This window comes from Cheilinus undulatus, linkage group 8, assembly GCF_018320785.1.
Source record: "Cheilinus undulatus linkage group 8, ASM1832078v1, whole genome shotgun sequence".
NCBI classification, from domain to species: Eukaryota; Metazoa; Chordata; class Actinopteri; order Labriformes; family Labridae; genus Cheilinus; species Cheilinus undulatus.
Genome location: NC_054872.1, coordinates 53,673,220 through 53,794,384, shown reverse-complemented (window position 1 = coordinate 53,794,384; position 121,165 = coordinate 53,673,220). Strand labels below are relative to the sequence as shown.

Sequence of the window (121,165 nt, the reverse complement as noted above, 5' to 3'; positions counted from 1 at the left end):
AAAACAGGCTATTTAAAAAAAGACATTTCTACTACCTCAGGTTCTGCTAAACAGAGCTCTGCTGTTGTTTTTCTGCTCTTTGTCATGTTGCCAAAATTTAAAAGGCAGACTATGAATAAAAAGTGCATATTTTTTATCAAATTTATCTGCATTGGTCCAAATTTGACATGACCAGCTGCTTCCCGGGCGCCTAACATGTCTGGCCCGGTTGGATTTGTAATGGAGCAGCCCTGGGCTGGATTCTGTCAGGTTTGTTCTGTTAGTAGTCCTCTGGTAACCCTTGTGCCAAAAATGCACACTTAGTTGATATATATGCTTTTTTAACGTTGTCCTCTTTCACATTAATATGATCATGTTTTGTATTTTTTGTTCATTTTTGCAAACTGTAAAAATTCTGTCCCAGCCACAACAACCAGCCCAACACAAATAAACCTTTTTATAGCATTAATATCCCTGCTGTCTTTAGATCCATACGTCATTAAGGCATGAATCATGCATGTTCTGGTTTCTGGGCTTCATTTGAGAGTTGGGGCTTTACATTTGCACCGGGACCATTTTTTTACCCTGTGACGTCACTTTTACCATATATGGGCGAGGGCAGGAAGTACATGTTTGTTCCACCAGATTTCAGTGTTCTACTGCCCTCTGCTCCCTTTCTCACTAACTCTCTGAGGTTTGTTTGAGTGCAGATCAGTGTGTGAGTGTGTGAGTGGGTCTGGGTGTGGGTGTGTCTGTGTGTGCGTGTGTCTGTGTGTGTGTGTGTGTGTGTGAGTGGGTCTGGGTGTGAGTGTGTCTGTGTGTGAGTGTGAGTGTGTGAGTGTGTCTGTGTGTGCGTGTGTCTGTGTGTGCGTGTGTCTGTGTGTGTGTGTGTGTGTGTGTGTGTGCAATCATCTGAAAATAAGACCAGTGAAACATGGCATTTAAAGGGTTAAAAACATTAAAATGGATGAATATTTGACATTTATGGTTAGGGCTGAACTTAAATAAGAAAAATATAATTCAATAACAGTAAAACAATTTTGAAATGTTTGATATTTCTAACATGATTTAAAGGTGTGCATTTATGCACAGAAGGGTGAAAAACCTGAGTATTTTAGAATAACTGACCTCACAGAAAAACTAATAATGTATTTTAACCAATGATGCTACTAATCAATGACATAACACTAATTTGTGTTTTTTTTTCATCAAAAAATTTAGTTTGATTACAAACATGGCAATTAAAGGGTTAAAAGACATGACAATTATTGAGTATTTGGTATTTTTGTTAAAGTTGATGAAACAAGGAAAAAATTAAACAACTAAAAATAAACTAACATGGGGCGTGCCATGTGCACAGACGACCCGGGATGGAATCCGGCCTGTGGCATGTCCTGCATGTCTCCCCCCGCTTTCTGACTCTATCCACTGTCCTGTCAAATAAAGGCAAAAAAAGAAACTAAAATAGGTTTTTTATTGACGGTAATAACCCCCCTGTTCATTTATGCACTAGGAGGAAAATGAGGCAGTAACCTGCAGAGATACACAGTGTTACATCAACACTTAAACACTGTCAGAGTGTATTTGGTCCTTATCAGAACTGGTGTTAAATGAACTAAAAACAGAGTAAAACTGAACACTGGCTAACACCACACAGGGTTAATAAAACTTAACAGTACAGGTTAATCACCTCTGGAGAGTGTGAAAATGACTCCCAGTTGTGTTGGTTATCAGTAATAATAAATCAGCTCTGTCAGTGTTGATTCAGCTCCCACACTGTTAAATTTAAGCCCTGAGCTGAGGCTATACAGTCCTCCAACAGTGGAACATGGCAGCAGTGAGGGGTTTTCTAACTCCTCAGGCAGATCTCTCTTTTCTGATGTGTTTCAGCAGACTGCTTGACTCAGCTTGATTCAGCTAATTTAACGAGGCTGAGCCTCAGTGAGACTAGACACACACACACACACACGCACGCACACACACTTTGCTCACTCCTGCAGCCTGCTGCTTTACACTCTGCTGCCACAGGCAGGAAGTCACTGACTCAGAAAACAGTTTCACTCATGGTGGAAAGTTTAAAAACGTAAAAATCTTCAACAATCCACCAGAAACATGAACAAAAGACTCCAAGCAACGATTACTGTACAATACACTGGAGATCAAACTTAGAGAACAATCCACAACTTCCTACATTTCAACTTCTCTGAATCGCCCTGTTTTAAAACGATCCAGACACGAGTAAAAGAGCAGAATTTGAAGCATATTGCATGTGTTAAATATAATGTGAAGCACAGTATAAAAAAGTGAAATGAAATATTTAAAAAGGACACTGATCAAAATTAGAGAACACTTTCAGATACCTCCCAGTAATCGCTGGTAGCCTGGCGCCTGGTGCTAATTTCCTCACCTGACAAACCCTGTTTAACTGGCAGTCTGACTTCACAGGATAGGGAGCCGTTCTAGTCACTGAAACCCTCCGGCGGCAGGCTGTCCAGATGAAGGCCAAAGGGATGGCCCAGTCAGCCACAGCAGGAGATTTCAAGAATATTACATCTTTAGAAAGTCACAAACTCATTCAAGTCCGCCAAGAAGGCCGGCCGTCCACAGAAGACAACTAAAAGAGAGGACAGAATGATACGGAGAACCTCGATGGACCATTGGTTTAACACTGCAGCCAGTTCATCCCTGAACAGGGACTCTGTCTCATCATACAGGACTGAAAGCCACTCAGCAGTGACAGCTAGACTAACCTTTACTGAGGACAGAAGAAGACTGGCCCAAAGTTTACTTCAGTGATGAAAGCAAGTTTAATTTATTTGGATCCAATGGAAAACTTTCTGTAGATCATCAAACTGGGGAAAGACTGAACCCAAAGTGAATAAAGAAGTCCGTGGAAGCTGAGGAGGAAGTGTCGTGGTTTGGGGATTTTTCTGCAGCTGGAGTCGGGCCTCTTGTACGGCTACATGGCTGAGTGAATGCAAATATTCATCAGAACCTTCTTTGACAGCATGATTCCTTCCCTGCGTTCATCACCTAATCAGACGGTCATCTTCATGCGGGTCAATGCCCCAGTGTCAACCAGCAAAATGTGTAAAACAGTTCTTTGAAACTGAAAACACTGAAATATTGAAACGGCCAGAGTCCTAATCTAAACGCAAGAGAAAACCTCTGGAAGATCCTTGGCGACAAAGTTATGGCCAATAAACCCACTAGAGTCACTGAACTGGGGAAGAGACTGGAAGAAGAGTGGACCAAAATCACACCAGAGCAGTGAGAGACTGGTGACGTCCTGTGGCTGTAGATGTGCTCAAAGCAAAGGCCTGGACGCCTCCTACTCATGTCTGACGGCCGTAACCTTCAGGAAATGTTGCTGTAATCTTTGTGCTACAGGCGTTGCTGCTCTTTGATTTTTACTGCTGTGTTTTACTCAGAATAATTATTTTTTTGTTGAAGTTCCTTTCTCTGTTTTAAAACAGTGCTCCAGTAGCACGGTATTACCACAACAAAAATCCTTCAAATGTTGAGCGATGAAGTTGACATTATTTCAGAATAAATCCAGTGTTCATAAATCGCTCTCTAATTTTGATCTTTAGGCATCATCTGAACAAATAGAAACCAACACACCTAAAACACATATAAACACTCTGCATGAGGGCATCATGGGAAAATTATTCAAATTTTGAAATGAAAGTAGGCGGAGCTTATATCAGTTGACTCTCTGCAGTGTTGATGGGATCAAGACCAGTGAAGTCAGGGTGGAGTTAAAACTACACTGGAGTTAAATCAGCGTCGCTCTGAGGAACCAACTCTCTGGTTTTCACCGCGTACCAGAGGGTAAATATGATTGGCTGTAACTCTTCCTCCTGTATGCTTAAATGTAAACTTGTATTCTGCTGTTTGAGGCCCTGAGCCTCTGTTTTCCCCTCATGGCTGTGATCAGTGGCGTAGGCCTTGTCTGTGCAGCGTCAGCATTATCCTGTTAGTGTGGAGACTTCTGTTCAATCTGCTGCTTTTTTCTTCTTTCTCTGTGGCGTCAGCAGGCTGGACCAATGACCTCTGACCTCTACTGTTCAGTGGATCCTAGACCCACTGCTTTGGTAACGGGACTCTAGGCCCCGTAAGGAGGGACAAAGGGAGCTTTCTGGGGCCCAGCTGAACTGGAGACCATGGAGGTCAGGAAAATCCAGGTCCATTATATACAATGACTCTGTTATATCTTCATATTCTTTTCTAACCTGGAGGGTGCGTTATAGTCTATTCAGAACGATTCCTTAACCTTAAAGACATTCTAGTGACGTTTGGTGCCATTCAGTTCTTATTTCCAAGCCATTGTGGTTGTGTTGAATGAATATATAAATTATACACATATATATTCATATATATATCCAGTGCTTAACAAATGTATCAGCCCACCCTAACCCTAACCACAGTCAGGTTTCTGCCACAGCTGCCCTAAATTAACAGCATTGGTAATTACCAACATCATTGTGATGTTTCTGCAATGGTTAATACACCAATATGTAGAAGCTCTTTAACACAAATGATGTTTTTAATGCTAAAATAGAATTATTATTGTTATCCAGGAATTTTCACATTTACTGATTTACAAAAAAAAGTGAAAAATAGTAAAACACATGAATATTTCTGATGAATGTGTCAGATTATAGTTATTTACTGTCATTCCTGAAGAGAAAAATGAGTTTTAGTGGTTGAATGTTATGCTTGATTCATTTCTGACTTCTCAGAGAAGCCCAGTGAGCCGGCTCACATTTGGGTCAATTCAGTTTGAAATTCCTCATTCCTGTTCAAAATGGTAAAACGTGAAGAGCTGACTGAAAATGAAAGCATCCGCATTAAAGCACTTCATGATAATATATAATAAAAATACTAATTATTATTTATTATTATCACATTATTACATATAATAATTAACATTTAATTCATATGTATTATGTGTGTATGAATTTATTGTTATTATTATTTAAATTAGAATTGTCATCAGTTCCTTAAATTAGCCTTAAACCACAGAAGAACCGACACATTTGTTCCTGAGGACAGAAATGTCCCATGTAAAACCAGTGAAAATGTCATTTTTGATCCACATTTATCTCAGCATAAACTAACACATTCCTTTATGCTCTGATTTCATTTGGACTAGTAGCTTTTAAATTTAACTTCTATATTTGTCCACTAGATGGCGCTATTTCCCATTCAAAGCTTGCCACAAACGTCACACTTCTACTGCGCTTCTGTGATTTGGTTCTCTTAAAAACAGTGGAGTGTGAACAAACTGACCTTTAAAGGGCTGGAATCCCCCAAATATAACCGACATGTGATCTGTAGATTTCAGGGTGAAGTAGTTTTAAAGACTTGCTTGTTTAAAGAGGAAAAATATAAATACACTATACATTATTTTTACAGCTGGAAGCTGGCAGTGTTCATCGTTAGGACCAGGAGAGTTTTTAAAATCTGACACTGAAACACAAACATCTCAGGCTCTGATAAATATAATAATCACTCCTAGAAATGGATTTGATGGAGTTTCTTTTTAAATCAAAACAGTGGCGTTGAGTAAACATACTGGCCTTTAAAGGGTGAAAATACCAAAATCGAATTATTCTTTATATGTTTATTTCAGGCTGGAGTAGATTTGTAAAAACGTCTGGTTTACAGTGTCAGAAATATTAATAAACATTTATTTTTACAGCAGATTTTGGAAGCAGACACTGTTGGTCCTGAAGGCGTTCAGATACTGAAGGAATGGGAATGATGAGGACGGACAGGAATAAACCAGGATGAGCTCAAAGGAAGGACGCCAGAAAATAAAGCCCAAGAAACTGAAACAGCTTCAGAGGAAAAAGGATTAAAATGGGTTCAGTGTTACCATGGGTTAATAAATGGTGAAATATGTAGAAACCGGTTTAAAGTGGCAAAAAAGGAGGTTAAAAGAGGCGAGGAAGGCATGATGAATGAAAAAAACGAGGTTACAGAGGAAATTCATGGTTTAAAGATGTAAGCTGTCAGTTATTTTGTATTTTGCTGAGTAGAAATCTGCTTTCACTTTGACATTAAAGAAGTTATTTATTTATTTATTCATTATTTAAAAAGCCAGATTCTATGGACCGTGATGGATTTACAGAACCGGCTCTTAGATCTCCTCCAGCAGAGATGATGAGGAGGGTGATGAAGAGAGGGAGCAGACGGGTTTGCGTGTGTTTGCTGAACATTTGTTTAGAGTTCATCAGGATGGTCATGATCCCAGTTTTAGTCAAACGCGCTGAGCGGCTTCAGGAGCGGCTCAGCCTTTAGGCAAAACTCAGACTGGCTGAAGGAGAAGTGCTGACCTGATCAGATGTGCTGTTCCCTTCTTCATCTTCATCATCTTCATCCTCCTCTCCTCGTTTTCATGAAACTCTAGTCCTCGGCTGCTTTGGTTAACGAGGTTCTCCTGGTGATCAGGTTTGCATGAAATAAAACTTTAGATTTGAATTTGAACCGAGTCTGAGATCAGAACGAGCCTCACCTCTGCAACAGAAGGAGGATGATGATGATGATGATGATGATGATGATGATGGTGATGGTGATGAGGAGGAGGAGGGCGGGACGGTCGGTGTTCATCTGCTGGTTCCTGATTGGTTGTTCTGCTGGGACTGAGAGGGTTATAAGGGGACAGGGGAGCAGTGAGTGGGGGAGTCTGCTCCTATCAGGTACGTTTACGTCTCTACATCTTAAATATCATCTTCTGTCATGATCTTCTGTGTTAACACAGGAAACAGCTGATTCTGCTGTAGTCTGATCCATAAAAGTTTTACCCAGATAATCGGATTATTTGTGACATTTCATGAACATAATCCAGGTTTGCGGTTTGTCGTTGATGCTTGTTTGGGTTAGACGGATGAAAGGATGTAGAGATGGAAACCTTCAAAATAAAAGCTTCATTTTTTCATTTTTACACACATCCTCTATGACTCACTGAAAATGGTTTCCTGCCCATTTTTGGGTCCCGGCCCTCTGGTTGAGAACCGCTGGTTTAATGTTATATGGTGATGTCTTCATAGATCTGGACGCCATGAGGAGACGAGTGCTCGGCTTCTTCCTGCTGTCAGGTGAGTAAACCGGCGTCTGTCACTGGAGGGATTCTCATAAATATCCACTCTGACTCAACGATCAGCTGATTACATACTGAAGGTCAAAGGTCAGGGTCACTGGGCCTTAAGGTCAGAGCCTCCCCCTCTTCTTCTAAACCATCTACTGGACTTTCACTGGTTATCATCTCCCTCACAGCGACATTTAAACACCGACAGGAAGTTCATCATAAATGCAACCTCAGCAAATTCTGACCTGATCGTCCTCTCTCAGGCTTCTTGTCCGTCGGCCACCTCCACGCCGATCGTCTCGTTGCCTGTTTCCATCGCGTGGACACGCCGAGGACCTGGACTGAAGCTCAGAGCTACTGCAGGGAGACGTTCGCCGACCTCGCCACCATCCGGGATGACGAAGACGGCCGAGCAGTGAGGGCGCTGCAGACGACTGGAGCGTTCTGGATGGGGTACAGGCAGAGCTGGAGGTGGTCTCAGGGAGGTCGGGAGCTCTACCTGAACACGTCTTTCATGAAGTGGGCCCGTGGTGAACCCAGCTCTGGGGACTGTGTGACCGTGAATACACGAGGATGGATCGCCAGAAACTGTGGAGACCGGCGCCTGGTGCTCTGCTACGACGGTGAGTTTCAGGAACCAGACCTGGATCTGAGTACCCCAGATCTGGTCCGTGTGAGCACAAGTGTACTGAGCCTGAGTCCACTAGGAGATGGTCCTGTTCATGATTCATGTGCGACGGGCACGGTAAGAGGAAATGTGACCGCAACCATGGTAGAGTACGAGTGGAACTGTAGAGACGAGTCTAAACGTCAGAACAGAACCAGAACAGTAGGGGGGTCATCCTAGAGTCCATCCTCTAACAGTAGGGGGGTCATCCTAGAGTCCATCCTCTAACAGTAGGGGGGTCATCCTAGAGTCCATCCTCTAACTGTAGGGGGGTCATCGTAGAGTCCATCCTCTAACTGTAGGGGGGTCATCCTAGAGTCCATCCTCTTACTGTAGGGGGGTCATCCTAGAGTCCATCCTCTAACTGTAGGGGGGTCATCGTAGAGTCCATCCTCTTACTGTAGGGGGGTCATCGTAGAGTCCATCCTCTAACTGTAGGGGGGTCATCGTAGAGTCCATCCTCTTACTGTAGGGGGGTCATCGTAGAGTCCATCCTCTAACTGAAGGGGGGTCATCGTAGAGTCCATCCTCTTACTGTAGGGGGGTCATCGTAGAGTCCATCCTCTAACTGTAGGGGGGTCATCGTAGAGTCCATCCTCTAACTGTAGGGGGGTCATCGTAGAGTCCATCCTCTAACTGTAGGGGGGTCATCCTAGAGTCCATCCTCTTACTGTAGGGGGGTCATCCTAGAGTCCATCCTCTAACTGTAGGGGGGTCATCGTAGAGTCCATCCTCTAACTGTAGGGGGGTCATCGTAGAGTCCATCCTCTAACTGAAGGGGGGTCATCCTAGAGTCCATCCTCTAACTGTAGGGGGGTCATCGTAGAGTCCATCCTCTTACTGTAGGGGGGTCATCGTAGAGTCCATCCTCTAACTGTAGGGGTCATCAGAGTCCATCCTCTTACTGTAGGGGGGTCATCGTAGAGTCCATCCTCTAACTGAAGGGGGGTCATCGTAGAGTCCATCCTCTTACTGTAGGGGGGTCATCGTAGAGTCCATCCTCTAACTGTAGGGGGGTCATCGTAGAGTCCATCCTCTTACTGTAGGGGGGTCATCGTAGAGTCCATCCTCTAACTGTAGGGGGGTCATCCTAGAGTCCATCCTCTTACTGTAGGGGGGTCATCGTAGAGTCCATCCTCTAACTGTAGGGGGGTCATCGTAGAGTCCATCCTCTAACTGAAGGGGGGTCATCCTAGAGTCCATCCTCTAACTGTAGGGGGGTCATCGTAGAGTCCATCCTCTTACTGTAGGGGGGTCATCCTAGAGTCCATCCTCTAACTGAAGGGGGGTCATCCTAGAGTCCATCCTCTAACTGTAGGGGGGTCATCGAGCACTTTCAATGTGTTTTTCAATGTCTGACATCAATGTTGATCACAATCTTCAGCCTGACAGTACTGAAAGTTGCTTCAATCACTTCTTGCTGTCTGGGTTGTCAGCACGTCTTTGAGTTCTTAGTCTCAGACTCAGATTTTGCAAAGACTGGGGGTCACTAACTACAAGAACAGGATGTGATGTCTTTAGAGGTTGTTTTCCACCGGGTATCTGGTGGAAATTCACAGCAGCATTTTTTGGGCAGAGAAGAAGATGTAGATGGAAATGAAGATAGCTTATGGGTTAATATCTCTTACAAACTTCTGTTTTTTTAAATCATGTATTAGTCTGAGTAAAGACGACGCATGTTACTGCAACAACCAAAGAGCTACTGTTCCTCGGAAACACTTCGGATTAAAAGTGTATGAAAATGTGAGTCGTCTCACCACAAAACCAAACTGATTGGACTTTTACTTTGAAAAACCCAAAGGAACTTTACTGTACCTGTCATGTTGGAGTACTGGAGAGCGGTCTTGGTCTCGTTGGCCCCCAAATACCCCCCCCCCCCCATCAGCACCATTGAATCATCATCTATACTACACTGATTCAACAACAGTTTTCAAATGTTGAAATGGTAACTGTAACTAGCCTCTGTTCAACTTCAGATAAATCAAGAACGGAACAAGCTACAAACAAATGTTTTTTTCCATGATGAAATAGAGAGTTTCTTCTTTTATTTGAGCTATTTGGTGTGTTCGGAATCATTGTACAAAATATTCTGTGAGTCTGGAAAGATGACTCAAAATGGCCAAAAACACTGGCACAAGCCACTTTCCATCTTATAAAAGGGCTGGCACTCAATGAGTTAATAAAATTCCTCCAACATTGTAAACGAATGACGTAAACTTCAGTGGAAAGTCTGAACAATGATCTCAGAAATTCTAAAAACAGAATTTCTAGGTGTGAACATCGAGTCTGATCAGGTTTATTGATCTGGTTTCTCTCCCAGCTGGATCACAGAAACACGTCCTGGTGGATCAGCTGATGAGCTGGTCCAGAGCTAAGGAGCTCTGCAATTCCAGGTACACCCACCTGAGCAGCATCCTGAGTCAGAACGACCATGATGACATCATCAGTCTGATGCAGAAGGCTACAGGTACCACAGGGGGCACCACTGATGCTACAGGGGGCGCCATATTGAATATAGTCACCAGGGATGTTAACCAGGACACCACAGATGCAACAGGAGATGCAAATGATTCTACAGGGGGGGCCACTCAATCTGCAGGGGGCGCCACTGACACTACACAGAGCACCACAGCAGGGACGGTAGCAGCAGAAGGCACAGAGGAGAACAATGATGACATCACCAGCCTAAGCACTTCCTCCTCCCTACCTGAAGCCTGGATAGGTCTGCACAGAGGACCGTGGGTGTGGTCAGACCAGAGCAGCGCCACCTACAGCCTGTGGGCAGTAGGGCAGCCTGACCCCAGTGCAGACTGTGGGCTGATGGACGTTTCCACGGGGAGATGGAGGTCAGCATCCTGCAGCGGCAAACACAACTTCATCTGTTACTCAGGTGAGTACTCGCTTTAAACACCTGCTCTTCTGCTCAGCTCTACGGTGGCCCAGAGGAGTCAGACTGTCAACTCTTCATGTCTATTTCCTTATTTATGGAAAAGCAAAAGCATTCAAATGTAGATGAAGATGATGACCACTAACAGATACAGAGCACAGCTGGTTTAAAGTAAATTCTGTCTCCGTTGTCAGTTCTACTTTTTCTGCTTCTACAGGAACACCTGCTATGTCTTTAACATCCTTACTTTCTCTGTGAGTTTATTAAAACACCTGTTTTATGTTTTGTTTTTCTATCCGTTTATGAAAATGGTTCCTGGATCCTTGATGGCGTCTTAAATCTCCCCCGCTCCTGCACACAGCTGGCAGACATCTTATTCTCACGTCTCTGAAGTTTAAACTCGGAGGAGGACCTGTAGACCTGAATGACCCGCAGACTCAGCTCACCGTCCTGCAGCAGGTGAGCGCACTCACAGCTTTAAGACAATCACCCCCTCACTCATCCCTCAGCTCTGACAGCACCTGGTGAACCACACGGCTGGACTCTGGGCCCTCTGAAGTTCTCTAAGTGTGGAGGTCTATGACTCTGTCTGCTCTGTTTCAGCTGGAGAAGACGCTGAAGGACAGAGGGGTCAGGGAGGACGTGACGCTACAGTGGAAGGCGTGGCCTGATGGGAAGGTTTTCTACAGAGAGGAGCAGAGTGCGCCCCCTGCTGAGCTGGAGGACAGTGGTGTCTGAGACAGTTTGATTCCCAGAAGTCAGAGGAAATCATTTTGTCTCCTGGCTGTTCCTCGCAGATTTTTCATCAGAATTAGTTTAGTTTAGTGTTAATGAAGATTTTTCACACTGACCCTGGAAGACAGGTGCAGAAATATTCAATAAAACATTTAATTAAAAAAAATGCATTTCTGTAAATGCACACCTATTTTTTAAAATGCAAATAAATAAATTGGCAAATAAATTTTAAAAATAGGCAAATAAATACAATGACTTATTTTTTTTTCAAAATGCCCAATTCTTCACAAAATATCGACTTAACTAAGCTAGAATATATTTAACATCCTGCTAAAAGAAGAGACTAACACAAAATGAATTTAACTAAACACAAAATACATTTTTGTCAGTACATAAAGGTTTAAAATGATAAGAAATGGAAATACATTTAATGAAAAGCATAAAAACACTAAAAGCAAAGCTATTGATGAAGCACTAAAACTATTTAAAAAGCTAAAATATTTATTGAATCTTTAGAAAATCATTTACTGAGCACAAAATAACACTAAAAAAATATTTAATTGAAAAGTTGGGGAAAAAACACATTCTAAAAGAACTATGTAACAATAATAATAAAAATCATATTAACAAATATTAAGGCCCACCCTCTCAAAAGAACTCACACTAAATGGATTGCATTTTATATATTAAAAATAATAATAATAATCCATAAACAATGACAGATATTTAAACTTTCTGCAAAAGCAAAAAACATTTAAGTTAATGCAAAATTTGAATAAAGTTTGTTGTTTGAATGTTTTGCATGGTTTAATTTATGAATGTACCATGGTCATTTTGACTTTAATCCTCATTTTAGATTGTGCACATGTGATGGCTTCTCTGTACCAGCAGGAGGCAGTGTTGTTCCAGGTATGTAGAATCAGAGATAAAAAATAAATGACCTGAAAACTTCAGTTTTTAATTTATACATTTATTCATAAAGTGATATAAATATTGAGGACAGATCAGAGTTCACTGCAAAAATTAAACATGTCAAAAACACGGAATAAAACAAACACACATTAGTATCAAAAAGCAAAAATTCTTTATGAGATGAACAACATGGAAACAAGTCAGTGGTTACATCATCAGTTCAACATCGACAGTTTGACCATCGACATTTAAACGCCAATCTTTAATCATCAACGGTTAACCATCAACGGTAGTTCAACACTGGTGTTTAACCATCAACGGTAGTTCAACATTGGTGGTTAACCATCAACGGTAGTTCAACACTGGTGTTTAACCATCAACTGTAGTTCAACATTGGTGTTTAACCATCAACGGTAGTTCAACATTGGTGGTTAACCATCAACGGTAGTTCAACATTGGTTGTTAACCATCAACGGTAATTCAACCATCAACGGTAGTTCAACATTGGTGTTTAACCATCAACGGTAGTTCAACCATCAATGGTAGTTCAACATTGGTGTTTAACCATCAACGGTAGTTCAATACTGGTGTTTAACCATCAACGGTAGTTCAACATTGGTGTTTAATTATCAACGGTAGTTCAACATTGGTGGTTAACCATCAACGGTAGTTCAACATTGGTTGTTAACCATCAACGGTAGTTCAACATTGGTGTTTAATTATCAACGGTAGTTCAACATTGGTGGTTAACCATCAACGGTAGTTCAACATTGGTGTTTAACCATCAACGGTAGTTCAACATTGGTGGTTAACCATCAACGGTAGTTCAACATTGGTGGTTAACCATCAACGGTAGTTCAACATTGGTTGTTAACCATCAACGGTAGTTCAACATTGGTGGTTAACCATCAACGGTAGTTCAACATTGGTGTTTAACCTTCAACGGTAGTTCAACCATCAATGGTAGTTCAACATTGGTGTTTAACCATCAACGGTAGTTCAACACTGGTGTTTAACCATCAACGGTAGTTCAACATTGGTGTTCAATTATCAACGGTAGTTCAACATTGGTGGTTAACCATCAACGGTAGTTCAACATTGGTTGTTAACCATCAACGGTAGTTCAACATTGGTGGTTAACCATCAACGGTAGTTCAACATTGGTGGTTAACCATCAACGGTAGTTCAACATTGGTTGTTAACCATCAACGGTAGTTCAACATTGGTGGTTAACCATCAACGGTAGTTCAACATTGGTTGTTAACCATCAACGGTAGTTCAACATTGGTGTTTAACCATCAACGGTAGTTCAACATTGGTGTTTAACCATCAACGCTAGTTCAACCATCAACGGTAGTTCAACACTGGTGTTTAACCATCAACGGTAGTTCAACACTGGTGTTTAACCATCAACGGTAGTTCAACATTGGTGTTTAACCATCAACAGTAGTTCAACACTGGTGTTTAACCATCAACTGTAGTTCAACATTGGTGTTTAACCATCAACGGTAGTTCAACACTGGTGTTTAACCATCAACGGTAGTTCAACACTGGTGTTTAACCATCAACGGTAGTTCAACATTGGTGTTTAACCATCAACGGTAGTTCAACATTGGTGGTTAACCATCAACGGTAGTTCAACATTGGTGGTTAACCATCAACGGTAGTTCAACATTGGTTGTTAACCATCAACGGTAGTTCAACATTGGTGGTTAACCATCAACGGTAGTTCAACATTGGTTGTTAACCATCAACGGTAGTTCAACATTGGTGTTTAACCATCAACGGTAGTTCAACATTGGTGTTTAACCATCAACGCTAGTTCAACCATCAACGGTAGTTCAACACTGGTGTTTAACCATCAGCGGTAGTTCAACATTGGTGTTTAACCATCAACAGTAGTTCAACACTGGTGTTTAACCATCAACGGTAGTTCAACATTGGTGTTTAACCATCAACAGTAGTTCAACACTGGTGTTTAACCATCAACTGTAGTTCAACATTGGTGTTTAACCATCAACGGTAGTTCAACACTGGTGTTTAACCATCAACGGTAGTTCAACCATCAACGGTAGTTCAACATTGGTGGTTAACCATCAGCGGTAGTTCAACATTGGTGGTTAACCATCAACGGTAGTTCAACCATTAACGGTAGTTCAACATTGGTGGTTAAACATTAACGGTAGTTCAACATTGGTGGTTAAACATTAACGGTAGTTCAACATTGGTGGTTAAACATTAACGGTAGTTCAACATTGGTGGTTAACCATCAACGGTAGTTCAACATTGGTGGTTAAACATTAACGGTAGTTCAACATTGGTGGTTAACCATCAGCGGTAGTTCAACATTGGTGGTTAACCATCAACGGTAGTTCAACCATTAACGGTAGTTCAACATTGGTGGTTAACCATCAACGGTAGTTCAACATTGGTGGTTAAACATTAACGGTAGTTCAACATTGGTGGTTAACCATTAACGGGAGTTCAACATTGGTGGTTAACCATCAACGGTAGTTCAACCATTAACGGTTGTTCAACATTGGTGGTTAAACATTAACGGTAGTTCAACATTGGTGGTTAACCATCAACGGTAGTTCAACATTGGTGGTTAAACATTAACGGTAGTTCAACATTGGTGGTTAAACATTAACGGTAGTTCAACATTGGTGGTTAAACATTAACGGTAGTTCAACATTGGTGGTTAACCATCAATGGTAGTTCAACATTGGTGGTTAAACATTAACGGTAGTTCAACATTGGTGGTTAAACATTAACGGTAGTTCAACATTGGTGGTTAAACATTAACGGTAGTTCAACATTGGTGGTTAAACATTAACGGGAGTTCAACATTGGTGGTTAAACATTAACGGTAGTTCAACATTGGTGGTTAAACATTAACGGTAGTTCAACATTGGTGGTTAACCATCAACGGGAGTTCAGTATTGCTGGTTAAGCATTGTTAACCATGACGTTTTGTTAGTATCTTTTTAAATGTTCCAGTATGATGAATAAATTCATATAAAAGCATGCAGACTTTTACCTGGAGTTTGTTTTTGCCTTTAAATCAAAATGTGACTTTAATTTTTATTCAGTCCTAAATTTGATGATGCTGTATGTAAGACCAAAAGTGACAAAAGTATAGAATTGAATGGACAAAAAGAATTATTGGGGATTTTTTAAATGAACACCTATCTAAAATAATTTGTCAGAAAAGCTTGACTCATTTGTGTATCCTGACAAAATACACGTCTTTATTGGATGTGTCTTTATATACATAGTTTCAATGACTGGGCTGTTTTCAAAGCATTTTCAGGAGCATGAAACATTTATTTAATATTGCTTTCTAATGTTCCAGTCTTTGATGAATAAATTCATTTATCATTGTTTTCTAAAGTTCCGGTCTTTGATGAATAAATTCATTTATTAATGTTTTCTAATGTTCCAGTCTTTGATGAATAAATTCATTTATCATTGTTTTCTAATGTTCCAGTCTTTGATGAATAAATTCATTTATCATTGTTTTCTAAAGTTCCGGTCTTTGATGAATAAATTCATTTATTAATGTTTTCTAATGTTTCAGTCTTTGATGAATAAATTCATTTATCATTGTTTTCTAAAGTTCCGGTCTTTGATGAATAAATTCATTTATCATTGTTTTCTAATGTTCCAGTCTTTGATGAATAAATTCATTTATTAACGTTTTCTAATGTTTCAGTCTTTGATGAATAAATTAATTTATTAACCAAATAAAAGGACTCAACAAAACCAAACTCTTCTTCTCTTTTTTCTGGGCGCCTCTCTATGGCTCTGTGGCTGCAGCGTCCCCTGGTGGTTGTCACAGTATGGAGTTTTCAGGCTCAGACGTTGTCACTGCAGCAGACAGCCACACTTGATGTTCTTCTCTTTGTGCGTGGAGCCGAACACATCGACGGCCTGTTTGTTGATCAGAGTCCAGAAGTTCTCGAAGGAGATGTTCTGACCATTCTCGACGCCCATCTGCTGCAGAACCTGAGCCAGAGCGTCCTCGCCCTCCAGCGTCTGCAGATAGAGAAACGCAGACGACGTGATGAGAAGACCACCTTAGATAAAGCTTTAACAAGATTCAGATCCGTCTGATATCTGAGAGCTCAGACTGATACAGAGGTGGTCTGGGATGTCCTCATCTGGACTGGACTGGACTGGTTGTGTACCTGCTACTATACTGGCACCCAGTACAGACCAAAAACGGCCAGTGTCAACCCCAGTCTAACCAGTGCTCCCCTAGATTGATCTAAATAGTTTACCAGTGTGTTCTTTAAAAGTATGTTTATGATAACATGAGGGAGAAAAGCTGTTAAAGAGGCTCTGCTAGCCTCTCAGCTAGTGGCTAATTAGCCCCCACTCCTTCCTATCAGCATGTAGAGACACTGAGCCGTGGTCAGAGAGACGATGGATGGAATGTTGAGATGTGAATGGATTTATTAGTAGGGATGCTGAGCAGGCATCCACACTATTGATATTTGTGTCGGCCATTTTGTTTATTATTAAACATCCTCAGCACCGGCTATCTCCTCCTTCATACTTTGTCGTATCGACACCGTTTAAACTTTTAAAAAATTCAGTTTCTCTGCCATTCGACTGCTATGACTTTTCTCATTTCTAACTTTTATAATTTTTAAAATATTTAACTTTGTTTAACAATGTTAAATGGATGGCAAAATTTCACAAATCTGCACTTTTTCCACTGCTCATAACTTTGGCACTCCTCGGGCTATTTTCACTATTCTAATATCAAACTCTTCAGCTTCTTGTGCTCTTTTCAGCTATTTTCAATACTTTTTAATACTATTTATACTTTTTCAACCATTTTGCTTTTTGCTGATCAAACTTTAAAAGATTCTGTCTCTCAGACGTTTTACAGTGGAGTACATGGAGAGGCTTAGCGTGATGACATCATCGCTAGAGTGGAGGACGAAAGAGGCAGCACTTCCAAACAAACTACGGTCCTGAGAAAAATATTGGCTCCAGAGAAATAATTTCAACAGTAAAACGTAGCCACATGTCTCCTCTTGCTCACAAAAAGGTTTGAGGTCAAAGGGAACGACGGTTTTGGCACAGTGATCTTCAGAGCGTGACCGGCAGCCCTTCAGCTGCCATCTACGGCTATACAGTTTTGGACTCAGATCCCTGACTGTGAGCTTTCAGAACCCTATTTTTTAACTAATGATTGAATTATGATTTTTCATAAAAACATAAAAAATATATCACTGCATTCAGCAGCTTCTACTGATTCTCGTGATACCGTTGGTTTTCTGCTAGCTTTCACAACTACAGCTTAAATTGACTTTAGCTGTTTCTCAATATGCATACTTCAGCGTTCTTCTGGACTTACAGACTTGTGATTCGTCATCAATCAAAGCCAAAGTTTTGTTCCAATTCAAGGTCTGAATCGAAACAAGTTCACTCAAAGTACCTGGATGTGGACTCACCCCGCCCCTTTTACCAAGTCTGCTGCTGGACGTAACTTGAGCGGACTTTTCACAGTTAAAATCCCACAATGCAATTTGCGCCATCCAGCAGGAAACTCAAACAATGGCGGAGGAGAAGTCACACAATTGTAAGTAACCATTGCTGCCGTGTAAAATATGAATAAATTACTTGTTTGTGATAGAATTGTGTCTGAAACCCAGAAACGTTGGATGAGTTGGATAAAATTCATCCTTGACAAATTCTAAATGGACGATGTCGGTGTTTTTGGAAACACTAGCAACGGGACAAGCGGATGTGACGTGTAGGTACGTCCGCTGCTGTTCCAATGTTAGTAGGATCGTCCGGCGGACTCCCGTACCCCTGAAGTCCGAACTCTGGAACGAAACTTGCCAAGGCTGAATTTCCAGAGACTGCAAGTTTGAACTTGTGAACTTTGAATTGAGAAACAGCTTTTGTCTCAAACAGTGTCTTTAACAGGTGTGACTAATTTGCTTTGATCTCAGCTGTCATGTCATACAGGCATTTGTTACCATAGCGACCTGGGAATCCTACAAACACAAGGTCATGCTTTAACATTCTCCTTGACTATAACATACATGTGGCTTTAAATAAGCAATTTTAAAGATATCATCTTCACATTTTAATAAAACAATGTGCTAATGTGTAAATCTTTACATTTTTCACAAAACAGCTGCTGTGCTCTTCAGCTTTGATGCTATTTATAGCTATTCTTATGCTATGCTTAGCTATTTTTCCACTATTTTCAGCTGTTTTCAAGCTTTTACGCTATTTATTACGTTCTCAGCTACTTTTATGCTATTTTCAGTTAGTTTATACTATTTTCATTTATTTTTAGGCGCGTTGAGCAATTCATATGCTATTTTAAGCTATTTTTAGGCTACTTTCAGCTTTCCTTATGCTATTTTCTGCTATTTTCTGCTACTTTCAGCTATTTTTTAGGTTAGTTTCAGCTATTTATAGGCTAGTTTCAGCTTTTCTTATGCTATTTTCTGCTTTTTTAGGCTACTTTCAGCCATTTTTGGGCTATCTTCAGCCTTTTTCTCTCAGCATCCCCACGAAATTTCAGCTGAAATTGCAATTTTGATCTAGTTTAAACTAAGAACATTAAAACTTGAAAAAAGCGTGTTTCATCATCAGCAGATCTTCCAACAGTCAGATAAATATTTAATCATTTCAGACGTCCTTCTCTGCTTTTGTTGCTGATGCAAATCTGAAAGGCATCCAGCTGAAGAGATATCTGTGCTGTGATTGGACAGGGAGCTGTGATGTCACAATGCATACCTTGGCAAATGTTGGCTGAGATAAAATTCAAAATCATGAGATTAAGATGTCAAAATATGAGATTAAATTTGAAGTTCATGAGTTTTAAAAGTCAAAATATGAAATAAAATTTAAATCATGAATTTTAAAGGAAATTAACTGAGATAAAAGTCAAAGTTAGGAGTTGAAAAAGGTCAAAACACGATATAAAAGTCAAAATCATGACTTTAAAAGGTCAAAATAGCATTTAAAATGTAAAATAATGAATCTAAAAGGTAAAAAGATGAGATAAAAAGTCAAAGTTGTGAGATGTTAAGGTTAAAACATGAAATAAAAAGTCAAAATCATAACTTTTAGTCAGAACTGTGAGATACCTTGGCAAACGCTGGCAGCTGATTGGACAGCATGGTCTGGAACTGTGTGGTGTTCATGGTCGGCTGGTTGTCAGCGGCTTTATGGAACTCGGTGACAAACGAGTTGATGGCCAGCTCCAGATCCGAGTACTGAGAGAGGAGAGAAACACGGAGACAGAGGTCAGAGGTCAAAGGTCGCCAACGTGGTTGAAATGTTCAAAATGCACCGTGGACAAAAACAGAGTGAATCCAGCATAAGTAGCTCCGTAGTGTTTCTACTTTTAAAAGCTAAAGTGATGTCTGTAGGAGAAACTGAGGCGGAGTTATAGGGCTGAAATGATGTGTGTGTGTGGGTGGGGGTGTGTGTGGGTGGGTGTGAGATAGAATGTTGGGACTCTCTCAGTCAGGTCAAATCATCTCAGTCCAAGCCTCGTCATGAACTATCGCTGCTACGGCTGTGTTTGTTCAGCTGGCTTCCTGATTGGCTATCATTCTACTCCAATTCTAGGGTGCCGTCTCAGCTGTCCTCCACGCTAAGCACACACAGCAGGATTTCTAGAACCATCTGAACACACCACAGTCTCGAGAATCATCTGATAATCGGGCCTTTGAAATCCGGCTGAACCAGCTCATCTATCACGTAGAGTCCCAACATTCTACCACATACACAAACAACTGTCGACTTTAAAGCCCTCTAACTCCAGCTCAGCTCCTCCTACAGACTTCCTCTTGGCTTTAAAAAGTACAACAATTGTTCCGCTATCTATGCTAGATTCCCTTTACGCTATCTTTCAAACATTTCCAATAACTCTGTTAATAACTCTGCTAATAATCACTGCTCAGACTTTCAGCGTGTGTGTGTGTATGTGGTAGAATGTTGGGACCGTCTCAGTGAGATCAGAGACTTCACTTTTGTGCTCCGGGCTGCAGAGGCGTTGTGTTTTGGGGTTGTCCATTGTTGATTTTGAAGGGACAGACCCAAACAGCTGATCGGCGCTGAGGCGGAGGAACATGTGACCGCGCTCTCTCTGACGGAATGTCGTGTATGTATGACCAGGTACCCTCTAACACCTCTCACACCCCCTACACATCCCTTTAAGTCAGGGGTGTCAAACTCAAGGCCCGGGGGCCAAATCCGGCCCATGATGCAGTTACACCCGGCCCACCAGACCTTATATATCTTTATTTAAACTGTCCCACCAGTCTGAGGTCTGCAGATTTCCTCCTTTATAAAAATGTAAACTGAACCTGATGATTTATAACATCCTTGCTGAGTCATAAAAATTAGAAAAAGGAAAGAGTAAAAAAAATTTGATGAAAAAGTCAGGAACATGGGAGAAATTTGTGTTTTCTCTGTATTTCCAATTTTGCATCTCACAGTTCTGACTAAAAGTCATGGTTCTGACTTTTCATTTCATATTTTAACCTTTACATCTCATAACTTTGACTTTTATCTCATCTTTTTACCTTTTAGATTCATTATTTTACATTTTAAATGCTATTTTGACCTTTAAAAGTCATGATTTTGACTTTTATATAATGTTTTGACCTTTTTCAACTCTAACTGACTTTTTTCTCAGTTAATTTCCTTTAAAATTCATGATTTTTAAAGTAATTTCATATTTTGACATTTTGAACTCATAATTTTGATGTTTATCTCACATTTTGATTGTTAAATATCGTGTTTTAGATTTTTTCTCAATTTTTCTAACATTTCAACTCCTAACTTTCACTTTTATCTCAAATTTTGATTGTTAAATATCATGATTTTGCTTTTTTTCTCAGTTCTGCTGAACATTTTATCTCCTAACTTTGAATTTTTCTCATTTTTTTACCTGTAAATCATGGTTTCAGTATTCTATCTCATATTTTGCCTTTTAAAAACATTATTTTGACTTTAAATGTCATTTTTTTACCTTTAAAACTTATAAGTTTGACTTTTTATCTCAGATTTTGACTTTTATCTTATTATGTGGACCTTACAATCTTAAACTCATTTAGGTTGACACTCAGAGGTTAAATGTGGACCCTGTTAGGCCCTCAGGTTAGACCCAGATCCAGAATCTGGCCCTGTTTGACACCCCTGCTTTAAGTCATCAGCCATTATAAAAATGTGATCTGAAATAAACGACTGACTGAATAATCAAGTATGACAGCCCATCCCTACTCGCTCATTTAAAGGGCCAGTTGCCTTTTTTATTGTCTGGGTTTGAAGCTAAACAGCAGATTTCAGCCGCGTCGGTTTCCAGCTGTGAGTGTTAGTAGCAGAAACTCCCAGCAGCTGGAATCTCAGGAATCTCTGCAATCTGAGCGGGAAGGAAACTCAAACCTCCGACGAGAAGACGAGCACAGACAGGAGATACCAGATGAGATGTCCCACTCTGAAGGAATTTATAGCAACTAAAAAAATATCAGCTTTTACCATCCGTGTTCATGATCTGAGACCGTGCAGTGAGGGCGGAGGGGAGTTATGATGCTCGAATTAAAACTTTGTTAGGATTCAAAGATTCTGTCTGATCATGGCCACAAAAACACAAGTCAAAATACAACAGAACTGAATGTTTACAGAAAAGTCCTGCACATGCTCTCTAACGTACACGTATACCGTCACATAACGACTCTTAAAAACAGCAGGGTTACAATCCTACCTTACTGCTGAGCAGGGCCGGCTAGTGCTGGACTCAAGACCACACCATCTGAGACCAGAGTGCACCGAGACCAAAACAAGACCAAGACTTTTGGGGGTGGAGACCGAGTCAAGACCGAGACAGAGACAAGCTGAGACCGGACAAGACCAGGACCATAAAATCCATTTTAAAAACCATGACAAGGAGTCTGCAACTCTTTCAAAGCACAGCGTGCAAAAATCTCAAATCTGAACACATTTGTTCAACCAACTTCTTGTAAAAAATAAATCCTTGTCTGTATTTAAAAACCACTGACAAGTCTGGAACTATTTCAAATATCTATAAATGAGACATTTATGTAGATTAGTCAGGTGAATGAGGGCTGAAGTAAGAGTTCAGAGGGATTTCTGACTAGAAATAAGACGGACAGATGTCTGAGTGTTTGCAGGTGTAGATGTTTGTGCTTCTCCTTATTATCTCATTAATGAAGTCCAAGAACAGCAGATCAGTCCTGGTCTTGATGGGAAATCCCGAGTCTGGCCAGTCCGAGACAAGACCAAGTAAAAATGCTCTCGAGTCCAAGACAAGACCACGACATTCAAAATGTGGTCTTGAGACCGGTCTCGAAGGGACGTTAGACATCAGGACGCCAGAAAATAAAGAAGAAACTCTGACAACTTGACTAAGTAAATACTTGCAAAATTGTGCAAAACTGACAAGTGGTGGGAATGAGTTAAAAGTGGGTAAAAATATGGCAAAACCCTAACCCTCAGGCACGCAGGTGGTCGAGTGGTTTAAGGCGCTACCCATGCGAGCGGCCTGGGTTCAAATCCAGCCTGTGGCCCTTTACCGCATGTCTCTCCCCTGTTTCTGAGTCTATACACTGTCCTTCATCTGTCCAATAAAGGCATAAAAAAGGCCAAAAAAAAAAAAAAAAAAACCCTAACTGTCCTGTAGGAGGAGCAAAATTGGAGTTTTAGGTCTTCATAACAAGATAGCAGCAAATCTTTGTTAAAAGTGGTGGGAAGGGGTTAACATTGGCAAAATGTGTCAGAACCCTAACCCCCCTCTAGGAGGAGCTGAGCTGGAGTTTTAGGGCTTGGAAGTCGACTGGGAACATTGGGACCCTCTTAAAGCTCGGTTATGCTTTCTGCACGGACAAAAACGGATGCAGAATCATGATGTGGAAATGTCTGGTGCATTTATACCTAGCACCAGCTTCCTTTTCGCTGCTGATATTCTCCCAAAAGCTAGGGGGCAGTACCTTCAAGAATCACGTCTGTAGCGTCATTAATGCCATAGTCATAGAGGAAGACTCGTTGATCATGGAGAGCCATGAAGAGGAGCTGCTGTGTTTACTGTTGTTAGAGCATTAAAGAGAGAGATGGTCCATACAGCCGCGCAATCAAGAGAGGAAGGACGAGGGGGGGTACGATGTTCTTGTAGGCCAATGAGAGAGATGAAGAAGTACCTGGCCGTCTCTGTGATCTTTCAGAGAAGAATCATACAGGTGTTCATAGTTTCTGACTTCTGTCACCAAAAACTCCTCAAAGTCGTCCATTCTGATGTGTGCCGCATCCGCATCTGTGAAAAGTTCAGGTATGTGTGTGCACAGATGAAAATTACCATACCAAGTACCATACAAACCACGCCCCCTACAAAACACGCCCACTTGTGCTATTTGCTTAGTCTAAGGTTAACTTAAATTAGTTTAGATAGGCCTTAATTAGCTTTAGGTTAGGTTTAGCATTTAAATTCCACTGGTTAGAGTTAGATTTAATTTATTATACGGATCGATGGGGCGTGTTTTTTAGGGGGCGTGTTTTGTAGCGGCTGCGGCTGCAGCTAGACCCTTTTCAAAAATTGGCCGCATGGAACCCCCGCAAAGGGGCGTGTCCTAATATTTGACGTCACGTTCAACGTGTGGACACTCGGGACCTCGCGGATGCGTCAAGCATAAAACAGCCCTAAAACTCCACCCCAGCTCCTCCTACAGACTCATCTAGGCTTCAAAAAGAAGAATTATTCACAAGTTTCTGCTGGATTCACTTTTTGCTGTCGTTGACACATATGAAGTCTGACCATGATTTTTTACCCTGTGTGTGTGTGTGTGTGGGGGTGTGTGTGTGTGTGTGTGTGTGTGTTATAGAATGTTGGGACTCTCACAGTGAGATCAAAGCAAAAAGAGAACAGCATAGCAACAACAGGCAGAGCTAACCTGATTGGTCCATCCTGTCCCAAAAATCAGAGCCAAAAATTAAAGGCATGCTCCCAAAACATGAAATTGTGCTCATGAATTCTGCAGCAATAATGACTCCATACATTCTTTTCCTCACACTGTTGGGACCTTAACCTTTACGGGGTTGAACAGTTCAGGCCGTGTGTTTATTAGTTTATTGTCCCTTCATGAATCAGTAACCACGGCGGTCATTTACTACGGTCACGTCTTTGTGGTCGCTAACTCAGCGAGGTAAGAGGAGAACAGTCATTTCTGTCACATCCTGATATAAATCACCTTAAATGTGTTCAATCATTTATACTGACACACATTCCTCTATTATTGACTGTTTTTAGGTCAGACGGCTGACCTGGACACGTCAATGATTCCTTTAACTGTACGCTCGTAAACACGGCGGCGTGGAGTTAAATATGAACGGATCAAATAAACAGAAATCAAACAGACTCTCAGCGCTGCTTCTGATTGGCTGATGGGCTCTTCCTGTGAGTAAAGATCCTGCGTTTACACACAGAGTCACACCTTTGAATCATAAAAACTGTGTGAAGAGGAAAGGCTCTCTGGAAAATAACTGAGTCTATTCTGCAGGGCATGGAGGTCCAAACTGTGGCCCGGGGTCCATTTCAGTCGGGAGCACTTTGTTTAAGAAGCAAACCAGATTTATGGTTATAAATATTTGTCTTTATTGTCAGGTATTTATGAGCTCTTGTTCTGGACCCAGGTTAAAAATAAAATACAGTTATCACAATAAACCAGGATGTTTCTGACCTCCATGGGTCCAGAAAGCTCTCCTCTTTATCAGCGGCGCCACAATCAGGTAACAATGCGATCAGATTTTTACAAGAATGATACTGAAGTGTTAAACTCTGGTCTGGAGCCTCCTGGACTGTCAGATTAGTGTCAAAGTCTAGAAACCCTCCTGAGTTTGTATTCGGCTGTTAACGTCAGAATCAGCCTGCAGTGATCGTTGTAGAGAGCTGTCTCTGCTGTCACACACGTCTCTGTCTCTTTAACGCCCTCCACGCCAAAGCGCCACCATCCTAACATTCTTCATTTAGTGCATCACTCCATAAATCTCTTTTTTTAATGACAGCGTAATCAGATCCAGAGATCCAGACTCACAAACAGCAGAAAAAACTGGCTCTAAAACCCCGTCTGAACGCCAAACTTTGACCCTCCTCCTCCTCGCTGAGGGAGTGTGTCTTTAAATTCTGATGGAGCTCCGAGGCCCCTGGAGTGTGAGGGGCCCCGAGCAGCTGTTTGGTTTTTCCTGCTCGCCTCGGGCCGAAAAATTTAACAGCTGAATGAGATCAGACCTGCTCTCTCCCAGGACCCGCGCTGTTGTGAAAGAGGGCGGCGGCCGCCAAGACGCTCGGCCAGCGTTCTAGAGAACACTGCAGATCCTCCAGCCACAAAAGGGGACTAAAGACCAGTTTAGAAAAAATTAAACCAGTTTGGATAGAAGGAAACCAGTTTAGATGGAAGAAAACCAGTTCGGACAGAAGGAAACCAGTTTAGATGGAAGGAAACCAGTTTAGATGGAAGGAAACCAGTTTAGATGGCAGGAAACTAGTTTAGATGGAAGGAAACCAGTTTAGATGGCAGGAAACCAGTTTAGATGGAAGGAAACCAGTTTAGATGGAAGGAAACCAGTTTGGACAGAAGGAAACCAGTTTAGATGGAAGGAAACCAGTTTAGATGGCAGGAAACCAGTTTAGATGGCAGGAAACCAGTTTAGATGGAAGGAAACCAGTTTAGATGGAAGGAAACCAGTTTGGACAGAAGGAAACCAGTTTAGATGGAAGGAAACCAGTTTAGATGGCAGGAAACCAGTTTAGATGGAAGAAAACCAGTTTAGATGGCAGGAAACCAGTTTAGATGAAAGGAAACCAGTTTAGATAGAAGGGAACCAGTTTAGATGGTAGGAAACCAGTTTACATGAAAGGAAACCAGTTTAGATGGAAGGGAACCAGTTTAGATGGAAGGAAACCAGTTTAGATGGAAGGAAACCAGTTTAGACAGAAGGAAACCAGTTTAGATGGAAGGAAACCAGTTTACATGAAAGGAAACCAGTTTAGATGGAAGGGAACCAGTTTAGATGGAAGGAAACCAGTTTAGATGGAAGGAAACCAGTTTAGACAGAAGGAAACCAGTTTAGATGGAAGGAAACCAGTTTAGATGGAAGGAAACCAGTTTAGATGGCAGGAAACCAGTTTAGATGGAAGGAAACCAGTTTAGATGGCAGGAAACCAGTTTAGATGGAAGGAAACCAGTTTAGATGGCAGGAAACCAGTTTATAAGGAAGGAAACCAGTTTAGAAAGCAGGAAACCAGTTTGGATAGAAGGAAACCAGTTTATAAGGAAGGAAACCAGTTTAGAAAGCAGGAAACCAGTTTGGATAGAAGGAAACCAGTTTAGATGGAAGGAAACCAGTTTAGAAAGCAGGAAACCAGTTTGGACAGAAGGAAACCAGTTTATAAGGAAGGAAACCAGTTTAGAAAGCAGGAAACCAGTTTGGATAGAAGGAAACCAGTTTAGATAGAGGAAAACCAGTTAAGATAGAAGGAAACCAGTTTAGATGGAAGGAAACCAGTTTAGAAAGCAGGAAACCAGTTTGGATAGAAGGAAACCAGTTTAGATGGAAGAAAACCAGTTCGGACAGAAGGAAACCAGTTTAGATGGAAGGAAACCAGTTTAGATGGAAGGAAACCAGTTTAGATGGCAGGAAACCAGTTTAGATGGAAGGAAACCAGTTTAGATGGAAGGAAACCAGTTTGGACAGAAGGAAACCAGTTTAGATGGAAGGAAACCAGTTTAGATGGCAGGAAACCAGTTTAGATGGAAGAAAACCAGTTTAGATGGCAGGAAACCAGTTTAGATGAAAGGAAACCAGTTTAGATAGAAGGGAACCAGTTAAGATGGTAGGAAGCCAGTTTACATGAAAGGAAACCAGTTTAGATGGAAGGGAACCAGTTTAGATGGAAGGAAACCAGTTTAGATGGCAGGAAACCAGTTTAGATGGAAGGAAACCAGTTTAGACAGAAGGAAACCAGTTTAGATGGAAGGAAACCAGTTTAGACAGAAGGAAACCAGTTTAGATGGAAGGAAACCAGTTTAGATGGAAGGAAACCAGTTTAGATGGCAGGAAACCAGTTTTTTAAATAGAAGGAAACCAGTTTAGATGGAAGGAAACTAGTTTAGATGGCAGGAAACCAGTTTAGATGGAAGGAAACCAGTTTAGATGGAATGAAACCAGTTTATAAGGAAGGAAACCAGTTTAGAAAGCAGGAAACCAGTTTGGATAGAAGGAAACCAGTTTATAAGGAAGGAAACCAGTTTAGAAAGCAGGAAACCAGTTTGGATAGAAGGAAACCAGTTTAGATGGAAGGAAACCAGTTTAGAGATCTGGAAACCAGTTTGGATATAAGGAAACCAGTTTAGATCGAAGGAAACCAGTTTAGATGGAAGGAAACCAGTTTAGATGGAAGGAAACCAGTTTGGACAGAAGGAAACCAGTTTAGATGGAAGGAAACCAGTTTAGATGGCAGGAAACCAGTTTAGATGGCAGGAAACCAGTTTAGATGGAAGGAAACCAGTTTAGATGGAAGGAAACCAGTTTAGATGGAAGGAAACCAGTTTAGACAGAAGGAAACCAGTTTAGATGGAAGGAAACCAGTTTAGATGGAAGGAAACCAGTTTAGATGGCAGGAAACCAGTTTAGATGGAAGGAAACCAGTTTAGATGGAAGGAAACCAGTTTGGACAGAAGGAAACCAGTTTAGATGGAAGGAAACCAGTTTAGATGGCAGGAAACCAGTTTAGATGGAAGAAAACCAGTTTAGATGGCAGGAAACCAGTTTAGATGAAAGGAAACCAGTTTAGATAGAAGGGAACCAGTTTAGATGGTAGGAAACCAGTTTACATGAAAGGAAACCAGTTTAGATGGAAGGGAACCAGTTTAGATGGAAGGAAACCAGTTTAGATGGAAGGAAACCAGTTTAGACAGAAGGAAACCAGTTTAGATGGAAGGAAACCAGTTTAGATGGAAGGAAACCAGTTTAGATGGCAGGAAACCAGTTTTTTAAATAGAAGGAAACCAGTTTAGATGGAAGGAAACTAGTTTAGATGGCAGGAAACCAGTTTAGATGGAAGGAAACCAGTTTAGATGGAATGAAACCAGTTTATAAGGAAGGAAACCAGTTTAGAAAGCAGGAAACCAGTTTGGATAGAAGGAAACCAGTTTATAAGGAAGGAAACCAGTTTAGAAAGCAGGAAACCAGTTTGGATAGAAGGAAACCAGTTTAGATGGAAGGAAACCAGTTTAGAAAGCAGGAAACCAGTTTGGACAGAAGGAAACCAGTTTATAAGGAAGGAAACCAGTTTAGAAAGCAGGAAACCAGTTTGGATAGAAGGAAACCAGTTTAGATAGAGGAAAACCAGTTAAGATAGAAGGAAACCAGTTTAGATGGAAGGAAACCAGTTTAGAAAGCAGGAAACCAGTTTGGATAGAAGGAAACCAGTTTATAAGGAAGGAAACCAGTTTAGAAAGCAGGAAACCAGTTTGGATAGAAGGAAACCAGTTTAGATGGAAGGAAACCAGTTTAGATGGAAGGAAACCAGTTTAGATGGAAGGAAACCAGTTCAGAAAGCAGGAAACCAGTTTGGATAGAAGGAAACCAGTTTAGATAGAAGGAAACCAGTTTAGATAGAAGGAAACCAGTTTAGATGGCAGGAAACCAGTTTAGATGAAAAGGAACCAGGTCTAAAGACATGTAAACCAGTTCTGTAGACCAGTACACCAGGTCAGACTGCTGGTTCTGGTGGATCTCTGCAGCATCGTGCTTAGACCTCTCACTCCTCCACAGATCTGCTCACGTCTCCAAAAGTTGCCAACTCCAGCCGAGTATTGGGCAAAGATGAGGAGAACCCCAACAACCCGGCTTCACCAACTCTCTCTCCTTTGATGATGTCATCTTTAGAGCTAAGCTCAGCTCTCCACTAGCTAGCATGCCGTGTAGAGATATTTATCAGTGAGCTAGAACGTTCCTTCTCTGAGTCGTGGTCTTGCTGGGCAGTAAAGTTGCCAATGTTTTTGTGCAATTTGAACAATTTAAAGGAACTTGAACAACTAAGTTGTCTGGAAATGTTGTCAACGTTTTTGGAATTTGCCTGCAGTTTTCCATTGACAGCCCTGCTGTCAGGAAAAGTGGAACTGTGGTCAGTTAACACCGTGTGCAGGAACCTGAACGACGTTTTTCAGTGAGTAGCACTGCAGCACAGAAACGTTTCTGTGCAGTTTAGACCGTCTGCAGGTGTCTGCAGGTGTCTGCCTGATTTGGAGCCAAATGGAAATGTTGCTGAAGTTTTTTGGTGCAATTTCTACCGTGTGCAAGAACAATTCAAAGCAATTTTCAGCCTCTACTTTTATGGCAGCTTTAGAAACATAACTTTATTACAGCCAGTCCTAAACTCCTCCACTGAAGCAGACGTTAAAGTGAATTTATGATTTTACTGAGATATCAGTAAACAGAGAAGGACACGGACTGTTGTTGGGGTTACATAAAGATCTCTGCATGTTAGGAAGTGTTGGAGCCAATCATGCAGTGAGTGAGGGGAGATGAAACCGCCCTGCAGACCCTGAAGCAGACACACCTTTACTCCAAAACTATCAGCTCCATATTTTCAACATTTGACTCAAAAAAGAGAGAAATAAAGACGAGCTTTGGGTTTAGGTGAAAATAAACATCAAATTAGATGATTGCTTTTCTAGATGCCATCATCTGTTTATGAACAACAGAAAGAAATGTGACTCCTAGCCTTAAACTTAACTCTAAAATCTGTCACCCAATCACTCCACCTCTAATCTGATCACTTTAATCAATTACTGATCAATCAGCCGGCTTACCTTAGTCGCCATATGTGCAGGTTAGTTGGCCAAAAAGACAGAAACACACCCACGGAGAGAGAGAGAGTGAAGACTGACGGAGAGTTTACGCTCACAGACGCGGTTTCCTGCAGAATCCTCCCCTCCACACTGGACACACCCACAGACACACAAATATGCACACTACAGGCTGGGGGCTGACCAGAAGAACCAGTCTGCTGCTGGACGACACCCCACAGCTATTTGAGGAGCTTATGTGGTCGACCTGGAGCAGGGGAGGGGTTAGAGTCCCAGACCAGTATGAGGCTTTTACCATTCAACCAAAACCAGTCACAGAGCAGTATGAGGCTTTCACCATTTAACTAAAACCAGTCATAGACCAGTATGAGACTTTCACCAATCAACCAAAACCAGTCACAGACCAGTATGAGGCTTTCACCATTTAACTAAAACCAGTCACAAACCAGTATGAGGCTTTTACCATTCAACCAAAACCAGTCATAGACCAGTATGAGACTTTCACCATTTAACTAAAACCAGTCACAAACCAGTATGAGACTTTCACCAATCAACCAAAACCAGTCACAGACCAGTATGAGGCTTTCACCATTTAACTAAAACCAGTCACAAACCAGTATGAGGCTTTCACCATTTAACTAAAACCAGTCACAAACCAGTATGAGACTTTCACCAATCAACCAAAACCAGTCACAGAGCAGTATGAGGCTTTAACCATTCAACTAAAACCAGTCATAGACCAGTATGAGGCTTTCACCATTTAACTAAAACCAGTCATACACCAGTATGAGGCTTTAACCATTCAACTAAAACCAGTCATAGACCAGTATGAGGCTTTCACCATTTAACTAAAACCAGTCATACACCAGTATGAGGCTTTCACCATTTAACTAAAACCAGTCACAAACCAGTATGAGGCTTTTACCATTCAACCAAAACCAGTCACAGACCAGTATGAGACTTTCACCAATCAACCAAAACCAGTCACAGAGCAGTATGAGGCTTTCACCATTCAACTAAAACCAGTCACAGACCAGTATGAGGCTTTCACCATTTAACTAAAACCAGTCATACACCAGTATGAGGCTTTCATTATTCAACTAAAACCAGTCATAGACCCGTATGAGGCTTTCACCATTTAACTAAAACCAGTCACAGACCAGTATGAGGCTTTCACCATTTAACTAAAACCAGTCATACACCAGTATGAGGCTTTCATTGTTCAACTAAAACCAGTCATAGACCCGTATGAGGCTTTCACCATTTAACTAAAACCAGTCACAGACCAGTATGAGGCTTTCACCATTTAACTAAAACCAGTCATAGACCAGTATGAGGCTTTAACCATTCAACTAAAACCAGTCATAGACCAGTATGAGGCTTTAACCATTCAACTAAAACCAGTCATAGACCAGTATGAGGCTTTCACCATTCAACTAAAACCAGTCATAGACCAGTATGAGGCTTTCACCATTCAACTAAAACCAGTCATAGACCAGTATGAGGCTTTCACCATTTAACTAAAACCAGTCATAGACCAGTATTAGGCTTTCACCATTTAACTAAAACCAGTCATAGACCAGTATGAGGCTTTCACCATTTAACTAAAACCAGTCATAGACCAGTATGAGGCTTTCACCATTCAACTAAAACCAGTCATAGACCAGTATGAGGCTTTCACCATTTAACTAAAACCAGTCATAGACCAGTATGAGGCTTTCACCATTTAACTAAAACCAGTCATAGACCAGTATGAGGCTTTCACCATTCAACTAAAACCAGCCCCACTACAGCCACCGACAATGGCACAATAACTGCCCGACTGTAGACCTATAACTGCCCCTCTACGACCCCACTACAGCAGTCGACTACTACCCAATTACTGCCCCACTAGGGCCCGACTACAGCTCGATTACTGCTCGACTACGGCCCCACTACAGCTCGATTACTGCCTGACAACAGCCCCACTACAGCTCGATTACTGCCTGACAACAGCCCCACTACAGCTCGATTACTGCCTGACAACAGCCCCACTACAGCTCGATTACTGCCTGACAACAGCCCCACTACAGCTCGATTACTGCCTGACAACAGCCCAACTACGGCCCGAATACTGCCTGACAACAGCCCAACTACAGCCCGATTACTGCCTGACAACAGCCCCATTACGGCCCGATTACTGCCCGACTACGGCCCCACTATGGCTTGATTACTGCATGACTACAGCCACTGACTAACGCCTGATTACTGCCCCACTACGGCCCAATTACTGCCCAACTACAGCCCCACTACAGCTTGATTACTGCTCGACTACGGCCCCACTACGTCCGATTACTGCCTGACAAAAGCCCCACTATGGCCCGATTACTGCCTGACAACAGCCCAACTACGGCCCGATTACTGCCTGACAACAGCCCAACTACGGCCCGATTACTGCCTGACAACAGCCCAACTACGGCCCGATTACTGCCTGACAACAGCCCAACTACGGCCCGATTACTGCCTGACAACAGCCCAACTACGGCCCGATTACTGCCTGACAACAGCCCCACTACGGCCCGATTACTGCCTGACAACAGCCCAACTACGCCCGACATTGCCTGACAACAGCCCAACTACGCCCGACATTGCCTGACAACAGCCCAACTACGGCCCGATTACTGCCTGACAACAGCCCAACTACGGCCCGATTACTGCCTGACAACAGCCCAACTACGGCCCGATTACTGCCTGACAACAGCCCAACTACGGCCCGATTACTGCCTGACAACAGCCCCACTACGGCTCGATTACTGCCTGACAACAGCCCCACTACGGCTCGATTACTGCCTGACAACAGCCCCACTACAGCTCGATTACTACCTGACAACAGCCCCACTACAGCCAGATTACTGCCTGACAACAGCCCCACTACAGCCAGATTACTGCCTGACAACAGCCCCACTACAGCTCAATTACTGCCTGACAACAGCCCCACTACAGCTCGATTACTGCCTGACAACAGCCCCACTACAGCTCAATTACTGCCTGACAAAAGCCCCACTACCGCTCGATTACTGCCTGACAACAGCCCCACTACAGCTCGATTACTGCCCGACTATGGCCTGATAACAGCCCCACTACAGCTCGATTACTGCCTGACAACAGCCCCACTACAGCCAGATTACTGCCTGACAACAGCCCCACTACAGCTCGATTACTGCCTGACAACAGCCCCACTACTGCTCGATTACTGCCTGACAACAGCCCCACTACAGCTCGATTACTGCCTGACAACAGCCCCACTACTGCTCGATTACTGCCTGATAACAGCCCCACTACAGCTCGATTACTGCCCGACTATGGCCTGATAACAGCCCCACTACAGCTCGATTACTGCCTGACAACAGCCCCACTACAGCCAGATTACTGCCTGACAACAGCCCCACTACAGCTCGATTACTGCCTGACAACAGCCCCACTACTGCTCGATTACTGCCTGACAACAGCCCCACTACAGCTCGATTACTGCCTGACAACAGCCCCACTACTGCTCGATTACTGCCTGACAACAGCCCCACTACAGCTCGATTACTGCCTGACAACAGCCCCACTACAGCTCGATTACTGCCTGACAACAGCCCCACTACAGCTCAATTACTGCCTGACAACAGCCCCACTACCGCTCGATTACTGCCTGACAACAGCCCCACTACAGCTCGATTACTGCCCGACTATGGCCTGATAACAGCCCCACTACAGCTCGATTACTGCCTGACAACAGCCCCACTACAGCTCGATTACTGCCTGACAACAGCCCCACTACAGCTCGATTACTGCCTGACAACAGCCCCACTACAGCCAGATTACTGCCTGACAACAGCCCCACTACAGCTCGATTACTGCCTGACAACAGCCCCACTACTGCTCGATTACTGCCTGACAACAGCCCCACTACAGCTCGATTACTGCCTGACAACAGCCCCACTACAGCTCGATTACTGCCTGACAACAGCCCCACTACAGCTCGATTACTGCCTGACAACAGCCCCACTACAGCTCAATTACTGCCTGACAACAGCCCCACTACAGCCAGATTACTGCCTGACAACAGCCCCACTACCGCTCGATTACTGCCTGACAACAGCCCAACTACAGCTCGATTACTGCCTGACAACAGCCCCACTACAGCTCAATTACTGCCTGACAACAGCCCCACTACAGCTCGATTACTGCCCGACTATGGCCTGATAACAGCCCCACTACAGCTCGATTGCTGCCTGACAACAGCCCCACTACAGCTCGATTACTGCCTGACAACAGCCCCACTACAGCTCGATTACTGCCTGACAACAGCCCCACTACTGCTCGATTACCACGGCCACCGACTACAGCCCAATTATGGACCCACTACGGCCGCTGACTACAGCCCAATTACGGCCCAACTATGGCCCGATTTCTGCCCAACTACGGCTTGATTACTGCCCTACTACGGCCCAAATATGGCCTTACTGCAGCCTGATTACGGCCTGACTACAGCTTGATTACTGCTCGACTACCGCCCGACTACGGCTTGACTACTGCCTGACAACAGCCCCACTACGGCTCGATTACTGCCTGACAACAGCCCCACTACAGCTCGATTACTGCCTGACAACAGCCCCACTACAGCTCGATTACTACCTGACAACAGCCCCACTACAGCCAGATTACTGCCTGACAACAGCCCCACTACAGCCAGATTACTGCCTGACAACAGCCCCACTACAGCTCAATTACTGCCTGACAACAGCCCCACTACAGCTCGATTACTGCCTGACAACAGCCCCACTACAGCTCAATTACTGCCTGACAAAAGCCCCACTACCGCTCGATTACTGCCTGACAACAGCCCCACTACAGCTCGATTACTGCCCGACTATGGCCTGATAACAGCCCCACTACAGCTCGATTACTGCCTGACAACAGCCCCACTACAGCCAGATTACTGCCTGACAACAGCCCCACTACAGCTCGATTACTGCCTGACAACAGCCCCACTACTGCTCGATTACTGCCTGACAACAGCCCCACTACAGCTCGATTACTGCCTGACAACAGCCCCACTACTGCTCGATTACTGCCTGATAACAGCCCCACTACAGCTCGATTACTGCCCGACTATGGCCTGATAACAGCCCCACTACAGCTCGATTACTGCCTGACAACAGCCCCACTACAGCCAGATTACTGCCTGACAACAGCCCCACTACAGCTCGATTACTGCCTGACAACAGCCCCACTACTGCTCGATTACTGCCTGACAACAGCCCCACTACAGCTCGATTACTGCCTGACAACAGCCCCACTACTGCTCGATTACTGCCTGACAACAGCCCCACTACAGCTCGATTACTGCCTGACAACAGCCCCACTACAGCTTGATTACTGCCTGACAACAGCCCCACTACGGCTCGATTACTGCCTGACAACAGCCCCACTACAGCTCGATTACTGCCCGACTATGGCCTGATAACAGCCCAAGATTAAGCCTGACAACACAGCACTGACAGCCTGACATTACTGCCCCACTACAGCAGATTACTGCCTGACAACAGCCCCACTACAGCTCGATTTTCCTTTGTGCCTGACAACAGCATCTCAAATCACCTGACAACAGCAGGAATTACTTTCTGAAGCCCCTCCCCCAGACCTGCAGCTGACACTGATGGTGATGCTGTTTGTGAGAGGGAGGATATGACAGGATGCAACTTCATCCTCAGAGTGAGACTTTTTCAAAGTAAACTCCACAGATTTCTGCCAGGTCAACAGCCCCATCTACACTCGATTACGCCAGGGTGAGCACATAAATGTGCCCACGATGGTTGAGCGTCTTAAGAGATTCAGTCACAGTATGAGCTGACATTCTACCTCAACAGTTTACAGCTGATTTAGCTGCTGAATGAACCACTGTGCCCATGATAAAATACACTTTTGTTGTTATGCTTTTATTTCTTTATTTAATAATAAGACTTCATCTCATGCCTGACCTGATTACAGCCTAAATACAGCCTGACTATGACTTCAGACACTCCCACAGTAAGAGCAGAGGCACAAGCAGAATAAACAAGTTTAGGCTGTTTTTCCTTTGTAAACTGTCGGACAGCATCTCAAATCACCATGACAACAGCAGGAATTACTTTCTGAAGCCCCTCCCCCAGACCTGCAGCTGACACTGATGGTGATGCTGTTTGTGAGAGGGAGGATATGACAGGATGCAACTTCATCCTCAGAGTGAGACTTTTTCAAAGTAAACTCCACAGATTTCTGTCCAGGTCCGTCCCATCTTCACTCGTACGGGGTGAGCACATAAATGTGTGCGATGGTTGAGCGTCTTAAGAGATTCAGTCACAGTATGAGCTGACATTCTACCTCAACAGTTTACAGCTTTAGAGCTGCTGAATGAAGCCACTGTGCCCATGATAAAATACACTTTTGTTGTTATGCTTTTATTTCTTTATTTAATAATAAGACTTCATCTCATGCCTGAATGCTGTGAACCAGGATCCTGGAGAGTCCTGGAGAATCCTGGAGAGTCCTGCAGGACTGCGACGCACTCAGGGGATTTGAGTCGAACTTAACTGTTCGTCATCGCTGGAGTCTCTGAGAGAAACGAGGATGAGAAAAAGCCTCTGTGAGTCTTCAGAGAGATGAACAGTCAGGTTTTGTCAGAGGTGTTGAACGCTGCTCTGTGGTGCTATTCTGTTTTTACACTCGTCATATGACCCAAACCCTCCCAAGGTCATCCACAGTTTAGTTTCATTCATCATCAAACGGACTCACAGCTCTTCCTCGCTGTCTTCCTGGAAGGTCAGAGGTCGCTCACAGACGACACACGTGTTTCCCAAACTGTGGAAACATGGCCGACAGAACACACCTGGACAAAAGAGAGGGCAACGGCTTACAAAGACAGAAGAGACAACCATTAAAGCTGGGACACTAACTAAATGATCTCTGAGAGTAAATGTACTGAAGAACCAGAAGCACGGCAGGATCTTTGGCCAGCTTTGGTTTCTAAAGTCTATCATCAAGGATGGAATGTTCTATAGGCTCCACAGGACGACGCCATCTTTCTAAAGCTGACAGAGGTAGCAGGGAACAGAGAGAAACTACCTAAAGGCCTCTTTATGACAAACACTGAAAACAAACCCAGTCTGAAGTCTTCAGCTGCTTTTGTGTCCTGAAAATATTCAGGCAAAGAAAGAAGTTCAGGTGGCTCACATGGAGAAACGGCAGCTGTCAGGAATGTAAAAATCCTCTGTCTAAAGTCTGGATTAGCTGGTCCTGTAGGGTCCGTTTCCTCACAGTGGTCAGGTCTGGTCCAGTCCAGTCCAGATTTGAATGAAGTGATGGAGTCTGACTGTCTTATGTGTGGGGGGAGGGAGTTACAGAGTCTGGGTGCTGAGCAGCTGAAGGCTCGGGCACCCATGGTACTGAGGCGTGACGTGGGGACATTTAGTAGTCCAGCAGATGTTGAGCGGAGGGTGCGGGAGAGAGTGTATTCATGAAGGAGGTCGCAGAGGTAAGTGGGGGCTAGGTTGTGGAGAGTTTTATAGGTGAGGAGAAGGTTTTTATAGTGGATGTGGTATTGTACAGGGAGCCAGTGAAGTTGAATGAGAACAGGGGCGATGTGGTCAGAGGATTTGGTGCGGGTAATGATCCGGGCGGCCGAGTTCTGAATGATTTGCAGTCTGTTGATGAGTTTGGCGGGGAGTCCGGTGAGGAGGGCGTTGCAGTAGTTCATGCGGGATGTGACAAGTGAGTGAACCAGTATTTCGGTGCTGGATTAGGATAGTGATAGGCGGAGTCTGAAGATGTTGCGGAGGTGGAAGAAAGCAGTCCAGGTGATTGTTTTGGGTATGTGGTGCAAATGAGAAGGTGCTGTCTAATATGACGCCAAGGCTCTGGACCCGGGGGGGGGGGGTAAAAGGGAATCCATCAATGATAATGGGTGGAGCTGGCATGTTCCTTTCAGTTGTGTGTTTTAAGATTATACAAATATTTACAGAAGGATCAGAGTCAGAGATTGGGGGTGGAATAATCATTCATTAATCATGATTGAGGTAAAAAGGTCAATGAATTGTGGTTTTGATTTTTGCCATAACTGCCCAGCCCTAGTTGATAGTACATCAGCGTGTACATTAAAGACCGTTTGAGAATAAAGGAGGATTTTTAGATGTTAAAGGTGCTCAGGACTAGACTCCTCTAGACTCTGGTCTATCTTCATCTGGATAGACCACACTAGGAGGTCTGCAGGACTGAGTATCAGTGGTCTGGATCTCCTTCTCTCCAGGTAGATCAGGTAAACTCTGGTCTAATCTGTTTTACTCTAGTCTGTAGTAATGTTCTGATGATAACTGCAGTGTACAGCGCCACCTAGAGCTGTAAAGTTCTAACTTTCCTCTGTTCTCATTCATTCCTAACGGCTGTCCTCACTTCCTGACCCCTGATCAGGCCAGGATCTGGACTGACTAACCCTGTTATTCCGTTCTCAGTCTGAACTTTCTGCCACTCAGCGATGGAGTGGACTAACACTGTGACATGTATACTCTACGTTTACACCACTCTTCCTGTTTCCTGCATTAATGATGGAGCTCTATTAAACTGTTAGATTCTGTTGTTTCTGTCTGTGTGTGCTGAGGGAGAGTCCTGTTGTTGACTCAGCTGAAGTCAGACTGATAACAGTAACTGAAGCTGAGCTCAGACCAGTTAACCCTTTACTGTCCTGTTTAACAGGCGCTGCTGCACACACATTACAAGCTTAGATACTGATGTACACAGAAAACAACCAGTACACAACAGAACATCTGCTAAAGTCCAGGAGGTCACATTAACAATGACTGCTCTTTAGTATTCACAGTTTATCCCATCTCCCTTTGTCAATCACGTCCTGCTTACACAACGCATTACCAGGATTTAAATCCATTCAGCTTTAACAGACTCTAACTAGCAGGATGCTTCATCCCTCTACCATCATTAGAACACAGTTACACCTACGATCGTTCATTATATTCACTGTCCTTGATTGGAAAAGTGGGCGGAGCTGGTGAGGAGCGCTCCTAACCAGCCCTGCTCACTTTTCCAAAAGTTGTAAACTATGGCCAACTATTTGGCAAAAATGGAATAAAAAAGCCCAAATCTTCCTCTGAAGATGATGTATGATGTAATCCTCTGTGGTTTATAAAACATTCCATTCTTTCCTGTGAAGATGATGTAATGTATTCAAGCTTATAAAACATTCCATTCTTTCCTGTGAAGATGATGTCATCTATAAAAGCTTACAAAACATTCCATTATTTCCTGTGAAGATGATGTAATGTATTCAAGCTTATAAATCATTCCATTCTTTCCTGTGAAGATGATGTCATCTATAAAAGCTTATAAAACATTCCATTCTTTCTTGTGAAGATGATGTCATCTACTAAAGCTTATAACACATTCCATTCTTTCATGTGAAGATGAAGTCATGTATTCAAGCTTATAAAACATTCCATTCTTTACTTTGAAGATGATGTCATCTATTAAAGCTTATAAAACATTCCATTCTTTCTTGTGAAGATGATGTCATCTACTAAAGCTTATAACACATTCCATTCTTTCATGTGAAGATGATGTCATCTATAAAAGCTTATAAAACATTCCATTCTTTACTTTGAAGATGATGTCATGTATTCAAGCTTATAAAAGATTCCATTCTTTCCTGTGAAGATGATGTCATGTATTCAAGCTTATAAAACATTCCATTCTTTCCTGTGAAGATGATGTCATCTACTAAAGCTTATAACACATTCCATTCTTTCATGTGAAGATGATGTCATGTATTCAAGCTTATAAAACATTCCATTATTTCCTGTGAAGATGATGTAATGTATTCAAGCTTATAAAACATTCCATTCTTTCCTGTGAAGATGATGTCATCTATAAAAGCTTATAAAACATTCCATTATTTCCTGTGAAGATGATGTAATGTATTCAAGCTTATAAATCATTCCATTCTTTCCTGTGAAGATGATGTCATCTATAAAAGCTTATAAAACATTCCATTATTTCCTGTGAAGATGATGTCATGTATTCAAGCTTATAAAACATTCCATTATTTCCTGTGAAGATGATGTCATGTATTCAAGCTTATAAAACATTCCATTCTTTCCTGTGAAGATGATGTCATCTATTAAAGCTTATAAAACATTCCATTCTTTCTTGTGAAGATGATGTCATGTATTCAAGCTTATAAAACATTCCATTCTTTCCTGTGAAGATGATGTCATCTATTAAAGCTTATAAAACATTCCATTCTTTCCTGTGAAGATGATGTCATCTACTAAAGCTTATAACACATTCCATTCTTTCATGTGAAGATGAAGTCATGTATTCAAGCTTATAAAACATTCCATTCTTTACTTTGAAGATGATGTCACCTATTAAAGCTTATAAAACATTCCATTCTTTCTTGTGAAGATGATGTCATCTACTAAAGCTTATAACACATTCCATTCTTTCATGTGAAGATGATGTCATGTATTCAAGCTTATAAAACATTCCATTCTTTCCTGTGAAGATGATGTCATTTATTAAAGCTTATAAAACATTCCATTCTTTCCTGTGAAGATGATGTCATTTATTAAAGCTTATAAAACGTTTCATTATTTCCTGTGAAGATGATGTCATGTATCAAAGCTTCTAAAACACTGCATTCTTTCCTGTGAAGATGATGTCATGTATTAAAAAAATGTTTAAATAAACCCCGTTAAATGACGATATTCAGCTCAGGATTGACGTTAACTATCAAAGTGGATGTTAGGCCAGTGGTGCCATCACTGATAATGCTAGCTTCATTCTTTGTGCCGTTCCGGTTTACGTAATTTTACTGTTGAGGTGTTTTTTTAATTGATAGAATTTAACTGACTTTAGACTAGTTGGCGATTATATTTTTCCCCTAGTGGGATGGGAAAGTTATACCAAGAACATCACTAGTCTTTACCTGGACACTGTGGGACGTCACAGGTAGTCGTGCCGTCCTCTCTCACTTCTTCTCCACACATCAGACAGGTAAGTGATGACAGACCCAGCAGGTGAGACAGGCGGAGTCCTCCAGGTAACCTGAGACACGAAGGGGTATAGAGTGGAAGAAGCAGTTTAGATGGTAAAATAGACTGCCTCATTCTCAAACAGACGCAGGTCATATTAAACCCCCTTCAGTCCTAGTCCGCTTGAAGCAGGTACTGCAAAAGAATGGAGGATTTTGTCCTGGGTTTGATCCTTTCATACACCCAAACAGTGTTTTAGATCACTGATGATGCCCCTCCTTTGACTGCACAGTGAAGTTTTTAGTTAGTCTAGTCCTGGTTTAGACTGAAATCACTAAAATCAAGATAGCTGGTAGTGGCAGCAGGACAAACAAGCCAAACAAGACTTCCCTCTCCCCAGCACTGTTTTCTAACTCCTCCTGTGGGATCCCTGGGTTCCCTTTTCAGTTGGGATATATATAATCCCTCCAGGGAGTTCTGGGCTTGCTCCGAGGTCTCCCTCCCTGTTGCACAAGCCTGTAAGACCTCCACAGGAAGGAGGGATGCTTCAGAAGGAGTGGCAGCCCTACTCTGAGCCCCCTCTGATGTCTGAACTCCACCTCCTAACTCTGAGGCTGAGCATAGACACTTTCAGCCGCTTTATCTGCAGTTGCATTCTTTGGGTCACTACCGAAAACTCAGCGCTGTAGGTCAGGGTTTGGACAAAGATCGACCAATGAATTGATGACTTCGATCTAAAATAGATCAAAGATCTATTTTATTCTGGAACCGGAGTCAACAAAAAAGTGAGCGGTCACTGTTGAGCTTCATGGTGATGAAAGCTGGCACCACTTTGGTCGCCTGCCTCCAGATCAGCCAATAGAAAGTGAACTGCAGTTGCTGAGTGTAAACAACACCTCTAAACAACCATATTTATGATCATAACAGCACGTTAGTCAGCAGAGTAATGGTTGTACCGCAGCAGGAGAGCGTGAAGGCGACCTCCTTCTCCTTGGTCAGCTCTGATCCAGGCTGCAGACCTCCTCAGGGCTCTCCCCAGTGTCCTCCTCTGGTCCAGGATCTGCTGTCTGAGGAACTGGATCCTCTCCTGAAGAATGCACAAACAAGAAACACAGACTTCATCAGCTTCATAGCTCACCGTCTTCTTCCATCTGACATTCAGAGGGGGTTTTATCCTGCCATCATCACTCAGAAAACAGGATCTGCTGCTGAGGAGTCTCCCATGAACACGTCAGACCGTTGTTCCTATACAGAAAGGTTACTGGAGCTGAGCTCGGCTCACAGAGCCGTTTAGCCTCCAGCAGTTTCACCTGAAACATGAATGTTCCCTCTTTGTGTGAGGAAACCGACACTGTCCTGAAGCTGCAGCTGACAATTCACATCAGAATAAATATGTTTCTATGAGAAACTAGACCGACCACAACGCCGTTACACGCCTCAGGGCCGCACTAACCACTGCTGGCGTTCTGCTGCACATTTATGGTGGGAATGTTCATCTCCAGTCGTCTAAACAGTTAGAAAACAGAACGAACACTTTAGAGTGGAAAAGAAGCACAAAATGACTTAGATGCCTGTAACCTGTTCCAAAAAAGTTAGGACACAAGTAAAAAAAGACTTATTTCAGCAAGACAATGCAAAGTCACCCTCTAAAAGGGTTACAACAGCATGGCTTCACAATGAAAGAGGGCAGGGACTAGAATGGCCTGAATGCAAAAAGGCAAGGACGGAATGTTTTATACACTTTAAAGGATGACATTGCCAAAGGCAAGGATGGAATGTTTTATTCACTTAAAAGGATGACATCGTCAAAGGCAAGGATGGAATGTGTGAACGCTTTTAAGGATGACATTATCAAAGGCAAGGATAGAATATTTTATACACTTAAAAGGATAACATCGTCAAAGGCAAGGATGGAATGTTTTATACACTTAAAAGGATGACATCGTCAAAGGCAAGGATGGAATGTGTGAACGCTTTTAAGGATGACATTATCAAAGGCAAGGATAGAATATTTTATACACTTTAAAGGATGACATTGTCAAAGGCAAGGATAGAATATTTTATACACTTTAAAGGATGACATTGTCAAAGGCAAGGATGGAATGTTTCATACATTTAAAAAGATGAAATCATCAAAGGCAAGGATGAAATGTGTAAACGCTTTAAAGGATGACATCATCAAAGGCAAGGATGGAATGTTTTATACACTTTAAAGGATGACATCGTCAAAGCAGGGGTGGAGTGTTTCATACATTTAAAAAGATGAAATCATCAAAGGCAAGGATGAAATGTGTAAACGGTTTTAAGGATGACATCGTCAAAGGCAAGGATGGAATGTTTTATACGCTCTAAAGGATGACATCGTCACAAGCAAGGATGGAATGTATTGTAAGCTTTTTAGGATGACATCATCAGAAGCAGAGATGGAATGTTTTACATGCTTTAAAGGATGACATCGTCAAAGGCAAGGACGGAATGTTTTACACACAAAAAGGATGACATCGTCAAAGGCAAGAATGGAATGTTTTATACACTTTAAAGGATGACATTATCAAAGGCAAGGGTGGAATGTTTTATACACTTTAAAGGATGACATCATGAAAGGAATATTTAATACACTTTTTGGTTTTTTTAGATTTATTTTTGGCCTTTTTGCCTATATTGGCTAGGACAGTGGATGGAGTCGGAGAGGGGGGAGAGACATGTATTATACGCTTTTAAGGATGACATCATCAAAAGCAGAGATGGAATGTGTTATACGCTTTAAAGGATGACATCATCAAAGGCAAGGACGGAATGTTTGACATGATTTGAAGCAGTGGTTCTCAATTGGTCCGGTCTCAGGACCCATCACTCTGTCTTACGACAGATCGCGACCCAAGTTTCCAAACAATTTTCAATAATGCATGTTTAGTGAATTGAATATGTAGCAGTTTGGAGCATGATTGGACCAAAACACCTGATATAAAAAAGAAAAGAGACAAAACTGAAAAACTCCATACCCTCTTTACCCATCATTATGTGTCAATTGTTGCCAGTTTTCCAGAGAACTTGTGAAATTACTTCCTTATTATTATCAAGCCAAATTATATTGACCATGACTGATTTATAAAATCATAAAAGGGTAAAATATACAAGGAGGTCAGTACTTTCATAGGTACTGTTTGTCATGTTTTGTCGCTCTGATTGGCCCATAATGAATGTGACAGACAGAATCAACCAATCAGCCTCTGAGTTTTATTTTTAAAAGTTCTGCCCTTCCAAAAGGCCGTCAAAGGTGTGGATGTGAAATAGGATATCCCACACATGGAGACATGAAAGACACAGGACAGTATTTTAACTAAATAAAGACTCAGGTGTAGATCACCTGCCCGGGCTGCTGAAGGAGCTTCATGTTCCACAGATGAGGAGGACTCTGCTCACAGTAATGGTAATCTCTTCACAGTGAGGGATTGTGTTGACCAGGTGAGCCTGGCTGTGTCTCAGTCTCAAGTGGGTTTCTGTGAGCATGCTCAGACCTGCATCCTCCCTCAGTCCTCATTGTGCAGATTCTTCACATACCTCCCTGCTCACTGACCTCTCACCTACAGCTCTGTGTAAATACTCTACAGCTGAGAACGCTCTGGATAAATCAGCATTTCCCTGCTTCCACTGTAAATAAACTAGCCTCATTAGTGTCATGGTATTTTGTTAGAAGACCATAAAACTGGATAAAAAAACAACCAAATGGAAAAGTTTTCAGACAAAAAATGCAAAAGGAACAAGTTCCTGCTCATTTTAACCAGCAGATTAATGTATGAACTCAGGATGGAGGTATTTAACTTTATAAAGAGACAACAGATCTATAAAGGTCTGCTGGCTCCAAAATGCAAAAGTTTAACAGAGATTATGTTTTTCTAAGACTTTGAACGCTAGGTGGTGCTATGGTTTCTGGTGCATCAGGTGAAGAAGTAGGATTTAACCTCACCTTTAATATTTAGCATTTTATTATGGAAGACTAATGTGGATTATTGACTTCCATATTTCTTTCTACTGGATCAAAATGTCTATGTAGAGTGACATCATCACTCCCTCTTTTTCCAGCCTCAACTCTGATTTCTGTTTACATTTGAACGCCTCAGAAGGACTCTGATGGATCAGCTGACTGGTGTAACACCAGTATGATATATGAGTGACTGACCTGCTCTCTTTGTGGATGATAGAAAGCACAGACCAGCCGTCTGCAGCGCTGCACAAATCCTCCGCTCAGTGAGACCAGCAGGGACAGACCCAACAGGAACCCTGCAAACACAACCAGTGAAACCAGTGAGACCAGCAGGGACAGACCCAACAGGAACCCTGCAAACACAACCAGTGAGACCAGTGAGACCAGCAGGGACAGACCCAACAGGAACCCTGCAAACACAACCAGTGAAACCAGTGAGACCAGCAGTGACAGACCCAACAGGAACCCTGCAAACACAACCAGTGAAACCAGTGAGACCAGCAGGGACAGACCCAACAGGAACCCTGCAAACACAACCAGTGAGACCAGTGAGACCAGCAGGGACAGACCCAACAGGAACCCTGCAAACACAACCAGTGAAACCAGTGAGACCAGCAGGGACAGACCCAACAGGAACCCTGCAAACACAACCAGTGAAACCAGTGAGACCAGCAGGGACAGACCCAACAGGAACCCTGCAAACACAACCAGTGAAACCAGTGAGACCAGCAGGGACAGACCCAACAGGAACCCTGCAAACACAACCAGTGAAACCAGTGAGACCAGCAGGGACAGACCCAACAGGAACCCTGCAAACACAACCAGTGAAACCAGTGAGACCAGCAGGGACAGACCCAACAGGATCCCTGCAAACACAACCAGTGAAACCAGTGAGACCAGCAGGGACAGACCCAACAGAAACCAACTAGTGAACATGTATTTTTGCTTGTTGATATTTTTTGTTGAACCAACCAATAGGAAACAGGGAGAGGCTGGACCAATCATGTTAGCTCTTCCTGTTGTTGCTGGTCTGCTCTACAGGAGACTTTTTCTTTAGGGGTTTGAGGTTGGTTATCGTTGGCAAAATGGGTGAAAAAAGTGGTGAGAACGTGTTCAAGGTGGCAGGAGTTAAGAATTTCAATCCAATAAATGTTAAACATTCTTTTCTGCACCAAAATGAGGGAACTGTTAGCCAGGACGCTAGCACCAATGCTACTGATCTAACACACACACACACTGATATCATCATTGACTCACTACTAGGGAGGGGCCATTCTCGGGGTAGGTGTCTAGGAGGCTTTATATGGGCTGTGATGTCACTTCCTGTGTACCATCTTACCCAGGATGAAGCACACGTTGTAGTCGGGCTCTGACGGCTCCAGCAGACACTTCCTGCTGATAACTGTGACGTTTCCTCCCTGAAGAATGTTAAACGACGTCACCAGGTCTCTGAAGATGTCCGAGGCGTAACCAGACCCGTTCACCTGCACCACCACAGTCACCGGGGCTGATGGGACATGACATTTCCGTGGTTACCACAGTTCTGGCTGAAAGAATACAGTCATGTGACATCAGGAGCGTGGACTCACCTTGGGCCACCACGTCCCCCTTTAGCTGGTGCTGCACCTGATCCAGGACCCAAAACACCAGGAAGTCCAGTGCCACCAGCAGGCCGCCCATCACCAGGTGTCTGAGCACCGAGGCCACACCCACCAGCACTGTCCGCCACTCACGGGCTGTCAGATGGAACGAAACTACAGAAAACACGCCACTTCAGAACAACAGAGATATGACATAATTCATTTACAGCAGCCAATCAGGCACTAGACTCAGCTCAGTTGAACACTGACGTGGGGTGATGTACGTCTTGGCCTCCCTGCGTGTCAATGGCAGAACTGAAGCCCCGCCCCCTGCTGTCTGCTGGTGGTCGAGTTCTTCAAACTGAGCGCTGATGTAGACGTTGTCGAAGTCGAGCTTAGAGAGGTACCGGCGTCTGTACCGCACCGCCCTGCACAAACAGACACTTTAGTCATACACAACACCGCCCCCTGTGGCTGCACCGTTCATTACATCTATTTAAACCAAATCTGTCTGCGCTCAGCTCGCTTTCACCGCTAAATTTAAGAACGGAACACGAGTACCGTCGGTACGTTAATGGAATGTACTTCATATCAATAGAACACATCTGCATCTACTATCATAGGCACACAAACAATACTGGCCCTCTCTTACAACCCCAATTCCCAAAAAAGTTGGGATGCTGTGTGAGATGTAAACAAACAAAAGGCAATGACTGTCAAATCTCATAAACCATATTTGATTCCCAATAAACTACAAACCAGTGATACTCAACGAGTGGCTCTAGAGCCACATGTGGCTCTTTTATGTCTAAATTTTAAATATCATTCCTCCAGAAATCCTTTATAAAGGGAAACTATGACCTCAGAAATTATCCATTGAAAGTCACATTAATCAGTTTGAATCCCCACATTAATACGCTCAGCTTTAATTTTCAACATTTATTTTAATGTCTTGATATTTCCATTGCACTTTTTTGCCAAATTTTCCAATATTTTTGCCACTTTTAATCCATTATTACTGCTTTAAGCCCACTTTTGCTATTTCTTTTTGCCCATTTTTACTACTTCTGTCCCATTTTTGCCACCATGTTTTTTGCCTTTTATTCTGCTTTTTGCTATTTATTTATTTTTTCCCTTTTTGCCATTTTTTGCCACCTTTACCCATTTAAGCCACATTTTGCCATTATATGCCACTGTTTTCAGCATTCTTGCCATGCTGCCTTTTGACCCTTTTTGCCACTTTTTTTGCCCATATTTGTCACCATTACACACATTTTTTGGCCATTTTTTGCCACCTATAACTCATTTTTTTGGTAAATTCTCACCCATTTTCGCCACTTTCTGCCCTATTTTGCCACTTTTTCTTCCCGTTTTTCCACTTTTCACCCACTGTTTGCCATTTTTTGCCGACTTTGCTACTTTCTTTGCCGCTGTTTGACCATTTTTGCCACCTGTAACTCATTTTTTGGTAAATTCTCACCCATTTTTGCCACTTTCTGCCCTATTTTGCCACTTTTTCTTCCCGTTTTTCCACTTTTCACCATTTTATGCCTACTTTGCCCCTTTTTTGCCCATTTTTGTCACTCTTACAATCATTTTTTGCTGTTTTTTTGGCCATTTTTGCCACCTGTAAATCTGTTTTTGGTAACATCTCACTTGTTTTTGCCACTTTCTGTCCTATTTTGCCACTTTTTCTCCCTGTTTGTCCACTTTTCACCCACTTTTGACCATTTTTGCCACCTTTAACTTATTTTTATTGCCACTTTAATCAGTTTTTGCCACTTCTCACCACTTACATTGTAGGTCTTGTAAATGCATTTTTCAACAATTTGGCTCTATGGTGGAGCAGGGTTGAGTAGCGCTGACATAAACAAAATATCAGATGTTGAAAGTGAGACACTTTCATGAAAAATATTAGATCATTTTGAATTTGATGGGAGCAACACATCTCAGAAACATAGGGGCAGGGCCATGTTTGTCATTGTTGGGTTCCTGAGAATCAAGTTTGAGACTTTTTTAGGACCTGAGCTGAGAAAAATCGATACTATATTTTGTACCACAAATGGTGAAAAATGAAATGTATGTGAGATTTCTCAGTATACCAGACAGAACGGATTAAATGGGTAAATGCATTGCTAATAAAATGTCAAAATGATAGGAAAAGAGATTTTTTTTGTCATAAACACCAAAATTTGATGATTTTTTGGCACATTAAATGCCTCATTTCTATCAATGTACAGTACAGAGATACTCAGCATAAAATGTGCAACAATTATTTACCCCCCCCCAAAATTACTTATAATAAATAAATGTAGGTAGAAAATACAGAGTGGTCACTGACATGTCAAGTAAAGTGCCTTCTAAAATTTAAGACCACTTTCAGACTTAAATTTATGAAGTCCAGTTTAAAACTTTTAAGGATCTGTAGGAACCCTGATTGTGGAACATCCCCTCTTCTTTAACAGTCTGGGAAGTGAGGAGACCAACTGAAGGAGAGGAATGTTGTCCCATTCTTGTCTGATGTAGGATTCTAGCTGCTCAACAGTCCTGGTCTTATTTGCTGGATTTTTCCTTTTCTGATGCTCCAAATGTTTTCTATTAGTAAAAGGTCTGCAGGGAGACCGGATCAGGACCCGGACTCTTGTCCTGTGAAGCCATGCTGTTGTGATGGATGTGGTATGTGGTTTAGCATGGTCTTGCTGAAATAGTCAAGGCCTTCCCTGACAGAGACGTTGTCTGGATGGGAGCACATGTGTCTCTAAAAGCTCTCTCTACTTTTCAGCATTGATAGTTCCTTTCCAGATGTTAGAGCTGCCCACGCCATAGGCACTAATGCAACCCCATATCATCAGAGATGCAGGCTTTAGACCTGAGCCAGGAGAACAAGCTGGATGATCTCTGGGCATGAAAAGGATGCTTCTCTATGCTAATGAGAAGAAATGTGCACATGCTTGCAGGTACAAACACAGGAGGGAACATTTCAGCGAGTTAGGAAGGTTTCATGAATGAGCGTTCACTAACTAATGTGGATAAAAGGATGTTAATAACATAAACTACGTCTAAACCTGAATAAAGAGTAAAAACTGACAGTAAACTGAACAAAAGTGGGACTTCCAACCTGAAGAAGGACCAGGCAAGCAGCACGAGGCTGCCGTACATCAGCGGCGTGCTCAGTTTCTGAAACAAGTGAAGCTCTGAGGAGACTTCCTCCATGATGTCCTGAGACATCTGCTGCAGAGAGCGGCTGACGTTGGCGTCCAGGTCAAAGTTCACCAAGGCTGTGATGTTGAAGTCGAACTCTCGCTTCAGCTGCTCGAACGCCGCCACAGTGGCTAAAATACACAACACAACGGCTCACAGCGCGGGATAAAGGCCGTTCATAGACAAGAAAAAACGAAGGGAGAAACTCACGAGCTGCCAGACGTTTCTTCAGATGGCTGGCGATGTAGGAGGGGATGGTGCAGAAGAGCTCACCAGCTGAAAACACACAGAGGCCATCAGGATACCTGAATTATAAACATCAGTCACACCACACTAGGGCTGGGCAATTAATCCAAAATTAGATTAAATCGTAATATGACCTGCTGCATATTTCTTTAGCCTGAAATTTGTGTATTATACCGGTTTTAAACTTGTTTTTGCAGCAGAGATGTTATGCTTGACATATGCAATCATTTATTTTTAGAATAGTCTACAAAATAAATCCTACCTTCTTCAATTTAGTACTTTTCTCTTATTAAATATGAGAAAAACCATTTGTTGTAACAATTCATATCCAATTTGAAATGAGTCAAAACCATCAGAATTAAATATTTTTAAAGAATTAGTTAAGGAACAAAAGAAAGTTAAGGAATAATCGTATATCATATTGCAATATTCGGGAAAAAAATCGCAATCAGATTATTTTCCAATATCGTTCAGCCCTACACGACACTGACGCATAATTTACCAACACTTAAATAGAATTCTTAGCATGCAGTGTTGAGGATGATCAAAAATGGCAGCTAAATCCAACACACTGTCTAAACTTGAACAAATATGAGGGTCAGTTTTGCTGGGTTGGTAGAGAGGTCCCCTAACAAGAGCATCTCTAAAAAAAAAAAAAATCAAAAATCATGTTTTTCACATAATTTAATACAAAGTGAAGCTCCACTAAGTTCTGGAATCTGCTTCCTTTGACAATCCTCTTAAGCAGGGGTGTCAAACTCAAGGCCCGGGGGTCAAATCCAGCCCACAGTATTGTTGAACCCGGCCCACAAGATCTTTCATATTTCTATTGTAATTGGCCCACTGGTATGAGGTCTGCATATTTACTACAGTATAAAAGTGTAAACTTAACCTTTGAAAGGTGAAAAAGTAAGAAGTAAAAATATTTAGATAAAAAGTCGGGAATGTGGAAAAGAAATTGATTTGTTTTTATTTCATATTTTCAATTTTGCATCTCACAATCAAATTTGTTTGACTTTTTATTTCATATTTTCACCTTTTAAATTCACAATTTTGACTTTTTACATCAAAATCCAACCTTCTTAATTCACAGTTGTGAATTTAAGTCATGTTTAGACCTTTTCAACTCACTATTTCCGATATGATCTCACCTTTTGACCTTTTCAGCTCATAATTTTGACTTTTAATCCCACATTATTTGCTTTTAGACTTCCAGTTCAGAATTTTAACTCATGTTTTTACCTTTGAAAGTCATGATTTTGAATTTGATGTAATATTTCCATTCTTAAAACTCTAACGTTGACATTCAATCTCATATATTTGCCCTTTAAAATCATGATTTTGAGTTTTAATTCTGTTTTTGACCTTTTGAATGAATAAGTTTGATTTTCATCTCAGATTTTGAACCGTTAAACTTGTAATTTTGACTTTGTTTAAATCTGAAAACCATTTATTATCAGTGCTCAGTTAGTTTTCCCCATTTTTTTTTTACTGGTGACAGTTTATTGTTAAATATTGACCATTAGGCTCTCCTAAATCCAGAATCCGGCCCCTGCTGTGATTGAGTTTGACACACCTGCTCTAAAGGCTGAGCTCATCCTTGTTGGTTGGTCTCCTTTTCTTATCACACTTTTCCCTTTAGTCAAATTTCCATTAATATTCTCTGATCCAGCCTCTGAGAACAGCCTGACCTTCAGCAGTGACCTACTGTGGCTTACCCTCCTTAAATATCTCTCATACAGCCTCTGAGAACAGCCTGACCTTCAGCAGTGACCTTCTGTGGCTTACCCTCCTTAAATATCTCTGATCCAGCCTCTGAGAACAGCCTGATCTTCAGCAGTGACCTTCTGTGGCTTACCCTCCTTAAATATCTCTGATCCAGCCTCTGAGAACAGCCTGATCTTCAGCAGTGACCTACTGTGGCTTACCCTCCTTAAATATCTCTCATATAGCCTCTGAGAACAGCCTGACCTTCAGCAGTGACCTTCTGTGGCTTACCCTCCTTAAATATCTCTGATCCAGCCTCTGAGAACAGCCTGACGTTTCACCTTTGACCTTCTGTGGCTTACCCTCCTTGTGAAGGGTATCAGTGATTGTCTGGACAATAGTACCGTCAGCAGTCTCCCCCATAACTGTAGTTGTGTGCACTGAGTCAGAGTGAGGCAATAATGTGTAATGAAACCTTTGTAGGTGTTTAGGGTTAATTAGCTGGTTAGAGCTCTTCAGGACTGAAATAACTGTTAAGAAATTGGGCTTTTACACAATATTTTGATAATTTGAGATTAAACTAAGACCAAGAGTCAGCATAAATAATCTGGGAACATTTGGAACAGAAGTTGGGGCTGAAGAGGAGTTCGGCATCAAGCTGATGGAAATTCACGTAATCCATTAAAACTGCGTGATTCTCCTTTAAAGCGTGTTAACAGGGATGTCGATGTTGTCGGCCAACGCACCACGGGCCAGGCTGCAGAGCGGCAGGAAGCCGGTCATGATGTCACACAAGAAGTTGAACTCTCCCAGCAGGTCGGAGCAGTCAGCTTGAGCCTTGGCGAACACCTCCCGGCACTTCCTGTATGGAGAGCCCAGTTTGGCGTTACACACATCCCCGATGTCAACCAGGAAGTGAAGGACGTTCCTCAGGGTGCGAGCTGCAGAAGGAATCGTAATCACAGTTAAAGCATGCAGAAACAAGGAGGTCCACATACAGGAAGAGTGGCTGAGCATCACAGAGAAAGGACAGGTAGACAGGTAGAACTCACCTGCTGACTGTCTTACCCTACCTTTACCCAGCCGCCAGCAGCTAAAGTACAAAAACATGACTGAGCATTGTGACCATGTGATGACTGAACCCTAACATGAGATTATAGAGGTGTTTAGTTCACCAGAGGAACAGAGATGTCACCATGGGAACTCCAGGTAAAAGCCAGGTGATCTTATTATACAATGAAGCCTCAATTGTCAAAAAGAGGGGATTCAGTTAAAACCCTTTATTTCTGGTGTGGTAACAGGAGGTTTCATCATTATTTCAGTTTAAAGTGAGGTAGTTATTTTCATCATTATTTCAGTTTAAAGTGAGGTAGTTATTTTCATCATTATTTCAGTTTAAAGTGAGGTAGTTATTTTCATCATTATTTCAGTTTAAAGTGAGGTAGTTATTTTCATCATTATTTCAGTTTAAAGTGAGGTAGTTATTTTCTTCATTATTTCAGTTTAAAGTGAGGTAGTTATTTTCATCATTATTTCAGTTTAAAGTGAGGTAGTTATTTTCATCATTATTTCAGTTTAAAGTGAGGTAGTTATTTTCATCATTATTTCAGTTTAAAGTGAGGTAGTTATTTTCATCATTATTTCAGTTTAAAGTGAGGTAGTTATTTTCATCATTATTTCAGTTTAAAGTGAGGTAGTTATTTTCATCATTATTTCAGTTTAAAGTGAGGTAGTTATTTTCATCATTATTTCAGTTTAAAGTGAGGTAGTTATTTTCTTCATTATTTCAGTTTAAAGTGAGGTAGTTATTTTCTTCATTATTTCAGTTTAAAGTGAGGTAGTTATTTTCTTCATTATTTCAGTTTAAAGTGAGGTAGTTATTTTCATCATTATTTCAGTTTAAAGTGAGGTAGTTATTTTCTTCATTATTTCAGTTTAAAGTGAGGTAGTTATTTTCATCATTATTTCAGTTTAAAGTGAGGCAGTTATTTTCTTCACAATTTTAATTTAAAGTTAGACAGTTGCTTAATGAATATGGCATATTTGAGAAGGCTTTTACGTTAAAATCTTACATCAGATTGCCTTGTTACTGCACCAGATGCATTGTGGGGTTGCCCAGCATGACTCTAAGGTGAAATGAGTCTGTGGTAACTGGGGTTTTTTAATCATATCCTCGGCCAAGGAGGTTACATGATCAGCAGGGTTAGTTTGTTTGTTAGCAACATAACTCTAAATGTTATGGAAGGATTTTGATGAAATTTTCAGGAAATGTCAGAAATGGCATAAGGAAGAACTGATTAGATTTTGGGAGTGATCAGGATCATTGTCTGGATCCAGGAATTTTTTTTAAGGATTCTTTACTATTGAGAGATAGGGCTAATGGTGGAGGTCTGCGCTCTCCGTGCTTTTCTAGTTATTATTATTAACTGATAATTTCCTACTCCTGATGGCCGATAACCGATAAGAAAAAATAATTTTTTTAAATTGTTGATTTAAAAGAAGTTCATTTGATGTATTTCTGCACATCTGGGGGTAAGAAGAGGTTAATATGTAGTAAGCAAATATATTTATAACAAATTCTAACTGACATCACTCATGTTTACATCAAAAAACAAAGAACTATTCTGACTTTACAACGGTTATTTTTTTAGTTAACTTTTTTGTTCCCTAAAATTGAGACAGATAAACATCTATGACATTAGCTCACAGCCACATTTTCTGCTAATGGCTGATATAAGGGAAGTAAGAATGGTCCAGGCCAGTGGCTCCTTTCCCCCATGTCTCTCCCCCACCCTGTAAGAAACATGTAATATTTATCAGACAATCAAAGTTCTGGTTTATTAGACGTGTTTCTGACTTCTTTCCTTCACGGTCTGTTCCTGAAATCTTCTGTGGCTGTTTGATAGAAAGGGAGGGAAGTATGTTAGCTGACAGTTCTCCTCCTGGTGAACATTCGTGTGAACTCTCACGCTCAGACCAACTGTAGCTACGAGTCTTCTACGCTGAGTCGAGTCTAGGAGTAAGGAGGTAAGACTTCATTCATGACCAGCTGCTGCACTCGGCCCCTGATGACCAGCATTTGTTAACCTAGCTTCTGGGTTTTGGACCGACTGTGACGGTTTTTGGGAAAGCCCACTACTACTGTGCATCTGTAGCTCTTTAGTTTCATCTGTTTTCAGCCAGAGGAGTTTGAAATCCTAATAGCTAGTATCTAAAGTAAAATATAAAATATGAATAAATATAAATATTCTGTCTGTTTCTCCTAAACAGCTTTTAGATGCTGATCCCTCACCAACATGGCGGACGCTGTCAGTCAGAGCATGGATGAAGTTCTGGACTCTTCCTGCGACGGCGTGAGCGTTACTGCTGATCTCTCTGATTTTGTCCAAAGCAGCTGCAAACACAATAAAAATCCGATCAGATCAAACCAAACTAAACTTTAGACATATAAAACAAAGTGAAACAGTACTGCAGTATCAATATTTTACATCACCAGAATAGTGAACGCATTTAAAGCTTTCATCCTGATAATTTTAGAAAAATTTACTCTAAACTTTATGGAAATGTACATGTGATTGGTTATTACAGAAAAGGGGCGTGGCTGATCTCTGCATCAGTTCCTGTGTCTGATTGGCTGCCAGTTCGGCTCCACACAGCAGACTGGCAGCGGCTCGCTCCGTGTTTTCGAGCGTGTTGGCGAGAGGACCCGACACCAGTGCTGAGGCAAACAGGAAGAGCAGGAAGCTCCGCCCACTAGCTGTAACACAGGAGGGGTTGGAATGTGATTCACTGAGCACATATAAGACCCAGCCCTTTTTTAAACTAGGTGAAGCTTTTCTCTGGAGGACAGGAAGTGAAGAATACTTGGGACTGACCTGAGCAGAGAGACGGCAGCATGACCATGATGTCAGCTCTGAGGCTGGCAGACAGACCCAAACCAAACGCAGCGAGGGCGGCTATGACGATAGTGGTGTATGTGCAGAACCACAGCGGCTGTTTCTGCAGGAAGAGACCCATGACACCATAAACCGACGCCAACAGCAGCCCGCAGAGAAATGCCAAGAGGCTCCGCCCTTCTTCCAGCAGGTGACATTTGAATGTTCTCAATCTGTTACGCCAGTCAGAGCATCCAGCTGACCTGAGAGCAGAAGAAGGGGATATCAGCTTCAAATACTGGACTATATCAGCTTCAAATATTGGCCTTTAGCAGCTTTAAATATTGGCCTATAGCAGCTTTAAATATTGGCCTATAGCAGCTTTAAATACTGGACTATATCAGCTTTAAATATTGGCCTATAGCAGCTTTAAATACTGGACTATATCAGCTTCAAATATTTGGCCTATAGCAGCTTTAAATATTGGCCTATAGCAGCTTTAAATACTGGACTATATCAGCTTTAAATATTGGCCTATAGCAGCTTTAAATACTGGACTATATCAGCTTTAAATATTGGCCTATAGCAGCTTTAAATACTGGACTATAGCAGCTTTAAATATTGGCCTATAGCAGCTTTAAATACTGGACTATATCAGCTTTAAATATTGGCCTATAGCAGCTTCAAATATTGGCCTATAGCAGCTTCAAATATTGACCTATAGAAGCTTTAAATATTATCCTATAGCAGCTTCAAATATTGGACAATATCAGCTTTAAATATTGGCCTATAGCAGCTTAAAATTTTGGCCTATAGAAGCTTTAAATATTGGCCTATAGCAGCTTCAAATATTGGCCTATAGCAGCTTTAAATATTGGCCTATAGCAGCTTTAAATATTGGCCTATAGTAGCTTTAAATATTGGCCTATAGCAGCTTCAAATATTGGCCTATAGTAGCTTTAAATATTGGCCTATAGCAGCTTTAAATATTGGCCTATAGTAGCTTTAAATATTGGCCTATAGCAGCTTTAAATATTGGCCTATAGTAGCTTTAAATATTGGCCTATAGCAGCTTCAAATATTGGCCTATAGCAGCTTTAAATATTGGCCTATAGCAGCTTTAAATATTGGCCTATAGTAGCTTTAAATATTGGCCTATAGCAGCTTCAAATATTGGCCTATAGTAGCTTTAAATATTGGCCTATAGCAGCTTTAAATATTGGCCTATAGTAGCTTTAAATATTGGCCTATAGCAGCTTCAAATATTGGCCTATATCAGCTTTAAATATTGGCCAATAGCAGCTTTAAATATTATCCTATAGCAGCTTCAAATATTGGCCTATAGCGGCTTCAAATACTGGACATTATCAGCTTTAAATATTGGCCAATATCAGCTTTAAATATTGGCCTATAGCAGCTTCAAATATTGGCCTATAGCAGCTTTAAATACTGGATTATAGCAGCTTTAAATATTGGCCAATATCAGCTTTGAATACTGGACTATATCAGCTTTAAATACTGGCCTATAGCAGCTTTAAATATTGGCCAATATCAGCTTTAAATACTGGCCTATAGCAGCTTTAAATATTGGCCAATATCAGCTTCAAATTTTGGCCTATAGCAGCTTCAAATATTGGCCTATAGAAGCTTTAAATATTATCCTATAGCAGCTTCAAATATTGGACAATATCAGCTTTAAATATTGGCCTATAGTAGCTTTAAATATTGGCCTATAGCAGCTTTAAATATTGGCCTATAGTAGCTTTAAATATTGGCCTATAGCATTTTCAAATATTGGCCTATAGCAGCTTTAAATATTGGCCTATAGTAGCTTTAAATATTGGCCTATAGCAGCTTCAAATATTGGCCTATAGAAGCTTTAAATATTGGCCTATAGTAGCTTTAAATATTGGCCTATAGCAGCTTCAAATATTGGCCTATAGCAGCTTCAAATATTGGCCTATATCAGCTTTAAATATTGGCCTATAGCAGCTTTAAATATTGGCCTATAGCAGCTTCAAATATTGGCCTATAGCGGCTTCAAATATTGGCCAATATCAGCTTTAAATATTGGCCAATATCAGCTTTAAATATTGGCCTATAGCAGCTTCAAATATTGGCCTATAGCAGCTTTAAATACTCGATTATAGCAGCTTTAAATATTGGCCAATATCAGCTTTAAATATTATCCTATAGCAGCTTCAAAAATTGGCCTATAGTAGCTTTAAATACTCGATTATAGCAGCTTTAAATATTGGCCTATATCAGCTTTAAATATTGGCCTATAGCAGCTTTAAATATTGGCTTATATCTGCTTTAAATACTGGCCAATAGCAGCTTTAAATATTGGCCTATATCAGCTTTAAATATTATCCTATAGCAGCTTCAAATATTGGCCTATAGCGGCTTCAAATACTGGACATTATCAGCTTTAAATATTGGCCAATATCAGCTTTAAATATTGGCCAATAGTAGCTTTAAATACTGGACTATATCAGCTTTAAATATTGGCCTATAGCAGCTTAAAATTTTGGCCTATAGAAGCTTTAAATATTGGACAATATCAGCTTTAAATATTGGTCTATATAAGCTTTAAATATTGGCCAATATCAGCTTTAAATACTGGACAATATCTGCTTTAAATATTGGTCTATAGCAGCTTTAAATATTGGCCAATATCAGCTTTAAATACTGAACTATATCAGCTTTAAATATTGGCCTATAGCAGCTTTAAATATTGGCCTATATAAGCTTTAAATATTGGACAATATCAGCTTTAAATATTGGTCTATATAAGCTTTAAATATTGGCCAATATCAGCTTTAAATACTGAACTATATCAGCTTCAAATACTGGACAATATCAGCTTTAAATATTGGCCAATATCAGCTGTAAATATTGGCCTATATCAGCTTTAAATATTGGCCTATCAGCTTTAAATACTGGACTATATCAGCTTTAAATATTGGCCTATAGCAGCCATAAATTTTGGCCTATAGCAGCTTTAAATATTGGCCTATAGTAGCTTTAAATATTGGCCTATTGAAGCTTTAAATACTGGATTATAGCAGCTTCAAATATTGGCCTATAGTTTCTTTTAATATTGGCCTATAGTAGCTTTAAATATTGGCCTATTGAAGCTTTAAATATTGGCCTATAGCAGCTTCAAATATTGGCCTATAGCAGCTTTAAATACTGGATTATAGCAGCTTTAAATATTGGCCAATAGCAGCTTTAAATACTGGCCATGATGTCAGCTTTAAATATTGCCCTATAGCAGCTTAAAATTTTGGCCTATAGCAGCTTTAAATATTCGCTTATAGCAGCTTCAAATATTGGCCTCTAGCAGCTTTAAATATTCGCTTATAGCAGCTTCAAATATTGGCCTATAGCAGCTTTAAATATTGGCCTATAGCAGCTTCAAATATTGGCCTATAGCAGCTTTAAATATTGGCCTATATCAGCTTTAAATATTGGCTTATATCTGCTTTAAATACTGGCCTATAACAGCTTCAAATATTGGCCCATATAAGCTTTAAATATTAGCCTATATTAGCTTTAAATATTGGTCTATAGAAGCTTTAAATATTGGCCTATATAAGCTTTAAATATTGGACAATATCAGCTTTAAATATTGGCCTATAGCAGCTTAAAATTTTGGCCTATGTCAGCTTTAAATATTCATCTAAATCAGCTTCAAATATTGGCCTATAACAGCTTTAAATATTGGCCTATATAAGCTTTAAATATTGGACTATATCAGCTTTAAATATTGTTCTATATAAGCTTTAAATATTGGCCTATATAAGCTTTAAATATTGGCCTCTATAAGCTTTAAATATTGGACTATATCAGCTTTAAATATTGTTCTATATAAGCTTTAAATATTGGCCTATAACAGCTTCAAATATTGGCCTATGTCAGCTTTAAATATTTATCTATATCAGCATTAAATATTGGCCTATAACGGCTTCAAATATTGGCCTATAGCAGCTTTAAAGGTGCAGTGTGTAAAATTGGGACTATCAACATCTAACAGTCAATTCTGGAGTGTGATGCTCATTTCTCTGGTGATAACTGTGGGAACCAGTGAAGTTTAAAAATCAATACATGTTTAGCTGTTGTTTGGCTCCTTCTATGGTGCCATAGAAACAGGCAAAATGCAAAAATCCAAGATGGCAGCGTCCTTGGAGGGGACCCTCCCTATGTATGAATAAAAGGCTTATTCTGAGTTAATTTAAAACATAAATTTAAAAATGTGTTATCAGATGTCAACACTAATTTAGATCAATCTACTTATAAATGTTATGTTTCATTTTAACCAAGTTTGTTTTGCTAAATGCTACTAGGCTAAATATTACACACTGCACCTTTAAATACTGGATTATAGCAGCTTTAAATATTGGCCTATAGTAGCTTTAAATACTGGATTATAGCAGCTTTAAATATTGGCCTATTACAGCTTCAAATATTGGCCTATAGCAGCTTTAAATACTGGATTACAGCAGCTTTAAATATTGGCCTATAGTAGCTTTAAATATTGGCCTATTGCAGCTTCAAATATTGGCCTATAGCAGCTTTAAATACTGGATTATAGCAGCTTTAAATATTGGCCTATAGTAGCTTCAAATATTGGCCTATAGCAGCTTTAAATACTGGATTATAGCAGCTTTAAATATTGGCCTATTACAGCTTCAAATATTGGCCTATAGCAGCTTCAAATATTGGCCTATAGCAGCTTCAAATATTGGCCTATAGCAGCTTTAAATATTGGCCTATAGCAGCTTTAAATATTGGCCTATAGCAGCTTTACATATTGGCCTATAGCAGCTTTAAATATTGGCTCATATCTGCTTTAAACACTGGCCTATAACGGCTTCAAATATTGGCCTATATAACCTTTAAATATTGGCTTATATTAGCTTCAAATATTGGTCTATAAAAGCTTTAAATATTGGCCAATATCAGCTTTAAATACTGGCCTATATCAGCTTTAAATATTGTTCTATATAAGCTTTAAATATTAGCCTATAGCAGCTTTAAATATTGGCCTATATCAGCTTTAAATATTTATCTATAAATATTGTTCTATATAAGCTTTAAATATTGGCCTATGTCAGCTTTAAATATTTATCTATATCAGCAATAAATATTGGCCTATAACGGCTTCAAATATTGGCCTATATGAGCTTTAAATATTGGCCTATAGCAGCTTTAAATATTTATCTATATCAGCTTTAAATATTGGCCTATAACAGATTCAAATATTGGCCTATATAAGCTTTAAATATTGGTCTATATTAGCTTTAAAACTTGGTCTATATAAGCTTTAAGTATTGGACTATAGCAGCTTTAAATATTCGCATATATCAGCTTTAAATATTGGCCTATATAAGCCTTAAATATTGGCCAATATCAACTTTAAATATTGGCCTATAGGAACTTTAAATATTGGCCTATAGCAGCTTTAAATATTCACATATATCAGCTTTAAATATTGGCCTATATAAGCCTTAAATATTGGCCAATATCAACTTTAAATATTGGCCTATATTAGCTTCAAATATTGGCCTATATTAGCTTTAAATATTAGCCTATATTAGCTTTAAATATTGGCCTATATTAGCTTCAAATATTGGCCTATATTAGCTTTAAATATTAGCCTATATTAGCTTCAAATATTGGCCTATATTAGCTTTAAATATTAGCCTATATTAGCTTTAAATATTGGCCTATATTAGCTTCAAATATTGGCCTATATTAGCTTTAAATATTGGCCTATATCAGCTTTAAATATTTATCTATAAATATTGTTCTATATAAGCTTTAAATATTGGCCTATAGCAGCTTTAAATATTGGCCTATTTCAGCTTTAAATATTTATCTATATCAGCAATAAATATTGGCCTATAACGGCTTCAAATATTGGCCTATATGAGCTTTAAATATTGGCCTATAGCAGCTTTAAATATTTATCTATATCAGCTTTAAATATTGGCCTATAACAGATTCAAATATTGGCCTATATAAGCTTTAAATATTGGTCTATATTAGCTTTAAAACTTGGTCTATATAAGCTTTAAGTATTGGACTATAGCAGCTTTAAATATTCGCATATATCAGCTTTAAATATTGGCCTATAGGAACTTTAAATATTGGCCTATAGCAGCTTTAAATATTGGCCTATAGGAACTTTAAATATTGGCCTATAGCAGCTTTAAATATTCACATATATCAGCTTTAAATATTGGCCTATATAAGCCTTAAATATTGGCCAATATCAACTTTAAATATTGGCCTATAGGAACTTTAAATATTGGCCTATAGCAGCTTTAAATATTCGCATATATCAGCTTTAAATATTGGCCTATAGGAACTTTAAATATTGGCCTATAGCAGCTTTAAATATTGGCCTATATTAGCTTCAAATATTGGCCTATATTAGCTTTAAATATTAGCCTATATTAGCTTTAAATATTGGCCTATATTAGCTTCAAATATTGGCCTATATTAGCTTTAAATATTAGCCTATATTCGCTTCAAATATTGGCCTATATTAGCTTTAAATATTGCCTATATTAGCTTTAAATATTGGCTATATTAGCTTTAAATATTGGCCTATATTAGCTTTAAATATTGGCCTATATCAGCTTTAAATATTTATCTATAAATATTGTTCTATATAAGCTTTAAGTATTGGACTATATAAGCTTTAAGTATTGGACTATAGCAGCTTTAAATATTGGCCTATAGCAGCTTTAAATATTCGCATATATCAGCTTTAAATATTGGCCTATAGGAACTTTAAATATTGGCCTATAGCAGCTTTAAATATTCACATATATCAGCTTTAAATATTGGCCTATGTCAGATTCAAATATTGGCCTATATAAGCTTTAAATATTGGTCTATATTAGCTTTAAAACTTGGTCTATATAAGCTTTAAGTATTGGACTATAGCAGCTTTAAATATTGGCCTATAGCAGCTTTAAATATTCGCATATATCAGCTTTAAATATTGGCCTATAGGAACTTTAAATATTGGCCTATATTCAGCTTTAAAACTTGGTCTATATAAGCCTTTAAATATTGGCCACTATCAACTTTAAATATTGGCCTATAGCAGCTTTCAAATATTGGCCTATATCAGCTTTAAATATTAGCCTATAGGAACTTTAAATATTGGCCTATATTAGCTTCAAATATTGGCCTATATTAGCTTTAAATATTAGCCTATATTAGCTTTAAATATTGGCCTATATTAGCTTCAAATATTGGCCTATATTAGCTTTAAATATTAGCCTATATTAGCTTCAAATATTGGCCTATATTAGCTTTAAATATTAGCCTATATTAGCTTCAAATATTGGCCTATATTAGCTTTAAATATTAGCCTATATTAGCTTCAAATATTGGCCTATATTAGCTTTAAATATTAGCCTATATTAGCTTTAAATATTGGCCTATATTAGCTTTAAATATTGGCCAATATCAGCTTGAAATATTGGCCTATATGAGCTGTAAATATTGGCCTATAGTTGTAAATATTGGTCTAAATCAGCTGTTTTTTTAATTTATTGGATCTAAATGCTTTGTTAGTTTTAGTCACATTATAGTCCTTCATATCTTTATAGTTAGAAAGATCCTGACTTTTTAATCTTTACATTCAGTCAAGGTTTTTTATTGTCTTGAAGATAATTTAATCAGCCATACTCTATTTTATATGAATGCAAACACTCACCTGTTTTTAGATTTATTTTTTGGCATTTTTGTGCCTTTATTTTAGAGGACAGTGGATAGAGTTGGAAACAGGGATGAGGGCGGGGGAGAGACATGCGGTAAAGGGCCTCAGGCCGGATTCGAACCCGGGCCATCCGCATACATGGGGCGCCTTAAACCACTAGGCCACCTGCTCCCCACAAACACTCATCTTAATGTACTGTCAGTATGTTAATTTGTGTAAAAATACATGATGAAATACTGAAACAGTTTAAAGGAACAGTAGAAATATTACTGGTTTAAAATGTCCACTGCTAAGAATTTAGTCTGTTTTTAGTCTGTATTCTTTCATTAGATTTTTAATCAGCACATATCTGTTTTTAGCCTGTCTTAGTGACTAACTGTTCAGACAGTTTTAGTTGATGAAAATAAAACTCAGCTAGCTAGCAGTGCTAATGTTGTCTGATTTATCTGCTGTAATTTGAATAAATACCTGCCATCTCTGTCTTAACTGCTATTTTAAAAGAAAACAGACACTGGCAGAGCTAACTAGCATTCGTGCTAACTCACTGACGGTTTATTCCGTTACTAGCTGACACCTGCACCTGTACTCACCTGGTCAGGATACCTCTGACAGCCTGTTTGACTCCGCCTCTTTCTACCTGCACGTTGACGGCACATTTGCCCAGGTGTTTCGTTCCGTTTTCACTCCTCATCCTCTCCTGTTTTACTCAGTGTGTCTCCAGGCGCATGCTCAGACTTCATGGAACCTTCCAGAACATCAACCGGACAAACCGTCGACACTAAACGACAGCAGAACCGGAGAGGGTGTTCCTGTTTTATCTGTTTGACTCTGTTCAGAACTGTGTTTAGATGTGTGGGGGGATGAAGACTCCCCCTGACATGCGCACTTCATCATCTTCACCTCCTCACAGCAGTGAGTCCAGTTAGAAAACCTTATCAGTTATAATGCTAACATGCTAATGCTAACACAGACCGAGTATTTCGGGGCCGTTAACGTCTTTCTCTGTCCGTTTTTGTCCTCTAGCTGTGGAGGGGATCTTTCCTCCCGCCGTCCATCGTTTCCTCTTCAGCCAATCAGGAGAGTTTAAGGTGGCTCACCTGGTCGTCAGGGCGCTTTTTGGAGCGGTGAGCGGAGCAGGTAACCAAGGCTGCTATGGCGGGGCCGGGGAGGTCAGCAAAATCATGGTCCATGTTAAGCTGTGACGACCATATTTACCGGTACATTTAATATTAATTTATGCTGTAGTTTACCCACATTAATCCTGGAGGTCTACTGTAGCTGCGACTGGGGGCGGAACTTCCGGTACAGTAATAACAGGATTCTTCCAGGTTACCAACCCTCTGGTGTCCTACAGGTTACTGCCTCATTTTCCTCCTAGTGTGCATAAATGCACAGGGGGTTATTACTGTCAATAAAAAACTTAGATTAGTTTATTTTTAATCAAACTGTGCCATTCACAAAAATACCAAATATTCAATAATTGTCATATCTTTTAACCCTTTAATTGCCATGTTTGTTATGTAAACAAACAACATTTTTCATGAAAAAAAACACACATTGACTTTTTTCAGATACTACACTGAAAGTGAATAAGTTATTTATGGATGACTGCAGCCTGGCATACATCATTGATTAGTAGCATCATTGGTTAAAATACATTATTAGTTTTTCTGTGAGGTCAGTTATTCTAAAATACTCAGGTTTTTCACCCTTCTGTGCATAAATGCACACCTTTAAATCATGTTAGAAATATCAAACATTTTAAAATTGTTTTACTGTTATGAATCATATTTTTCTCATTTAAGTTCAGCCCTAACCATAAATGTCAAATACTCATTCATTTTAATGTTTTTTTTTTAATGTTTTCACTCAAAAAAATGATTTTTTTTTGCAAGTTCCTCCATGAAAATGAGAGAACTTATTTTCTTATGATTGCACAGACACACTCACACACAGACACACTCACACACAGACACACTCACACACACACACACTCACACTCACACACTCACACACAGACACACTCACACACACACACACTCACACTCACACCCCCACACACACACACACTCACACACACACACACTCACACACACACACACACACACACACACACACACACACACACACACACACACACACTCACACACACACACTCACACTCACACACACTCACACACTCACACACAGACACACTCACACACAGACACACTCACACACAGACACACTCACACTCACACACACACACACTCACACCCACACACTCACACCCCGACACACCCACACACAGACACACTCACACACTCACACACAGACACACTCACACACTGATCTGCACTCAAACAAACCTCAGAGAGTTAGTGAGAAAGGGAGCAGAGGGCAGTAGAACACTGAAATCTGGTGGAACAAACATGTACTTCCTGCCCTCGCCCATATATGGTAAAAGTGACGTCACAGGGTAAAAAAATGGTCCCGGTGCAAATGTAAAGCCCCAACTCTCAAATGAAGCCCAGAAACCAGAACATGCATGATTCATGCCTTAATGACGTATGGATCTAAAGACAGCAGGGATATTAATGCTATAAAAAGGTTTATTTGTGTTGGGCTGGTTGTTGTGGCTGGGACAGAATTTTTACAGTTTGCAAAAATGAACAAAAAATACAAAACATGATCATATTAATGTGAAAGAGGACAACGTTAAAAAAGCATATATATCAACTAAGTGTGCATTTTTGGCACAAGGGTTACCAGAGGGTTAAAGTGATTTAGCATCAACAGAGGTTGTTTTGACAGTAATATTCGCTGTAATAAATACTGCTTCAGGTTTGTTGAATCAAACATCTTGCTAGAGTTACTTTAAGCTCAGAGTTATTATATTTGCTGTAAGGCTCAGTACCTGTTGCTCTGGTAGTGGTGCCAATAAACTGACAACGTTAAATATAAGTGTTTTTATCACGATGGTCACTGTCTAAATGTCTTAGGGATTTCTATCAATATTGATTTATTATTAATTCTTAATACAGACTTTGAGATTTATGAAACTGAAGAGTGAACAACTAAAGTCAGGGGGGTCAGACTCAGTCACAGAAGGGGCCAGATTCTGGATTCAGGTCTAACCTGAGGGCCTAACAGGGTCCACATTTAACCAGAAACTGTCAACATGATTTTCACCACTGATGAAATATGGAAAAAAAGAACAGATGATAGATGATTTTGACATTAAAAAAGTCAAATTATACATTTAAAGTCTCAAAATCTGAGATTAAAAGACGAACATGTTTGTTAAAAAAGTCAAAGCATGAAATTAAAATTCAAAATTAAGGTTAAGTAGTCAGGTGTACTAAGGTCCTAGAGATAGAAGGAGACTGGTAGAGAAACAGGTATGTAGACAGGAGGAAGTAGTCAGGTGTACTAAGGTCCCAGAGATAGAAGGAGACTGGTAGAGAAACAGGTACATAGACAGGAGGAAATAGTCAGGTGTACTAAGGTCCCAGAGATAGAAGGAGACTGGTAGAGAAACAGGTACATAGACAGGAGGAAGTAGTCAGGTGTACTAAGGTCCTAGATAGAAAGGGACTGGTAGAGGAACAGTTACGTAGACAGGAGGAAGTAGTCAGGTGTACTAAGGTCCCAGAGATAGAAGGAGACTGGTAGAGAAACAGGTACGTAGACAGGAGGAAGTAGTCAGGTGTACTAAGGTCCCAGAGATAGAAGGAGACTGGTAGAGAAACAGGTACATAGACAGGAGGAAGTAGTCAGGTGTACTAAGGTCCCAGAGATAGAAGGAGACTGGTAGAGAAACAGGTACATAGACAGGAGGAAGTAGTCAGGTGTACTAAGGTCCCAGAGATAGAAGGAGACTGGTAGTGGAACAGGTACGTAGACAGGAGGAAGTAGTCAGGTGTACTAAGGTCCTAAAGATAGATGGAGACTGGTAGAGGAACAGGTACGTAGACAGGAGGAAGTAGTCAGGTGTACTAAGGTCCTAGAGATAGAAGGAGACTGGTAGTGGAACAGGTACGTAGACAGGAGGAAGTAGTCAGGTGTACTAAGGTCCTAGAGATAGAAGGAGACTGGTAGTGGAACAGGTACGTAGACAGGAGGAAGTAGTCAGGTGTACTAAGGTCCTAGAGATAGAAGGAGACTGGTAGAGGAACAGGTACACAGACAGGAGGAAGTAGTCAGGTGTACTAAGGTCCTAGAGATAGAAGGAGACTGGTAGTGGAACAGGTACGTAGACAGGAGGAAGTAGTCAGGTGTACTAAGGTCCTAGAGATAGAAGGAGACTGGTAGAGGAACATATACGTAGACAGGAGGAAGTAGTCAGGTGTACTAAGGTCCTAGAGATAGAAGGAGACTGGTAGAGGAACAGGTACGCAGACAGGAGGAAGCAGTCAGGTGTACTAAGGTCCTAGAGATAGAAGGAGACTGGTAGAGGAACAGGTACGCAGACAGGAGGAAGCAGTCAGGTGTACTAAGGTCCTAGAGATAGAAGGAGACTGGTAGAGGAACAGGTACGCAGACAGGAGGAAGCAGTCAGGTGTACTAAGGTCCTAGAGATAGAAGGAGACTGGTAGTGGAACAGGTACGTAGACAGGAGGAAGTAGTCAGGTGTACTAAGGTCCTAGAGATAGAAGGAGACTGGTAGAGGAACAGGTACGTAGACAGGAGGAAGTAGTCAGGTGTACTAAGGTCCTAGAGATAGAAGGAGACTGGTAGAGGAACAGGTACGTAGACAGGAGGAAGTAGTCAGGTGTACTAAGGTCCCAGAGATAGAAGGAGACTGGTAGAGGAACAGGTACGTAGACAGGAAGAAGTAGTCAGGTGTACTAAGGTCCCAGAGATAGAAGGAGACTGGTAGAAGAACAAGTACATAGACAGGAGGAAGTAGTCAGGTGTACTAAGGTCCCGGAGATAGAAGGAGACTGGTACAGGAACAGGTACGTAGACAGGAGGAAATAGTCAGGTGTACTAAGGTCCTAGATAGAAGGAGACTGGTAGAGGAACAGGTACGTAGGCAGGAAGAAGTAGTCAGGTGTACTAAAGTCCTTGAGATAGAAGGAGACTGGTAGAGGAACAGGTACGTAGACAGGAGGAAGTAGTCAGGTGTACTAAGGTCCTAGATAGAAGGAGACTGGTAGAGGAACAGGTACGTAGACAGGAGGAAGTAGTCAGGTGTACTAAGGTCCTAGATAGAAGGAGACTGGTAGAGGAACAGGTACGTAGGCAGGAAGAAGTAGTCAGGTGTACTAAGGTCCCAGAGATAGAAGGAGACTGGTAGAGAAACAGGTACATAGACAGGAGGAAGTAGTCAGGTGTACTAAGGTCCCAGAGATAGAAGGAGACTGGTAGAGGAACAGGCACTGGTATGTTTGGGTTTTAATCTGAAGTGTATATCTAATGGTTTATTTACCTGAAGGTATGGAGAGTTTGATGATGTTGATGTGAATGAATGAACCCTCACACTCTCCTCTTCAGCTCTGTTCCTCGGAGTCTCACACAGCCTCCCCCTGACCTTTGACCTCTGGCTGACAGTGGGATGTTTCTTCATCGGTGAGATGACGACAGACTCGGACCTTAGTTCTGTTCTGCTAAACCCCGACTGAAACACATGTAACTGTTCCAGGTGTGTGCGCGGTGGGCGGAGCCTTGTCCTCCTCCTGCAGGTGTTCAGTCCTCCTGATGTTTCCCAGCATGCTTGGCTCCCGCGGGCGGTCCTACCTGATGCTGTTAATCGTGACGGTGCTCTGCAGGGGTGAGAGCTCACCAGAATGTTGATGCACGAATGCTGTAGTGTCAGAAGGTTCTAGATCAGTGATACTCAACCTGTGGCTCTGTTATGTCTTCATTTTAAATATCATTCCCCCAGAAAACCTTAAAAAAGGGAAACTTTTTTGCCCTTTCTCACCATTTTTTTTACCAGTTTTCACCCATTTAAGCTACCTTTAGCCATGAAATACCACTTTTTTCCTACTTTTGGCAATTTTTGGCTCTTTTTTCTAACTTTTTACCCATTTTTTACCACTTTGATCCAATTTCCTCCCTTTTTCACAGTCCCCCCCCCATTTTCACCCACTTTATTGTGTGTGTTTTATTTCATATTTTCAATTTTGCATCTCAAGACTACGACTCAAACTTATGATTCTGCCTTTCATTTCATACTTCACAATTTTAAATTTTAAGTCATACTTTTCAACTCATTACTTTGGCTTTTTAATCCCATATTTTGACTTTTAAACTCATGATTTCAATTTTTTTCTCATATTTTGACACTTTAAATAACTAGTTTTTATTTTTATATCACATTTGACCTTTTAGACTCCCAATTTTTAATTTAAATCATATTTTTAAGTTTTTAAGTCATCGTTTTGAATTCTAGCTTATATTTTGACATTTTCAACTCCTAATTTTTGGCTTTTTAATCCCATATTTTAAACTATCAAACTCACAATTTAAAACTTTATAATATTTTGACTTTTCAAACTCATGATTTCAAATTTCATCTCATATTTTGACCTTTCAAACATATGGTTTCTACTTTCTCCTCATATATTTGTTCTTAAAAACGTTATTTTTCTATTTTGATATCGTGTTCTGATCTTTTGAACTAATAAGTTTGAATTTTTATCTCAGATTTGAGCCTTTAAATTTAACATTTTTACTTTTTGGAATTTCCAAATGATTTTATCATCAGTTCTGTTTTTTTGGGGTTTTTTTTTTCAGATTTTATAACTGGCGAAAATGAGGTTGACAGTTTAAGGTTAAATGTGGACCCTGTTAGGCCCTCAGGTTAGACCTGAATCCAGAATCCGGCCCCTGCTGTGACTGAGTCTGACACCCCTGCTGTAGGGCTTCAATCATTCCTCATGGTTGAATCAATACAGTTGAACTTTGACAGAGATAATCTTTTTTGTTCTAGATCATGGAGGGAAGTCATCAGCCTTCCTGTCTAACTCTGAGCATTTGTGTGCTGCTGCTCTTTCAGGTCCTCTTTCTAACATCCAGAGGAACGTGGAGACGGCGGCTCTGTCTCTCAGCTGTAACCTGGACCTGCAGGTTCATCACAGCAAGCTCCTGTGGAGAGACGCCATCAGACCCTTTCTCCTCATCACACAGGAGCTCATGGTGAGAGTCTGCAGCTCTGGCAGCTCAGTGGGGCTGTAAAAGCCACTGATCTATTCTGAACTAAGGCAGCAAGAACAGCTTTGGGTTGCACCTGCGCGTAAGTTTAAACCTAGCCTAGTTTGAACGAAAGTTCTTACTTACGACAGAGTTTACGCTCTCCTAACATTTAAGGTGTTGCATCAGCTGTGATAGTTTCAACGCAGGCGTAAAGCTGGGCTGACACCTAAAGATTTTCACAGTCACAGACTAAAAACTGAAAGTCTTTCGTAAATTTTAGGAGTCTTACTGGAGTCACGGCGTGCTCCCGTCATCTCTGTCATTAAGTTTAAGGCGGTAATCTGCGCTGTATCAAACGTGTTTGATATGATCGCAAGTCACAGTGACGTAACACTATCACCAACCAATAGATGAGCTCTGACAAAAACGGAAACAGGAAACCTGCCGGTCAAAACAACCACAAAAACGGCAGAGCGGCGTGGATGAAGAAGATACACCAGGAGTGAAACGTCGACGGTCCCGACCAATATGGACCATCCAGAAAGAGTAGCGGCTGGAGGAGCCGTGGGCAGATCAGCCCAGCCTGTTCCATGAGAATCGTCCAACATATCACAACAGAGTGGCGAAGGAAAAGAGATGGGCTGACATTGCAGAAGCCCTGCAAATAAAAAATTGCTAAAAGAATCTAGTAGTATTCTTTTAAATAGTGACCCTGCAAGATTCACAGTCTTTGTAAAATGTCAGTCTGAGGCTAGGCTGTAACTAAAAACTCTAAAAACGTGTCTTTAGATGTGAGCAGGTGTGAGCTGGTAGTTTTCCAGAGTCTTTTCCAAATCTTTTCAACGTCTTCTGATGTATGGGTAGCATAAGTCATGACTTCAGTCTGACCCCTAACCCCTCCTAGGTGTGAAGTCCTCTGTAGAATACAGCTGTCATAGCGGTAGCTCTAACAGACGTGATAACCCGGAGGGGGAGGAGGAGTTGAGGATTGTACCGGAAATTTGGAGTCAGCACTGCGTTCTCCATGATCAGTAGCTGTTTTTTTCCATGAGCGGAGATCATTTCCACCGTCCACTGTTGTGTTATCTCGTGTTATTAGAGATTTCACCACTCCATATCAGTGTTGTTATGTTATTTATAGCAGTTAGCATCTGTAGCAAACACGGGGTTAAAAAATGCTTTTCAGTGATTGGTTAAAGCAGTGGTTCCCAAACTTTGTCAACTGGCCCCCTTTTGGTAGTTGAAAATATTTTCCGGCCCCCCCCACCCCTCATTGTACGTATCCACATGTAAAAACATGTAAATGTACAACAAAAAACACCGTTATTCACAATTTTTGTGACAAATTCCTTTTTTTCTTTCAGAATTTACCACAGCATAAAACCTAAAAAATTTGAGTTTTAAAAATCTGACTCTCTAAAGATGATCAATTCCCTGAGAAATACAACTTAATATGGATCTTTAAGATTTATACACCCAGTCCTGCAATAATACCAGTGACAATTGTGGGTTTATTTGGTGCTACGGATCTTTTTGCGTCCTGGGTGCAGCTGTGGGACTTCCATTCTCAGTTCGTTTTCAGTGTCCAGCTATGATTTAATTTTGTAAAGATGCACCAGCCTTTTGCAACATCCTCACACAGGTAGGATGATGCAAAAGGAAAAAGTGGGACAAAGGCTCTTGTACCGAGCTACTACCAATCCTTTTCCACTCCAAACCAAAATGCTGTCAATGTCTTGGACTTGAACTATGATAACATCACTGAATCTGAGGAGACTACAGTAAACTTCCCCCCTTTACAGGCCTGAAGTCATCAGCTGGTACTGCTTAGCCTGGCCTTGCCGCGCCCCCCTGGGGGGGCCCATGGCCCACTTTGGGAACCACTGGGTTAAAGTCAGAGAATACGTCATATCTGCAATAATATTTTGGTTAGTTTGGACGTAAATCTCTACTAGTTAAGATCAACCTTACGTCTCTATGGTGCAGCCGAACAATAACACAACTTAAGTTAGAACTGAACTAGTTTCAGCGTAGGGTTTAGTGGTTTAGTGTGGACTTTACACCAGAACTTAAGGCAGAACTTACGCACAGCTGGTGCAACAGGCTGTAGATGAAGAGAAAGCAGCCCTACTGAGCTGAGCCACATGATCCATCAAACCACTGATCGGCGGGTTTATCAGTCCTTCCTGTTTTTTTGTTTCCTCTTCAGGACGATAAAGACGAGTTTCAGTCGGAGGCTCTGAGCGTCAGCAGGAAGTTTCAGAACATCCGAGATGCAGTTGTCCTTCAGTACGGATATGACCTCTTCAAACAGAAACACGCCACCGCCACCAACAGCACACAGGAGCAGTTCATGTCAAAGACCATGATGCAGTGCGACAGTGAGAGAACTAGACGTATTTATATTCATCATGAGGCTTCTGATTGTACCTGCCTGTCTTTGACCCAGGTGTGGTGGACGAGGGCGTGCAGCGCTGTGCTGATTGGTTCAGCCTCAGGTGGGCGGAGTGTATGGAGGCAATCCCGGTCCCTGTCATTAGCCACATCCTGTGCGTGTCCATGAAGTTCCACTTCCTGTGTGATGTCATGAGAGGTGAGAGGTCACAGACTTTTTTTTTACTTGAGCTGCTGCTGGGTTTTCCTCCTGAGCTTTTGTCTGATACTCTTTTTCAGTTTCTGGGATCAGTAGACCCTGATAGATTTAAAACCTAATCCTCGCCTTTGAACATGAAGTAGTTTCCACAAAAAATTATGTTTGCTGTCTGAAGACAGACCACAAGAACTTGAACAAAATTTACGCTAAAAGTCCTAAAGGTCTGAAGATGAGACAGCATCCTCTGAGCTGTGGGCAGATGTGGACGTAGGAAGGTCGTTGTTGGCGTCTCTAAAGTATCAAAGACATCCGTGGTAGCAGGATGAACGCCATTGTTCTTCATCTTCTCTTTCTCTCAGTGATGACGCCGTGGTGCAGAGAGCAGATTCCTGTGGAGGGAAACTTCGGTCCACTCTTTGACCAGCTCAACTCTTCAGTCGACCTTCTGTCCAGAGAGTTCAGGGCGGAGCTGGTTCTGCAGGTCTCTAGGTCCCTCTAAGCCCAGTTCAGACTAGATATCATGACAAGCAGACCTTTATAGAGCGCTGTGTGACCTTCTGCAGGAGCAGCAGCATGTTTTTCCTTAGACCTGACCTCTTTTTTCTCTAAGATCTGAATCCTTTTTTCCTGGGACCCGAAACGTTTTCCCTGATGCCTGACACGTTTTCTCCCTGATACCTAACTCTCCTTAGATCCATCACCTGACCCTGAGACCTGAAACCTTTTATCCTGAGACCTGAATCCTTTTATCCTGCGACCTGAAACCTTTTGTCCTGAGACCTGAATCCTTTTACCCTTAGACCTGAAACCTTTTATCCTGTGACCTGAAACCTTTCATCCTGCGACCTGAAACCTTTTGTCCTGAGACCTGAATCCTTTTATCCTGAGACCTGAAACCTTTTATCTTGCGACCTGAAACCTTTCATCCTGAGACCTGAAACCTTTTGTCCTGCGACCTGAAACCTTTCATCCTGCGACCTGAAACCTTTTGTCCTGCGATCTGAACCTTTTTCCTGAGACCCTACTCTTTTTTTCTGAGACCTGACCCCCTTTTTTCCTTAGACCTGGCCCCTTTTTTCCTGATACCGGACACATTTTTTCCCAGTGCCTGACTCTTTTTAGATCTGTCACATGACTCTGAGACCTGACCCCTTTCTTATCTGAGATCTGACCTTCTGCAGGAGCAGCAGCAGCAGATGGTGTTGCATGGATCTGTGCTGGATGAAGAGTTCACTCAGGCCGTCAGAGGAAACCTGGAGACGCTGAACAGAACGGTGAAACGGCTGCTGGACATCCTTCAGCTGCTGCTGTCCTTCACCTTCATCACCATCTTCACTCAGTAAGACCTGAAACATCAGGAGGATTCTGCCGAGTCATGCTGACTCCTCTCATTCCTCCTCCGTTATCTCCTCTCAGAGCATTTGGGTACCTCAGGCGATACCGGAGGGACGTCCGCTTCGACAATGTCTACATCACCACCTACTTCAGACAGATCGATGCCCACAGGAGGAGAGCGGTAAACATCATCATCATCATCATCATCATCATCTGCTGCTATTGGAGAAGTATGGTTAATCCGCTGTATGGAGCAGATCTCTCCTCTTTTTAATCTTCTTTGTGTTCTGATGTTTAGAGAAAGCGCCACCTGCTGCCTTTGAACCAATCAGAGAAGAAGAAGATCATCAACCCCTGGAGTTTAAAAATCCACCCAGAGGAGCTCAAACAAGTGGTGGGTTCTATTAAAATACCAGTCTTCGTACAGAAACAGGTTCATGGACGGACCAAGATAAACTTCATCTAGTCCAGTGAGTTTGGGAATACGTCTTCACAGTGCTGGATGTGTGTGTGTGTGTGTGTGTGTTCAGACATCAGGTGTGTTCCAGGTCCTCTCTGTCTTCCTGCTCTCTGTCGTCCTGCTCACCGTAGACTTCTCTCTGTTCCACGTGTTGGACATCGTCAGCAGACACACCTTCACCCAGCTCAATGTGACCAGTAAAGACCTACACACTGAAGTCCAGGTCACAGCGCCCTCTACAGCGCTGATTTTTGTTTTGACCTTTCACCTTCCCTAGGAACATTCAGAGGCATCGAGGGGGGCGAAGGGATCCCTCCTTTGTGTCAACTGTGGGAGAAGTAACAGACGGGATCAGGTCTAAACTCAGGGCACAGAGTCATGTGTGAGATCTAATGTACAACAAAGGGGTCAGGTCTCAGGGAAAAAGGTGTCTGGGTCCCCTGAGACCTGACACCTTTTTTCATGAGACTTGACCCCTTTTTTCTCCTGAGACACGACACCTTTTCACCTTAGACCTGACACCTTTTTTCTCCTGAAACCTGACATCTTTTCTCTTTAGACCCAACACCTTTTTTCACCTGAGACCCAAAACCTTATTTCCTGATGTCTGACTCCTTTTAAAACAGTCACCTGACTGAGACCTGACACCTTTTTTTCTTAGGACCTGAATCGTTTTCTCCTGAGACCTGACCTTTTCTTTCTAACTGAGACCTGAAACCTTTTTTGCTGATACCTGACTCTTTCTGTTCTCTGAGACCTGACCCCTTTTTTTACCTGAGACTTGAAACCTTTTTTCCTGATACCTGACTCTTTCTGTGCTCTGAGACCTGACCCCTTTTTTCACCTGAGACATGAAACCTTTTTTTCTGCAACCTGAAACCTTTTTTTCCTCTCTATAGATCTGTCACCTGACTGTGAGACCTGACAACTTTTTTTCTGAGACCTGACAACTTTTTTTCTGAGACCTGACCTCTTTTTTACCTGAGACCTGACTCTTTTTCAATCCATCACGTGACTCTGAGACCTGAGGATGTCCTTGGTGGACTAGGTAGCTGCACTCTCTGCCACAATCTGAATGAACCTACATCTGCACATGACAGCAGCTGATAAGGATCAGCATCATCAGCTCCTGGTTTAAGTTTCAGTTTCAGAAAACAAGAAACAGAAATTGATGTCCAGAACCAGTGTCATGGTTTAACTGGTACTGGATTAACTGGTGTCTCTCTGTTAAATATTCCACTACGGTACACCACAGTTGTAAAGAATTATCAGGGCCTTCAGAGACTTTAAGGTTTCTAGGAAGGCATCTGAAGGGTCCCAGAGTTTGTACAGAGTAGATGATCATTAGTAAAGAAACTGTAGGTGACTTTGCAGGTGCCTGTTAAAAACATTATAATCTTTTGGGGCTTGTTATTTGTACTTTGTGAAGGCTTTGTTTTAAAGATTTTCTATTATTTTAATGCTTTTAAAAGGCTATTCTTTATATAAACTAAAGATATAAAGATGGATTCTTTAAATCTGGTGGTTCTATGAGGGTTTTGGTGAGCCCTCAAAGATTTCAGGGTTCTCTTTGGGCTGTGGCATACTCAGGTTTGGGAGAGGCTGCTGTAGTATGGGATCACAGCAATAGCTCATCTCTCTGAGGGATTCTGGGTAATGAATTCCTCTCTGCAGGTAGTCACCAGGTGGACATCCAAGTAAACGGAGACTCAATGATGGCCCGCCTCCTGAGGAAGACAGTCTCGGCCTTCAACAGCTCGTCCGTCCTGGACATACACACCGACAACCAAAGTAGGTCACACAGGAGCCCAGCAGGAGGATTTGATCAGCTGTTCTCAGTTAAAGGTCCTGTGGTTATGATGTCATCAGATAAAAAGAAAGAAGATCCAACCATTAACAACATTCAAACCACAGGATGATGTCCACATACTGTTGGACATATGTGACATCAAACTTAGCCAGCAGGGGGCGACAGAGTCACTGACATCATCTCTCTCTCTCCCCAGTCTGTACGTCTCCCCCCTCCTCCCTCTCTGCTGGTGTGTACATCAGTTGTGTATTTTGTGTGCTGTTGTTGGCCGTCTTCAGCTGCCTGCAGGTTTACACCAACCGCCTCCGACGCGCCATTGCCGCCTTCTACCACCCAAAGGTACAAACACCTGGGCTCCAGGTCTGTTAGACAGGTCTCAAACCTATCCATGATGAAAATGTTCCTACTCTAAACCCCTGTAAAAATCCTCCTAACGGTCTAACTGTCTACTATCTAGTCTTCTTAACCAGCATGATGTTCATTCAGGAAATCACAGTTCCACTATGAGTACAAGGGACCAGAGGGTGGGGAGTGAGGACAGGGCTACCTGGGATTAACAAGATCTCAGGAGAAAAACAGCATCAGGTCTCAGGACAAAAAGAGTCAGGTCTCAGGACAAAAGGAGTCAGGTCTCAGGACAAACGGAGTCAGGTCTCAGGACAAAAGGAGTCAGGTCTCAGGACAAAAGGAGTCAGGTCTCAGGACAAGAAGAGTCCGGTCTCAGGACAGAAAGAGTCAGGTCTCAGGACAGAAAGAGTCAGGTCTCAGGACAGAAAGAGTCAGGTCTCAGGACAGAAAGAGTCAGGTCTCAGGAAAAAAAGAGTCAGGTCTCAGGAAAAAAAGAGTCAGGTCTCAGGACAACAAGAGTCTGGTCTCAGGACAATTGGGGTCAGATGTCAGGAGACACAGGCTTCAGGTTTCAGGACAAAAGTGTCACATCTCCTGAAATAAAGGGGTCATGTCTCAGGACAAAAGGTGTTAGGTCTCAGGACATTAGGGGTCAGGTCTGAAGAAAAAATGGCCTCAGGTCTCAGGACATTAGGGGTCAGGTCTAAAGAAAAAGGAGGATGAAAGTGGTCAGCCCTTATGGGAAAACAGACATCAGGACAGGCGTTGTCGGGTGGATGACACTTTCCTGAAACCTGAGGACTTTTTCCTGAGATAATTTTTTGTCTGAGACCGGACTCTGAGACCTGAGGGCGTTCTTAGATGGACTCATTATAGTTGGTTTTCTAATGATCAGACAGACCCTGAGTTTGTCTGAAATAAAGAATAAAAACCCAGAAATGAAACCAGTCAAGTCAGGGTCAAAGTTCACTTTATTATCCCTGTGAAGAGCCATTTAGCAGTCAAACATTCCTGCGGAGCCATCATAAATACAGACTAAAGACACACTAATGGGCGCTGGCCATCAGGAGACCAGAACAGTACTGGACCAACCTCCAACCCCTGACCCGGCAGGCTGGATCTGTACAGGTGTGTTCAGTCCTCAACAAGGTGCTGATGGCCTGGACTCACTGAATGACTTTGGACCTTATTTTTTGGCACAGGTCCAGTTTTTGCGTCTTTTAGAGGGAAAGTAAAACCGCTTTTAGAAGTTTAAACAGGATCAGTCATTAAGGTCTTAAAGGATGTTAAAATAAATGGAATTAAAGCGTCTATCAGGAGGAGGATTAGTCAGCATGACAATAGAAAGACCTCTGAGTAACAATAGAAACATTCGCTGTGAGCTCACTTCCTGTCTCTCAGCGAGGAGGAGGTTACACACAAACAGTGTGTGTGTGTTTAAAGTGTGTGAGCCGCAGTAAATCTGATCAGAGAGCAGATTAATGTAAGAGCATTAAAACACAGCAGGTGGTAGAGAGACACTCACGGGGGGAGAGAGAGAGCATTGTCATGTTGTTGATGGTCCTAATGACACAGATTTAACATTTAAAGGGACAGTTCGTCAAATTTAACACAGAATCATCCATGTCAAGTAGAAAAGAACCTCCCCTGCATTATACAGTGAGTATATTTGGCGTTATACACCACCTCAGGTGTTACCAAGCTTTGGGAATCCTTCATTTTTGCAGATGTTTGTTGTACTGGTCACCACTGTGAGAGCTGGGCATTTAAGTCAGTTTCGTTTTCAGTCACAGTTCTGTGTCCACACAGTCGTTAAAACAGGATCATAAGTCACACAACAAGATAAAGTTTGTTTTTCACCCATTTATGTTAATGTATGTTTTGTTTTTCAGAGTTTAAGTTCACTGAGCGCTTGTATGAGTTATGTTTAATAATTTTGATCTCATTATCAATCAAAATAATCCTGATAATTATTCTAGCTGTTATTGATCAGCCCTTCTGATAGGCACATCATGTTTATCAGATGAGGAACAAAGTCACTGACATCTGTCAGTCTGAAGGGTTACAGAGACATTTCTAAGGCTTTGGGACTCTGAGAGCCATTACCCACAACTGGAGAAAACTGTGAACAGTGGTGAACCTTCCCAGGAGTGGCCGGCCTACCAACAATAGACGACTCATCCAGGAGGTCCCAGAAGAACCCAGAACCACATCTAAAGACCTGCAGGCCTCACTGACTCAGCTAAGGTCAGAGGTCATGATTCAAGAAAGAGACTGGGCAACAATGGCATCATGGGAGAGTTCCAAGACCAAAACCACTGCTGACCCAGAAGAACACAAAGGCACGTCTCACATTTGACTAAAAACATCCTGATGATCCCCAAGACTTCTGGGGAATATTCTGAGGACTGACCAGACAGAAGAGGACCTTTCTAGAAGGTCTGGTCCCGTTTATCTGGAGTCAGACTAACCCAGCATTTCATCAGAAGAACCTCAGAACAACAGACATGGTGATGGTAGTGGGAGACCACTTGGGTTATGGAGCAGGACAGTGATCCCAAACACACCAGCAAGTCCACCTCTGAATGGACTAAAGACTACATGAAGGTTCTGGAGTGGTCTACTATGCTGGAAAACCCTCCAATGTGGCTGAATGAAAGAGTGGGACAACATTCCTCAGCAGCAATGAGAAAGACTCACTGACAGTTCTCACAAACATCCAGGTATCAGGGTTAGAGGGATTGACTGTCTCACAGAGGACCAGGGAGGTTTGGATGGATTTACCCTGAATAATGAAACCATCATTTAAACTCTGACTTTATTTACTCGGGTTATCTCTGTCTGATATAAATTTACTAACATTAGTCTGATGATCTGGAATGTTTAAGAGACTGGTAGACTGTGGACCTGAATGGCCCTCTAGGATGAAGAAAGTCTGAACCTGATACCAGGTTTGTCAACAACAATGGTGGTGGTTGTGTTTGATGGAGGAACTGCTGATGGAGTTTTTACAAGCTGGGCCTCTGAGGCCTGAAAATCTAGAAAATATTAGAGAGGAGAGATCGCTGTAGACACGTAAACATGTCCGTGTTTGTGTTTTCATCAGAGGGAGAAGAAGCGGGTTCTGTTCCTCTACAACCTTCAGATCCAGAGAAGAACTTCCTCCTCTGACAGGGAACCAATCAGCAGTGAGGACCAGAGGAGAGGCTCGGTGAGTATTTCTGCTGCTATTGATCAGTTTATTTCATTATTTGGACACAGATTATAAATTATTAGATTATAATGTGACTGAAGCTACATGCTGAGATCAGACCATGGTCTGTATAAAACATGGACGTAGAGACAAGACCCACTGATGTCTGAAGACAATAAGAAGTCAAAACTCAACCCTAGTTTAGTAGAGATGACGACTAAATAATCAGAACCCATAAGAAGATGTAGAGTATTCACCAAAGTCTGTTAAACAGAGAGAGAACTTTAAAACCCAGCTTCATTCAGACCCTGGTAGTTCTAAAGGGGGTCATCATGTAGACCCTGGTAGTTCTAAAAGAGGTCATCATATAGACCCTGGAAGTTCTTAAGGGGGTCATCATGTAGACCCTGGTAGTTCTAAAAGAGGTCATCATGTAGACCCTGGAAGTTCTTAAGGGGGTCATCATGTAGACCCTGGTAGTTCTAAAAGAGGTCATCATGTAGACCCTGGTAGTTCTAAAAGAGGTCATCATGTAGACCCTGGTAGTTCTAAAGGGGCTCATCATGTAGACCCTGGTAGTTCTAAAAGAGGTCATCATGTAGACCCTGGTAGTTCTAAAGGGGCTCATCATGTAGACCCTGGTAGTTCTAAAGGGGCTCATCATGTAGACCCTGGTAGTTCTAAAAGAGGTCATCATGTAGACCATGGTAGTTCTAAAAGAGGTCATCATGTAGACCCTGGTAGTTCTAAAGGGGCTCATCATGTAGACCATGGTAGTTCTAAAGGGGGTCATCATGTAGACCCTGGTAGTTCTAAAGGGGCTCATCATGTAGACCATGGTAGTTCTAAAGGGGGTCATCATGTAGACCCTGGTAGTTCTAAAGGGGCTCATCATGTAGACCATGGTAGTTCTAAAGGGGGTCATCATGTAGACCCTGGTAGTTCTAAAGGGGCTCATCATGTAGACCATGGTAGTTCTAAAGGGGGTCATCATGTAGACCCTGGTAGTTCTAAAGGGGCTCATCATGTAGACCATGGTAGTTCTAAAGGGGGTCATCATGTAGACCCTGGTAGTTCTAAAAGAGGTCATCATGTAGACCCTGGTAGTTCTAAAAGAGGTCATCATGTAGACCCTGGTAGTTCTAAAAGAGGTCATCATGTAGACCCTGGTAGTTCTAAAAGAGGTCATCATGTAGACCCTGGTAGTTCTAAAAGAGGTCATCATGTAGACCCTGGTAGTTCTAAAGGGGCTCATCATGTAGACCATGGTAGTTCTTAAGGGGGTCATCATGTAGACCCTGGTAGTTCTTAAGGGGGTCATCATGTAGACCCTGGTAGTTCTAAAGGGGCTCATCATGTAGACCCTGGTAGTTCTAAAAGGGGGTCATCATGTAGACCCTGGTAGTTCTAAAAGAGGTCATCATGTAGACCCTGGTAGTTCTTAAGGGGGTCATCATGTAGACCCTGGTAGTTCTAAAGGGGGTCATCATGTAGACCCTGGTAGTTCTAAAAGGGGTCATCATGTAGACCCTGGTAGTTCTAAAGGGGGTCATCATGTAGACCCTGGTAGTTCTAAAGGGGGTCATCATGTAGACCCTGGTAGTTCTAAAGGGGGTCATCATGTAGACCCTGGTAGTTCTACAGGGGGTCATCATGTAGACCCTGGTAGTTCTACAGGGGGTCATCATGTAGACCCTGGTAGTTCTACAGGGGGTCATCATGTAGACCCTGGTAGTTCTACAGGGGGTCATCATGTAGACCCTGGTAGTTCTACAGGGGGTCATCATGTAGACCCTGGTAGTTCTAAAGGGGGTCATCATGTAGACCCTGGTAGTTCTTAAGGGGGTCATCATGTAGACCCTGGTAGTTCTTAAGGGGGTCATCATGTAGACCCTGGTAGTTCTAAAAGAGGTCATCATGTAGACCCTGGTAGTTCTAAAGGGGCTCATCATGTAGACCCTGGTAGTTCTTAAGGGGGTCATCATGTAGACCCTGGTAGTTCTTAAGGGGGTTGTTGGTAATGTCATGTTAATGGAGAAGGTGGTCCTTCATGTTGGTCTTCGTCCTCCTCATCACTAAAACCCCTGAGTACCAGGTCCAGGCTCTAGAGGAACTATGTAGACTGTTTTATGTGGATCAGACTGAGCAGGTTCACCTTCTCTATACGTTCCCATTGAATCGTGTCCTGCAGGTCTTTGAGCGCCTGATGAGATGTGGGCCTGGTCTCTGTATTCACCAACAACAGGAAGTGTCTGACACAGAGGAGACGCACTACGACCCCAGTTAGAGAGGAAGTCCCGCCCCCTGCTGCAGACTTTGAAGCAGTAGAAGAAGAGAAGGCTGAGATAAATAAAGGTGCATGTTTAAACTGTGGATGAGATTCTTCTTAACATCAGACCTTCAGTGAGTTTAGGATCCTTGTATAGTCCTGGTTTACCTGAATCTTTACTGAGGTTTCTGCTCAGGTCTGGACTGGTCTAAGGACTTTAAAGACCTCTGTGTCCATGTTCAACATGTTTATTGATTACCTCTGTTCACATGTAGAGCTGATTATTAGAGTTACAACAGGAACATCAGATCAGTAATAAAAACATTTTACTCTGAGGGATAATCTGTATCATCTATATTCTTTAATCAAAAACCTAAAAACCCTCCACAAATAAAAAGGACAAAGAATAAAAAGAAATCATAAAATCTGATCAGCTGTAACAGCAACAAGCGCAGACCTTTAGAACCTTTAAAATCCTTTAGTTCAGTGGCGTTTGAGGCTTTAGAGGCCTTCAGGGACCCTGGTTCTGCTAACACAGATGTTTGTCATAGATTTAAAGACAGTAGATTTAAAGGAGCTGACGGTGAATAAACTTCTGGACTTATACGCTCTAATCCAAACATACCTGACCGTGTTTACATGTGTGAGCTATGTCAGTCACACGACCAGCTTACACACACGTACAGCGGCGTTATATAAGCTGATCCTCAGCCGCGGCACGTGCAGCTCCGCTTCATTGGCTGATTAAACCTGATCCTGGATCCGTTCACATTAGCAGTTTGTGTCATCGCCTGGAGTCCACCTGGACTCTGTGGGTCAGCAGCTGAGGGGTTAAACCGGTTTAGGTTTTCAGGTTCCATCTAATATGTGGAGACGCTTTACTGACGGCCGAGGGCTTCAACATTTACACAACTCTGATTTATTTACTTTGTTTTTATATTTGTGTTTAATGAACCCATCCAACAGTAGACAGCAGGGTAACCATGGCAACATGAATATTTCAGAATACACATTTATAGACAGAGTAAAGTGGGATGGGTTACCAGAGGATGCTCTAGTCCAGTGGGTCTCAAATGGTGAGGCAGGTCTAGGTGATCCCTGGGAGCTTGTACAACCAAACGTTACTGTAAGCAGGCCTGTCCACAAAACCCCAGAGAATGTTCCCTCCCCAGCTGGGCTTTATGGCGGTATCAGTGAGTTGGGTCAGTAGCATTGGTGCTAGCGTCCTGGCTAACAGTTACCTCATTAAGAGCTGAAAAGCATGGCGAGCTAATTTTGGGTTGATTGGATTGGTTCTTTTGACAGCTTAAACCATTTTTCTGTTTTTTTTTTTTTCATTTTTGCCACGTCTTGTTGCCCACTTTTGCCACTTTTTTGGAACATTTTGCCACAATTAACCCATTTTTGCAAACTTTTACAATACAATACAATAACTTTATTTATCCCTGCAGGGAAATTCCATGGTCTGGAGTCTCATCTGTTTACGGTAGAATTATACAGTCTAACAGCTGATGGTATGACAGATTTTCTAAATCTTTCTGTCCTGCAGCTCAGGGATCGGAGCGTCCACCGCCGTTGTTTCTTTGCTCACTGAGGGAGATATGAAGTGGACGATCCATGTTTCTCTGAATGGCCTCCACCTTCTTCACTGTGCGTCTCTCCTCCTCATCCTCCACTGAGTTCAGCTTGATTCTGACCACAGAGCCAGCTTTTTTTAACCAGTTTGTCCAGACACCTTGCATCCTTGTGTTTTCCACTGCCTCCCCAGCAGACTGCAGCATAAAACAGAACACTTGCCCCCACAGACTGATAAAACATCTGCAGCATCTTACTGCAGATGTCTATTGGTCGGAGTCTTCTCAGGCAAAGAGGCGGCTCTGCCCCTTTTTGTAGATGAAGTCTACGTGTTTAGACCAGTCCAACTTATCATCCAGGTGTACACCTAAATATTTATAAGATGCCACTATTTTGCCACTTTTCAGCAAATGTTGCTATTGTTTGGCTATTTTTACTCCTCAATCCCTTTTAAACCCTTTTTACCACCTTATTGCAACTTTAACCCTTTTTGCCACTTTTATGCCACTTGTGATCTGTTTTGCCACCTTTTTGACACTTTCAACCCATTAATGCCACCTTTTGCCAATTTTTACCCACTTTAGCCTTTGTTTGACCACTTTTTATCACTTTTAACCCATTTTACCACCTTTTTACAACAGTTAACCCTTTTAGGCCACTTGTAACCCATTTGTGACCAAACCCGCTAAAAAAATTCTGCAAGTCATCAGAGGTCATTTTTGAGTTTTTACACATTATGAAAGCGTAGAGTCCAAGCTTTCTAACGGTCTATTGTACACCTTAATCTGAGCATATTTACAAAGATATGCTCATTTGAATGTTAACTTCTAGTTCCTGTTTGTTCTGAGAAAACCAGGCTCAAAGTTTCAGGACTTTTTCTACCTTCAGGCAGGCCAGGTAATGGGCGTGAACAACAGAGCCACATTTACATAAAGTCCACCCAAACCAAGCGGACTGGAATCGGACTGGTGACGCTCATCAAAATATTCCCATAGGAAATCCGTCTTCATCAAACTTTCACTGTCGAGTGATCCTGAAGTCCTCCCCAGTCTGCTGATAATTCTTGCTGCTTCTTCATCGTCTCTTCTACTTCTCTTCGCTGCAGGGTGCATCTTGAGGCTTGTTGATAAAGGTGATAACTAGAAACATCTGTAGTTATGTGCCGAGGGGGGTTGTGTTTGAGCCATGCGGTGTTTGATATTGTCCATCTCAATGGGCGAAACTGGGAACAATGGCAGACTGAGTGGCCAATTATCACCCAGCAGTTTCCCCTCCCCTCAATCTCCCCGCAGCATCTCTGAAAACAGGGCATTTTAAAACACAAAATTAACGCTTTTAAATATCACATCTGTGTTACTTTTTTCATCGAATGAGTAGTTTAAATGTCGGACTTACATAAAATAAGAAAAAACGAAAGATGATCATTTTGAAGAAAATGACTTTGTATCCGTTTTTTCTCAACCAGCAGAATGCCGACTTGCAGGAACTTTATCTGGCTTCGGTCACATTTTTGCCACTATTTTGACACTTTCAACAATTGTTTGCCATTTTTAACCCATTGTTTGGCCACTTTTTGCCCAATTTTTCCATCTCCATGATCCCCCAGTTGGCTGGGCCCCAGAAAACTCTCCCTTTTATCTCCCCCTACAGGCCACCTTGACTGCAACATTATTTAAAAAGCCTGTTTTTATTGGTTTAATGTGGTGTGCCTTGAGATTCTGGCTTAACCTTTGGTGTGCCTTGGGTGAAAAATGTTTGAAAACCACTGATCTAGTCTGTCTGTCTCCTCTTCCAGGTCTTATCAGGTCCTTGAGTCCAGAGATCTCATGAAAATAAATCACAGTATTCCCCAAAGCAGACCTCTTTTTATACAGTTTCATGCATCGGCCTACAATGGGAAAATGGTTGAATCTGTTGGAAGACGTTAAAAATGTCAAATATCACTAGATTTCTTCAAAATGAAATGCTGACATTAAAGAATGCGTGGTTTTATACTGCAGTGACAGCGAGTTTAAAATGTGGTTTTAATGGAAGTCAATGGGGGCGTTTTTGCCTCAAAGGTGTTCAGAGGGTAAATCTGGCTCTACGTTGAAAATACTAATGCAATCAGATCAGTTTTGTTGCTAATCTTTGACCCATCCAAGACTCTCATCACCCCTACAGCCCCGTCTGTCTACTGTTGGTTTTATGGAAAATAATTATTGTTTTGTAGTAGAAGGTGAAATATTTCAAATAACCAAACTGGCATTTAAAGGGTTAAAATTCTGAAGATTATTTAATGTTTGGTACTTTTGAGCAGGTCTGAAGTTGTTTTAGAGATTTATAAAAGAAATACATGGTGATTAAATGGCCGTTTTTCTGTATGGGTCCATTTTTGCCCTGAAGGTGACCAGAGGGTAGTAAATATTAGGAGGGTTAAGAGCGTGGCATCAGGGTTATATGTTTGGGAATTTTCATTAGTTTCTATTTTCATTTAGTTTTACCTTTTGTTTTAGATTTTAGTTTAGTTTTTATGAGTTTTTTCCTGCTGGTTTCTCAGTTCAGTTTAGTTTAGATTCTGAAAAAAAAAAAAATAATTTTAGTGTAGTTTTTATGAGTTTTAGTTTTGGGGGATATGGGACACCTGTCAAGGACCAGACCCAAAGGTCTCTTCACTTTTCATTTAATTTATTCAGTTTTTATGTTTGTATTAGGGCTGGGAAATTCATAGAAATGTAGATGAAATCACAGCGTGACCGACTACAATTTTAAAACCGCAGAGGGTGAAATATCTCTCTGTTCTGAAATAGCAGTTTTATACTCTTTTTAAGCAGAGGTGTTTTACTCTACACATTATACAAACATTCAAGTGTCAGTATTTTCTAGGATAGTTGACTAAAGTTCCTACTTTCCTTGTTTTTGTATATTTTTGTCTTCCTCAAAATAAGAAATCAATGAAATCATCACTCCCTTCATCACAGTTCAGATCAAGTTTGCAGTCTAAGACAAAATAATCGCATTAAGACATTTTTGTTAGATTGGTTTGAATTTTTGGGGATTTCTGCTCAGAAATTTTTTGAGAAATTTATTATTACATTTTTAGGAATTTGATTTGAATTTTGGTGGGAAATTTGCTTTGAAAATTGAAAGTATCTTGAAAATTTGAGAAATTTATTTTTAAATTTTGGTAATTTAATTTGAATTTCTTTGGAAATTTGTTTAGAAAATTTTAGGTATTTTATGGAAATTTTTAACATTTATTTGTAAATTTTGATTCAAATCTCTGGGGGAGTTAGCTTTGAAACCTTTAGGTAATTTCATGAAAATTTGAGAAATTTATTTGTAAATTTTTAAAAAGTTGATTTGATTTTTTTAGTATTTTTATGAAAATTTGAGGAATTTATTTGAATTTTTGGGGAATTTGATTTGATTTTTTTAGGTGGTGGAGCAGGTTTATCTAATTTTTAGTTGTTTTCTTAGAATTTTTGAACATTTATTTGTAGATTTTGGGCGATTCGATGTAAATGTGTGTTGTAATATAGAATGGTTTATAAGATGAGGAACCTGAAGAATAATTACATGTTAAATCACAATGTTGGGTGAAAAAATCACAGTTAGATTATTAAAATTCACCAGTGAGTGAAGTCTTCAGGAATCAGACCCCTTCACTCTCTCTGGGCCTGGTGTTCATGTCAGACCGTCTGCTGCTGCCAAAGACTAAAACTAAGGAGATTCTCTCTGATTTTATTTCATTTTAGTTTTGTCAGCACAGAATTTAGTTTTTAGTTTGTTTTTTCTTATAAAGCTCCGTTTTTATTTAGTTTCAGTTTACTAAAATGGTTTTTAGATTCCAGTTATTTAGTTTGAGTTAACTATAATAACCTTTGGTGGCGTCCCTTCAGACTGGGGTAGTTTCCACTTGTTCTAATGTTTTCCCTTTCTTTCTCAGAGAGTTGTTCCTTCATATAAATGTCCTGGATCATTTCCTTCCAGTCAGCGGTGGTTGGAGGTTTTTTATTCAGTCATTTCTGTTCATGTTCTCCTGCCAGCTGCTGCTGTTTGCAGTAAATATCTGTCCGGTTAAAGCCGTTGGCACGTTTCCCAAATATTTATGAAAGGCTGAGAGTTGTGTTTCACTGAGAAGGTGCAGAGTTCAGTGCGTCTAAATGCAGTGAAACATGCACATAAAGCTTTGACACTTTTTAAAACCACTGATCTGAAGGCTGGAAAAAAGAAAACGTTATGTTAGCTTAAAAATCCTAAACAGCTGTTTCACTTTTATTTTTCTGAGTTAAGAGAACACATTTTAGTTTTAGCTGAAACACAAATACAGGTTTATTTTTTAACATGGCTGATCTGATCAAGTTTCCTTCATGTTTTCAGTTTTTTATATTTACACTGACTGAGTGTGGAGCAGGGCCACATGTGGGCCCTGGGCCACCAGTTGACCACCACTGGAGTAGGATAGGGATCAGGGTGGTCATGATACCTCGATTTTAAATTTTGATTCTGGTAAAAATCAAACCACATTTCCCCCTGTTGGATATTACAGCAGCAGCCACTTTTCTGACTTATCAGAACAGGATAAACTGACTACAGAGAAACATGCAGCTGTTCAGGCTGATTGTTTTTCACATGCACAAACTTATTTGATATCTATTTTTATTTTATTTGTTTTTTATTAGTTGAAACAGTCACTGAGACTTCTGAGAGCTTCTCTCTACATTTATTGGATATATTTGACGTCTTCTTCGGTGATTATATCAAAAACATGTTGATAATAAAATATAAGAGATAATATCATCCTCTCAGCTGCTCTGAGGTTTTCAGACGTTATTTTATAAATTAAATCAAAGTTCTGATGAATTTCTCCGTCGTGTTTTTATGTTTTTACCGGTTTTTACTTTGACAGACTTTTATTTTGAAGGCTGACTCGCCGTCTGTTTCCGTTAGCTCCGGTTAGCTCCGCTCAGCTAAATGACGTCATGGTTAGCGCTCCGTTAAATCGCAGCCAGCCCGGTGTCCTCCGGTAAAATCAGCCCAAAGGTCTCCCGGGGTCAGACGGACCGACCTGTTCGGGACTACTCCGTGAAGAACCGAGCCGTTCCGGGCGGATTAACGGGGCTTTTCGGGCCCTGGAGCGGTTCTAACGGGAGCTGCGTAGATACGGGAGAGTCTGCTGGATCCACCCGGAGTTTACGGTCACTTTTCCCGGTACTGCAGCTCTCAGCGGCTGTTGGTGTGGATGTTACCGGATACCGGAGCAGCATGGAGTCTCCGCGGAGCCCCTCCCGGTGCTCTTACACCGTGAGGTAACGGGACCGGGACCGGGACGGGGGACGGGGCTGCCTCTCAAACATCAGGCAGAGACCTGTTGCTGGTGTCCGGAGAGGGAGGGAGGATGAGCGGGGTTACCGCGCTGCTGTTCCCGCTCCTGCTGCTCAGCTCCGGGGATCTGCCGTTCACGGTGGCCCGGTCCTTGAACGGAGGTATCCGGGCAGACCGGACCGACGGACTCACCGGGACAGGTAACGGCGCACGCGACCAGTTAAAGTTAATCTGCTGTGTCACCCGGTTTGACCGGGACCTTTGACCTTACTGAACGCTGGGCGGGTTGCCAAGGTAACCGTGTAACAATGACATCATTAACCTTTCCTTCAGGTAACTTCTAATGGGGCTAGTTAACGCTGCATGCACGCGCTGAACAGACGTAGTTCCAGCCTTCCACATGAGCATGCGTGATGGATGGAATGAGCTGGTGACAGCTGGAAAAACGAAATATTTAAATTATTATTAATAATTATAATAATAATATTTAAATTAAATTATTATTAGTTAGTCAATTATATTTATTTAATGAGTAATTCTAATAATGAAACAGATTTACTGTTAAAGAACCGGAAGTTACCACAACAACCTGTAGAACCTTATTTACATAATTATCAATACTAGTTAAAGGACTAGTTAATGGACTAGATAATGGACTAGTTAATGGACTGGTTAATGGACCAGTACATGGACTAGGTAATGGACTAGTGAAAGGACCAGTTAATGGATCAATTAATGAACTAGTTAATGAGCTAGTTAATTGACAAGTAAAAGGACCAGGTAACCGACCAGTTAATGGACTAGTTAATGGATCAGTGTATGGACCAGTTAATGGACTAGTTAATGGACCAGTGTATGGACCAGTTAATGGACTAGTTAATGGACCAGTATATGGACCAGTTAATGGACTAGTTAATGGACCAGTGTATGGACCAGTTAATGGACTAGTTAATGGACCAGTGTATGGACTAGTTAATGGACTAGTGAAAGGACCAGTTAATGGATCAATTAATGAACTAGTTAATGAGCTAGTTAATTGACAAGTAAAAGGACCAGGTAACCAACCAGTTAATGGACTAGTTAATGGATCAGTGTATGGACCAGTTAATGGACTAGTTAATGGACCAGTGTATGGACTAGTTAATGGACTAGTTAATGGACCAGTATATGGACCAGTTAATGGACTAGTTAATGGACCAGTGTATGGACCAGTTAATGGACTAGTTAATGGACCAGTGTATGGACTAGTTAATGGACTAGTTAATGGACCAGTATATGGACCAGTTAATGGACTAGTTAATGGACCAGTGTATGGACCAGTTAATGGACTAGTTAATGGACCAGTATATGGACCAGTTAATGGACTAGTTAATGGACCAGTGTATGGACCAGTTAATGGACCAGTATATGGACCAGTTAATGGACTAGTTAATGGACCAGTGTATGGACCAGTTAATGGACTAGTAAATGGACCAGTGTATGGACCAGTTAATGGACTAGTTAATGGACCAGTGTATGGACCAGTTAATGGACTAGTTAATGGACCAGTGTATGGACTAGTTAATGGACTAGTTAATGGACCAGTATATGGACCAGTTAATGGACTAGTTAATGGACCAGTGTATGGACTAGTTAATGGACTAGTTAATGGACCAGTATATGGACCAGTTAATGGACTAGTTAATGGACCAGTATATGGACCAGTTAATGGACTAGATAATGGACCAGTATATGGACCAGTTAATGGACTAGATAATGGACTAGTTAATGGACTGGTTAATGGACCAGTACATGGACTAGGTAATGGACTAGTGAAAGGACCAGTTAATGGACCAATTAATGAACTAGTTAATGGACTAGTTTATTGACTAGTAAAAGGGCTAGGTAACCGACCAGTTAATGGACCAGTTAATGGACCAGTTAATGAACCAGTTAATGAACTAGATTATGGACCAGTTAATGGACTAGTAAATGGACTAGTTAATGGACCAGTGAATGGACTAGTAAATGGACCAGTCAATTGACCAGTTAATGGACTAGTAAATGGACTAGACTAAATGGACCAAAAATGTGCCCAAATGGACAAAAATGTCCCTAGGGATACCTGAGGGTTAATAATGATGATTATAATACTAATAATGATGAGAATAACAGTAATAGTCTTTTGATAAATAGTAAACATAGTGCAATAAAAAAGTCAAACGCCAGGATTTGGTTTACCCGTCTGTGAAGGAAGTTTATACGTCTCGTACATTTTTAGAGTTTGGAAAGTTCTAAGTTAACCTGAACTAAAATGTAGAATTTCTAAGGGTATGAACTTGAATCTAGACAACTGCATGGAAGGAAATCAGACCAGAGGAAGCTGTTTTCCTTGACTAGTCCTACAGTAGAGAGCTCAGTGACATGATACTTTTTCAAGAAGAAAATCCTGTGATTTTAGTCCAGAATCATCACATTATCATGAAGAGACATTTCTCTAAACTGGGCCTATCCAGCCAGTGTTTTTAGTTTGGTTTCTCATGAATTTAGGACTTTACAGTCTTCTAAATTTCTCTTTAAATTTTCCGCTTTATAAATTAAAATCTTCTGATATGTAAACTTGACTGTTTCCATGTTTTTTCACATAGATTTTCGACTTTTTAACTGAAAAATTCTGAGTTTGATTTCTGGTTAACCTATGACTATGATCTCAATATGTTGAGTTTTTTTTTTTTTTTTTCAAAAATGAGAGGATCCTCTCATTATTTATTTATTATTTACAGGGTCTCTAACAGCTGTCGTCGCTGACCCTGATTGATATCGTTCTCTGACTTTACCAGGTTTGGACAGAAGGTGGCGCCCTCTGCTGGGGAAAACTCGACCCTTCATTCTGGTGGGCGGACAGAGGAGGAGCCTTGCTGAAGCTCTACAGGTGAGAAGGACGTCGTAGTTTACTGTAGCTACGGCCTCAGATATCTGGGGATGACTAGAGACGCTGTTTCAGGGTGTAGTCGTTGAGTATGTAGGTATTTTTAAAAATGGAGGATTTTCTCTGGCAGACAGGGTTTAGCTGACTGAATGATTGATGACTGGCTGCTGTAACACCTCAGTTTTCAAGTTTGGGATAGAAAAAGTATACCAACCTACCTACTGAGAAACCTACAGACAGACTGACCAACCTACCTAGCGACCTACATCTACCTACTGACCCAGCAACATCTGACCACCGACAGACTGACCAACCTACCAGCGGACACACCAGTCAACCTACTGACAGGGACCTACAACCACCAACGGACAAATTTACCGTCCAAACTACAGGTAGAAACACAGCCTACCTCCAGAGACGGGGACCTACATCTATCGATCGACTGACAGACCTACCTTCTGACACAGGAACCTACATGTACTGACCGACAGATGGACCAACCACACCTACCTGCTGACATAGGGAACTACAACCGATGACAGACCAACCTACCTACCTACTGATGTAGGGACCTACATCTACCAACTGACCAAGAAACGGACGGACAGGCAAAGATATTGGCTGACGAGCCAACCTACCTACTGATGGATGGACTTACCTACCTACTGACATAGGGTCCTTTACCTACCAACAGACAGGAAGACCAACCTACTGGTGACCAACCAACCAACCTAACTGCTGATATAGGAACCTACATCTACTGACCAGAGTCCGACCAACCTACCGACAGACAAACCTACTGATGGGTCGACCGACCTACCTGCTGACCTAGCAACCTACATCTACCTACTGACTCAGTGACCTGATCCACGACCAATGGATGGACCAACCAACCTACTGACAGACCGGCCAACCTGCATACTGACATCAGGACATCTTGACCTAACTGATGCCTTTGACACAATATCCCACACCGTCCTCCTTGACCGCCTGTCTCACCATCTTGGCATCACTGGTACAGCTCTCTCCTGGTTTCACTCATATCTCTCACAAAGAAAACAGTTTGTTACCATCGGCACCTCTCACTCATCCCCCGCCCCAGTTAACCAGGGCGTGCCTCAAGGCTCTGTTCTTGGACCTCTCCTTTTCACCATCTACATGCTTCCCCTTGGACAGATTATTCACAAACACGGTCTCAGCTTCCACTTTTATGCAGATGACACCCAACTCTATCTCAGCACCAAACCATCCACTCAGCTCCCTCCCCACTCCCTGGTAAACTGCCTCCACGACATCAAAGCCTGGATGACCTCTAACCAACTCAAACTCAACGGCAATAAAACAGAGCTCATGGTGGTGGCCCCCAAAGCGCTGCTGCAGAAGGTTGGAGATCTCATGCTCCATGTGGACGGGACCTCCATCTGTCCGTCCTCCGAGGTCCGAAACCTGGGCGTCATCCTGGACTCCACCCTCTCCTTCCAGTCCCACATAAAGTCTGTCACCAAATCTGCCTTCTCTCATCTCAAGAACATCTCCAGACTCCGACCATCACTCCCTGATTCTGTGGCTGAAACACTCATTCATGCTTTCATAACCTCCCGCCTGGACTACTGTAATGGAGTCCTGTCTGGAGTTCCCAGCAAAACCCTGGACAGGCTTCAGTACGTCCAAAACTCTGCAGCTAGAGTTCTCACCCGCACTAGACCCTGGCAACACATCACTCCGACCCTCATCCACCTCCACTGGCTCCCTATCAAGTCCCGTATCAACTACAGAGTCCTCCTCCTCACATACAAATCTCTCCATGCTCTGGCTCCCCAGTACCTTTCTGATCTCCTCCATCCATACACACCATCCCACAACCTTCCATCTTCAGACACCGGCCTACTTTCCATGCCCAAAACCAAACTCTGAACCTATGGAGACAGAGCCTTCAGTGCTGCAGCCCCCACCCTCTGGAACACTCTTCCTGCAGACATTCGTAGCGCTCCATCTCTGGACATTTTCAAAAAACGTCTCAAGCACCACCTGTTCACCACAGCCTACAGTCTTCACTAAACCACCCTTACACTCATCCTACCCCTCACATAGTTTGTCCATGTCTATGTGTTCCTGTAAAGCGTCCTTGGGTTTCTTGAAAGGCGCTATATAAATTCAAGATATTATTATTATTATTATTATTACATCTACCGACCAGAGTCCGACCAACCTACAGACAGACAAACCTACCACACGGACAGACCGCCCACCTACCAACCTACAAACCAACCCTCTTATCTACCTACTGACCTACCCACCCATCCATCCATCCATCCCTCCATCCATCCATCCATCCATCCATCCATCCATCCATCCATCCCTCCATCCATCATCCATCCAACCTTCCATCCAACCATCCATCCTTACATCCAACCATCCATCCCTCCATCCATCCAACCAACCATCCATCCAACAACCATCCATCCATCCATCATCCATCCAACCATCCAACCTTCCATCCATCCATCCAACCATCCATCCATCCATCTTTTAAGTATATAACTGGATAAATTTTTGTTAAAATCAGAGTCAGGGTTATTGCCAAGTGCTCTGACAGTAGTGTTAAAGAAATGTGTTGCTGGGTTTGTTGTTGCCAGAAACCTAAGAATATAAAGTCTGAAATCAACGAACAGTGATGGTGCTGGTTTCAGGGACTGGAACACTAACAAAGAGTCATTCAGACTTCCCCGTTTAGTGCAGAATCAGACCAGATCAGGAACAGGAAGAGGATTTAGTTAAAACAGAAAGTCTTGATTAGGAAACATGGAGCAGTTCTGAAGGTGTAGGAGGAACAGACGCCCCTCACGTCGTGCTGTTGGCCTCCTCCTCTCTTCATTGTTGGTCTGACTGTAAGAACAGGCCAGGAGGAAACTGGAGCGCAGACAGCTTTCACCACCAGCTTCCTGTGGGGGGCTGTTAGAGGACGGACACTTCCTGTGCAGCTGACTGAAGCCCTGAGATCACTTCCTGTTAAATCCCCCCCACCCACACTCCACCCAGCCAGGAGGAAACAGGAGGAGAGCAGTAAAGGAGAATTCCACTGAAAATGCCACTTTTTCCAACTAGTCTAACCAGGGGGAGGTGCTTTTGAAAATGTCCTTTCATACAGAGCCAAATGGTTTTGTAGGTCACAAAGATGCCCCTGTGTAAAGATTTTTAGAAGCTCTGTTTATGTGTGAACATGTGTGATGGCAGAGCTGAGGCGGGTCTCTAACAGCTACAACATGCTATCTTCCAGTCATATCAGCCGCGCCCCCAATAATGCAGAACTGCAGACTCTTCAAACCAGAACAGAAGAGATATAAAACAATCTGCGTACCTTACAGGGTTTCCTCCAGGAGTTTTTGAAACTCTGGGGGAGGGCTTTGGAGTCCACTGCTGTTGTTTTTATCCAGTCTTGTATTTTAACAGAAACGGAACGAAAGTTTCGCCGGAGTTTTTACAACAGCAAGCTTTTTAGATCGCTAGCGTCTCATCTCCATCATGAGTCACAGCTGATGATGAATATATCTACTCAAGTTTATCACTAATCACCAGGTTATAATCAGGGAAGTACTAAACTAAGCAACAGTAGAGTTTATCAGCCATCCATATGTGACGACAGACCGGAAGTTGAGACTCCGATGTTCCTTTTTTCAAAATTAAGTTACTTGCAGAGCAGTGTCACACTTGTTGATTACGATTTCAAACTCCTGTGGTACGTAAATGTGCGCAGATAAAGACTATATGTTTATATGAATCCATCCACACAGTATAATTTACATTTTTTTAACATCTGATAAAAAAGATTATAATTCTAAAGACATGGTGGCTTTTATTTTGGTTCGGCAGTGCGCCACCATCAATTACATGTAGCAGAAACCCTGCATTATCTCTCTATCATTATTAGAACACACAATATTTACTTCATGCTCACTGTCCTTTATTGGCAACTTTTGGAAAGAGGGTGGAGCTGGCGAGCAGTCAGGGATTATGGCCTACTATTTGGGAAAAATGCAAGGGAAAAGCCCCCAACATCCCCAGCTTCACCAACATTCCTCCTTCTACCTTTGATGATGTTCTAAAAAAACATTCCTCCCTCTACCTTTGATGATGTCATTCTAAAAAAAACATTCCTCCTTCTACCTTTGATGATGTTCTAAAAAAAACATTCCTCCCTCTAACTTTGATGATGTCATTCCAAAAAAACATTCCTCCCTCTACCTTTGATGATGTTCTAAAAAAAACATTCCTCCCTCTACCTTTGATGATGTTCTAAAAAAACATTCCTCCCTCTACCTTTGATGATGTCATTCTAAAAAAACATTCCTCCCTCTACCTTTGATGATGTTCTAAAAAAAACATTCCTCCCTCTAACTTTGATGATGTCATTCTAAAAAAACATTCCTCCCTCTACCTTTGATGATGTCATTCTAAAAAAACATTCCTCCCTCTACCTTTGATGATGTCATTCTAAAAAAACATTCCTCCCTCTACCTTTGATGATGTTCTAAAAAAAACATTCCTCCCTCTACCTTTGATGATGTCATTTTAAAGAAAACATTTCTCCCTCTCTCTTTGATGATGTCATTCTGGAAAAACCCATTCTTCCCTCTCACCTTTGATATTTTCACCCTGTGAAGATTATAAAACATTTCATTCTTTGCCTTTGATGTCATTCAAACCTTAATAAACATTTTGTCCTTTGATTACGCCATCCTTTTCTAAAATATTCTATCGTCTACTTTTGATGTCATTTAAAAATACAAAACATTCCACCCTCTACCATTCCATCTTAGTCTTTGAAGATGACATCATCCTTTAATGCTTCTAGAATATTCCATCCTTGCTTTTTGCCTGCAGAGTCATCATTTCAGTCTAACCAGATTTATTTATTAAATAGTGCATCAGTGTTTCCTTTAAGGGCATGTTTATGACAACATGAGGGGGAAAAGCTGTTAAAGAGGCACTGCCAGCCTCTTAGCTTGTAGCTAATGAGTTACAGAAGAATTCAGTATACTCCATCTTTGTGTTATTATTAGAACACATTCAGACAGTCTTTCATGGATGGATGGTTGGATGGACAGATGGATGGATGCATGGATAGCCCCATGTCATCCATCCTGCTGGTGAGGGAGCGGGCTCCCGTGAGAAAGCAGCATGAACATGTTGAAACAGCAGATCCTAAACCATTAAAACACCTGATAGAACACCTGAATATTTACCTGCAACATCAGAGTCATTCCAGCTTTATAGAGTAACAGCTGTGAGAGAGAGCAGCAGAGCGCCTCAACTCTCTGCTGCTCTCCTCTTCTTCTTCTGCTGCTGCTGTGGTCGACCGACGGCTCGGAGCCTCGCCCAAACTCTGCAGCCTGACATCATCTGGAGAGCGGGCGAGAGACATGACCTCACCTAACAGAGAGAGAGGGAGAGAGAGGGAGAGGAAGGGGAGTTTATGAGAGGACCAACAAGTAGGAGGCGGAGGGGGGTGAGGATGTGGAGCAGATGGTGTGAGAGGGCGAGAGAGGCTGGAAAACACTAGACAGTTTAGAAGAGAGAGAGAGAGAGAGAGAGGTGTGATGAAACATGGAGACATCAGGACTACAGGAACACTCCACACCCAAACCCTCCCCCCTTTAGAACTACCAGGGTCTACATGATGACCCCTTTAGAACTACCAGGGTCTACATGATGACCCCTTTAGAACTACCAGGGTCTACATGATGACCCCTTTAGAACTACCAGGGTCTACATGATGACCTCCTTTAGGACTGCCAGGGTGTTTAAATAAATGCAGTAGTCAGCGTTTTCAGACATGTTGGAGCTGACTCACTTCCTGTGCAGAAACAGAGCGGTTTAATAACTGAGTTTGGTTCAGAGGAATGAGAAATATTCAGGGAAGGATCCAGAGTTTAGACTCTTCCTTCAGAGAAATGTTTGGTCCTCTGTTAGTTTTAGAGGACCAGGAGTGAAACCACGTCTGTTTTTTAGTGACTCCGGTATTTTCTCATTCTTTGGTCCATGGATTACAGACAAACGTCTGATGTGATGATTTATGTCCTCAGAGAGGTTCAGGATGTTGTGACTCATGGATCAGCTGACTGATTATTGCAGCATTGAGTCCTTCCTCAGCAGCAGGCCGAGGGTTTAAGCCTCTGTGTTGGTGAAACAGTTAAATGGACCAAAGAAACCGGGTCAGAAGGATCATGGTCCTCGCTGAAATCTTATAAAACAAACGATTAGAGCACAGATCAGAGGATTTACCTGCTTTTGTTGGGGCTGCTGTAATTGCTTTTATTTTGAAGGTCTGATTGTTGTGAAGTCACAGCGTTCTCTAAAAGGCCCTGGATCCCACACAGGTGTTTAGATCACTCAGGCTGATTGGACTCTGAGAGGAGTAAAGACCTGTCCTGTCATGTCCTGTCCTGTCCCGTCATGTCCTGTCGTGTCCTGTCCTGTTCTGTCCTGTCCTGTCCTGTCCTGTCCTGTTCTGTTCTGTCCTGTCATGTCCTGTCATGTCCTGTTCTGTCCTGTTCTGTCCTGTCCTGTCCTGTCATGTCCTGTTCTGTCCTGTCCTGTCCTGTCCTGTCATGTCATTTCCTGTCCCTTCCTGTCCTGTCATGTCATGTCCTGTCCTGTCATGTCCTGTCCTGTCCCGTCATGTCCTGTCATGTCCTGCTCTGTCCTGTCCCATCATGTCATGTCCTGTCCTGTCATGTCCTGTCCTGTCCCGTCATGTCCTGTCATGTCCTGTCATGTCCTGCTCTGTCATGTCCTGTCCCGTCATGTCCTGTTCTGTCCTGCCCTTTCCCTCATGTCCCGTCCATTCCTGTCCTCTCATGTCCTGTCCTGTCATGTCCCGTCCCGTCCTGTCCTGTCCTGTCCTGTCCTGTCCTGTCATGTCCTGTCCTGTCATGTCCTGTCCTGTCCTGTCCTGACCTGTCCTGTCATGTCCTTTCCTGTCCTATCCCGTCATGTCCAGTCATGTCCCGTCATGTCCTGTCATGTCCTGCTCTGTCATGTCTTGTTATGTCCTGTCCCATCATGTTCTGTCCTGTCCCATCATGTCCTGTCCTGTCCTGTCCTGTCATGTCCTGTCCTGTCCCGTCCTGTCATGTCCTGTCCTGTCCTGTCCTGTCATGTCCTGTCCTGTCCTATCCCGTCATGTCCAGTCATGTCCCGTCATGTCCTGTCATGTCCTGCTCTGTCATGTCTTGTCATGTCCTGTCCCGTCATGTCCTGTCCCGTCTCATCATGTCCAGTCATGTCCTGTCATGTCCTGTCCTGTCCCATGATGTCCTGTTCTGTCCTGTCCTGTCCTGTCACGTCCCGTCCCTTCCTGTCCCATCATGTCATGTCCTGTCCTGTCCTGAAGGAGACATCTTAGATCTTTATATCCTGAAGTATGGATGAGTGAAGGAGACAGGCCCGGAGTGAAAGTCCTGTTTTTCTTCTGAAACCACCATCTGAACCCTCCCAACCACTCACCATGACTCAGCCCCCTGCCTCTGTCTCCGTCCCGCTCACAATGAAGTGACCCCTCCTCAGCTCAAAGTACAGGAGGGTGGAGAAAACAAACACGCCTTGGAGGGGAATTCTGCTCATTTTAAAGGAACGCTCCACCCTAAAATACCGCCAAAGGTCACGTCCTCAGTCACACAGACGGCGCTGAACAGCTCCAGATGTTGGTTTAGAGGAGGAAGTCCAGACGCCTCCACATTCAGAGATATATCAGCCTGATGGGGGCGCTATAAGGTCCCAACCTTTAGGGTATAGAAGTTTATTTCCTGCTGTCCCCTACAGGCAGTAGTGTACATTTAAGATAATAAGGATAATGCATAAAAATCAGAGTTGTTGCTCATTATGAACATATTCAAGGCTGTAATAATCACCTTTGAGGAACTGGCCTGTAGCATAAAAACATTATTGTGTGTTTTTTATGTCACAAACATCCGCGTTTAGCAGTAAAAGTAATGTCAATAAAATAAAATCTAAATGTAAAATCTGTGACTGCATGAATATTAGCCCTTTAAAGTGACTGAGCTAATGGTGCTAGTAGTCTCACAGTTAGGGGAATGAGGATGAGCTGAGTGATTGGAGGATAAAGACAGTCACCAGTTCATCAGTATTCATGGCTAGCATTACACCATGAAGACAAAAGAACACTCCAAAGAAAACAGGCAGCACTGAAAAGTATGGGACTATTTAGACAACAAAAGTCTAAGATTGAAACGTCCCGTGGGCTGAGGGTCTTTAGAGGAGCGGACGTTTAACAGAAAGATCTCAGAGAAAGCTTGGAGGTGTTGGACAGGAAGTTTGAAAGAGACAGGAAATCACTGATTGGATAACGGATGTGTGAAACCCCGCCCACTTCCTAATTGGCTAAAGAAGGAAGAGACTAAATGAAAGCGTCATTATTTAACATCCCCTCTATTTATGCCAGTAAAGAGGAAGTTCTGCGTTTGATTTCCTTCTGCAGCAGCAGCCTCTGTTAGGGTTCATCGCCCTTTAGCACACGCTTTGATCCAGAGGGATACTTTACCACTCACCGATTCACCTTTTTGCCCATTCCACCTGTTTTTGTCATTGTTGTCCATTTTTCCCACTTTTTCCCTTTTTTTCTTTTTACAGTGTTTAACCCATTCTTTGCCACTTTCAGCCCTTATTTTCTGCTGTTTCTCTGCCCTTTTTTGCCTTTTTGCCTTTATTTGCCAATTTTTCCACTTCTAGCCAATGTGTCCCCTTTTCACCATTTTTTTCATAGTTTTCATTCCTTTACAGCAGTGATATCAACCTGTGGCTCTTTGGTGAAGATTTGTGGCTCTTTAACATCTTAATTTGAAATATTTTTCCCCAAGAAAACCTCCAAAAACGGAAAGTTTGACCTCAGAAAGGACCCATTGCAAGTCACATGATTCAGTTAGGCAGCAGGCTTTAATCGTCAAACTGGATTTGTTTGTATATTTCCATCGCCCTTATTTGCAATTTTTTGCTTCTTTTAGTCCATTTTTGCCTCATTTATTCTGCTTTTTCCAGTGTGTAATTTTCCTCCATTTTTGCCACTCTGCTGCTTTTTGTCCGTTTTTGCTATTTTCACACATTTTTTGCCAGTTTTTGATCATTTTTCCCCTTTTAACTTATTTTTATTGCCACTTTAACCTATTTTTGCCACTTTATGACCATTATTTCCTCCTTTAACTTATCATTATCGATATTTAACCCATTTATGCCACTTTTCACCCAGTTTTTGTCACTTTTTTAACCATTTTTTGCCCCATTTCTATTGCTATTTCAACCAATTTTTTTCCACTTTTCACCCAGGTTTTGACATCAAATGCCCACTTTTCAGCCATTTTTGCCACTTTTTGACGATTTGCCCCCTTTAACTTATTTTTTTGCCAATTAAACCCATTTTTGCGACTTTCCACCTAGTTTTTGACATTGTATGCCTACTTTTCAACCTTTTTTTTTGCCAATTTTGGACCATTTTGCCCCTTTTAACCTGTTTATATTGCCATTTTAACCCATTTTTTTGCCACTTTTCACCTAGTTTTTGACATTGTTTGCCTACTTTTCACTCTTCTTTGCCACTTTATGACCATTTTTGCCCCCTTTAACTTATCTTTATTGTTATTTAACACATTTATGCCACTTTTCATCCAGTTTTTGTCACTTTTTGTCAATTTTTGGCCCCATTTCTATTGCTATTTTAACCTCTGTTTTTGCCTCTTTTACCCAGTTTTTTGACCATTTTATACCTATTTTGCCCCCTTTCAGCCATTTTTGACCATTTTTGTATTGTATTGTATTTGTATTATGTGTATTGCCACTTCAACCTATTTTTTGCCATTTTCACCTAGTTTTTGCCACTTTTTTTCTGCTTTTTGCCCATTTTAGTCACTTTTTGATCATTTTTTGTCTCTTCTCACTCAGTTTCTGCCACTTTTTGACCATTGTTGCCACCTTTAACTTATCTTTATTGCCACTTTAACCTATTTTTGCCTCTTCTCACCACTTGGACGTGGCTCTTGTTAGTGTATTTTTCAACAGTTTGGCTCCTTGGTTGAGCAGGGTTGAGTCACACTGCTTTACAGTCTTCAGTAATGTTTTATTAAAAGTGTCTCCATTTGTTTTTTGTTGACATCCTGATGTTTGTTCACATCATGGCGTAACTATACTGTCTAACATTACATTCCTCATAGATTGGTTCAGTTCCATGATGTTAACATTAGCGATAAAACGATGATTGTGTTGGAAGACAAGAGGTCTACATTTGTAAAAAGGCTTTATCGTACCATTGGAAGGTTAAGTTTCTGTTGTCATGGCGACCATCTCTGACCATTACCATCCTCTTGTCTGTGTTTCAGGACGGTCACCCCGACAGGCTGCAGTGTGGGCTGGAGGTGGGGGGGCGACTCTTTCTGCTGGACCTGGAGAAGAACCGGTGAGTGTCATTAAAGGCACCAGGTACATACTGAAGGTTTGATTCTGTACAGAAACACTGACCATGATAACCTGGACCTGAGCACGTTTGTGTCGAGAGTCTACAGTAAACATCCTGAATGGACACGGTGGATAATGACTGACATGTTTGTTTGTCTCTGCAGAGACCTGCTGCCCAAACCACCAAACGTCTTCTACTACCTGCCCAACGGCACTGGAGTGTCTGTGAGAGCCCACCCTGTGGTGAGTCAGTGAACCCGCCGTACTGTATCTTCAGCTGTCTGTATCTTCAGCTGTCTGTACCTGCAGCTGTCTGTATCTGCAGCTGTCTGTGTCTGCAGCTGTCTGTACCTGCAGCTGTCTGTACCTGCAGCTGTCTGTACCTGCAGCTGTCTGTACCTGCAGCTGTCTGTACCTGCAGCTGTCTGTACCTGCAGCTGTCTGTACCTGCAGCTGTCTGTATCTTCAGCTGTCTGTATCTGCAGCTGTCTGTACCTGCAGCTGTCTGTACCTGCAGCTGTCTGTACCTGCAGCTGTCTGTACCTGCAGCTGTCTGTATCTTCAGCTGTCTGTATCTGCAGCTGTCTGTACCTGCAGCTGTCTGTATCTTCAGCTGTCTGTACCTGCAGCTGTCTGTACCTGCAGCTGTCTGTACCTGCAGCTGTCTGTATCTGCAGCTGTCTGTGTCTGCAGCTGTCTGTATCTTCAGCTGTCTGTATCTTCAGCTGTCTGTATCTTCAGCTGTCTGTATCTGCAGCTGTCTGTATCTTCAGCTGTCTGTATCTTCAGCTGTCTGTATCTTCAGCTGTCTGTATCTGCAGCTGTCTGTATCTTCAGCTGTCTTCAGCTGTCTGTATCTTCAGCTGTCTGTATCTTCAGCTGTCTGTATCTTCAGCTGTCTGTATCTGCAGCTGTCTGTATCTTCAGCTGTCTGTATCTTCAGCTGTCTGTATCTTCAGCTGTCTGTATCTTCAGCTGTCTGTATCTTCAGCTGTCTTCAGCTGTCTGTATCTTCAGCTGTCTGTATCTTCAGCTGTCTGTATCTTCAGCTGTCTTCAGCTGTCTGTATCTTCAGCTGTCTGTATCTGCAGCTGTCTGTACCTGCAGCTGTCTGTATCTGCAGCTGTCTGTACCTTTAGCTGTCTGTACCTACAGCTGTCTGTATCTTCAGCTGTCTGTACCTACAGCTGTCTGTATCTTCAGCTGTCTGTACCTTTAGCTGTTTTAACCCGTCTGTGTTTGTGTGCAGACTCACTGTTACTACCATGGAAATGTTCGAGGATTCCCCCAGTCCAGGGTCGCTCTAAGCACGTGCTCCGGCCTACGGTCAGTCACCAGAAAACTCTCTCTCTCCATCTTTAATCTTCTGTTATTTATAAAGTCAGCTCTGAACATCTCCTGTATCTACATGTAGCATTGTTTCTGTGCAAGTTTGATCCTCTGACCTGCAGCGTAGATGTGGAAGTACGCAGAGGGTCGTTGTTGGCATAAATTACCTGAGTGTTTGACATGATTGTCTCTCACTTCTTCTCTCAGTGGATTTTAAACTAACTACATTACTTCATGTCTTTATCATTACTATATCACAAATACACACAAAAATGGCAACTTTTGGAAAAGTGGCTGGAACTGGTAAGGAGTGCCATCACTCCTTACCAGTGACCTACTATAGGGCAAAAATAGAAAAGAAAGCCCCTAAAATCCCAGCTTCACCAACATTCCAACTTGTTAATTTTATGACATCATCTTTTAAATAACAAAACATTCCGTCTTCTGCCTCTGATGATGTCATTCTTTAAAGCTTATTAGACATTCCTTCCTCTGCCTTTGATGATGTCATCCTTTAAAGCTTATTAAATGTTCTGTCATCTGCCTCTGATGATGTCATCCTTTAATGCTAATTAAACATTCCGTCTGCCTTTGATGATGTCATCCTTTAATGCTAATTAAACATTCCGTCTGCCTTTGATGATGTCATCCTTTAATGCTAATTAAACATTCCGTCTGCCTTTGATGATGTCATCCTTTAATGCTAATTAAACATTCCGTCTGCCTTTGATGATGTCATCCTTTAATGCTAATTAAACATTCCGTCTGCCTCTGATGATGTCATCCTTTAATGCTAATTAAACATTCCGTCTGCCTCTGATGATGTCATCCTTTAATGCTAATTAAACATTCCGTCTGCCTCTGATGATGTCATTCTTTAATGCTAATTAAACATTCCGTCTGCCTCTGATGATGTCATCCTTTAATGCTAATTAAACATTCCGTCTGCCTTTGATGATGTCATCCTTTAATGCTAATTAAACATTCCGTCTGCCTCTGATGATGTCATCCTTTAATGCCAATTAAACATTCCGTCTGCCTCTGATGATGTCATCCTTTAATGCTAATTAAACATTCCGTCTGCCTCTGATGATGTCATCCTTTAATGCCAATTAAACATTCCGTCTGCCTCTGATGATGTCATCCTTTAATGCCAATTAAACATTCCGTCTGCCTCTGATGATGTCATCCTTTAATGCTAATTAAACATTGCGTCTGCCTCTGATGATGTCATCCTTTAATGCTAATTAAACATTCCGTCTGCCTCTGATGATGTCATCCTTTAATGCTAATTAAACATTGCGTCTGCCTCTGATGATGTCATCCTTTAATGCTAATTAAACATTCCGTCTGCCTCTGATGATGTCATCCTTTAATGCTAATTAAACATTGCGTCTGCCTCTGATGATGTCATCCTTTAATGCTAATTAAACATTGCGTCTGCCTCTGATGATGTCATCCTTTAATGCTAATTAAACATTGCGTCTGCCTCTGATGATGTCATCCTTTAATGCTAATTAAACATTGCGTCTGCCTCTGATGATTTAAACCTGTTAAGCGTATAAAGGCGTGGGTTTAAGAGGTGTGAGTTTTTTAGTCCCAGAGATTTCATGCATCTTTCCACATCAGATTTCATAATCCAACATTAACCAGGAAACTGATTCAGAGCAGAGAAAGAGGAATGCTGATTAGAAACTCGGCTAATGCTAGCAGAAGAAAAATGTGTGAACAGGATTAAAACATTTCAGAGAGTTTATTAGAGGACGGATCTCTGACAGCTCTCGAAGGTTAACCCTTCACACACTCTCACAGAAAATAAAGAATAATCTCTTAATCCTCTGATGGGGTTTGTTCAAAGTCCAGGCTTTATGCTGAGTCAGGTCTTTGTTTTTGTTGGCTGACCTCAGCAGAAAACGTGAGCGACCACATCAGCAACCCTCCACAGGTCAAAAATGATCCGGATCATTCAGCCAGCGTGGCGGCGTGACGCTGCAGGAGGATTAAAGGTTAGAACGCAGACATGTGAGCGGAGCGCTGGCACGTTAGTCGTTTTTAAGGGCACCTCAGACACCTCCTGAGGGGACGCCAGGGTTCCCAGGTGTACTGGAAAACCTGGAAGTCACTGACTCCCAGTCATGGGCAACACATGCTAACCCCTAACCCTCTCACCAGGGTGCAGAGAGAGCTGAAACAAACTGCAAGAAGAAGGTTGTAGGTTGTTGTAGGAGACCCATGTCATATTCCTCCATGTCTGCTCGCTCTCTAATCTTTAGTCATACATTTCCTGCACTCATCAGGTTCATTCTGCAAGTTTCTCAAACAGAAACTGATTTTTCTCTGTGCACCTAAAAAACTTTCTCTGTACCATAAACATTTTTCTGTTCTTGGATTTTTTTAATGAACCAATAGTAAAAAAACAAAGGTAGAGGATGGACCAATCAGGTTAGCTCTGCCCATTGTTGCTATGCTGTTCACCAGGAGAGATATGCTTTGATCTCACTGAGAGAGTCCCAACATTCTATCACACACACACACACACACACACACACACACACACACACACGGTAGAAATCATCATCAAATTTTGACAGGAATTATTAAAAATCTGTCAAAAATGGTGAAAAGTGACCAACAATAACTGTTAAAGTCTGATGATGATTTTTGGCTCTCCGACTTTTGGTGTGTGTGTGTGTGTGGTGTGGGGTGGGTGGGGTGGGGGGGGGGGGGTGTTGGGACTCTCTCAGTGAGATCAAAGGAAAAAACAGCAGTTTCTTTAAATCAAAAATCACCTAAAAAATACAAATTTTCTATTTGTATTTCCATAATTATCTTTGTATTCTTTATTCTAATTGCATTGTTTTTATTTATTCCTATTTAAATATTGTATTCCCATTTTTACATTTCTAATATTTTTTCCATTTTAATATTTTTATTGTTTACTTTTATTGTTTAAGATATGGGGGACCTGATGTGGCCCCCGGGCCACCAGTTGTTGACCACTGCCCTAAAATATCTGCCAGGCCTGATAAACCTGCCAAGTCTCATGACCTTTTAGGCATGTTCACACCTTATAAACTCCATTCACCGTGCTACCATTATGATATCATTGTTCACCATAATAAATAATAGTAGTCCCAATCTGATTAGCACTGTAGGGCCTAGCATGTGTTGGTGCTAGGGCCCTGACGACTGTTGATCCAACAGAGATTATGGTGCAGGATCACACCGTCTACTGGAGGAGTTCCTAAACTTGTGAACGTTTGTCATTTGGATCCTGAGTCGTGTCAAACGGGGCCAAAGTGTGAAAATACTGAAATAAAGCTGTAAGTGGATTATGAGCTGTTCCACTGTAATGCTGCAGTTTTCTTCCAGATGACCTAAATGTTCAGAGAGTTAAAGAGGAGGAAAAGAATGTTGGATCGGTCCAGGTGACCTGCAGACAGGTGACCTGTTGTTTTTCCCTCCTGCAGCGGCGTCATCGCCATCAACTCCACGCTGACTTTTGAGCTGAAGCCTCAGGACGATGACGACCACCTGGAACACCACAGGGAGAGGGGAGGAGACGGGAGTGGAGGGAGCGGAGGAGGAGGAGGAGGAGACGAAGATGGAGTCCACCTGCTGTTCTCCACCAGTCCTCTGGAGGGCGACAGTGCAGGAGGCTGTGGAGTGTCTCACACTGCTGTTCCTCCCATCCACAGCTCCACGCACACTCACCGGGTGAGACAGAAACCCCAGCTGTGTCAGAAACCATCTAAGAGTACAGGATGCATTTCACTCACAGACAGCCAATCACAGAGCAGTGCTGCCTGCTTCATCCCTAATTTAAAGATTCATCCTCTCCTTCGTACTCAGCGTCACATTTAGAATAATTATGAGAAAGAATGTGGGTTAGCCCCGTCTACGACTCTAAATGGACAACCCTCATTCCAAAAAAGTTGAAACGGGTTTAAACTAAATAAATGTCATGTTTTAGAAGACTCAGAGCGAGTGACTGAGGCGATGAACTTTTTAGGAAATCAACCCTCCAGTTATACTGTCTGGGATTGGATGAAGCTGCTCTGATGTCAACTGTTTCTGTGGTATTTTCTGACCTTTGACCTCTCTGTCCTTCGTCTACAGTCTAAGAGAGACATCCTGTCAGAGACCAAATACATCGAGCTGGTGCTGGTGGCCGATCACCAGGAGGTCGGTGTTTGAGACGCCGCTGTACATCGTTAGCACTGAACATCCAGTAAACTTATATTTACCGTTTCCTCTGCCACAGTTCCTGAACTACCAGAAGAACAATAAGACCATCATCTACCGAATGCTGGATGTTGCCAATCAGGTGGACTGGGTGAGATCTGAGACCTTTGACCTTCGTGGTCATGTTTAAATCTACAGTAGAAGAAGAGCTGAGCCTTCTCTCTGCTCTGTTTCAGTTCTACCGTCCTCTGAACGTCCGTGTGGCGCTCACCGGTCTGGAGATCTGGAGCGACCGCGACAAGATCCAGGTGGAGAAGAATCCCACTGACACTCTCACCAACTTCCTGGAGTGGAGAGCACGGGAACTGCTGCCACGCCTCCGCCATGACAACGCCCAGCTCGTCATGTAGGAGGACGGCGGCGTGAAGATAATTAAAATGCTCTGATTCTGGTCCTGGTCGTGGTTAAAAACGGCGCTGTTTGTTTTACAGGGGCGGCTCTTTTGACGGCACCACGGTGGGGATGGCGTCTCAGTCGTCCATGTGCTCAAGAGACCGCTCAGGGGGGGTTAACGTGGTGAGTCGATGCTTTATTTGAGCTCCTGTGCGTGGTTGAAGATATAGCGCTCTGGTCTTTAAAGATCTGTAATTCAGGTCAGAACAGTAAAAATAAAAATGGTTTACCTGTCGTCTCTCCGATGGTATTTTTGTCTTTATGAGGTTTTATAATGGTGATGACTTTGGCTCTGACTTCTCCCAGGTTGTGATATTTGGGGAACATGTGCATTTTTCATTGATTTTTTTTCATATTTTATAATTACAGCCACATACATTACATTTTCACTGTATGAGAAAATTTAGCAGTCAATTACTGAAAACAACATTTCTTCCATTGACTTCCATTATAACCACATTTTTTCTGCCCCCAGCCCCTTGAAATGACAAGTCAGACATCACTTATGACTAAAATTTGACAAAATTTGAAATTTTATCTGTTTCTCGGTAGTGTAAAAATTGTAAAAATCCATAATATGGTGCACTTTCACCACTTTTCACTTTCCATGAATAAAACAGGAATGAAAAGGGTTAATTTGATGGAAAATGGCATGCTATAATTTAAATATAATAAAGGAATAAAGAAAATAAGGATAAAAGAAATACGAAAAAAATATTTTTGAAAATTATTGTTCTATCATTATTTAATTGCAGCTTAACTGAGAGTACCAAATGTGTCCTAAACATTAAATGAGGGAGTTTTTCTTATCAGGGTGATCCTGTCTGTCTTTTTCAGGATCACCTGGTCAGCGTGCTGGGCGTGGCCTCCACCGTCGCTCATGAGCTCGGTCACAACCTGGGGATGAGTCACGACACCGCTGATCGCCAGTGTTCCTGTGAGAACGAGCCGCGGCTGGGAGGATGTATCATGGAACCTTCAACAGGGTCAGAACCACGTAAAAAGGAGACAGACCACATCGGCCACATCCTCAGAGCCGGCATGAACCGAGTCAAAAACCCAAATGGGGACAGAACTTCTGTGTTCTCTGGACTGACAGAGTCGGTCTTTTTATGGTCTGAATGAATAAAAACATACACGTTCTACCCCTGAGCGTCATGTCAGCCTGGCTCTGGATGTGTTTGCTGTGGTCTGAGCGGGGCAGGAGGTCTGCCTGAACAGCCTGCTGGTCCTGGTTCAGGTTGTGGAGCTCCTCAAAGTCAGAATTCTGAGGTCAAAGTTGGAATTCCGAGATCAAAGTCAGAATTCCGAGATCAAAGTCAGAATTCTGAGATCAAAGTCAGAATGCTGAGATCAAAGTCAGAATTCTGAGATTAAAGTCGGAATCCTGAGATCAAAGTCAGAATCCTGAGATTAAAGTCAGAATTCTGACATCAAAGTCAGAATTCTGAGATCAAAATCAGAATTCTGAGATCAAAGTCAGAATGCTGAGATCAAAGTCAGAATTCTGAGATTAAAGTCGGAATCCTGAGATCAAAGTCAGAATCCTGAGATTAAAGTCAGAATTCTGACATCAAAGTCAGAATTCTGAGATCAAAATCAGAATTTTGAGATCAAAGTCAGAATCCTGAGATTAAAATCAGATTTCTGATATCAGTGTCAGAATTCTGAGATCAAAGTCAGAATCCTGAGATTAAAGTCAGATTTCTGAGATTAAAGTCAGATTTCTGATTTCAATGTCAGAATTCTAAGATTAAAGTCGGAATCCTGAGATCAATGTCAGGATTCTGAGATCAAATTTGAAATTCTGAGTTAATATTCAGAATCCTGAAATCAAAGTCAGAATTCTGCATTGTTAGGGATTAATAAAAAACAGTCAGAACTCTTGAATTTGACTCTTCTTTCTTCTAAAACAACCACAAATTCATCAAATCTTTTCAAACTTTATCACCTCTTTTAAAATAAATGCATTTTTATGACTTATTTTTACATTTTGCATCCACTCCACTTTATCATTTACTTTTTGTGACTTTCATCTCTGATATTCTGAGCATTTGTCTAGTTGTGATGTCTGACACTCAGGTTCATGCCGGGGCAGCAGTTCAGCAGCTGCAGCGCTGACGATCTGTCCATCAGCCTGCTGCACGGCGGCGGGATGTGTCTGTTCAACGTGCCGCAGCCAGACCGCCTGCTGGGAGGGCCTCGCTGTGGAAACCTGTACGTGGAGAAAGGAGAGGAGTGTGACTGCGGCCTGCTCGAGGTAGCCACACTTTCACCTGTCTGCACTAAAGTCTGAGTTCTGCCAGTTAGTGTCTAATGTTTGAGGATTATCAGTCTCACCTGTACAGGAAGTTCACAGGTGTTAGGTCATTTATCAACCATCCGTTCCTCTTGTTGGCAACTTTTAGAAAAGAGAGTGAAATATTTATTTTACATCACATATTTTTATTTTATTGAAATTACTTTGAAGAAATCTGGGTTCTGTCATTTTTTTGTGAAAAAATCCAAATTATATTGGCCATGATTGATTTAAGGCTCTGTATACTGGTGTTATTGGTGGCTCTGGTCTATAGGACACAGCCAAATATGAAAAGGTAAATAGGTATTAAAAGCTGGATTTTACACTAGCTGTGTGTGTGAGTCTTTATGAAGGAGTTTTTTACTCTTTTTTTGTTCTTCCTGTTGCGTGTGGCTGCGCTCTGATTGGTCAGGAATGTGAGGATCCCTGCTGTAACGCCTCCACCTGTCAGCTGGTTCCTGGAGCTCAGTGCTCGTCTGATGGCATCTGCTGCCAGGACTGCAAGGTAACAAAAGTTAGAAAGACACGCTCATCCTCTAGTGCAGTGGTTCTCAGTGTTGGGGTCGGGACCCCCTTGGGGGTCACGAGACACTGGGAAGGGGGTCACCAGATGCCTTTAAGAAACTAAGAATATTTTTTGCACAAGTTAAGCCCATCTTTGCTTCTTTTTACCCATTTTTCTGCCACTTAACACCAAATTTGGCACATTTTAACCTGTTTTCATCACATTTTATTGCCTTTTAGTACATCTTTGCTACATTACTCCCATTTCTGTCACTTCGTAATCAACTTACAAAGCTTTTTCTATGCAATTTTTCCACTTTCAGAACATTTTTGTCACTTTGAAACCCTTTCAACCACTTTCCCCACCTAATATCGCCTCTGTTGTCCCATTACAGTCACTCTTAACCCCTTTTCACCACATTTTCAGTCACACTTTTAACCCTTTTTACCACTTTTTATGGCTGTTTTAGCCACTCTAAGCTATTTTTGCCTATTTTTCCCTATTTTTTTTTTTACACTTTTATTGAATTTTTTCAGATTTTAACCCATTTCTGCTGCTTTCAAAATCCAATTTCATCACTTTTCCTACCATTTTTTGGTCATATTTTTATCCATTTTATTTCTGATTTTTAAAAAAAGGATTTACATTTTTAAGATGACCACAGGTTTAGCTTTGATAACAGTGACAGTGACTCCGTGGCTGGGCCCCAGAAACCTCCCCCTTTATCCCCTCTTATGGACGGCCTTGTCTCCACATGACTATTCCAGAATGTTCATGGCTGTGTTCGACCACCTTCAGGGACAGTGGGGGTCCCCGGTCTCTGGCACCTTTATTTTGGGGTCGCAGACTGAAAAGGTTGAGAATTCCTGCTCTAGTGGGTCCAAAACTAGCAAGCACAAAGACGCAGAAGGCTGTGCCCACCAGGAAGGTCATGTTTAAGGGTTTATGCGGCAGAGACAGCTGACATTTGGAGCCATCTGAGGAGGGCCATGCTGGCTCCAAATGTCACCTCTTGTTGCTAGAAAAATCCTGTGTGGAGAGCTTTCTGGCTCGCTGACCTCTCAGTATCTCTAGAACTGAAAACGGTAAAACAGAAACAGTACTGTGCAGAAACGTCAGGCATGCTTGGGCCTGTATGGGACGCTGGTAATGCTCCAGTAAAAATCTGACAAGTCTCACTAACTCCTCCTTCCTCAGCTGCGTGCGGCGGGTTCAGTGTGTCGCGAGCCGCTCGGAGAGTGCGACCTCCCCGAGTTCTGCACAGGCTCCTCCCCCTACTGCCCCCCCAACGTCTTCCTGCAGAACGGAGAGCCGTGTGAGGGCGGCACCTCCTACTGCTACGGAGGAGTCTGTGCCAGCATGAACACCCAGTGCCAGCTGCTGTGGGGACCCAGTAAGACACCACTTTGTGCTTTGATCACTACACATAAAACCAGTTTAAACTGGGATTTCAGTAGTTTTGAAGTATTGTGATTCTTCTCTGTCTGCAGATGCGACCAGCGCTCCGCCAGTCTGCTTCTCATCCGTCAACAAAAAGGGAAACAAATTTGGGAACTGTGGTCAGTTTGCCAACGGCTCCTACATCCCCTGTGGAAACTCGTGAGTACGCCTGGAGCCTGTAGCAGCATGACTAGGAGGTCCAAGCCTGAGCCGGCCCTTACAGTCAGAGACGACTGTCTGGTGTTTGTTGTGTTGTTTGTCGTGTTGTTTGTTGTGTTGTTTGTTGTGTTTTTTATTGTGTTGTTTGTTGTGTTGTTTATTGTGTTGTTTGTTGTGTTGTTTGTTGTGTTGTTTGTCGTGTTGTTTGTTGTGTTGTTTGTCGTGTTGTTTGTCGTGTTGTTTGTCGTGTTGTTTGTTGTGTTGTTTGTCGTGTTGTTTGTTGTGTTGTTTATTGTGTTTATTGTGTTGTTTGTCGTGTTGTTTGTTGTGTTGTTTGTTGTGTTGTTTATTATGTTTATTGTGTTGTTTGTTGTGTTGTTTGTTGTGTTTATTGTGTTGTTTGTCATGTTGTTTATTGTGTTGTTTGTCGTGTTTTTTGTCGTGTTGTTTATTGTGTTTGTTGTGTTGTTTGTTGTGTTGTTTATTGTGTTGTTTGTCGTGTTGTTTATTGTGTTGTTTGTCGTGTTGTTTGTTGTGTTGTTTGTCGTGTTGTTTGTCGTGTTGTCGTGTTGTTTGTTGTGTTGTTTGTCGTGTTGTTTGTTGTGTTGTTTGTTGTGTTGTTTATTGTGTTTATTGTGTTGTTTGTCGTGTTGTTTGTTGTGTTGTTTGTTGTGTTGTTTATTGTGTTTATTGTGTTGTTTGTTGTGTTGTTTGTTGTGTTTATTGTGTTGTTTGTCATGTTGTTTATTGTGTTGTTTGTCGTGTTGTTTGTCGTGTTGTTTGTTGTGTTGTTTGTTGTGTTGTTTATTGTGTTTATTGTGTTGTTTGTCGTGTTTTTTGTCGTGTTGTTTGTTGTGTTGTTTGTCGTGTTGTTCGTTGTGTGTAATGATTACGTTTGTTGTGTTGTTTGTCGTGTTTTTTGTCGTGTTGTTTGTCATGTTGTTTATTGTGTTGTTTGTCGTGTTGTTTGTCGTGTTGTTTGTCATGTTGTTTATTGTGTTGTTTGTCGTGTTGTTTGTCGTGTTGTTTATTGTGTTGTTTGTCGTGTTGTTTGTCGTGTTGTTTGTTGTGTTGTTTGTTGTGTTGTTTGTCGTGTTTTTTGTCGTGTTGTTTGTTGTGTTGTTTGTCGTGTTGTTTGTCGTGTTGTTTGTTGTGTTGTTTGTCGTGTTGTTCGTTGTGTGTAATGATTACGTTTGTTGTGTTGTTTGTCGTGTTTTTTGTCGTGTTGTTTGTCATGTTGTTTATTGTGTTGTTTGTCGTGTTGTTTGTCGTGTTGTTTGTCATGTTGTTTATTGTGTTGTTTGTCGTGTTGTTTGTCGTGTTGTTTGTCGTGTTGTTTGTCGTGTTGTTTGTCATGTTGTTTATTGTGTTGTTTGTCGTGTTGTTTGTCGTGTTGTTTATTGTGTTGTTTGTCGTGTTGTTTGTCGTGTTGTTTGTTGTGTTGTTTGTTGTGTTGTTTATTGTGTTTATTGTGTTGTTTGTCGTGTTTTTTGTCGTGTTGTTTGTTGTGTTGTTTGTCGTGTTGTTTGTCGTGTTGTTTGTTGTGTTGTTTGTCGTGTTGTTCGTTGTGTGTAATGATTACGTTTGTTCTGTTGTTTGTCGTGTTTTTTGTCGTGTTGTTTGTCATGTTGTTTATTGTGTTGTTTGTCGTGTTGTTTGTTGTGTTGTTTGTCGTGTTGTTTGTCGTGTTGTTTGTCGTGTTGTTTGTCATGTTGTTTATTGTGTTGTTTGTCGTGTTGTTTGTTGTGTTGTTTGTCGTGTTGTTCGTTGTGTGTAATGATTACGTTTGTTGTGTTGTTTGTCGTGTTTTTTGTCGTGTTGTTTGTCGTGTTGTTTATTGTGTTGTTTGTCGTGTTTTTTGTCGTGTTGTTTGTTGTGTTGTTTGTCGTGTTGTTTGTCGTGTTGTTTGTCGTGTTGTTTGTCGTGTTGTTTGTTGTGTTGTTTGTTGTGTTGTTTATTGTGTTTATTGTGTTGTTTGTCGTGTTTTTTGTCGTGTTGTTTGTTGTGTTGTTTGTCGTGTTGTTTGTCGTGTTGTTTGTTGTGTTGTTTGTCGTGTTGTTCGTTGTGTGTAATGATTACGTTTGTTCTGTTGTTTGTCGTGTTTTTTGTCGTGTTGTTTGTCATGTTGTTTATTGTGTTGTTTGTCGTGTTGTTTGTTGTGTTGTTTGTCGTGTTGTTTGTCGTGTTGTTTGTCGTGTTGTTTGTCGTGTTGTTTGTTGTGTTGTTTGTCGTGTTGTTTGTCGTGTTGTTTGTTGTGTTGTTTGTCGTGTTGTTTGTTGTGTTGTTTGTCGTGTTGTTTGTTGTGTTGTTTGTCGTGTTGTTTGTTGTGTTGTTTGTCGTGTTTTTTATTGTGTTGTTTGTTATTGTGTTTATTGTGCTGTTTGTTGTGTTGTTTGTTGTGTTGTTTGTTGTGTTGTTTATTGTGTTTATTGTGTTGTTTGTCATGTTGTTTATTGTGTTGTTTGTCGTGTTGTTTGTTGTGTTGTTTGTCGTGTTGTTTGTTGTGTTGTTTGTCGTGTTTTTTATTGTGTTGTTTGTTGTGTTGTTTGTTGTGTTGTTTGTCGTGTTGTTTGTTGTGTTGTTTGTTGTGTTTATTGTGTTGTTTGTCGTGTTTTTTGTCGTGTTGTTTGTTGTGTTGTTTGTCGTGTTGTTTGTCGTGTTGTTTGTTGTGTTGTTTGTCGTGTTGTTCGTTGTGTGTAATGATTACGTTTGTTGTGTTGTTTGTCGTGTTTTTTGTCGTGTTGTTTGTCATGTTGTTTATTGTGTTGTTTGTCGTGTTGTTTGTCGTGTTGTTTGTCATGTTGTTTATTGTGTTGTTTGTCGTGTTGTTTGTCGTGTTGTTTGTCGTGTTTTTTGTCGTGTTGTTTGTCGTGTTGTTTGTCGTGTTGTTTGTCGTGTTGTTTGTCGTGTTGTTTGTCGTGTTGTTTGTCGTGTTGTTCATTGTGTGTAATGATTGCGTTTGTTGTGTTGCAGAGATGTTCATTGCGGTAGGATCCAGTGTCAGGGAGGGAGGCAGCGCCCTCTGCTGGGCACCAACGCAGAAATTCTCACCACAAAAGTGAAATTCAACCACAGCGACCTGGTCTGTAGAGGAACCTTCTTCCACCTTGGAGACGATGTGTCCGACCCCGCCACTGTGGCCCAGGGCACAGCCTGCAGTCCTGGCAAGGTCAGAACAACAGCGCCCCCTGCAGGGTTGGAGGAAAACAACAGCTTAGTATCAAAGTGAACTATTTTTATCTTAAACTGGCTCCCTACTGAGTCAGAGACTGCCTGATCAAAAATCCTGAATATCAGACATGATTGATGATTGGTTGATCTAGACCTCTAACAGCTGATGAGACCAAACAGACTGCTTTTATTTCAGACATTCAGGATCTGAAATCAAAGTAAAAGACTGTAAATATTCAGTTTTTGTTTTGTTTTTTCTCTTTTAGGCATGTTTGAACCAGAAGTGTCAGGACGTGTCTGTGTTCGGAGTGGAGGAATGTCGTGGGAAGTGTAACGGTAACGGGGTGAGTTCACTTCTTTTTAGATTTTACAGAAAAATAAACAACAAATCAAACTTTGAGGTAAAAAAAACTTTTTTGTCACACTTTGTTCAGTTTATTTTGTTTTTATTTAATCTGTGTTTATCTCTGCTGGTGTGTGTATTAGTGTGTAACTGTCATGGCCGCCGTGTGTTCCAGGTGTGTAACAGTAATAAGAACTGTCACTGTGAGGTGGGCTGGGCTCCTCCTGACTGCAGGTTCTCAGGTCACGGCGGAAGCGTGGACAGCGGACCGGCCAGAGCTGCTGGAGGTGAAACGCCCCGCCACAACCTTCAATATCTAACCAACCCTGTAGGAGTGATGGCACTGACCCGTTTTAACCTCTCCTCCTTTCTCAGAGTCTGACCCGGTACGAGTGGCTCTGCTCATCATCTTCCTCTTCATCGTGCCCGTCGTCCTCCTCTTCCTCGCTCTGCGCTTCCCTCGATTCAGACGGAGCCTCCTCTGCGTCAACAGCCCATTTCATAAAGCTCGACAACACAGCCGGTAACGCTCTCTCTGTTTTAACAGGGCTGATTAATTGCATTAATCCTGATTAATTAAGATCCACAATAAGTGCATTAATTATTTTTATCTCTGGCTTTATCCTGTCGATCCTGTTAATCCATGTCAGAGTCTCCCTGCAGACACAGTGACGTAGAATCAGTCCATCTCTGCTCCTTCATGTCTCATTCACCTTTAAACACTCTCAGACAGCTCAGAGGAAGGGTCAGAGGTCATCAAACATTTATTATTTATAATGTTCCTCACTCACTTAGTTCTCCAAAAACTTTTGAAAAATCACTGTAAACACTTTAAAAAGGATTTCAGTCTTAAGAATCGTTAAAAGTCTTTAATAGACACAAAAACATGGATTACATCCAGGGGCAGTGTTGGGGGGGCCTCATGCCAGAGTCTGCTGGGGGCCTCACTTTGGCCAGGGGCGGCCCTGATTATGATAGCAAAGTAAACAGTAATATGTTTTAGTTGATTACTTTTAAAGCTTAAACCCAGCTGCTGATTGGCCTGTTTAGTAACACACTATATTATTAGAACATGAACAGAAATGTGCTTGTCTTTGTCTAATAATACAATTACACTCTTAACCTAGATTTCTAATGCCCCACCAGAGCCTCTTAAATCAGAACTACAGAGGGACAACCCCTCAGGGTCCTGACTCCTTAATGGTAATAGTGATGGTTTCATTCTTTCCTTTAGAGCCAAAAACATTCAAAGCTCTGTGGGTTCATTATCAGAGTAAACAGTGACATCTGGTGGAGAACTGACATTACAACAGCTGTTTAATGGTACAAACAAAGCAGTCACATTTCTACAATAAAAGTCTAATGGACGAAATGTTTTGTAAGCTGTGATGATATCATCTTCAGAGGCAGAGGATGGAATGTTTTATAAGCTGTGATGACATCATCTTCAGAGGCAGAGGATGGAATGTTTTATAAGCTGTGATGATATCATCTTCAGAGGCAGAGGATGGAATGTTTTATAAGCTGTGATGACATCATCTTCAGAGGCAGAGGACGGAATGTTTTATAAGCTGTGATGACATCATCTTCAGAGGCAGAGGACGGAATGTTTTATAAGCAGTGATGACATCATCTTCAGAGGCAGAGGACGGAATGTTTTATAAGCTGTGATGACATCATCTTCAGAGGCAGAGGACGGAATGTTTTATAAGCTGTGATGACATCATCTTCAGAGGCAGAGGATGGAATGTTCTATAAGCTGTGATGACATCATCTTCAGAGGCAAGGATTGAATGTTTTATACACATTTAGTGATGACATCATCTTCAGAGGCAAGGATTGAATGTTTTATACACATTTAGTGATGACATCATCTTCAGAGGCAAGGATTGAATGTTTTATACACATTTAGTGATGACATCATCTTCAGAGGCAAGGATTGAATGTTTTATAAGCTGTGATGACATCATCTTCAGAGGCAGAGGATGGAATGTTCTATAAGCTGTGATGACATCTGCAAAGGCATAATACAGAATGTTGGTGAATGGGGTGGGTAAAAATATCGATTAATCGATGCATCGCAATATTTCCCCCCTCAATTCAATATTGATTCACTAAATCCTCTGAATCAATTCATCTCCTGGCCAGTGGGGGTCGCTGTGCGTGTGATTCGCGTTGTATGGACGAGGCCGCACTCAACCAAATACCCAACCATAACCATGTTCTGTGAGGTTTATCACAATTTCCAAGAGGACAGAAATATTATTAAAGTTTACACGCACTTTACTTTTTCAGTGTTTTTACACAACTGGGATGTCTTTTACTTTTTTACTCCTTATGCCCAAATCAGTTATTATTGTGCAAATTTTTATTTTCAGATGTTTTATTGCTAAAAATGTGAGGTGACCTACCACATATGTTCACATGGGCATGAAAATAATTATTAAGAAATATCAACAGGTCATTTGTGTATTTCTTCTTCTTACTGAATCAACATCAAAGCATTAAATCAATATCGAATCGATATCCAACTGAATAGTGAGGTTCTTAGCAATACCAGCTGCTCTGGGACTACTGACACTGTCCTTATTTTCCCTTTTCTCCTCAGGTCAGACGTTAACGCTGCTAAATGATGCTGAAAGTTTGATGAACGTCTCTAAAGAATGTCACTAACCTCATTCTGATGTGTTGTGTTTTTACCCATAATGCAGTGTGACTCACTTTGAGACAGTGGGTCAGGAGTTTGACCCCGCCCATGTCTCCAGGTACAGTTGGTTGTGCTGAGACCCGGTCTGTAGTCCCCGCAGAGCCAGACAGTGAAGAGTTCACCGCTCAGACCACTCAGAGCTGCCCTCATCCCCATCCTCTCCCCATTAGAGGAATTCTAGTTTGAATTCTTACCAAAAGTCTGCTAGAGACAGATTTTTAGCCATCCAAGACTGAAGCCAACTCTAATTGCACAGATACATAGGCATGTTTTTGTGCAGAGATTCTCTGATGCTTTTGTGTCATTTAGACTGTTTGTCGTCTCTTTAGATAGATTCACTCTCCAAACATTGGCCTTCTGAAGGATTTGTTTTTTTTAAGTTTTTTAAAGCTCTTAAATATACGTTTTTACTGCATGTGCTATCAAAGATCTGTCAGTGGTTGATTTTGGCGTCCCAGCTGTGGATGTCAGAGTTTTCAGGGCTAGGAGGTCCTTCAGGATGTTAACCTTGCAGAGCCGATGAATTGTCCAGATTCATGTCTGTCACCAGGATCCTTCTCTCAAAGCTTCAGTGTGACCCACCAGTCAGAGTAGGACCACACCAATCAGCATCATTAGGGGAGAAAGAGGCGGGAGCTGAGGGCGTGGTTTAGTTTTTCTGCAGTCCTGTGAACAATGGCGGCTGGTGAAGAGAGGAAGGATGCAGCCATGGCAGCAGCTAGATCAGACCTGGACATCCTCCTTATTCTCAGAGGAACAGAGAAACTGGAAGGTCCTCCTGGTGGAGGAGATGATTTTTAGAAATATTATGATTTTCTTTATGATCTTTTACATTTTTATGGTCAGGTATAGCCCAAACAGATTGATCCCACTGTAGACCTGGTTTTAACCCTTTCTCCCCCAGCAGCTGTGTTAGTATTGAGTGTCATGTGTTGGTGTTTTTAGTGCCGTGTGGTTGCTTTTGTGTCATTGTTGTAGATTTTATGGTTTTATCAAGTCCTAAATTCAAGATTTAACTTAATTCATTCAAGTATGACAAAGTTAAAACCACTCTTTATGCAGAATAACCTTTTCAGATTTGGATTATAAGCAATAATGCATTACTGTATTTATCACTCTACTGCTGCTGGTGATGAGGGAAACGTTCGTCTTTATTCACAAACATTCCTCCTAAAGCTGATGATATTTAAAGAATTAAGAGTCGTGTTTATTAAATCATTAAAATGTTTTAATGTTTTTATTCCCCGTGTGGTCAGGATCCCGGTGACAGATCGAGTGGACGTCAGGAACGGCGAGCATGTCCGACCGCTGAGATACCACCTGAAGCCAGAGACTGACATCCCGCTGACCTCGCCGCTCTCAGAGGTAACCATGGCAACATCAGCTCCACCTCCTGTCAGGAGGGAGACCACGATCCACCTTTTTAGGACGACTGAAGCAGGAGTGTCTTTAATAGTTAATTATACTTATAAAACAGCTGACAGAGCTAACAGCCAATCACGGGAAGGATCCAGGGACCAATCAGATCATTGGAGGGCCCAGTAGCTTTTAGGGTTATGTAAGGTGTTTTTAATGAGAAATGCTGATGTTCAAACCTTCAACCTGATGGGAACTTAAAGGTTAAGTTAGATTAATTTGTTTCTTTTCTAGTCATTCAGAGCTCTTTT

General features: G+C 41.7%; 3 protein-coding genes across 7 annotated transcripts in view; 2 read left to right on the top strand and 1 right to left on the bottom strand.

Moving 5' to 3' along the window:
- Positions 1-36,613: 36,613 nt before the first annotated feature.
- On the bottom strand, positions 36,614-72,837 carry dcst2 (DC-STAMP domain containing 2). The gene is made up of 16 exons (XM_041794172.1): positions 72,734-72,837; positions 64,117-64,304; positions 55,783-56,045; positions 55,494-55,664; positions 55,200-55,301; positions 52,654-52,848; positions 50,165-50,230; positions 49,872-50,085; positions 47,024-47,181; positions 46,763-46,927; positions 46,513-46,680; positions 45,369-45,469; positions 42,145-42,275; positions 41,143-41,261; positions 36,945-37,038; positions 36,614-36,764 (listed from the first exon to the last, which is right to left on the bottom strand). Exons 2-16 carry the CDS (start codon positions 64,215-64,217, stop codon positions 36,719-36,721), a joined length of 2,094 nt encoding a protein of 697 aa, XP_041650106.1. The 5' UTR covers positions 64,218-64,304; positions 72,734-72,837; the 3' UTR covers positions 36,614-36,718.
- On the top strand, positions 64,298-77,182 carry dcst1 (DC-STAMP domain containing 1). Its single transcript, XM_041794173.1, has 14 exons — positions 64,298-64,438; positions 64,550-64,663; positions 69,005-69,079; positions 69,153-69,281; positions 70,512-70,651; positions 72,858-73,029; positions 73,098-73,241; positions 73,601-73,722; positions 74,423-74,580; positions 74,658-74,757; positions 74,875-74,970; positions 75,107-75,259; positions 76,711-76,827; positions 77,043-77,182. The coding sequence occupies exons 1-13, from the start codon at positions 64,375-64,377 to the stop codon at positions 76,735-76,737; spliced, it is 1,494 nt and encodes a 497-aa protein (XP_041650107.1). The 5' UTR covers positions 64,298-64,374; the 3' UTR covers positions 76,738-76,827; positions 77,043-77,182.
- Positions 77,183-89,151: 11,969 nt separating this feature from the next.
- adam15 (ADAM metallopeptidase domain 15) overlaps positions 89,152-121,165 on the top strand; it is a 48,948-nt gene continuing 16,934 nt past the window's right edge. For 3 of the 5 annotated variants that reach the window (XM_041794168.1, XM_041794167.1, XM_041794166.1), the window contains exons 1-20: positions 89,153-89,738; positions 92,358-92,449; positions 102,832-102,908; positions 103,072-103,150; positions 104,157-104,233; positions 107,707-107,953; positions 108,356-108,421; positions 108,501-108,572; positions 108,658-108,827; positions 108,913-108,997; positions 109,712-109,860; positions 110,957-111,134; positions 111,586-111,678; positions 112,876-113,071; positions 113,169-113,277; positions 116,251-116,446; positions 116,715-116,792; positions 116,967-117,078; positions 117,167-117,314; positions 120,755-120,863. In XM_041794168.1, the coding sequence (XP_041650102.1) occupies positions 89,612-89,738; positions 92,358-92,449; positions 102,832-102,908; positions 103,072-103,150; positions 104,157-104,233; positions 107,707-107,953; positions 108,356-108,421; positions 108,501-108,572; positions 108,658-108,827; positions 108,913-108,997; positions 109,712-109,860; positions 110,957-111,134; positions 111,586-111,678; positions 112,876-113,071; positions 113,169-113,277; positions 116,251-116,446; positions 116,715-116,792; positions 116,967-117,078; positions 117,167-117,314; positions 120,755-120,863 (2,460 nt within the window). In that variant the 5' untranslated portion in view covers positions 89,153-89,611. Of the gene's footprint in view, positions 89,739-92,357; positions 92,450-102,831; positions 102,909-103,071; positions 103,151-104,156; positions 104,234-107,706; positions 107,954-108,355; positions 108,422-108,500; positions 108,573-108,657; positions 108,828-108,912; positions 108,998-109,711; positions 109,861-110,956; positions 111,135-111,585; positions 111,679-112,875; positions 113,072-113,168; positions 113,278-116,250; positions 116,447-116,714; positions 116,793-116,966; positions 117,079-117,166; positions 117,315-120,754; positions 120,864-121,165 lie in introns of all 5 variants that reach the window. The other 2 variants (XM_041794169.1, XM_041794170.1) reach the window with 2 other exon arrangements.

Coding starts and splice junctions, on each gene's coding strand:
- dcst1 (XM_041794173.1), top strand. CDS start 64,375: ATGTGTGGGGGGATGAAGACTCCCCCTGACATGCGCACTTCATCATCT. Junction 73,723..74,422: donor GGGCGGAGCTGGTTCTGCAG/GTCTCTAGGTCC, acceptor GACCTTCTGCAG/GAGCAGCAGCAGCAGATGGT. Junction 74,758..74,874: donor ATGCCCACAGGAGGAGAGCG/GTAAACATCATC, acceptor TCTGATGTTTAG/AGAAAGCGCCACCTGCTGCC.
- dcst2 (XM_041794172.1), bottom strand. CDS start 64,217: ATGAGGAGTGAAAACGGAACGAAACACCTGGGCAAATGTGCCGTCAAC. Junction 50,086..50,164: donor GAAGAAACGTCTGGCAGCTC/GTGAGTTTCTCC, acceptor TGTGTATTTTAG/CCACTGTGGCGGCGTTCGAG. Junction 37,039..41,142: donor TGACGTCCCACAGTGTCCAG/GTAAAGACTAGT, acceptor TCTTTTGTCCAG/GTGTGTTCTGTCGGCCATGT.